The following is a 140,453-nucleotide window of genomic DNA, read 5'->3' as shown; positions in this document are numbered from 1 at the left end:
TTTTGCGTTTGCACCAAAAAAACAATCAACAAATGACTCAGCCAATCGCAGAAAGTATATGAAACTGCTCAAAAATAAGGAATTATTTTTGGGCAGTTTAGCCTTTGTTGCATTACATAGATATGAAGGTTGGAGGTTGGAGATAGAGAGGATGACGCATGGATGAATAAAGAGAACTGGAAACAGCATCCAATCCAATCCTGCTCTCGGCTCAGTCAAATGAATGGAGCGAAAATAACTCTGGATTGAGCTTTTAGGGCATTGTACAACCTTAAAGGCCTAATGATTTAAATCAGGACCATCAAAACGTTGATTTATCTCAATAAAATGTATACGCTAATTTACAGATTTACAGATAATTTAATGGAAAAAGTATTTTTGAGCCAAATAATCCTGATAATCACAGTTTGTCCACTGCGGAAATGTGCTTTATTGCCCAGCGCACTTCCTGGGGGCTTGGATGACACGTGTAAAAGGACCAAACGCTGGATTTGAACCAGCTTTGACGCAAAGGGGACAAGCTACACTTTTGAAGATGTATCATTTGGAACGTTATGATGCAATGTAGCAGCTGGATTTAGTTCTTAGAGGACCTGCTCCCTCTCAGAAGTGTTTCTTTATTTTAAAAGCCTCTATTCTGATTATCTCAATATTGTTTCTTTGGCTTCTCTCTGCCCATACAGACCAGTCAGGCTTATCGCCAGAGGGTCCCAGTGGACTGCAGCTCTGTGTTTCAGGATCAATCAATTATAATGTGTATCTATGTGCACGCATTTTGATGTTTTTGTGTGTGTCAGAGAGTGTGTGCGCTCGTCTGAGTGAGACAGGCCGAGAGATAGAGAGTTATATAAAAGGCACAGGAGGCAGAGAAGAGCTATTTAATGGCGACTTGGCCTTTTATCCAACATCATCCTCACTGGATTGGCGGCTTATAAACCTGGATGGACATGTGTGTGTCAGATGTGTGTCTGTGTGTTGTGCACATGATTGACAGATGGGCCGATCGCAATGAAAGGAAATTGATAAGGTTTAAGGGCCCCAGTGTTCTGCTGACAGAAGTGGAATGCAATAAGTCTCGTCCGTTGTACACATAGAGACACAAAGACTGACACATAGTCCAAGAGCCCCCCCCCCACATCCTTTCTTTATCATTGGCTGTTTTTCTCCATCTATGCTGGGTGTCTGAGCACATTTTCTGGGAGTCGCTTCCACAGTCTTTTTTTCCTTCTGCTGGCTAAGACCCATTTACCTCAATTACTGCGAAATGAGAGGCTGAGACAGAAAAAGAGAGAGTGGAATTAGACTGTGAGACAGCAGAAAACGTAATGTAGAACAGATGAAGAGGAGAGAGTGGGAGAAAAACAGCACATAGAGACACAGAGAGAGAGAGACAGGGTGAGAGAATTCCCACTTTGCATGTCTGGTTTCATAACTGTTTCCATTTATGGAGATGTGTCACTGTTTGGTGTGTGTGTGTGCATTCGACTGTGTGTTAATATGTGCAAATGCATCTTTTAGTAATCGCATAAATGGATGCAAATTGTGCTTCTTTGCATATGCCCAGAACATGTGCACGAATATGAGCTCCAATACAGTCGGATGGAACATTTCCACATATTCACTACCTGAGTTTAGGATAATCTGAGCTCATACTAATCACTGATAAGCACCCGCTGAACCATGAATGAATTAGTCATGAACATATTTGAGAATTAGTGCTAGTTTCTGAGCTGAGTGCGATGTTAGTCATATGGTTAATATATCATTTGCTGTCCAGACTGTGAGGTGGCATGCGATTGATGTTCCTGCTGATTTATACGAGTCATATTATTGAAACTGCCTGGTGACTAAAGGCAGCGGTAGAAGAAGTACTTAGACATTTACCAATACTCAATTGTAGAAATACTGTGTTACAAGTAGAAGTATTGCATTCAAGATAAAAGGACACACATATTGACATCAAAATGTAAAGATAGTGTGTAAAAGGATATCATATAAATAACACCACTGTATGTGTTCATCACAGCTGGTAAATCTGCAACTCATTTGAATGACTTAAAGAGGACACCGTATGCTCATGGATCATATTAGTAGTGTCTCTACTGGGACATGTCTCCATGCTTTATTTTGTCTCATACTGCCTGTGCTGCAACACCTCTTTTCACCCTCTGTCTGAAACCAGAGCCCAGTCTGCTCTGATTGGTTAGCCTGCTAGCTCTGTTGTGATTGGTCAACCGCTTAGCGAGTCCCGCCCCATAGACTACCACTGTTTTGGAGTGCTAGCCAATATAAGTGTTACATAGTGATGTAATTATGTAACAGAAGTAAACAAAGGAGTCCAAGGGAGGCTTTTCAGGCAGGGGGGAGAAACTCAGATTGTCCTTTGAGATCATCATGTTTATAAAAGTAGTGAGTGACAAGGATTAGCAAAGACACCCCTGCATATTTGCTGTTGTTACACCATTATTCAAACACTTTTTGACTCATCTCAGAGTGACAAAACACCGTTTGTATGAATTGATCTGCAATGTGACAAGGAGGCTGACGTAAAGTCAAACCATTTGTTGGCTAATTTGGCTTCTAGGGATACAACAATAACATTAGCCAAAAGGGATTGAGACTGAGAGCTCAATTACATTAGGGGTGCCAACATTCACTTCTAACAAAAGGCAAGGTCTACTGTAATGAGGAGACACACTTGAAATGAGGATGCAATTTGCCTGACATTCTTGGTTCCACGTCATTTGCATCATCTTTCTGGAGCTGTGATGAAACATTTAGTATACGCCTGTGTTGTCCTCATGCTCAGGGGCGGAGCCAGAGAACTTGCAACATCCTAGATGCACATTTGGCTAAAATCACAGTCACAAGTCTCTCATCTCTTTCATGATTGTATACACAGTTTGGTCATAACTAAGTAGGAATGCCCAAACTGTTAGAGTTCATTAGGATTCAGTATGATCAATGTAGTCTTACTAGGTCCTTACGTGTATCTGCATGCCATCAGCAAAGCTTTGTTGTACTGCAGTGTCGCTGTGAGTCCTCTGCTAGGGATGATTCAGCAAAACAGGATCAAATGAGGCTGAGGACTTTCTGTATCAGGCCGCACTCTGCAACCATATCCCATCCACTCCATGCAGGACTGAGATTCCTAAAATGTGCCTCGCCCCTTTTTGCTGAATGCATTACAGCATGACAAACGCCATATCAAAATGAGTGTAATAGGGCTAAATGAATTGGAAGGAAAACAACTTGTGACATTTGGGACTTTAGTGTGAATTGGGATATGATTCGTGATAGAGAGTGGTGCCGTGATGATGTATTTTTGGACTAAAAGCAACGGAAGTTGTTGATACTTATCACATTTTGTTCAGCAAGTTAACCGCCACATATTTACATCACTTTTATGATCCTTGAAGCGTAAATACAATCGGCAGAAGTACAAATCTAAGTTGAGGCTATAAACCAATTACATCCCTAGCTAAAGGCAGCTAATGGCGTTTACTAGTTTCATTAAGTCACTTGTTAACAACCACTGTTGTTGTTGTTGTAGATTCAAAGATTCAAAGGTTTATTGTCATATCATACGTTGTAGTGTGTAAAGAATGAAAAACGTCAGGTTCCTCAACAATGCAATTAAGATATAAAACACATCATTTTCTTTTTTTAAATCGGAAATGCACATGCTGGGTATTTTTCACGTATTTGATGTCATAGGCAAGGCAAGTTTATTTATAGCACCTTTCAACACAAGGCAATTCAAGGTGCTTTACAAAAATGAAAGACATTCAGACAAAGGCATTTAAAAAAAAGATAATAAAAGAAACATTAAAAGGAAAAATACATGAATAAAAAGTACATGAATAAAAAGTTACAGTGCAGTTTAAGATATGAATAGTTCACGCATAAGTTCCACGTTACTGATGAACACAACGGCTCAGTTTAAATTAAAAGCAGCGACAAAAAGAAAAGTCTTTAGTCTGGATTTAAAAGTAGTCAGAGTTGCAGTGGACCTGCAGGTTTCTGGGAGTTTGTTCCAGATATTTGGAGCATAATAACTGAACGCTGCTTTACCATGTTTAGTTCTGACTCTGGGGACAGAAAGCTGACCAGTCCCTGAAGACCTGAGAGATCTGGATGGTTCATCATTTAGCAGGAGGTCAGAAATGTATTTTGGGCCTAAACCATTCAGTGCTTTATAAACCAGCAGCAGTATTTTGAAATCTATTCTTTGACACACAGGAAGCCACTGTAAAGACTTCAGAACAGGAGTGATGTGATCCACTTTCTTAGTGTTAGTGAGGACTCGAGCAGCGGCGTTCTGAATCAGCTGCAGCTTCCTAATAGATTTTTTAGTGAGACCTGTGAAGACACCATTGCAGTAGTCGAGTCTACTGAAGATAAAAGCATGGACAAGTTTTTCCAAATCCTGCTGTGACATTAGTCTTTTAATCCTAGATATGTTCTTTAGGTGATAGTAGGCTGATTTAGTAATTCATAGTGCAACATGTATACAGTAAATCTCTTAAGTTTAACCTTAAAAGTCCCATGTCATGCTTTTCCGGTTATTACCCGTCCCCTTGTGTGTTACAGTATGTAGCTTGTTCTGCATGTAAACAGTCTGCAGAGTCACAAACCCTCAAAGTACACCCTGTAGCGAGTAAAACTCAAACGCAGAAAATACCTGTCTGTGCTGCCCCAGAACGCCTCGTTGGAGATTTATCTTTTTCCCTTGTTTACTTCCTGGGTTCTGTGACGTGTGAACACCCAAATCAACAACAAATGACCGGATTGGACCAATCCCCGGAGCACCTCACACACCAGGATCCCTTGGCTAACTAACAGGGAGTCCCCATTGACTTGCATAGAGCTCCCTGAACGCTTGTAATAGACGAGTTGGGATCGCGGAGAAATGCTGACCCATTCTCACAGCGTTATAAACCTTTTTCTTACTCAATATCAAGCCACACTTATTGTTTTTACTTCGGCTGTGAGTGTTTGTGTGTGCTCAGGATGAGATTAACTTGTTCTCGCTGTATCGCCGACCCGGAAACCTGTCCGCTCCTCACAGCAGCTCACAGCAACGAGCCTTGCAACGTCCCGACCAATTAGAGCACACTGGGCTCACAGGGGCTAAAAGCCGTTTAGGACAGAGAGTGAATACACACACTATACAGAGATGCTGTATGAGAAACCAATGTGAGTTTGGAAAATTGCACAATGTAAATCTATTCTAGTAGACCTCAACCTTTAACCATGTAAACCAAAAACATGTTTAAACAATTTTAACTTCAGGGTGGGATTTTCTCAGGCTGTCCTCTTACAAAAAACGACCAAATAGGTCGATTGTTTAAGCACCTTAGATTACGACCCATAGCCACGTTTTAAAGTGTAGCACCTCAAGTGGTCGTGTAAGAAACAACATGCTCCTGTTTATTCACAAATAACCCTCTCTGGAAAATCCTAAATTGTAGAATAGTTTGGCCATTAAAATGCTTTTTGATTAGATTTCTAGCGAGAAGTGTATATTGTACTTTTAGAATCCACGTCCAGTGGATGTGTAGGATCTATAGTTTGATAGATATTACGAAGATGATTTTAGGTCTCGCCAGTATAACGTGCATATGCGGCAGCTTCCATGTAAAGTTAGCGTGGGTGAAAACAGTATTTCCGGTCTCGAAGTTTTCATAATACAACCGGATATATTCCCCTCACTGTCAAATGATTACACACAGTGATATCTGCATTACTCATCCACTAAAGAACATCAGTTTATCCTTGTTAATTACACAATAGTGATTGTTTTAAATGGTGTACAATGCTTTTGTGTTTTTAACCTTCGATTCAGAGAAACAAATAGTTGTTTAGGAGTTTAGACACTACAGTTTCCGAAGACACTACACTACCCAGAATCCCCAGCTATCGTTTGGGACTACAACATCCGCCTTGCTTTACAAACCCCTTGATTAGTCATCAAGCCCTGTGATTGGATGTTGGAGTGGCAGTGCGACAAGGTTACGCTGAGCGTCAACAGCTCTTTGAAATGGAATGGAACCACGGCAGACTTTCCAAAACTGGAATTGGACGGGTCCAGCCCCCGGCTCCAGCCCCCCCCCCCAGAACTACACATGCTGGCTATTGTGTGTTTCGCAATATTATATGGCACGTCTCTTTATAAGACGTTTTCGTATTTCCCACAATTAGAAGTTGCCAGTATTAAACTGTGTACACCCTGGAGGTTTAGGGGATACGAAACACAGTGTTATCAAATTTAAAACATATAATTAATAAATGGGTGAAATAATATATCCACATGACACCTAAGGTCAGAAGAGCTTTGTTTAACAGCTGGTCTTATATCTGTGACCCCTCCTGTTGTTCATTGATAAGCCTGAAACATGCACTTGTCAAGGTTCAGAGGCACATTTTGCAAATATGGCAGTAGCCATCGATCATCTTAAGATAAGATAAGATATACTTTATTGATCCCAAGTTGGGAAATGTTTTTGTTACAGCAGCATACTACTTTGTTCTACTCCACTACAATTCAGAGGTTAACCTGGTATTTTTACTGCACTACATTTATTTGAGTTACTTTGCAGATTCTGATTAATGATGTGAAATATAAACGACCCTTAAATCAGACTTTAGTTACACCTGAGTCAAATTCAGGGAAGGTGATTGTCAAGTGCCAAAATAAACTATGCAATATATTGGACGTTAAGTACTTTGTCAGACTTCATATTTATCTGTGGATAACCCCAACGTTGTTTTCTTATTCAAAAGAAGACCTTAACTTAAAGTAATCTTTAATGTTTAAATAAAGCCTTATTAGTTTGTCTGTTTTGCACATCCTCCTGTTAATATCTTTGGACGTCCTGCATTAAACTGTTTTATTGTAGAGATCACTACAGTATCTTCTTGATATTTTCAATTTTGTATGTAGGCTACTCTTAATATTTAAATGTTTTCATCAAATAAAACTTATTCAACAACAAAATTAAATAACGTGCTTTAACCACTAGGTGGCGCGGGTTTAAAAAAAACAGTGGTGTAGTTAATAAAACATAATAATATCAAACATAATATGACTATTAACTTTATTGTGAAATTAAAACAGAACGGTAAAGGAAAATACAGTTTCAGTCTCTCGATTTGAAGCTTATGCATTGTACCATGAACCTAGACCTGTAACAGTCAACTGCATGGAGTTGGAAAGGCAATTAATTAATTAATTAATTAATTAAAATGTCGAACTCGGACTTCATTTTAAGGACATTTCGGCCAGGGATTTAGAGCTATATTTGTTTAACCACCGGATTGGCAAAACAGGAGAGTGTGTGCACCAGTCTGCCTTGATCTATGTATTCATGTCTGTGACACTCACAGTATCTGCTGCCCACCAGTGGCGTTTTCTCCTGGAGGCCAAGGGAAGCCAGGCTTCCCCTGTTTTTTCGGAGTGTAGTTATAATTTTAATAAATAAATAAAAACACTTCGTTTAGTTTCGGAAATTCTTTGTTGTGTGTTGCTGCCGGCCCGTCTCTCCCCCATTCTCATTGAGTATTTTACAAAGAGTGAAACAGCGCCCCTCTAGATGTTATGGTGAAACAGTAGATTGCACTCACTGTTGCGAGAGGAGGCCAGCCGAAATTGGCTTCCCTTGGTGAAAACAAATTGAGAGATTGACCAATCAGATGAGGCTCACGTGATGCCCCTGCCAACCTGTGATTAGTCAGGGCCATGCCAAGGGAAGCAAGAGGCGGTCGGCTTCCCTTGCCTCACAATCCAATCAAATCGCATCAATTTAGTGGTGCAGTGACGCGTCCTAAAACCCGGAAGTAAGCTACGCTCGGGTTCCCTCGACATGGGATTTCTCCATAGGATTTAGGAAAATAGCTCGAAATAAGGTCAGTGGAAAACGAACCTGTTAGATAAATGCACGTTGTGTTCAGTCGGATAATATCCACATGTCTACCCTACTTTTATAATTTTCGAATCATAAATCGAATCGATAGAAGATAGATAGTGTCACTGCACCACTCTCACCGCCGTTAGAAAGTAGCAAGCAACTGAAGCAAGTGCAATTATGGAGGGTGAAGATTTGGAGTATTTCCTCAAAAATAATTGTACTAAACTTCCGCTACAGCAGCAACAACAAATACAATCTGATGACAGGCCGATGCCCAAACTGGAGCTTTAAAACGTTAAAGGTCTCCTGATTTAGTTTGTGAATGAATGCTTATTAGAGTTTGGGCTGGAGAGTGCGTGCGGACATGTCGGTTAGATAACAGGCGTGTGTAAGTCCTGCATCTGATACAAATGTGTGTAACATTATACCGGGTGCTGTAATCACTCATCTGGTTACGTTATTACATTGACCACCACACCCCCGACCCAAAAGAAAGGACGTATTATTGGCTTCCCCTAATTTTTTCCCCACGCCACGCTACTGCTGCCCACAGCTGTTTTATAGAAGGAAAACCTCCTTCACTTCATGAAATCTCTGCAGCACCAGGAGGCAGCGGGAGGGTTAACTCAGCATCAGAAGAGGAGCGCGCAGTGCCTTCACTGTGTTTACCGGCTTCAGAATCATTAGAAAGGCTAAGAGCGACCGCAGGCTGATGTGTTTTAACCACACACACACACCTCCACACACACACACACACACACCTCCACACACACACACACACACACACACACACACACACACACACACACACACACACACACACACCACACACACACACACACACACACACACGATTTAAACGCAGACTTCCGTTCCTCCATGTTCCGTTGTTATCGTTTCACTGAGCGGACCCGCCCCCTTTTTTTTCTAACGCTCCCTTTTTTGGTCCATCTGCGGCGGTAATAGGTGTTGTGCGCTGTGATGATTCGGCTGTACCTTTAGTAATGAATATTAAATGTTCATTTGATCATTGGTTTTATTTTGAAAACGTCGAGACCGGAAATACTGTTTTCAACCCGTAACTTTACATGGAGGCTGCCGCATACTTCAAATCATCTTCGTAAGATCTATCAAACTATATATCCTACATATCGACTGGACGTGGATTCTAAAAGTAAAATATACACTTCTCGCTAGAAATCTAATCAAAAAGCGTTATAATGGCCAAACTATCCTACAATTTAGGATTTTACAGAGAGGGTTATTTGTGAATAAACGGGAGCATGTTGTTTCTTACACGACCACTAGAGTTGCTACACTTTAAAACGTGGCTATGGGCAGAGGTGCACATAACTTTTTTGCCCTGGTTCTCAAAGGAGCACCTGGAGATGTTGCTTGGTGCTCATCCTTAAAATGAAATAAACCGTAACTTTTGAGGGGGTCTTTATTTGCCAGACACACGCGCTGAACACACATGCAGAGGTGAACACAGAACACACATGCAGAGGTGAACACAAGACAACATTAGCACGACCAGTAATCCTACAAGCTGTCATCACTACCCTCCTGACTGTTCTCCTCACTGTCTTCCTCTCTGTCAGATATGGTAGCTGATGATGTAGGCCTACTTCTTTCTCTCTGGTTGAGTCTGCGATTAGCTGCTTGCATCCACAAGTCAACAGCTGGTTTTGGGTCGAAAGTCTCTGTTGTCATCTTAGACAAGTGGATGTAATCAAATAAGTATGTGAACATAACCAATAACCTACCATAGCCAATAACAAATGAATGTAACTTATTTTATTTTTGTTGTTCATATCTTATTTTACCTTAACATTTATTTATTTATGCATTTTTGTATCTCTCCAGTTTTAAAGGATATTTTTGGTTACTGTCCTATAGTATGCATTGGAATGGTTTCAAACCTGTTTATCCCAATAATTATAAAGGAGTGCCTTAGAAATATGTGTTTACATAAATTGTGATCAAAACGTTTGAGACCCACTGAGATAACTTAGACTAAAGTGAACTATCTAAACACTCCTTTACCTCACTGAGCTGTAGTTATCAGCCTCTCAGTCTGACTGGAGAGGACTCTCCCTCCACATCATTGTAGAAACATCTTCTTCTTATATCCGTTAGAGCAGCTAGCACCAGATTCTAATAACAACTGCGCCGGAACCAGTGCACCCTCCCTCTCTCCCTCGCATTTTGTCTGTGAGCTGTGGGTGCCAGATAAGCCAACATCCCCCATTTTCATCACTTACAGCGGCCATCGTACAGGGCAAATGAAACGTGTAACCGGGGTGAAAAGGGTGTTACATTTACTTAATTATGAATGTTGTTAAATCAAGACCGAAAATTAGGATGAGCCCCAACGGTCAAAAATGTTTTTTTCCCTTTCAGAACTGTCAGCGCAGCGCCTCCACAGATCTGGCGCCCTAGGCGAACATCTATAACGCCAGTGCTACGGGCCGGCCCTGAGTTTATATGCAACTCGCAAATGTCTTTCTCTCTCTCCTCTCTTTTCTCTTCTATCTTCTCTCTCTTCTCCCTCTCTCAATGTTGGTACGCAAATGCGCCTTTTTTCAAATGACCCGGTGCTCTTTTTTTGGCGGAGGTGCGCATGCGCACCAGTTATGTGCAGCCCTGGCTATGGGTCTTAATCTAAGGTGCTTAAACAATCGACCTATTTGGTCGTATGAGTTGGAGAACTTGTTGGAGGCCAATATACACTTTATGTACCATAATGTTGGATTATTGCAGAATGACTGTGATGTTTTCTTTCTCTAAGGGAAACATTGCATCCTGACTCTGACATTGAACCATCAAATCACATAGAAGTAAGTTAGGACAAATGAGATATGTATCGCAAGACCTCACATTTCTTCTATTCCCAAAGATTGTTTGTCATTTATTGATTTAGAAAATAATCGTCTTTGTTTGAATGATTATATTTGAAGCATGATCTCATGTAAATCGACAAATGTACGTCATATCAAATAAGAAACTTTCCAATAGCTATTTCAAATTTGGCAAAAATATTCTCATTGTTTTCATATTATCAGCAGATCAAGTTTGCTCAGAACAGCAGGACTGTTTATCCAGATACAAAGCTATTCCTGACCTTGGAGATCTTGATTCAAATGATGACGAATACTTATCAAGCTATGAATATTCTTTCAGTTGATTCATAAGATAATCATTCCAGCACTAATATCATTCTTCACACAATTCATCAGATAGTACTTTAAAAAAAGGATTAATACAATTTTTGTAGAACTCCAGAAAAAGAATTGAAATGTTCATTAAATAATAATATATCAGCCTGCCTTAATTCAAACATGTCCCGCTCTCTGCAGAACCCTAATTAAGAGCTGCTCATTAGCATTTGCCCTTGAGCCTTGGTGAGGACAGACCTGCTGCTCAGAGTAACAGTAGACTGAAGTTGAGAATGAAAATATGAGAATACATTTTTAAATCTCAGGTTACTATTATGCATTTTCACAAAGCACAGTCACAGCAGGGATGGAAACAGATAGTTAGTTATTCAGCTGGGAAATCTCCACATAGACAGCGCGTGCAGATGAGCTGGCGGGATCATTTTGACAGGATTCAGTGGAGCTGTATTAAACTAATCTCTCTCTCTCTGCCTGCATGTCGGTCTGCATTTCTCTTCATTCGACATTTTCTACCTTTCCCTGCCCTCCTTTCAGAGCTGTTTCTGGATCATGTGGTGCAGAGGACAAAGTGTGCCAGACACATGCATTTCTCTCTCTCTCTGTCTCTAACATACACAAATACACAGCAGCTGTTCTTATATGGAAGGTGACCCCTGTGTTATTCAGCAAACAAAAACAATGAAATTACAGTAGGCTGATAACACCTGTTTGGACGACACCAAACCTTCAATTGAGGTTTCGTGTTGCGAGGCTTTATGGTTTATTGCACTTATTGTAGTTCGCTTTGTAGAAAAGCTGTATGCAATTCAATGTATTTCAGTTGCTTCTCCACCTCCTAATTGTCACCGTCCTCATTTCCTTTCCTCTCTCTGTTTATTTTCCCTGCAGAGGATCCTCCCTGGTTGCTGATTTAAAGCTCTGGTCCTCATCTCTAGCCGGGGTGGATAGCCCCCCCCCCCCCCCCTCAGTGAAGAGCAACATGACCCAGGAGGGGCAGGCTCTGCCCTCTCCCACCCCACCAGAGAGCCCAGTGGAGCCCGATACAGCCACCAGCGACCCCCCCATAGAGACCCAGGACACGCTGAGGGTGGCAGAGAAGGACGAGATAGAGGAGGGGAGAGGAGAAGAGATCAGAGAGGGAGAGGGGGAGACACATGGGGATGTACAAGGGAGGGAAGAAGTATTGGATGAAGTAGCAGAGGGTAAGTTAAAAGAGGAGAGGGTAGATCAACAAACAGATGGAGGGGGGGAGGAAGAGAGGGAAGGGACGAGAGCAGAAGGGTATGTAAATGTGGAGGTGAGCTCAACGAGGGAGGAGGAAACACATGAGGAGGAGGAGATGAAAGAAGACGAGGAGGGGAAGGAAGAGATGCAACCGTCTACAGAGGAGGAGGAGGAGGAGACCCCCCCTCAACAAGCTGGGGGGTGAGTTCACTTCATCATCATTTATGGAAACCTTGTGACTACATCTGTGACCTCTAGGGGTCAAAGTGTGATTTTCTTTCTGTTCACATGAGAATCTGTACAAAGAGAAAATCACATGAACTGCTCATTAGCTAAGAAACACAACAGAAACGCACACAGCTTTAATATCCTCAAACACTTTGGTTTGTGGTTGGACAGAGTCTGTGTATGTGTGATTTAGCAGAATAGAGTGCAACTTTGTTATGCTTTTAATGGTAAATCGTTTTTTGTCAGTGATTAAATCTGTTATATCGTAAACTTCATTAGCATTTTACAGAATGAACTGGCAAAAAGCCTCAATGAAATGAGCGGAGAGCAAACAAACAGAGAGAGATGGTCTAATGGCAAAGAGCTGGAGGACACAGTAAAGAAACCTTTAACCAACACAGGTAGGGAAGGGTCAGTGAACAGTTCAAAGTGTGGCACATGTAGACATGTCTATTCATTAGTGAGCGCTTTGTTAGAACGAAGTACATATGAACTACAGGGCCATTAGAAAGTGCGGACCAAGGCCATACGCTTCTAATCTTGTAATGTTACATTCATGAAAGTGAAAAACGATATGTGTGTTTGCCCAGTGATTCAGATTGCTTTCAAATGTCATTCAACCAACAAACAAAACAGATACATTACAAAAGAACAGTTATTACGTTAGTAAATGAAGATGTTTCACTCGTATGCAAACACAGAGAACTCTTCTCTTAAATACAAGGAATGAAACAGCAGAGGTTTGACAGACCAGCTTTTCACAAAGAAGCATATTGGAAAGTGCTTTTGAATCTTTCATCTAGCTTCAATTGTCAGTGAGGCCATTCATGCTGAAATATCTTCCCATTGTGTGAACTGAATGAAGAATGATTTCAGCTATGAATATGAATGAATAAAACCCTTCCTGTGTGCCACTCAACAAAGAAATGCTTTAGTCATATGCTAAAGATCATCTCCTTACTTTCTTTTCTCAACAGACTCGCAAATGGCATAGGTGGTAATGAAGAAGACGATGAAGCGGGAGAGGAAGAGGAGGAGGGAGGAGAGGAAGGGGGGACTCACTTGGACACTTTTAGCTCTAACTTTGAGACGACTGTAGAACAGGCCGACACAGAGGTAGGAGGAAGAGGAGGAGGAGGAGGAGGAGGTCCAGAGAGAGGGAAACCAGGACAGTTTCAGCTCAGTGTTTGAGCACATCGTCGAGCAGGTGGACGCTCAGGATGAAGAGGAAGATGAGGAGTTAGAGGAGGAGGAGGAAGAGAAGGGGAGGGTTGACAACAAAGACGGATTCAGCTCCACCTTCGAGCGCATCGTGGAGTCGGCCCTGCTGAGGGGCGGGACCTGCTACAGCAGCCTGGACTCTCTGGACGTGCTGTCGCTTACGGACGAGACGGACAGCTGCGTCAGCTTCGAGGCGCCACTGACGCCGCTCATCCAACAGAGGTCGCTGTTACAGGGGCCCGAACCCCTGGAGCTGGAGCTGGAGACCGTCCAGGAGCAGGAGGGGGCCGAGGCCGGGCTGGACTCCCCGGGCGAGGGGGAGAACGCCTTCCCTGGAGCTGGGGCTGGAGTGGGAGGGAGCCCCCTGAGGACCACCATACCTGGGAGCAGGTCAGAGTTTGTGCTGAGTCAGTCCGGACGCTGGACCATCCCTAATGGATACCACTCTGACTCCCAGAGAGGATGTGGAGCCATGATCAACTCTGTCAGGTAAGGTGGCAGGATTAAGGTTATTTTAGTCTTTATGCCAAGTTATTAATGTGTATAATATATATTTTAAAGCACCCTTAAAGGGAGAGTTCAATTAAAAATCTAAAATGCATATACTTGTGAGTGTTTGAGATATCAGCCGTGGAGATGTCCGCCTTCTCTCTGATATACTGGAGCTAGATGGCACTCAGCTTGTGGTGCTCAAAGGGACAAAAGATACATTTAAAACATTTAACACCAATGTCTCTTTCCAGAAATCAAAACCTGGTCTCTCAGAGTATCCACTAATCCATGTACTATTTTCTATATGGTATTTCTCGTGCTATCGAACTTCAAACTCAACAAATAGTGGCTTTAAATATAATTCAAACAACATGCAAAATGCCATTTCCCCTATTAGAGCTTGTTGCAACTGAAATGTTTGCGTGCATTTTTAGACATATACTGTATCATGATTACAGATTTGTTAAGGATGGCGGGTGTGATTTTTTTCATTTCTAATGCGTTGCCCAGACCCTAAGGTTTAGGATTAGCTTCAACTGGCATAACAGTTAAATAACACACTTTCTGTTCATCATAAATGAGAATTGAACTGCATATTTCAAAATGGCATGGTAACTTTTCCACCATAATCAAAGTGTTAATGTTGAAGAAACTTGGCTTATACACAGCCTTGGATAAAGAGTGCTTTTTGAAATATGAAATTTCCCCTCCTCGACTCCTTGGTCCTCGGTCCTCCGGTAGTGACCCGGAAATGTATTTCAGCGCGCCATTTTGAAGGACGTCTCATTTCTCTAAATGCACACCGAGGACCGAGGATCGAGCGTCGAGGAGGCTCTCTGGATGAGCTCTAACCGAGGATACACTGATGGTTCCTCCACGGCTCCTCCACGGATGCATTTCCGGGAACGGTGGAGGCGTGACGCACGGCTGGACTTATCTCAGCCAATGACAGCTCTGCATGCATCCCCTGGATATTAATTTAGAAACTGCTTTCATCGCGTCGCGATGTTTCCAGAGAGAACAGCTGTGAGGTCTGTGCAGAAAGCAGAGCAGTGTGTATACTATATATCACTCAGTATAACAGGCCTACTCTCTTTATTTGCTTTAGTTTAGTAGATATCTACAAACAAAGAGTCGATATTGTTCTAAGACCATTTAGTGCTTCACATAATAAAATACACAACGGCTTATGCTTTAGGAGCTGTAGGTGTGTGTTGTACAGTGTGTAGGTGTGTGTTGTACAGTGTGTAGGTGTGTGTTGTACAGTGTGTAGGTGTGTGTTGTACAGTGTGTAGGTGTGTGTTGTACAGTGTGTAGGTGTGTGTGGTACAGTGTGTAGGTGTGTGTTGTACAGTGTGTAGGTGTGTGTTGTACAGTGTGTAGGTGTGTGTGGTACAGTGTGTAGGTGTGTGTTGTACAGTGTGTAGGTGTGTGTTGTACAGTGTGTAGGTGTGTGTTGTACAGTGTGTAGGTGTGTGTTGTACAGTGTGTAGGTGTGTGTTGTACAGTGTGTAGGTGTGTGTTGTACAGTGCATAAATGCGGCGGACAGACGGGTCTCAGTTGGTTTGGTGTCCTCTGCTTACTTTTAATAGGCCTACTTGTAAATACAACTTTTGGCCCGTAATTTCAATTCCCCATTTCAGCGACCAGAGAGAGGGGGGGGATATATCCAGTCTCTGATTGTGTTACGTTATTATGAGAGTGCTCTCATACTTTAAATTGTATATATATAAATATATGTGTGTGTGTGTGTCATCTGTAGCCTGTTATTGTCTCATTATACCGCACTCTCAATGAATTCAAAGTAAATATGTGGGGGAACAATGTTCAGCTGATCTCACAGAGATACAGCGCTATGACAAAACACTGGACAGCTGATGCAGCTGTTGCCACGTAATAATGAACGGACGTCTCTTTAAAATGACCGCTCAGAGGAGAGGAGTTCTCATTTCTTTAAACGTCTGCTGCTTCCCCTCCTCTCTCCTCGGTTCCCCTCCTCGGTCCTCCGCTCGCATATCCTGTGGGCGGGTCTAAGTCTCGAGGAGGGGAACCGAGGAGGGGAGTCGAGGAGGGGACATTTGAGTATTGAGAAGCCTCTAAGGACTTAAAATTAAACAGGGAACAAAAACTAAGATCATGACAATATCATCAGCTATGATACACAAAAACAAACTTAGTTATTTAACCTTTTGCATGCATACATGTGTCCTGCTGCAACCAGGCAGTGAAGGCACTCATAGATGCTGTTGTGCTGACTTGAATATTGGTGCGATATGCTGTGAACCAGCAGGTGGCGTGAGCATGGTGGGACCCAGCTGTGGGCCCTTCAGAGAGGGGGAGGTTGGTTGGGGGTGAATGGGGTGGTCCGCTGGTTCAAAAGGAAGTCGTTTGTCTATGCGTGTAAACTCAGTTGGCAGGCAAACACATACCAGTCTACCCAACCAAACAACATCAAATGCTAGGCTCATGTTACTCAGTTGAAGAATCCTCAATATATTTGGAAAAGGAGACAAGGGAAGCTGTCATGGTTGGATAGCTTTGTGCACTTTAGCGTGAACGTAACTTAAACAGCAACATGCAAACAAAAGACAGTATTGCAGAAAATTCAAAGATGCAGGAGGAGAGCTTTTACATGTTCATGCAGTCACTGTTTAAGCAGGGTTGCTGCCTTTGTTATAAAACCGCTCCTTCCCCTGTTGGTATTGACTGAGAGCGATCCAGACAGCAAAATTCACGAGGCCTTCCTGCACATTGCTGCAGCTCTATTTGATTCCTTTAACCCTTTTGCCTTGAGCATACTTGCACAGTAGGGAGAGATAACCTCGGTGCTGCCAAATTACACAAGATGTATGCATGACAAAAGACCTTCCTTGAGAGGAAACGGCATTTGCAGGACTGCTGTGGTGGGTTCATATTAGAGATTAACACTTGAAATGTATACAGCAGTATGGAAATAAGACACAGGGTGCCTGTCAGTATAATACATCACTTAGGTGAGCTGAACAGCAGGAGTACGCTTCTTTTCGTCTCAGATAGCCAGCTGATAATAAACAATGCTGAGATTATAATGCTTTGATATCTATCTCCTCCACTTTGTCTATCATTTGCATAGACCCAGAGGAATTGTGGAGAATACAGCAACAGCTGCCGGTACTTTCTTTCATTTAATTACCTTAATAGCACTTAGGAAGGTTTAGGAAGAGCCACTGAAGGGGGAGGTGGTAACAGGAACCATATGGGAAACGCCATGTAACCTGAACTCTGGCTCTAGGTCTGTCTGTCTGGCTTCATACAATCGCTGTGGCTGGTTCTCCGCCTGCAGGTCCTGCTACTCAACTCCTGGAGTGCCAAATAGACATTGGTAGTATGAAATGAAGTCCAAATAGAGTACTTTACTTAAGCAGCGGTGCAAAGCAACTAAGTAAATGTACTTGTACTTGAGTATTTTGATTTAGTGCTACTTCATACTTCTCTTACAGTAACCTGTAACTAATATCGTCAAATACATGTAGTAAGTAAGAAGTACATTCTTACTTACTACATGTATTTGACGATATTAGTTACAGGTTACTTTGCAGGTTAATATCAGTTATACAATTATACATCTAGATTCTGATGTACTATTATGAATTTGGATACCCAACAGCACATAGAGCAATTCAAGTAAGCTCCATCTTTACTAACTGCAAAATTAAAACGATGAATGGATCACTAATTATAAGCCATTGAAGGAGAAATACAAAATACATTTGTACTTTTACTTAATTAAGATTTGTAATGCACTACTTCTACTTGTAACAGAGTATTTCTACACTGTGGTATTTTTACTTAACTAAAAGATCTAAGTACTTCTTTCACCACTTGAGAGCAATTTTGAGGTCTGTTTACTTCTGCAACACAGTGACTTCACTATGTAAAACTCTCGCTTTTAGTGGCTAGTGCTCCAACACACTGTAGGTGATAGGCTAAGGGGCGGGACATCTTTAAGCGGTTGATCAATCACAAGAGAGCCGGCCAGCTGACTGGGCTCTGGTTTCAGACAGATCCTCTCAGGTAGCTGCTGGGATTTCCTCCCCAGGCCCCCCTGCTGCTTCCACATCTCAGTACCAACTATCCGATGAACCGAGGATTTAAAATGTCGGCCCTCCTTCTCATACTCTTCCCTCTCCCTCCGTCTACAGATGTTGTCCTATAAGCACGGTCTTACTTCCTGACCACCAGCGCCAAACTGAATGAGCTATTGTTTATGTCATGACATCATCGTCTTCAGCTTTCCTCTGCGCAGCAGGGTCTCACAGTGAATGTGTGTGTGTGTTAAGCGAGTGATTATTGCTCTATGCTAGCCAGTCATTTGAGCACTTAAATCTCGAGTGGATACATCTGCTAGTCAGTCTTAAAGGGATATCTTAGGGTTTAAACACACTCCCAGTATCCAATTCATCGTGAACTAAAAGTGGGTTTTCAACAGTACTTTTTCTGTTGTTAAAATCAAACAAGCATTAGCAATTCAATGCAAGTCAATGGAGGTAAAAGCCATTGAACAGTTGAAGCTCAGTCAAAGTTTGTTTGGTTTAAATATTCCCAAAGGGGGCACGCATGATTTTGAAAAGATTGCTCTTCAGTCCAATTTGTATTGAAGTACCTGAAAGTAGCTTGGCTATAAATGCTAATGATAAAGCCGCAGCACCAGTGGAGGTTTATTTTCTGGATGGGCTCATAAGAGGACAGCTCACAGTGAATAGACAGACAGGTTATTATAAAATGCACGTCTTAAAAGCATTTGATCATACTGTCTGTCAAATGGATGTGTGTTAAAGCAAAAACCATTATGACTGCATCTATAAGCGTGCTTCATACGTTTCCACATCCATTTCTAAATGTATTTGATTTCTGCTTCTTCCTCCTTCACTCTGTCACTCCATCTCTCTGTGCTCCATCTCACCTGCTGCCTCTGTATTCATTTCCCCACTTTATCCGTCTTATCTCACTTCATCTCATCTCCTGTACCCCCCCCCCCCTCCCACTGTCCTCTTCCTTTCTTCTTTGCATCACCTCCTCTTCCATTTCCTCTACAGTGCTCTCCTGCTGCTGCGTCTTATCTCTCATTGCTCTCTTCTCCTCTCTTTCCCTGTGTCCATTCTCTTTGGTTGACATAATTGGCTCAGTTACATTTTTGGCACTTCAGGCGTCATGGACAACTAGTCTTTTTCACTGCAGGACGGAACAGCTGCAAAGCGATGGATACAAAATGGCTTTCCCCATCATCCAGATACTCTAAACTACTCTGAATATTTTGCTACAGAGAATATAGAAATAAGAAAACAACTCAGTGTACATCTAATCTAATGTCTGCATGCTACCAATGCTCACAATTCCAATGCTAACATGCTGATATTACGCAACTATACGTTTTTTTTTTTGTTGGAAAATAACACTTACAAAACACAATTTCAAAAACACAAAAAAGGCATTAGAGCATAAAATTAATTTAAAAAAAAGTAAAGTAATGAATCAAAGGGCTAGATCTTTTTTACTAAACAATTTTGTTGCATTCTTATTTTCTTTTAACAGGGCTTTTATAAAGTAAAGAAACTCATGATGACACACAACACTTTATGCAGAGACAAGTGTAAACATGACTGCTATCATAGTTCAATCAATCAATGAACCTTTATTTTTATATTGCAGCTTTATAGCAAATAAAAAGCACATTAGGATGATAAAAGTAGTCAAATATTGGAAATAAAGTCAGAAATGAATTGGTAACAAAATACCATTAAATAAGTAATAAATGTAAAAACATTATTTATAAATAATTTAAGAAAAACATGCAGTGTTTAAAAACAGTACATAAAAAGAAGACAGAAAATATTGGTTTTTAGTAAAAAAACAACAACATTAAAGTTGAGCATATCAGCATGCTAACATTAGCTAATAGGCTGTAAACACAAGTTACAACAGCATTAGGGTTAATTATTTTGGCATTATGATATCTGTACGAGTTTCCATAGCAATTCATCCAATGGTACCTGAGCTATTTCTGTCTGGACCAAAATACCGACATTCCCATTCCCAGAGTTGGAAAGTATGTAAATGACTAAACTGTGGACGAGACAGAAAGCAGTTTGTCTTCTCGGGAAATCATTGGCATGTAGCGTGCAGCAGTTGGATCACCATATGTGTCTCAAAACGCTGCAGAAACTCTGAGAGTGAGTCATACATCAGCTGTGCATGCCTCATGAATGCAACTGAAATATGATGTCTTCAAACACTGTTAAAACTATTTACCGTAACTCTTTTTAACTGTAAGAACAGTTGGCATTATCTAGTGCAACAATGAAAAGACTCACAGATTCTCATCAAACCAAAACATTCAAATCGTTTCTTTCAAGCCTGGCAGCAATGCTTTCGACAACGTTACAGACTCAGCGTGCATAACAGACAGGGCTTTGATGACGCCCCGGGCGGAGAGAGAAGAAACCTAATCTCACCTCAGCCAAACTCTCCCTGTAGATCCTCTCCCTGCTACTGCTGATTATTCTGACATCAGTGGATGGAGGAAGTCAAGTCGGCAGCTTGCCACGGGGATACAGGAAGCACTGTCGAGCATTGCAGATGTTGTAGACAAGCCATCCAACACATGGAAATAAGACGTGAAGGCTTTCTTTCAAGCAGTCAGGGATATTGTTTTGTCTCAGACAGTTTGCTTGCCTGTTAGTTCATAAGGTGATTTGCCAGACTGTCACTCACTTATATTATACATTCACCAACCTGTTACTTTACAGTGTATGCCCTGTGTGAATCTATGAGGTAAAAGCTTAACCTTTATCTACAAAAAATGCATTCGAACCGCCATGAAATACACGTTTTCTATCCATCTCTCAAGCAGCTTACTACTGATAGATCTGCACAGTGGAGCCAACTAGTTGAATTAAGCTTAATGCAACCTGTAGTGTAGCATTCAGACACACACACACACACACACACACACACACACACACACACACACACACACACACACACACACACACACACACACACACACACACACACACACACACACACACACACACACACACACACACACACAGAAATGCTACACAGAAAGGAGACAGACACGGATAGGCCACTTATATCGTTATATACAGAGTCACATCTAACAACAAACTGATATTGAGAAGTCATGGCACGAGAAGCGTGTAGTACGTTAATGTATGCATACTTTTTACTCTTGTAGATGCGTGCTCTATCTCTGGCCGAACATTAGCATGCATGTGTACCAGTTTGAGCGAACATGCTGTGAGTGTGTGTTCCTCCCCCTAGCTTGCGAGCCCGGTAGATCTAAGCCCAAGCAGAGCAGATAAAAGCCAGGCTCAGTTGTTTCCATATCAGAGAAGCAGCTCTGCCGTGTGGACTAATCTCTTTCATATACAACACTGTGGAGTGCAGACACACACATAAAAGACACACGGGGCCAGGAGCATGCATGCGTAAACAAACATGTGCATAATGCTCGTACTTCCTAATGCCCACTCAGTGACAAAGATATAGGAGCTTTCATATCTATATTTCACATTTTGAATGTTTCTCTTTTGTCTGTCTCTCACTTGCACACACACATCATTCAGGATGTCATCTTGGCATAAAAACCCTACGCGTGGTTCTATAGCGCCGCTGAAACATCCTGCAGATTATCCTCTCCTGCCTCAGGCAGTGATATGGACACACACAGTAGTAGCACACATAGACATACGCACTTTTGCAACACAAGCAGTAATACATCCAAATTCTCCCTTTCATCATCTCACCACAGGCACACACACACACACTAACTGAATCATTTCAGCACTGACGGATTTATCCCTGTCTATTTATAGCCCAACTCTATGTTTTATGACACATCCCTCGGTCTAACCGTACCAATGTTTTGGTTGAATGAGGTTCTTCTCACCGCAGCCTTCTCTCCTTTGAGGTGTCTGTCAACACTTCCTGTTTGAGTTGAGTGGAAATAGAGCCTGACTCTCAAATATTAGTGGCTTTTTTTGGCTTTTTCAGTTCTTCTCCTCTTTGAATTTGTGGCTAATTTAGAGCAGAAGATATCCTCTGGTTGTTGTAAGATGATCAGTGTTTCACCAAACACATCCCACACCTGAACACAATAAGTCTCACCGAGCCGAAAGAGGTCACCATTGTCCATTGCCTGCCTCCACATTGGGGTTTTGTGTGTTTTGTCTCAGTACCAATATTTTGCCCAGTAACTAATTATATTTCATTAGATACTGTAATCTGGGTTGACTTAATTGTCTTTATTGTTGTTATAAAACAAATTAAGTAATATGAATCATTTTGGATATGAGAAAGGCACACTTAAAATAAAATGTTATATGAGTATTTATTTTGGATCAGTCTATACTGAGGTATATTAGTCTCAAATATATTTATTTATACAATTCCATATGGTAATATTTGTGTCCTGGTTTTTAACATCTTGACACCTTGTTTACAATAAGTGTTTTAAGGTTATGGCAACTCCAACATAAATGAATGTGTGTATATTGTATTGCCATGAATAAATATCTCCTCAATTAATCAGGGATTTATTTGAATTGAAAGTTAGACATTTGAAGAGCCATTTCTAAGTACTAACTAAGTAGTATAATATACTATATTTTAAAGTTTGTTGTTGCTTTAAACATCAATAGTGGTTGATGCTTGGCTCTAGATATTACAAATACACATGTATCCATCCATCCATTTGTGACGCTTATCCGGTACCAGTTTGTTGGGACAGCAGCAAGAAGTCCAGACATCTCGTTTTTCTAGCTCCTCCTGTGGGATCCTCAGGGGTTCCCAGGCCCCAAGGTAATTGAACTCTTTCACTTAACCCAGCCGCTCACTCCCTACCCAGAGGGTGCAGTCCACTGTTCTGACTCTCATCCTGACCGCTTTACACTCCACTGCAAACCGCCCGAGTGCCTGCTGGAAGTCACAGTCTGGTGACGCCAACACAACCACATCGTCTGCAAAAAGCAGAGAAGCAATTCTGATGTCCCCAATCTGGACACTCTGGCTGCACCTTGATACCCTATCCTTTAAAATCACGAATAGTTTCCAGACAAGGGACAAACTTGGAGGAGCCCAACAACACCCACTGAAAACATGTTTGACTTCCTGCCCAGAATACGAACTCAGCTCTTGCTCCAGCTAATGACCGGAAGGCTCCTCTGGAATGAGAGTTGTACCCCCCACGAGACTCCCCTGAGACGTGGTCCTTTTCCAATCCAACAAACCCTTGTAGACTGGATGGAAACCCAACCTGAAGTTCTTTTTGACTATCTTTGGCGTGATGGCCCTGTTTACTTTAGACATTACCATGCTTTTTGGCAGATTGCTTACAAGTGGACAACTCTCAGTACGTCAGTTCATTCTTGGCATTTGAATTCGGCTCATGACCATTACCTTTCTGTTTTAACCGCGGTTAGACAATAATGAACTTCCTGTGCCTAGTCTGCTGGAAATTAAAAGAAGAAGAAATCAGAACAAAACAGATTGGGTCCATTCATTGACATATTCAAGGCAATATGTTTGTTGGCTCACCAATATCTCTATGTGCTTTTTGAAAATGTCAAATGTTGTGAACAAAGCCACTTTAGGCGATTCACATTACAAAACATATGAGGTGAAATGCGTCGCAGACCAGCTGAAGTGGTTTGAGTTATCGCATCATAATGTGTCTTATGGGCATTAACACTTGTATTTAGCCCTGTCCACTTGCAATCCTATCACCCAAGAAGACACATTAAACGTGTGAACATGGTGTATGAAAGGACTCCTTTTCACATACTGTATGTTATTGAGGAGCACTTGTATCTCATGTATCCTGCTCTGGCTTTTTGTTAAAAACACTGCAACACTTTCCCCCATGTGCTAGCTGTCATGTGAACATCACATCAGGTCTGTAACAGGTTTGTGAATTTTGCTGTGAGTGAAAAAGTAACGGTGTGTAAATGTCAAAGGTTATCGATAGCTCATGGTAGTTCTCATGAGCTATGGATAGTTCTCATAAAACCCTAATGTGCACAATACTCAATAGAGTCCACTTGGATTAAAAAGGTATTCAGGTCCAAGAGCTGACTGAACTCCAGTGTTATTATTTTGATCCGGGAAATGCAGTCTTTGTCGTTGTCTGTACATAATAATGCGCAGAGAAACGCAAGTGCTGTTGATCTCGTAGAGTGCTCGCCTTGCCCAATTTACCAATTGAACATCCTCCAGGGTTTTATCTCTATTATAATCTTCAATCTCAAGCCCCAAATGTTTTACTCTTGCCCTACAGCTGCACGACTATCATCTGATTTTCCTATAGTTTTTTCCACCAGATGAGAAAGAGGAAGCTGGGATTTAGATAGCGAGGTTGCACGCAGGGATGTGTCAGTGTGTCTTATAAAAATATGTTTACATGTGTGTTTGTGTGTGTTACCATCACATAGAGTGTGGGGATTATTATAATTATTTGTCTTTACATTAATACAATGATGCACAGCATGCATTTTAGCTGAGACACAAATAGAGTTGTGCAGTGATGAGGTATTTTTGTAGGCCGACCTGGAAGTTAGCATTGCAAGGGCTCCTTCAACTGAAAGCAAAGGGATTTCTCCATTGGATTAAAACATAAGATCTGAGGTTTGCTCAGCAGGATAATCTCTATATATTAACACAACTTAATAATAGTTGAAGCGTAAATACAATTGCCAGACGTCAATAAATGAAGCAATGCCAGAAACTAATATAGAATGGTCGAATGATGTCACCGCTAAACTAGAGGCGGCTAATGTTTAGCGTGAAGACATTTAGTAGTCTCATGAGCGACTTGTTCGCAACTGCTATTTCTAAGACAGGTAAAAGCTTCACACTGACATATTTTATGTTGTTATTAAAAATGGAAAATCTTTTAAGCTTGTATTAAACCTTATTTCAGGAATATAACCACAAATAACTTAGAAAAACAATTGACTTTGTGACAAGGGAGCCCAGAAAGGCCAACATGCTTACCCATTTCTGGGATTAGGACACATTTCTCCACCACTCTATTGGGATCTCCATTTCAAATATAAAAACATGAAGTGCTTTTGAGTCCGTTCAATGTTGAGCTGAGTTAAACACTTTTCTGCTCTAGGGTATCCCTTTTGAGGTGGTTGTACTCTGTCTTGCATCAGTGGTTGCTGAGCCGTATTGAAGCAATGCACTGGGGGGATGTACAGAAATAACCACATTAAATGACTCCATGCTGGAAAGCAGCTCAATGGAGTCCAGATACAGAACGTCTCGCTGATATTGAACTGACCTGCTGGCTCACAGCCTTTCACTTAAATGCAGAGGAAGTGGAGCTGGCTGGGACACACAGGGCCATTGTAAAGCCACCACTAGGAACAGCAATTCATCAGGAAAAGTCCGTGTAGTCGCTGGCCCCGCCCCCAACATCCTCTCCTCTGTGGAGCGTTAAATCAGCCAACAAACTTCAAGGAAAAAACTCTAAACACATTCCCAGTCTGTTGACACTATGGCGGAATAACGCCACTGTCTAATTTACCACGCGAACAGGCTGTCATTATCTATGACCTGACTTCCGCTTTGAAGAGTCTGACTTAAAGTGAAACAACAAACTGTTGCCGATGCGGATTTGACCGGCTACTGGATGATGAGGCTGGCGGACCTCAGCGCGCCTTTAACCGCTGATTTACAAATCTCACAGAGACGATGTGGAAAGAGGAATATGATGATCACTTCGACTTTTTGCTCCAAATGCTGTAAGTTAAATATTTCTATAGATAGGGAATTGTTCTAAGAATTCACGTCCAAATGGGTGGGAACATTGACATTATGCTGCGTGGCAAAATGGAAATAGTGAGGAGGCTGCACTGTAACTTTACCAAAATATCACTGGAGCACTTCTTTAATATTTCTGAAGGGACTTGTATATGAAACTACAATCAAATGTAAAGTGACTTCAACGTAACAAAAATGTCATGTGGTATTCCTTGGGGGACTTAAAGTGCATAATACTAACCAATAGGATTTAGAGACCATTTTATTTACCATACATTTACATTGTATCTTGTTCAGAATTTGTCATTTAAAATAGTAAGGCAAAAATATATGAGATTGATAAAGTTACAATTGTATATGAATGATAGTGCTGCAACTGTATTATTTTCAAGACCAACAAATCAGTAGCTTTTATGATGAATCAATGAATCAAAGGTAAATCAAAATGTCAAGATCCCAAAGCTTAAGGCAAGGTTATAATTGCTAATATCCCACCAACAGTCCAAACATCAAATATGTTATGTAAACAATCAATACATAAAGGAGAAAACCATGACAAATCCTGAGCTACTGGAACCAGTACTGTACACTTTGTGATAATGAACCGATTGTGGAGATGGATGCTGATGAAATGTTGGGCAGCTACAGTTATATTGAAGGATTATTGTTTAGCATGTTTGAAGGCTGCCTAATTGCTTAAAACTGTTAGTTTCATGCCTGACTTGTACTCTGAACTGTGCCCAGCATTTAAAAAAAAATCAATATGAGTGACTTTTTACCTGCATGTCATGGCCTTGGGTTCAATAATGTCAATAATAGTGTAACAAACAAAGTGTAGAAGTAACTTGGATACATGGTGGCCACTTATTGTTTAGTTGTTTTGTTTGTCCTGGCTTCTTTGACATTCAAGAGTCCAATATTGCAGAGATTGTATCTAACCCCAGTAGGTTTCCTGTCTAACACACTCTCGTGTGTGTGTGTTCCTATAACATGTCTACCGCAGTTAGCCAATGATATAAATGAAAAGGAAAGAAAAGCCGGTGAAATAACAGAATTTCATAATCCAGTTAATCCCATAATATTCACCCTGATGGAAGATGCCACTCGGACCCTCCCAACACACACACACATCTCACACGCAGACACACCTTGTAGGTGTGGGTTCGGGAGTTGCAGAGCCAAAGAGATTAGCATGTGAGTCACTGGCATGCTCCATCATGCTCTCTATCTCTGACACACTAGCAGACTGAGTGGCGGTCACAGTGGATGAATATGTGTGGCCTGGGGATACAGACTTGTGTGCCTTTAGATAGACAAACAGGTTGACTGTGTGCCACTTGGCCCTCTGTGACGCAGAGTGTCTTGGCATAAAGGCCTAGATATCTGACATTTCATATTGTGTCTCTGTCTTTCTCTGTTATTTTGTGTGTGTGTGTGTTTGTGTGTGTGTGTGTTGGTTCTATTATTGCCAGACAGCAGAGCAGTCAATCGGTGGAGCCTAGCATCATTTTATCCCCATGACTGATACGATGCTTTGAATGATTTATGAGTGGTGAATTAATATGGTCAGACAACCGAAAGCAATTTCACTGCAAACACCGGCCGAGATATTGTTTTGATGGTTTGCCACTGGCTCTTTTTTTTTCATGCGAGTCCATATCTATGTGTGTTTATGTCTTTGTGAAATATGTATGTATTTGCATCCACACAATTTTTCAATTTTCAACGACTTTTCTCGGTCCCAAGGGGTTCCTGCTTTCTGACTTTCCCAGGTCAGGTGAAATATCTTGTCCATTGAGTAGAATCTGGGTCTATCCCTGTTGGACATGTCCAGAATACATACAGAGGGAGTCGTAAAGGGATGGTGTTCATTTTGTCAGCCATTTCTATTTATTGTGACTTAAAATTGTGACAAATGTCCCTGTTATTTATTCATTTTTACTATCATATTTTAAGAAAAGCTTGAATATTTCAGTCTAGTTTTATTTTAAAAAGCTGTTGACATTTCAAAATGTTGTATTCATCCGATTATATTGAATGTTTTGGTGGATCCAGACTAGCCTAAATATCAGCTTGTTTCTTTCTCCTGCGCCCTGTTGTTATTCAATTGAACCTAAAGTAATTAACATGTCGCACAGGAAATGAAAATGCTGCATTAAGAAAAAATAAACCATGTCATCTGCTCTTTTCTTTCAATGAAAACAAAATATATTTGATAAAGTTTTAATTTAAAACTACATTTCAGAATATCTTTCTATTGAAATAATCACAGAAAGTGATTATTTTCGTTCGATGCGCTCTCGTCATTGTCTAAGTCATGGAAGAAATGTTGTTGACGTAAATAACTGATCATGGTTTTCATTCATTTAACGCGGTACACAATCATTTCATTTAAATCCATCAACTGGCTTCTTGTCGGTTCTCCTCCTTTCCGGATATACAAACTCCCCGCCCTGTCCCTAAGGATGAGCACGGGCACCCTGCAAACCAAACTGCTTTCACCGACTGTATCTGCAATGTTATTGTCATTCTTGGCAGTGATGCTCTGCCACGATAAGGTCGAAAGCAGTTTGTGTGACTCGTTGATGTGTTCCCGGGACCCTGGTAGCTGTGTTGTTGCGGGGATGGGGAGGCTATAGCTCCTTGTAGCTTCTCCCAAGGCAAATGTGTCTAAGGTCAGGGGCCAGATGAAGAGTGATGCTGAGGGCCTAATGAATCAGGGAAGACAGGCAGTGTGACCTTGCCTGGAGCAGGGAAATCAGGGATGTCGGCTTTGGTCTATAGTGTGCAGTCAGCCTTTCAACATGTGAAGACAGAAAGACTGACTCCTGACGCTGTTTGTTGTTAGTGCTTATTTGTCAGTCTTTTTTTTCTTCCTGATGGCCCTTTGTACCCGTTAAAACTGCTGTGTCCTAGCACAGGACACTTGGCTTCCGCTGTATCCACGGTAACCAGCAAATCCCCTAACAACAGCGCGTAATGTATTGCATTTGTGAGCGTAATGCAATTGGGCTGATCTGATTATGCAAAGAAACGTCTGAATCATCTAGCCACAATGCTGACGGTGCCACGCAGATGCACACGCAGACAGGAAATGAGGAAATGCCTTTTGGACTGATGGAGGTTAATGTGTCTTTCCAAAGAAATAAAACACCATAATTCACTGTTTCCTGCTGATTTATCAAATACAACAATAGAGGGCAGTTTGTGTGTTCCTTTCAGCATGGATAATATGAAATGTCCTGCTTGCCTGTAGGGGTTGTTTTCACTTGTAATCAAAAAACTATCCCATCAGCAATGCGTGTTTAAAGTACTATAAAAGGCTACATAACTTCCCACTGGTAGGCTCTTGGGTCTAGCAAAGTATACAGTGCACTGCAGAACAGTGGACCAAACTCAATATCTTAATCAAACTACCTCACTAAGTCATAAATAAATAAGTAGGGCACTAATGAATACTGTGCATTGATTCTGACACTAACAGTTATACCTTGGCCTGGTGAGTTCATCGAACTGAGTCCCTGAGCAAGACTCTGCATTGAAGTCAGCAGGAATGGCCGTATTTCTATATGTTGAACGTGTACCATCTAACATTTCTGCATTTAAATGTCTGAATATGAGACTATGTTATATATTTGTTGAGGTATCTACTGACCTATATCTTTCCAACCATTTTTGAAACTATAGAGATCTGTAGTTTTCATCAGGGTAATTTGTCGGTTTTATGTAGTCTACTGTAATGGTTTTGTGTCTCTTTATTCAAGAGGCCCTACTTTTCTTTTGGGGGTTTTCTTTTCCTGTAGTGTGTTGTATAGGTTTTTGTGCATGTAAATGTTTCTCTCCCACACAACCCCCCCCCCCCCCCCCCCGCCTGAATCGCCTCCATTGGACTCCTTTGTTTGATTCTGTAACATAGTGACATCACTATGTAACACTTGCGCTTCTATTTGCTAGCACTCCAACTAATTGTACGTGATGTCTTGTGGTTGTCTATCAGAAGCTGTAATTAGGTTTTTGTCCAGTTTTAAGACACATTTTCCAATACCTTATTTAGATCTTTAATCCATTCAACATTTCTAACATCTGGTCAGGTAGTTATGGAGAGGATTAGATATCTGATGATTTTCTGGCTTCCTGTAAAAACTGAAATGATGGACAATGAGGGAGTCCTTACCAGGAGAAGCTGACTGCAATTATAAAACTCTCATGATCCCGCTAGCAAGCCAAATCCTTCTTTTGTCATTGTTTTGAATGAGACACCAGCAGTGGCAAAACATACACATGGATCAGAGTAAGTTAGAACGTTTTGTGATGTTGAACAGAGCCTGAGAGCAAGCTGGTTTCAAAATGGTCACTAATAGCTAACAATTCAGTAGGCTATATTTAACTCTTCAACGCAGTTCAGTTTGAGACAATGCTATATTAGAATGTCAAACGACTCTTAACACCCAACACGGTACATAGTGTTCAAGAACATGTCTTACATACAGCCAAGACATTACTTGGCAATAAACAAGCTGCGTGTTCACTCTCGTGTCTTCAACAGCTTGGCAACTCTAAATGTTTGGAAGCCTTAACTACTCCTGCAGGGGTTGTTGAGTGCATTCTTTTTTAGGGAACACCCAACTTAATAGTCCCACAGATACACCCATTCACAGCTGGGACAGACGATGAGCATGAGATGGACACTACTTGTTCAGATCGTTTTTTTCCTCAAGGTCAAGTTGATGGGAGAGGCCACAGAGATCAGTATTTGTTCACATTAGGAATGAAAAGCTCACTTTCAGGCTACGTGTGCCTAGAAATATAGAAATAGAAGTATCATTGAGGTTTTAGTTTTCTCATTACAGCACTTAAATTCTAATGATGCGAGAGGTTAACAGTTTAAGATTAGTGGAGCTTTATAGATGAGATTGGGGCAGGTGAAAGCTTCTTCCGCATTATAATCAGCCTTTAGATTTGCAGCACTAAAGTAGGACATTAAGTGGCAGGGAAACTGGGTCAGTGTCGTAAAAGACACTTAAACCTCATACGACTTTTCTTAGCGTATATGCGAACATATGTTGATATAATGAGTTTCTTGTTTTAAGTGAGTGGGCGTGTAACGACGGACATGGGCCTCATTCATTAACCCGGGCACCTGCTTGTGTGTGTGTGTGTGTTTGTGTGTCCTCTCCTGCAGCGATGCCAACCTCACAGACGTGCTGTCGGACTCAGAGGAGTGCGATCTGGGCAGTCTGGAGCGTTTGGAGCGCGGCAGCACCGACACACTGGCCAATGGATGCCGAGCCGACTGTGAGGCCGCCAAGAGGCTCGCCAAGCGCCTCTACCACCTCGAGGGCTTCAAACGCTGCGACGTGGCCAGACACCTGGGCAAGAAGTGAGCGCTCCTCATAAACAATAACACATGTGCACTGGCAAATACCAGAAACAGAGCAAAACATGTTTACATAGCTGCATATGTTCAGTATTAGTGTTTGGATGAACAGTGGTGGTGAAAATCATGCATTCAAAATGTAACTATTACAGATCTCCATGTTGATCCCAGTGAAACCTAAGGGAAATAATATCAGCAAAGTTTACTTCAAGGAAAAATGATCAGTATTACATTTGTATATACATATCTAATAATATTCAGTTTTAATCACTAAGGAATGAAGACATTTAAATGTATTTAATTTTACTTCACTAAAAAAATGGTCTGGAGGGGAAGTTATATAATAAGTAATACCAGCATGCAAACATTTCTAACAAACATTCTCTATTCATGTTTTCCATATTGATCCCAGCTAAACTTAAATAAAAGTACATCAATATTATTAGCTACTTACATTTTAAGCATCTCAAGTAAACATACTCAGTATTTATTTATTTGTTGTAAAAATCTTATATCATTCTGTTTCTATCACAAATTAATACATATTAGAGTATTTTAATGTTGTAGTTTGTGTATGTGAAGTACTTTGTACACTAGTAGGTAAGTTGGTGGTAGAATACTGCATCATATCATATAATATATAAGTATATGTGCTTTTTGAAGAAAATGGACAATGTCAAAAAAGTAAAAAATACAATATTCCCTCTGATATCTTGTGAAGTCAAAGTATACATTAGCATTATATGGAAATACTAAGGTAAATGATAAGTCCCTAAAAATAGTACTTAAGTTCATTTGTTCAGTAAATATACTTAGTTACATTCCACCACTGGAAGAGACATGTGATCCAAATTGTGTGTGTGTTTTAAAAAAAAAAAGTAATCAGACACATCTGCTCTAGTTTCTCTATTCTCTAATACAGCAGAATTAAGCAAACCTTTTATACTTGTGATGTGCTGACGCTCCCTTCCCTCCTCTACTTACTCCGCAGTAACGAGTTCAGCCAGTTGGTGGCGTCGGAGTACCTGAGCTTCTTTGATTTCTCCGGCCTGTCCCTGGATCGAGCCCTGAGGTAATGCACAGTCAGCACGAGGAAGTGATGAGTGTGTGATGTAAACGTCCATATACATGTGCGTGTGTGTACTCTCTCCTTCATAGGGCATCAGCCTCGTGCTAATCAAGCTGTCGTGTTGAGTACGGTGAGCCAGTGCAGCTGACAGCAGCAGAGTTCATCAGAGCTCTCATACCTGTCTCAAACTGCTGCCTGTCCACTCAAGAGGCTCTTCAGGCACATTAGCAGATGCCTGTTAGAAATAACAGTTTACATAAAAGTCCTGCATTCATTTGCACTTGGATCTTAGATTAGAATAAGATCTATCCTTTTCCCCATCAGATCTTCACACTAAAGTCAGCCATAATAACATTTGATAAAACATGAAATATTCTTGTTGACAGTTCATTATAATATATAACACAGCAAATGGTTTAATGAAGGTAACTGTGGTAGCCGGCCTGCACAACAATCATTTCCATCAGTGTTCTTTCGAGCAGCTTTATTTGAAATGTGCTGTAACTAAACGTCATATGTGTTAACAGTGAATTGATCATTTAGTCATCAAATGTAAGAAGGCAAATATTTGGCAATTATTCTTGAAAAATGACTGAACTGATTAATGATTGTACAAATAATCTCTAAGCGGTTGACCAATCACAACAGAGCCATCCAGCTAACCAATCAGAGCAGACTGGGCTCTGGTTTCAGACAGAGGGTGAAAAGAGGTGCTGCAGCACAGGCAGTATGAGAACAATAAAGAGCTTTTTGAACATTAGAGCATGGAGACATGCATGAAATGAAATGATGTTGATTTGATCATACAGTTATCATTTCAAAGGTTCAGAACACAGACACACATACTTTTAGGCTAGAAAACTCTTTATAAATGATGATATACTACAGAATACAATCCAAAGGTTTTTATATAGCACATTTAAAAACAACAGAGTTGACCAAAGTGCTGTACATCAATTAATATATATAAAAAGATACGTGATTACTCAGTTTTAAATAGCAGGTTTGAATGTAGTTTTTGTTATAGTAAAATGTTAATGTGTTTCCAACCAATCTGTCAGTTGTGCTCCACAAATGATTGTAACTGGCAGAAGTGAGGAAATGCTATATTTCTGTAGTGATGATGTGATTAGGAAACATGTGACTTCCTGTTGACCTCGTGGTGTCATTTGTGTGCGACAGGAACTTCTTAAAGGCATTCCCCCTGATGGGAGAGACCCAGGAGAGAGAGCGGATCCTCGTGCATTTCTCCAGACGCTTCTGCAACTGCAACCCTCAGACGCTCTCCTCTGAAGGTCACAGGCAGCAGGAGGCTGACTGGGATGATGAAGATGATGGTATGTGGAGCAATATTGATGATTCACTTCACCAAAAACATGTATTTCATACGTTTATGTCCTCTAAAAAGTGGTAGCCTCCAGCGCAAAGCAGAGAGTGAGAGTTCTCATTAGTATAATACAATGTTTGACAGCAAACATGGTAAAGTGTACCGTTTTTGGATGTTTAAACACGCTTGCAACGTCTACCTAAATAATATTGTATGCTTCGACAGAGGGTGTCGTTTTCTCACACTGATATTCTGAACAATCTGTGCTGTTGTATTTGCTGTAAAGTGTCTCTACTGTAGGCTAACTTTGGCTCGACCAAAAATCGTTTATAAATGTGCTATATAAATAAAACTTGATTTGATTGATTTGATAACCATAAACACTTTTTTAAGACCACTGTAAGCTAACCAACTGAATTAACTAATAAAAGATGCTAATGAACTTAATTTTAGCATAAAATAAACATTGTTAAACAAATTGATTTCAGGAGAGATCAAGCTGTAGATACAAAAACAGAGACATACTAGAATATGTATTTTTTAAATATGTACATTTGTCCATGTCAATAAATATGTATTATCTATTATATATTCATGCATTAAATGCTATAACATTTCATTAAAAAAGATATTCTAATATCAAGTTTAGTTTGTGCCAAATGTTTTTCACATAGCCAAGTGTTTGTTCTACTTATTTAAAAAAACATGTCTGTGTGGGAAGTTATATAATAAAAGTCATAACAGATGTACAAAGTCTCACACTATAAGAAACACATTGATTTAGCATTACTATTACAGCTCTCCATAACGATCCCAACTAAACAAACTCCTGACTTCAGCATATTGGCACTACAGCGTTATTGCTCGTTGCATTATTAGAATACTGACTCAGATTAGACACAAATGATTTTAGCATGCATGGCATTTACGCAGCTCTGCAGATGTGTGTGTGTGTGAGCATGACATTTAGCTGACCTTGTGTATTGTGCTGTTTGCAGATGGAGCTCACACATTAACCTGCGCCCTCATGCTACTCAACACCGATCTACACGGACATGTATGTACTCCACTTCTCTATCTTACTGATTCTACAGGATTCCCCTTCCTCTGACCTTCCTGCAAAACAAAAGTATAAAGACTCCGTGTTTGATCAGCATGACGTCTTCCTCTCTATGTCTTTCTCTCTACCCTTTCCTCTCTTCCTGTCTCTCCAGCGCGGTCTACTTTCTGACCTGTTTCTGTCTCTCCTCTCCTCCAAGTCTGTTCTCTTCTACACTGAGTGCTTTGCGTAACACGATCAGTATCGCCACTCCTGTGTTTAGCTTTTTCCTCAACCCTCCTGCTCAGCTCCAGTCCCCGCCACTAACTAATATCCTTTCTCTCTTCTCAATTTCCTTTTCCTCCCTTTCAAATCCTTCCCCTGCTAACCAAATATGGCCCCTGGTTTCTCTCCACCCCCGCAGGTGGTAAGTACATTTATAGAACTAACACTCTATGTCTCATCTCGTATACTATCAATAGAGTTTAAGTCATGATTCAATTGGTGTCTCATAGTAGAGGATGCTCACATACGGATATACTATTTTAATCATTGGTGTGCTGTGACAAAGACAAATAATCGGTTGCTTGGGTAATGTTTAGAGAAATAGTCAAGTCACTTTATTTATTTTTTCTTGTATTTTATTCCATTGGATCTTACTCTATTTCATTTGTGTTTGAATTGTTATTTTGTAACTGTATTAAAATCTTTTATAACAATTTTTTTGAAATATCTTTCTACATTGTCATTCACATGTTGATCTGTGAAGTCCACTGAGACACATTTGCTCTATGAATAACATTTGATTTGATTCAAACTATTTAATAATTATAATTATTCAAATGTATTTTGAATTTGAATGGAATGGCTCTAAACTATACCCAGTTGCTCTTTCGACAGATATTTTTAAATAATGGAGCACAATAAAATGTGTCTCCTGTTCCATCCTATCCTTGGTGTTTTTCCTAGCAAAGGAGCCGGCCTGTCTGTAACGTGGCCTCCTCAGAGGAAAATGTGAATTAAAAGCCAAAATCCTTTTTTCCTATTTTTTTGTTGTTGCAACATCAGTGAGTCAAATCAGTTGTGTTCCCTGCTGTCTGTATCTCTTTAGATAGCGGGCTTTATTCAATACGCAATCACTTCCCTATATTTTTAATTACTATTGATAGATCATTATTAAAGGTTAAATTAAGAGAAAATGAATGAAAGCTGATACACCATGAGGTCTAAAAGCACTGCTGCTGCTAGTACCAGTAGCACCACACCGCCACCCAGTGGTGAGCTGCAAAACTGCATTCAAGTTGCTGCGGATAAAAGTGGGTCGCAAACATTAGCTTCTTTGGAAATTAAATATATATTTACCAACTTCTATGGTGCTGAGCTAAACATTCTGTTTTAACGCCATAGACCTTTAACATCATTACTTTCATTCACTTTTTGAAAATATTTAGTATTTGCACCCTAAAAAGAATCATGACAAACATTGGCAGCTTAAATGGCACCTAAGTATTGTTCCCATTTATACCAAACATGCAAAATAATATGTGAAATGTCATCCTAATCTTGTATCTGCGTCTGATATTCACCTCTCCTCAGAACATCGGGAAGAAGATGTCCTGCCCGCAGTTTATCAGTAATCTAGATGGCCTCAACAGTGGCAAAGACTACCCTAAAGACTTGTTAAAGGTACAGTTTCTTCTCAAAAACAAAAACACAGCTCCAACAAAAGCTTGATCTTTTTTAGTTCAAGCCTCAGAACTGAAGCACTTCTTCACATTCCTGTACTCAAGTAAAATATATTCTTTCCCTGCCTTGCCCACACAGATCTTGTATAACTCCATCAAGAATGAGAAGCTGGAGTGGGCAGTGTGAGTATTTAGCATTTTGTGTCCAAAAGGAAAAGCATGCGTGGTATGCCCGTTTTTTAGGAAGTAAAGTACACTTGAATACGTGCTGCTCAGGTTTATGTGAATGGGTATTTGTGTGTGTGCAGGGAGGAGGAGGAGCTGAGGAAGAGTCTGTCTGAGCTGGTGGAGGAGCACTGCGAGGGCGGGAGCAAGCGTGTTGCCAGGGTAACGGACGGCCATAATCCTTTCATCGCCATCCCCGTTCAGCTTAACGCCGTCACCTACAAACACGGGGTGCTGACCCGCAAGAGCCACGCCGACATGGACGGCAAACGCAGTGAGTGATTTCTCACACACACACACATTCATATTTACGTGCTAATAAGTTATTGTGAAAGAAAATATCAAAGAAAAGTTATAATTGTTTTCGTTTTCTCCCTCTCAGCCCCGAGGGGTCGCCGCGGCTGGAAGAAGTTCTATGCGGTGCTGAAAGGGATGATCCTGTATCTCCAGAAGGTACTGCATCTCTGCCCTGTTACCATAGAAACACACATCCACCACTGTGTGTGTGTGTGTGTGTGTGTGTGTGTGTGTGTGTGTGTGTGTGTGTGTGTGTGTGTGTGTGTGTGTGTGTGTGTGTGTGTGTGTGTGTGTGTGTGTGTGTGTGTGTGTGTGTGTGTTTGTTGGAGAGGGAGTGAGACAGAGACAGATAGAGCATTAAGGGAGGAAATGAGGCATGACTGCTCTTCTGCCTGTTTGTCTCCCCCTGCTGGTAGGAAGGCTTGACTGACTACATGCCAAGCTACTAAATGTTATATTCTTCTTGTGTCTCCAGCAGTGTGGTTCTTTGAGCAGAGGTTTATTCCTTAGATTGAAATTGAATGAGTCAATTTAGAAAATGTTAAAGCACACATCAAGAGTATGTATCTGTCCACCTCAAATTCTGATATACTGTACATATGATATATTTTAAATTAGTAAATTGAAAATAATAATCAAATATATTTTATTGCAGATAATTGAAACGTATGCATCTCTATCTGTCCAGCTTATTTTTTGTATTTGAAATTCTCGTAAATATGTTTTTTTATTTTTGAGTAATTCTGCTATCATGCAAGTGTTTTATTTTTGAGAGTAAATTGCCATATTGTTATTGCACTCCCTTTTTTATATATATTTATTTTCAAAATGTTTTCTTGCTTTTGAACTATTATAATAGTTTTACATTTGTTTTAAATAATTGTTCTATATTCACTCCTTTTTTAACGTCAATGTTGTTTATGCTTGTTTTTCTTCTCTGTTTTCTACCAAAGGATGAGTATAAGCCTGACGCAGACATTTCCGAGGTGGACCTGAAGAACGCCGTGCGGATCCACCACGCTTTGGCCACCCGGGCCACCGACTACAGCAAGAGAGCCAACGTGATGAAGCTCAAAACCTCCGACTGGAGAGTCTTCCTGCTGCACGCCTCGTGAGTCACCAAATCACAGTCTTCACAATACTCAAAAGGAAATCTAAATAAAAGAGGAATAAAATAAAAATATTTGTGTTAAAAAAGAATGTGCAATAAACTAAATGACATAAAGATATTTATACAAAAAAATGAGTTTAAGTAAATTCATATTTGATATGTTTTCATTACACTTCATATTAAAAATGAGCCTGCAAAATGGCGGTTTAAGACAAATTCTACAGTATTTTACTATTTGTATTTATATTTTTTTGCATGATTTTAATGTTTTGCCTGGTTTTAAGATCATGATGTAAGCTGTCCAATATCCTGGATTATGTTCATAAATAGTTAATATTAAGCAAATTAAGCTATAAGGTTTCTTCACTGAAAATATTGTGTCATTTTGAACAATTGTCTATTTTCTGTCATTTTTCTTCCGCCAGGCTTTTCTTCCAGAACAATCTATGTTGACGAGGCAAACTAAGAAACATCAATGAGACAGTTTCTTATGCACTCACCTGCTCTCCCCCTTCAGTACCCCCTCATCTTGTCTTTCTCCCTTTCAGGAGTGAGGAGGAGATGATGTCTTGGATCTTCAGGATAAACCTGGTGGCGGCGCTCTTCTCCGCTCCCGCCTTCCCCGCCGCCATCGGCTCCATGAAGAAATTCTGCCGGCCCATCCTACCTTCTTCATCCACCAGACTCAAACAGGTACACACACGCGCACACACACACACACACACACACACACACACACACACACACACACACACACACACACACACACACACACACACACACACACTCAAATGGACAAATATCAGGATGGCTCTAAAAGCTTTTATTTCCCCTTAGAGAAATAGATTGTATTTAAAATACAGTTTACCACTGCAGCCTACACTATCCTACTGCATTAAAAGTCTCTTCCCACGTCTTTTTTTTATATATTCTATTTGTGTCTGCTTGCATCTGATTGGCTGTTTTTTTGTGCGTGCTGTGATTGGTGCAGGAGGAGCAGCTGCTGAGCCACGAGAACAAGATGAAGCAGATGAGCCTGGAGCTGGAGGAGCACCGGAAAAACTCAGTCGACCCCAAAAGCCGCGAGTGGGAGGAGTATCGGCTCAAAGAGCACTACCTCACGTACGAGGTACACGTCCCCTAAATTCCTCATTTTATTATTCGACTTAAAGGGTTGCTAAGAGACTAAAAAGCATGACAGACGGCCACTGTCTGTTAGCTGTTTTCCTTTTCATGTCCTTTCTATTTTTCAAGTATATCGTTTCAAATGTATTTTTTTTCATAGTTGCAAAGATGTTTAGTTGGCACACATGTTTAACTTATCATGAAATCTCATGATAACTTAAACAAATATATAGGTATTGTTTTGTAACTGTCAGTCCTTGTATTAGCTTAAGGATGGACACTAGAGGTGGATAGCTTCTTGTTAAGGGTATGCTAGGGTAACTAATAGATTATTTATTACGTTAAGGTAATTATTTTGTATTACATTGTATTCTGTGAATTTATTTTTAAATATGCAATTTAGGCATTATGTAACGCTAACTTTTGGTGAGATTAGAAGGCAAATAGACACAGTCTGTAAAATCAACTCATATGTGTTTTTAGGATATTTTCTATTGCTTAAGAAGAAATGAAACTGAAGCACATTAGACCAAACTCAAAATAACCAGCGCGTGATAGCCTTGAGTCCTCAATCAAGCTGAATACTAAACAGAACCTTTATTTAATAAAGAACATATAAATAACAAATAAAGTCAGATGTGAGGGGGCTTTTAGTCTTTTCACAATATTCTTTCAATTACAGTTTTTCTAAAATGTTATGTTTTAATATGCAAACAAGGCATTATCTAACGTTAACTGGGTGAATTAGGAATAAATAAACCGATGGAAACAGACAAAGGTAGTCAAATAAACAGCTAAATGTTTTTATTGTTTTTGTGCAGCATTTTGGCTTTTCTTTCCAATTGTCTTCAAAAAAGTCATGAAATAATAATAAACTTAAATAATTTTAAATCAACCCTGCATGAAAAAACATATTTGTGCATGTAGTTTCCCGCCTAAGGCTTAAATAAAGCTAGATAACAGAAAAGCTATTAAATACAGATCATTTTTAATTGGCATAAATAAAGTCAGTTGTGTCTCTTTCATCTTACCTTGTCCTGTCTCCCCCCCTCCCCCCCTCTCCCCCTCCCCCCCTCTCCCCCTCCCCCCCTCTCCCCCTCTCCCCCTCTCCCCCTCTCCCCCTCTCCCCCTCTCCCCCTCTCCCCCTCTCCCCCTCCCTTCCCTTCCCTGAGCAGAAGTCCCGCTATGAGACGTACATCAGCCTCCTGCAGGCCAAACTCCGCGCGGAGACGGACGACCTTGAGAAGATCGAGGCCAGCGTGATGGGGGGCCTGATCATGGAGGGTGGGCTGTCCGGTCGGGAGTGTCACCTCCGCAAGACGCAGTCCTCCCCGTCCATCAGCCAGGCCCAGGGGGGGCTGAATGGGAGGACTGCCCCGGGACAGAGGAGCTGAGGGGAGGAAGGACCAGGGCAACGAAACAAACCCCCTCCGACTTCTTACTGGCTGTTTCCTGTTAGTGTTTCTGTGTTGGGCTCCTCCTGTAGGACAGCAGCAGGAGACATGACCCCCCCCCCTCCAGAATTGATCCACCCGGTGATTCTGTCCTTGAGCAATAGATGAAGAAGAGCCCGTGCTCAACAAGTGACCCTGCCAAACCTCAGTCCTTTGAACTCTTATTATTATTATTATTGCACATCGACATGATCATTAACTGTGATCACTATTTATAATGACGTCATCAGTATTATTTCCCAACTCAGAGCTAGTTGTGTTTTCTAGTTGTGAGTCATTTATAATGTATTAGGCTGCAAAGAAGGAGGATTCAGACGGACATGGTACTACTGTAGCATTTAGGCCTTTTTTTTTCTTTTTTCGCCACTCGTGTTGACGCACCTTGCCACTCGCAGGCGTGTGTACGGACCTACGTAATGGGTGGTGTGTGAAAATGCAGCATATCCATCCCAAAAAAACTCTTGAAAGAACTTCTCAGAAGGATCAAGTCCCTGCCATGTATAGCATATTTATTTATTTATTGAATTCTCCGCCCCGGGGAAGGGTTTACACACCGAGCATGCGCGCTCTTTCCTTCCCCATCCTGACATTCGTACAGTAGAAAATTGTAGAGGAGCTGTGTTTGCTCATAAGCTGCTCCACCAGAGGAACTAGAGGTTGAGTGCCTTACTCAAGGGCACCTTGACACAAGATGTTGAGGGATTTAGTGAGTGTTAGTCACAGCGAGCTGGGATTTTAAAGCTGCCGCCCCCCTCCCCCCCCCCAAATACTGACATGCATTCAATTATTCTCCTACACGTCTTTGACTGAATGAAAGCGCTGTGCCATGTTCTGTTTCATCCCGCAAACTACTCCTGTTGTATCACGACAAAATATGGAAGTAAAGGGCAGAGCAGGAGGGTGTGGGCGGGAGTGGATCAACTGTGTGTGTGTGTGTGTGTGTGTGTGTGTGTGTGTGTGTGTGTGTGTGTGTTGGCTCTTTTCAAGCAGTTCCTGGTTGAGATTTGAGTGCTGAAGCCAAAAGGAAGATGTTTTCCTTTCAGACTTACTTATTGTTTGGTGAGAAAGAATCCAACGGCCTTCTGCTGAATGAGACTGCCGTAATAGTCAGGCTCTCAAAAGCATCTTCATCACAGAGGCAGACATCATCCTTTTGACAAAGTCTCTACCTTGACTTCTTAAAATAATAACCTTTTCTCTCATGGCTCCACGAAGAATCATTAAAGTGCGAACAGTCTTGATGAGTTACAGTTAAAAGGGAGCATCTGAGCAAAAAGATCAGAAATCATTCATGTAGAAACTCTTGCAGTGTCATTTATGCTCACTACTTCCGAAACACACACCTTTTCACTAAAACATGACTTTATAAAACAGTTCTGCATAAACAGTGTTGCAGAAGTGTATATAATAGTAAGGTTTTAATTTATAAATGTACGTACATTGGAAACAAATCGAACCAATCATGTTACAAAATGGTTTCTTTTATAAAATAGACATGTCATAGCTTGCTTGGCCTCATTTTGAGCATTTACTGGTGTATTGAAGATGTTTTTGTGAAAGCAGAGAGACAGCTGATTGGAGAGTGTAGCAGCAGGACTGCTCCAGCTTAACGTGCTTAAACCTGTCGGAGCACCGGACTGGAGAACAGCAGCAAAACAAGTAGCCATCAAAACATCCTCCACATGGGGGAAAGTTGTTCTAAGAAGAAGAGACTGCTTTGGTTTTCTAAGTAAGACTCACCAAGTAAAAAACACCCCGCGCACATTTATCCAAACAGGAACACAATACATTAAGCTTGTTTCTCATGGAAGGAGGAAGTGGTGGCGGTACCGCTGATTTTGAGCACCTTACTCGATCCACACACACCTTTTTCCTCTTTCTATGGGATTTGCGTATGACACAACTGTAGATCAGCGAGCTTAGTGCCCCTCGCTCAGCCTCGGCGTGGCACAGAAGCATGTTGACACAAGCAGAGTGGTGGATATGGACAGGAAGTGATGTATTTGGCTCTGCACACAGCGCTTCTGTTGCTTCGTATATCATATTAATAGTGGCTGATGGGATCTGGGATCCTTTTCAGGACTTGGCTGGAATCCTGGAGCCGGATCCTTGTACAGAACAAAAAGTCTGAGGTGTAGTTTTCAGAGAGGAAGTACATTTTATAAAGCTGTACTGTTAGGATGAATAACCGCTTTCTTACAGGGAGACTTCCCCCCTATAGTCACTTTGGCTGTCGTGCTAACCATTGTTTCCCAACGTTCTAGGGTAGGCCTGTGCTGTAATATAGGATTGTGACGATATATTTGTTGATTGTTATGTTTTATTTAAAAAATGACAACTTCGGCACCTTGATGTCAACATTGGATCTGTCTTTTTGTTTGTATATCGGAACTGTTTTTTGACACGATGCTTATACTATGTAAAGGACATATTTACTGAATATTTAGTCTGTGCTTCATAAAGTAAGCTTTTATACAGATGTGTGTGGTTGTGATTTATTGGTATTGTCGACTCTGTTTAAAAGCAAAAGGATCAAAGCAGTTTACTAACCTGGGTGCCACTGACATGTTTGATATTATGTAGATATTAGTTTGTGTAGTAATACAAAACACGTTGTGTGTACAGCTTCAGCTCAGTAGCCTGTATCCCAGTGTGGGGGGGGGGGGGGGGGGGCTGCAACACAGAAAACTAGACTCACAGAACAGGCCTGGTATTATTCATGTGTGTCTTATTCCATGCATTAGGGCTGCACAATTAATCGCAACATTATTGAAATCACAATATGGGCTAGTACAATCATTAAAGGATTGTGGTGCTGCAGAGAAGTCCCGGCCTAGAAATAGAAAAAAGAATCCGTACTTGGTCAGGCTTTTCTCAAGAGATCACACTGATCATTTTAGATCAAATCAGGTTTTATTTATATAGCACATTTTAAAAATCGATTTTTGGTGGAGCCAAAGTGCTGTACATGCAATAAAAACACTTTACTGCGATAGCAAACAGAAGAATTACAACAGAAAAGATACAAATCAAACACAGGGAAATGTCAGGAGATGTATGGAAACAATGATGCAACATTGATCATGTTGCAACTGCAAAACAATCACAGTTAGTTATTTTTTCCAAATTGTGTAGCCCTTGCATACATTTCTATCATTAAATAAACTGAATTACCATCAACAATAAAACATTTATTGCAGACTCTGCAGCGCCACCATGTTACATTTAAATGAATGCATGGTGTAGCACGTGTGGATAAATGCAGCATTAATCAGCATCTTAAGTTGTCAGAAAATAACCGCGCATCACATTGCTGTACCCATTTTAGAGAGTTGGAAGAACTATTTCAATCTATTGGTAAAGTAAAGTAGTAATACCATAGTGTGGACATATTATGTTTTAAGTGAAACTCCTGCATTCAAAATGTTACTTTAGTAAAAGTACAAAAGTGTTAGATCATAAAATACTTAAATCACCCAAACCTAAAGTACTCCTTATGCAGAATGGCCATTTTCAGGATAATATATATTATATGACTGGATTATTTGTTGTGATCTGTTAATGTTAACATTATATTCATTTTGCAGCTGGTTAGAGCTGTCATGCAGTAATTCTCCTGCATTAATAAACGTATGTCCTGATACCGACTGCTGACATTTCCTTTTAGTGTCACACAGACATTCGCATTGGTGTGCTTCTTTGACCTTGAAATGACTTTAAAATAATTAAACGATGGCTCCAAAACGTTTTTTTATCAACAGGAGTTTGTACTGTCCACTCACCTGTGCCAAAGGTGCCAAATAGTAAGGCTGTTACTGTTGCATTGTGAGTTGTCTGTAACTCCAATGTTGCTATAGTGATTCACTCAATGGCCGTATCTCATTTCTGGGATTTCCCCTCATCGACTCCTATCCTCGAGACTTAGTCCCGCCCACAGGAGATGCGAGTGGAGGAGCCGAGGAGGGGAGCCAAGGAGAGAGGAGGGTTAGCAGCAGGCGGTTAGAGAAATGAGAACTCCTCTCCTCTGAGCGGTCGTCATTTTAAAGAGACGTCCATTAATGATGACAGGAGGCACAGCAGCCCTCTGTCTGATGGACAGATGTGTTCATGACCACTTATATACTTTTAATTAATTGACAGTGCGGTATAATGAGACAATAACAGGCTACAGATGCGGACACACACACACACACATATATTTATATAAATATACAATTTCAGAATCAAACAAGTATGAAAGCACTCTCATAATAACGTAACACTATCAGAGACTGGATATGGAGACATTTTTACTTTTATAGTAGTCAAAATGTCAGTTTTCCCACAGGTGCTGCTAATTACATGTCTCTGTAATGTAAGCTAGTAAAACGAAATGTAGTTCTAATTAGTTGATTAATAACACCTGTGCTTCTCCTGCTGTGAAATACCAGTAAAGGAAGCCATGTATTAACAAAAGTGCTATCAAGTGCTAACATCAGGTGCTTTGTGAAATTAGAGCGAAATTTATTTTTAGAGTGTTATATCCGCAGGTCTTTATACAAAAGCACATTAAAAAAGGAAGAGGTTGCTGGTATTTCTCACATGATTTCTCACATGATTTCAACAGTTTACGGTTTATGTAAAAATCTAATGATGTGACGTTTATGTGTACTGTACTCCCCAGTGCATTGCCTCTCTTTAGCTATCTTAAGGCTAACAGTGTGTAGCTAATGTGACAAAATACTGTCTCCAGTGGAAAGTTATCTTATTCATACAGACTCCCATGGGGCTAATGTGTCTGAATATGCTAGCTTGACATTTGTAAATGATTTTATCAACTTACTTTATGAAACAACTTATTCCAGATCCATGCTGCGTAAGTGACAATTAGCCCGCTAACCTTAGCTTGCTGGCTTTCTAACTGTAGGCAAATTGTAAGCAAAGTACAAGTGATCCATTATACTTTGTGTAGCCTATTATGAGAAATGTGTCGATTTTAGCCAACAATAAATTATGTTTCGGAACAAAACTGTTTTTAAAAAAAAAGAAAGTTAAGTTTAGGTAAGCCAGCTAGCTCGAAATCAGTAGAAACTGTTTGGGTTCGGCTTTGGTTACTTTGTAATGCTAGCTGATAAGAGTAGATTGCAAATGTCAAGCTACTTAGTATCATGGAGCCAATGGTCTTAATACCATACAGCAACACATTGTACATAATGATATACAATTGTAATGTCGTTGTCACTCTTTGGCTGATGACCAGCAGGATTTTAGCTTCCCCCCTTCTGGTGTAGGCCCAAATAATAAAGATGATTTTTTAGAAGTTCCATAATGTATCTTTGATCAGTGTGATATAACATTCCTTTCATTAAGTAACTTTCTTTGAGATACCATAACAATGTAAGCTGCTTTACAAGCTAGCTAGTTTAACAAAGTTATCAGCATGCTTATGTATTGACCAAACACTTTAATGTCGCTTGTCTTGAAATTGCATCTTCAGCCTAATACGTTGTGCCTATGAATATTTGTGCTGCGACCACTCTGTTTAAAAGCTAGTACAGTGTGCTTCTGCTCCTAAAGCTTTTCAAATAACCACAACAAGCTTACAACAGAGCCAAAACACTAGAGCCAATAGATACAAACAAAATGCACTCAAATCTAATTTCCCTTAGACTGTAATTGCATTAGTTTGATGTAGCACAGATGACTGCGAAAAGGCCACAACATTGCAAACGGAGTGACTGTATTTGTCAAATGATACCATGCGAGAATGTTAAGATATAGCTAAGCTGCTGTCTGTTGTCATTATATGATCACTATGCTAATGATAGTGTAATTACAGAAGGTTCACGTTTAAATTAGCCTCTTACATGTCAGTCACTGCTTGACATTTCAGATATGAGCAGTGTCTAGTTAATATTGAGAACTGTCAAATGTTATAGCGTTACATTTTTACAATCCTTGCCCAATTCACTGTGAGGTGCCATCCATTTTATTGCATTTGATGCACCTCCCGCCGACTGAAAAACCCTCATCTGGATGATAGGAGTTAATACTCTTCTGTTCACATCATGTCCTCTCTCCTGCTGAGGCAACCATCTGGCACACTAACCTTTGATTTTCACCTGGAACTAAAATGCAAATGTGTCCGTCCAATATTTTTACGCTCCTTTTGAGTTTGTGCCGTTTTAATCATTAATACATGAGCGACCTTTCCAAACACGGCTGATGATTCCACTTATACTTCAAATTAATGTACATACAGTACTTAGTTGATATAAATGAAATAACTAAAATTATTTAACATCCCCTTCATAAATGATCTTTATATATGTAAATTAGGGCTGCCACTAACAATTAGTTCAGTGAATCTTAATCAATGAATCTGAATGATTGAACGATTAAAAGTAAAAAATGTAATAATTTGGTTAATAGAATGTCAGAAAATTGTAATTTTTTGTTTCTCGAAATCCAAGGTAATGTTTTCCAAAAGTATTTTTTTGTCAATCCAAAACCCGATGATACGAGTCTGGAAAGAATTAAGAGACCAATCCAAATTTTTCTTAACTCTCAATCTTTGCATGTATGGCAGCCTTTCCATTCCAGTGTCTGTTGAATTCCAACACAGAGAAATGTTGTCATTAGTTTGAAGAATTAAATACGATTAAAAAAATGTAATTTTATTCAAAAATACCTATAAATAGTAAAACCAGAGTAACTGATAATGCTGTTAACTTTTTGCCCAGAGCTGTATTTACTTGTATTCCCCATAGTTAAACTGATTAAAAACGGTAGAACGTCTGACATTTTTTGCGTTAAAAAAAAGTTAACGTTTTAAAGATAGATTTTTCAAAAATAATTGGCGGTTATTTATGAGTTTCATTTCACACATTTTTTCAAAAGCGGATGGAGATTGGAGCCATTTGTGCGGAGACAGGGACATGTGGAATTCCTTTTTATTGCGCGATTAGTCATTTTTCAGACAACAAGGCTCCCCCAACATTTAAACAAACAGCAATGTACAAAACAGCACGCTTTTTTTTTGCCATCAACGGAAATTTTAATAAGGTAGTGAGAGTACATAACAGAAAGTAATGAAGTGTGAGGACGCGAGTTATGGTGATGTTGAGATTTGAAGGATGAGCTCGATGTCAAAGCCAAAGTAAGCACCATCGTCATGTGGTCAGGAAAGGCCATATTTCAATAAGAAATATTCTAGAAGGGGTCAGGAGAGGTTATCATGATACAAGAGGGTTGTTATCACAGTTTTCAGACATTTTTACCAACTAAAAAAAGAACAATATCGGTGTAACACTACTTTATCATGCAATTTACTTTAGTAAACCTTCTGACACACAGACAGAATATACTTCAATAAGTAGAACTCAATACATCTCTGTCCAGCAATAGCCACAAAGCCTGTAATTTATACTCTTTGAATGTGAGATCCCTATCAAAAATAATATGCAGATTTGTATTTTTCTTAATATATCTAAAGTGCAAGTATTTATCCATTTTTATTCAATGCTTTCTGTAAGTATAAAATACAAAGGAAAAAAAACAGCAATATGTTTTCCTGTTTATATGTTATATTTTTCTGAAAGGAGGAGCATCATATATAACAAACCATATATATATATATATATACACACACACACACGCCACAGATAAAATATTTTTGAAAGATACAACATATTATCTCATATGGGGATGATAAAGGGATTTAGACCAAACGATGACATGGGATATGTTCATTGTGCATTGACCCCACCCCTTTAAAATCCAGGATCCATTTCCCAACATCTTCAAAGCATTTTGAAAGAACGTCTTTGTTACGAAACACAACAGTAGCCTGTACAGTCTGCAAACATGATGGACCCTAACCGCTCGGTGCAAAAGGAGACGTGCTGAATGAGCCCTCTGTCAGTGGTTTGTGATGAGTCATATAGTGCTTGGCTTGAACCAGACGCTGCGATTGGCTGTGCGATAACCAAGGAACTCTGAGCGGCCAATAAAAAAAGACTACAACACGGAAACCAGAAACGGAGCAGATTTGGTTGTCTGTAACGCCTTTATGGAAGTTAAGTCTGTTTTGAAGTCAGTAGTTGTGGAAGTTTGCTGTTTTAGGTCATGTATATGAATAGTCTGTTTAAGCAAGCAGATGAAGCGCCTACAGCAGGGGTCATCATAGCAATCGGAGAGCATGCAACAAGTAGCTACTGCTGCACTTAAGAGTCTAATATTACATGTTTCTTCTATTTCCATTAGTTGAATAAGGAATGTTGCTTGTTGTTGGGGCAACAAAAAACCGGCTCTTTTGAATAAAATAAAATAATACCAGACAAAAAGGCAGGATTACATTAGGGATTGCTATGATGGCTCATCTGTGTAGTAATTCAGAACATCATTCGCACACTGAATTTAGCCAGAGCCACTGAAGAGAGCGCGATTTACACAGAAAATAATTATCAGCCTACCATTTTGCATTTGAGTCCCAGAAATGGATGAACGTGGGCACAGCATGGCTGCAAGGTCACTCCGGGTTTTGCCGTGACACTTGTTAACTTGAGAAATCTGATTTGATCACACTGTCTTCAGCAAAAATCACGAGAGCTCCCCACTTCTCTTCCCTGTTATTCACATAGAACTACGACCCAAAATATACAGGTCATGTTATACAACCAAATCCTGAACGACTGACCCAGTAGCACCTGGCGATCACAGTCTGCAACAGCACGTCTTTAAATCTTTATAGAAATGTGTGTTTTAAATTGAGGCATTCACAATGTGAACTCTATGAGCAAGTTCATGCTCTCCTTTGATTGGGACATTCGAGAAATGGATAAAAGGAGGTGTTGTATTTCCAGTCTTCATGTAGCATGAGCCTCCTGTAGGCCTCAATCAAGCTGAAGCCACACTCTGGGGAATAAGTGCTGAGTCATGACAGAGAGTGCAGCCTTATGGTGAACTCGAGATGAACTCAATGACCTCAGATGAGCATTGCTGGGTACACAGTAATAGGTGGCTCGTATGTGCGTTAAATCAAAATGGGCTCCTATAATTCACAGGGCAGTGTGAGGAAATCTTTGCATGAGGGGAAAGAGACTTCCTGTTCCAGTCCTAACTGGATCTGTCCTCAGCCGGGTCAGTAGGCTGCTGCTGCTGCTAAGCCCTTACAGTGCAGTGCCAGGCTTCATCAGGCCTTTCACATACACTGGGACACAAACCTGGGCCAAAACGTCCTGCGTGGAACAGATGGGATTTTCTGGAAAATGTTTCTTGCCTCTAACGTGCAGACATGCCCAATCAAACACAGATCAACCTTTTTTTAAAGCAACCATTCGATTTGACTTCTGCTACAGTTTCAGCCCAGGTGTGCTTTCTGCTTCAGTCTAGCCTCAGCTAAGCTTCGTGCCTGGCAGGCCCAGGCTGTAACTACATTAGCAGCTTTTATCCAGCTGAGATTTTTAAAGCCGCAATCCTTGCAGTCTGTTTCCCCTTCATGCCACTCTGACACACTGTGACCAGGCTTAGTCGTAGTGTTTTAGACCGATCTGCTTGAAAAAACGACTAACCACTTAGAGCCTATTGTTAGTTAAATTGCACTTTAATGTAAGCCTGAAAGTTGCCTGGGTCAAAAAGAAGGAATGGGCAGTGTGTCTGCCGGAGTGTATTTGGGCGTTTGGACAAGTTTAACTAGACAGACAATGAGCCAGAGCCTTTTTTACACTTTGAAACAGCGGACTGGAGATCAGAGTCTGCCCACGTACGAGAAAATAATTATAATCCTCATTGTAAAACAGACAACAAACTCCCCTGCGCTTTGGGTCTGCTGGGGCCGATCACTATCACCTAGCAGAAATAAAAACCGCAGACAAGCAAAAGTCAAACTGTGGTTCACCTGTCCGGCATTAGCAGTCTCAGACAGTCTGCTGGCTGCAAATGACAGGAGGCCTTGGGCAGTTCACCATTAAAACACTTTAGAGGCCTCCCAAACACTCAGATAGGGACAAGAGGCCTCGACAGGGGCAGACTGTATGTGTGTGTTTGTGTTAGGGGAGGAACGAGTAAGGTATTCCGGGGGTGAGTCCAAAGGGGAACGTAAAACACCCAAACTAGTCTACGCGCACTGATAGACGGACAAGGCAGCCTACTAGTTTACAGAACATGACAGGAAAATATCTCACTACTACTCTGACGTTTTTTCCCCACTCAAGTGCTTCAGAAGAAAGACTTCACATTTTGGAAATATAATGCAGATGCAACAACCTCACCGACATGCTTTCCAATATCTACTGATTACATCAGCCTATACATTTTTTTCAGCTTTTTAATAGTCTATACACGTGATACAATGCCTCGATTGGCACGTACACAATATTGCACACTACTATGAAATGTCCTACACTAGTCAGCAGCTTCCTCTCTGCCTGGGAGGGGGAAACCTGACACACCTGGACAACATAATGTGGAGAAACGGGAAAAAAGGGCAAAAAATAATGCAGAAACGTGACATATTCAGGCCCCCAAGGAGCGTTCAAGGGGCTGTAGCACCATAAAGAGATAGTATCTGCCTGGGCCCTGCACTGATAGGCCTCTCCATCCTCTGGACTGCACTCACACTGATGGCCTGCTTGGCTCTTTATCAGCATCCATCTCTGCTCTAACCAACAGATTCATTCAGCTGTTCCTCACTTTGTTTGTTTCATGGTGCATATGGTGTGCAAGACCACCCTGGTGTACTCCTGTACACACACATTGCTGTGAGAGGCCACCAGGGCAGGGGTGCCGCTAAGGATTCTGGGCTCCAGGGGGCCATGACACACTGACGACAGCACCTCATCTATCTGATTCTGCCCACCACCATCGCTGGCCCCCAAACTCCCAGCATAACTCCCAGCTTACTCTCGGTGTTGCAACCTATGCACATCAGGGGTGTGAACTAACACAGCCCCAGCGAGTTTATATTCCGGCCTACATAACAGCACTCGTAAATGAAAACGTACAGCGGTCGAGGTCACGGACCATCTACGTGAGAACACGTAAACGAGTGGAGTGTATAAGGCACGGGTCGTAATGGCGTCAGAGAGGACGCGTAGCCTCGCCACGCGCTGTGCTAACGCGTCTTTTTTTGCGCTCCCATAAGGTGGACCTTTATACTTTTGCACCCCCCCACCCCCCAAGAGGGAAGAAAACAACAAAGAAAAAACTTAACCCACAGAAAACGTGGGTGTCTCAATCAGGATTTTTTTCTTTACAGCTGATTCACAAAATCATAATTAGTACATCTAAGTTAGCACTTTTTTTCTTTTAAGTTTATATGGACATGGTGCGAGAGGGTTGAAATTCAATATAGTGGCTCACAAATGGATTTCTCCCATTTTTTTTAGGCCACAAAATAGGCTTTTTATTTTTGAGTCTCAACTTTTCCAAGTCAATGGCGTGATATAAATGTTTTCATTAGCCTACTACGCTTTAGGTCAAACCAAAGACTATAGCCTACTTTGCCAAACTTCTTTTCAAAACAAGAGCCTATGCACACATGCTTACATGTTAACAGGCCTGTAGTGCTGCGTTCTGCAATTCATACACTTTTAGAGCGCTTTCATATTTATTCTGCGTACCTTTATAATAAACTATACATCTGGAATCAGATTTTGGTTTCATAAAGTCCATAATATATTCTCTTTGTGCTGATGTCAAATACTCTTTCTACATGAAGACTGTCATTTTATATAATAGACCTCTGGTTTTTACCTGTGATTAAATCTTAGTATAATATACTAATATATAGGCTATAAGATTATTACCAGTTTGAAAACATTTAACATTTCTTTTTTTTCGAAATAGCTTTGAGGTGTGCAAAATCTGTCGTTTGATAGAGATATAAACACTCTGTTCATTGTCATTTAAATCAAGTATAGGAAACAGTTCATATCTTACAGTTCAATCCTTGATAGCAGCGGCTTACTGTTACATGGTGGTAAGTGGGGTGACATCCAGTAAAATGAGCGAGGAGACAGCAGAGGTGCTGCCATGTCTGTGGAGGTTGTGTGTGTGGGGTGATTCCCTTGGAAATTTATCTTTCTATTTTACAGTTAAAAGTCTCGTTTTTCTCTCAGAGTCCAGTTTGTCGTTTCACTCCGGCCCTCCTAAGATCCGCGTCAGTCATCGTCGCCGTCATCTCCGCCGAGCGGGCCCTCAGGTAGCAGTTCGGAGGCCCGTTTCTCTCTACTCCTCTCCTGGATCTTCCTCATCTCATCCGCGTATTTGCTGAAGGTGTTGCCGAATTTGGACCACACTTTGCACGGAACCGTGATGGAGTTCCGGTACGTGGGCTTCACCTCGCTGACCCTCATGAAGACCCCGTACTTATTGGAGCCCACGTCGAAGAAGAAGCGCTTGTTGTCGACCGTCAGAGAGGTGCCCTCCGGGAGCTCCGCCGGCTCCTCGTCCACACCGTAGTCGTCGATGAGTTTGGCCAAAGCGTCGCGGAACTCGATGAGACCCTGCGCCGGCAGAGCGATGGTCTGGCCTTGCGCGCTTCCCAATCCGGGCCCCCGATTAACGGTCTGCCGGATCCTTAGGAACCGCCCCCTCTGGTTCTCTTTCAGATCCATGTAATATTTCCGATTCTCCCGCACCAGGAATTCGCTCTTGAGCGCCCGCCGCGGCTCATCCTGCACTATGTCCGGGTTGCTCGGGCCCAGCTGGGCGTAATGTTCGATAAAGTCCCCGAGATAATCGCGGAACTCTACGGCCACCGACATAGAGAGAGTGAGGCGGCTCTTGTTTCCACCAGCCCCGACCTCGGCTATCTTTAGGAAGCGGCCTTTAACATTCTGCTTCACGTCAAGGTAGAAGCGCTTGTTTTGGATGTCGACGCGCTTCGAGGCGAGCTCCTCGGTGTCGTGCTGCAGCCGGGACATAGCACCCATCGCACCCGGGGGCAGCGAGCCGGGGCCCGCGGTGGGCCCTCCGTGGTCACTGCCACTGTCTCTGTCCGCCATGATGCTGCCTCCCTGCTTTACCTTCCACCGTCTCCCTCTGCCTGCTGCAACCTCGACTGCCCGTCAAACCACTCCGCCGCTCTATCGCGAGACGAGAAGAGAGAAGAGGTTGAAAAAAGGAAAGTAGCTGTGCTCGGTGCTGCTGTACTGAAAGCGGGCTGCGTTCAAGACACTCACTCTGGTTTTACAACGTTTCACACAATTTTCACTTCATCCTTCTGTTTCGCCGTATATTGCAACGATTGCAACAGAAAGTTAACCCCCACCCATGTGAGCCTCAAACACTGCAGTACTAACATCAAACATAGATAGATAGATAGATAGATAGATAGATAGATAGATAGATAGATAGATGGATAGATAAATAGCTTGATAATGGCTACACATTGAAGTACATAAATAACACCTGTTTGCATCCTGTTGAAAAAGTAATGACAGGACTGGAATAAAATTCCTACCTGGTTTGGGTATTGCAGCACCACGGACAGCGATCATGGACAGTCTCTTAAGAAGGACACATAAATAGAGAGAGCCAGGGAAAAGATACATTTCTGAATGAACAGTGGATGATAGCTGTCTGAGGGAGGGGCTGATTCACTGTGAAGCATCATGAATCATTACCCTGTGATTGGACTTGCTTGCCTGCCACTATTTCTCAATGGCCTTGGAAGGGTTTGTCAGCTTAAAAGAAGAAGCAAAACGCCAACTGTTGGATAAAAACTACTATATTGGACATACAAGATGTCATTAATATTCATTTTTGAATGTACATTAAATATACAACCAAGGCATGATATTATCTTAACAGGTTTTAGAATTATGCTGATTTACAATGATCTTTTCATGCAATATGAGTTCAGATTAGTCACGTGTTGTTCTTTCTTTTAGCATGCGTATTTCCAGTGTATTAGTTATTCAAGTGAGAATGAATCCTGTTTATAAGGGTCATGTAAAGTACCACCACAATAACAATAAAACATACCAGGCAATGTTATGAGGTGTTTAGGCCCATGAAGGCATGGTAGAATGATGTGGGTGACTTGATGTTGATATGATGACAGTTTAGTAGGATTTGAAGGCTGTGAAATATTATTGATATAATCTAGGAAAGGAACAAAAAAACAAGTGTTTTAATTGTAAATGGATCAGCCTTTTTTCTTTTTGCAGATTTCCTAAATGAAATATATATATAGAAAAAATCATCATCATTAATAATACAATTCACAAAAAGAAGACTCACAAATATCTCATACACTCATTTGAGATCTGTTGAGTTGAGCTGGTAAAAGAAGGGCCGTTGACCTGTTAGCATATCCAGTCATGTCCATCGTTGTTTTTTGAGTGGATAAGTCACTGGTGTCTGTCAGCACCACGGACAGCGGTGGGTGGGCATAAAAACAGATTGAATTGAGTTTGCTTTGGAGTATTACTTACAGTGTAGAAAATGGAGAGATGAGTGGAAAAGGGAATCAGGGACAAGTTTGCAAAGACATCCTGACAGACGCATGGTAAAGTATTTTGGATAAAGTGCCATGATATACCTCATCAACAACCTGCTGAAATGAAGGTGCATCTCCAAAAACAGCCCCTCTGATCATTCCAAGCGTTAGTACCAGGGGAAACGGCAATTGGTGGCAGTCCTCCCCCAGGGTTAGTCAGCAGGAAAGGGGTTTTCCTCGCCTTCACTTTGTCAACAAATGATTTGCTCTCAAGGCTAATTTGGAAATTCCTAAATTGTGAATGATGTCCCTGAATGGGTTTCTCTAATGAATACATGAGCGCTTGAATGGATGAAGGAGAGACATATCAGTTAATGGGTGGGCAGTGGGCGGAGAAAGGGAGTGGGTCACTGAACACATCACATACTCTTCAAATGCTTTGGTAATCCCAGGACTGGAAAAGCAATCATAGGAATAAAGAACCATCACAATTTGAAGATGAACCTCCACGCTTAGCGTTCAGCACCTTGGACAGCAAACAGGACAGAAACGGCTTTTTACTTTATCTGAAAGACTTGACCCTTTGGAACTTGGGTTAATATTTTAGTCAACAAACCATATTGGCCTTCAATCTCTACGAGGTGTCATGTGACTGGCTTTGTTGGGGCCAGCACTAAACCTGTCAAGCCATTCAGCGCCATGGACAGGGTATGGCTCGTGATGGCCCTTCTGCTTGAGAAACTGCATGGTGTGTGAGGCCATCATGTAGGTGCATATGTGATGAAATGGCCTCTCACATTTTCTTCATCATCTATAGTAAGAAAAATGCAGCCCATGTGTCCCCTATATGACATTATATTTGATCCCTTTCTCAGCATGGACAATGAAAGTCTTCCTGACCTTGCAGAAGGGCGTGCGGCTCCTGAGAGTGAAAGGAGAATCTTATGAATGGCTTGATTGATTGATACACAGATGGAAGCAGGGGCTGGTTCTGCTGAGGAGGGAGGGGGATACATGTGGTCACCATAAAAAAAAGCCTGAGCATATTGTGTAAAGCTCGCATTTCATTGGTGGAGATGTGTTCAATGAAAAAAGTGGTTTTATTAGCTGTAGCTGAGCAGGATTGGCAACACATTTGCGTAGAATATCTTTCCAGCATAGCACCTTTAGGTTGGGCTAACTGATGCCCCCACTTGTTGCATTACAGAGTCGTACAACTGCACAGTTTCTCATAGCATAGTGAACTGCACTGACTCGCATAGGGTGGTAAATGTCAGCTTTTGGGTGTGTTTTCCTGCAGCGTGCGTATATATGAGTGAGGACATTTAAAGCTGAAGTCTCGTAACTCGCAGCTCGGTTCGCTACGCTGAGGAATCCATTGAGAGAATTTCGCAGCGTTAGTCATCGCGACAACTATCCGCAGTGTGTGTAACAGTCGCCTATAGCCTCTCTTGCACTTCTCGCACGAGATCCACAGTGGGAGCCGCGCAGGGCTTGGCTACAGACGCACGGTGCACCGCTTGCGTGATTTCTCCCGCACCCACCACCCGCAGAGGTTTAACTCAGGCGGCCGGCATGCTCACACGCCGGTTGGGTCGGTGGCGGTGTGCCGGTGGGTGCCCGGGTCATTAGGGTGTTTGCGCAGGACGTGGCGAGCCGACGCCAGTGACCGGGCAGGTGATGTTTGCTCACGTAAGCTGCTCGCGTATGATGAGGGGCGCAGGGGACGCGTCTGGAGGGTGCGCGCTACTGTTGCATCGCCTCACCGGATAACCGCTGCTATCTCATCCTGTCCGTCTCTTCCTCCCCCGGTTTTTCTGTTCTTTTTTAAATTTATTGTTTTGCTTACAGGAGAGGAACTATTTTCACGAGCGTAATAAGTGGATAAGGGACCCGACCTTGCGTTTGCGTGTGCGTGGAGTGCGTATAGTTTCTTGTGATTCCTCTGTACGCGCAAGCTGCTTTTTTTCATACCAGAGGCAATGCGCCCACCCATGCGATGCTAGCCTATTAGCTGGATAGAGAGTGAGAGAGAGAGCGAAAGAGAGAGAGAGAGAGAGAGAGAGAGAGAGAGAGAGAGAGAGAGAGAGAGAGAGAGAGAGAGAGAGAGAGAGAGAGAGAGAGAGAGAGAGAGAGAGAAAGAGAGAAGAGAGAGAGAGAGAGAGAGAGAGAGAGAGAGAGAGAGAGGTCCAGGTTTCAGCCCTGGATTCGAGAGGAGGCTAATTTACGAGTCTTGCTTTGCCTTTCAGGAAAAGGGGAGATAAGAGGGGGAGGGTGGTTGGTGAAGGAGAATGCAGCAATCACATTTTTAAGCATGCAGAAGCGGGCCGTTTCCGGTTCCTAGGCTGGTGTGTGTGTCCCCCATCCGAGGCCAGCAGCCGTATGGGGAGAGCAGCGGCAGACACAGATGGCATGGACACTTCCACAAGGTCTGCCGCTCTGCCCTGCCTGCTCTGCCGGAGCCCGTTCGCCGCCGTCTCTCTCTTCCAGCTCGCTCCGCCGCCCAGCAGCACTGCAGCACAGCACAGGCTGACGGCATGAGGCTTGATCCAGTGCATTTCTCCATGCTGGTCATCGGGGTCTCCTTCGCCTGTTACGCCCCGAGTCTCAACTCCCTCCAGGACCAGGCGTACCGATCCGCCGTGGTCATCGAGGGCGAGGTGCGCTCCTCCCCGGAGAACGTCTCCTCCCGGGAGCCCTACAGTGTGAATGTCAAAGTGCTGGACGTGTGGCCCGTCAACAGCGGCGGCCTCGAGAGGGAGCAGCTCGTGACCGTCGGGGACTTCGGCTCCGAGGCCCCGTGCACCACGGTGGAGAAGGACCACAGATATATCTTTTTCATGGACCCCACAGCAGAGCCCTTGGTATTCAAGGCATCGTACGCCCCTGTGGACGCCAGCGAGCCGGAGCTGAAGAAGGATGTGGAGCGAGTGTTGTGCGAGGACTGCGGTAAGTTTAAGGCTTTCCCCCCTCTCCACCTGCCCAACACTCACACCGCACCATAGGGCCACTGAGGCTGCCATGGCGATGTAACGAGACAGTCACCGCTCTCTGGCTGCGCGTGCACGTGTTGAGTCTATACAGTGTTTCAGCGTGCGTACACATGTGCATGCGCGTTAGCCGGTTGACACTTTTTAATCCTTTATAACCCAAACTGAAATGATAAGCAAGGCAGCGTGTGTGTGTGTGTGTGTGTGTGTGTGTGTGTGTGTGTGTGTGTGTGTGTGTGTGTGTGTGTGTGTGTGTGTGTGTGTGTGTGTGTGTGTGTGTGTGTCTGTGTGTGTGTGTGTGTGTGAGAGAGTTTAACCCGGGTTAAACCACAAACAGGTTCCTTCAAAAGCCCTGATGATCAGGGGAGACTAAAAGTTCAGTGTGAGATCTGCATCATCACATCATCACTGTCTGCATCATGTGTAGGCTTAAGGTTGAACAGCTGTTTGTGTGTGTGTGTGTGTGTGTGTGTGTGTGTGTGTGTGTGTGTGTGTGTGTGTGTGTGTGTGTGTGTGTGTGTGTGTGTGGGGTGTGTGTGTGTGTGTGTGTGTGTGTGTGTGGGTGTGTGTGTGATATAGGCAGAACATGTGACGGGAAAGTTACCGACAGCCAGTTGTACATGTCAGATCTGCTGCTGTTATATCAGACTGTGCCATTGATGACTGCAGTGATGGTAACTGTTAAAATGTCACAACTTGTTGCAGGTTTCCACCATTGCCATCTAAAATGTTGCTCTTTTTCTTGCATTAGCCTACCCCTAAAAACAGAAACTCCCGTAGCACTTCCTGGGTTTTAAATAACTAATTTCTATGAGAAGTGGCTAAAACTAAATGTAGAGCAGCTGGCCTGTCTGTTGAAGTTGCTGTCAACAGGATGGCTTTTATGAAAAGAACAATCTGAATACGAGACAAGGTAAAAAGATTCAAGATGAGGGTTGAGCACTTTTTCTCTTTACTTTCTGACATTTGGTTTCTCTCCGTCAGAGAGGTAAAAAAAACTTGAATTGACCCTTTACTTACAAAAGGGAAAAGAAAAGTTTCAGAACCGTCTACTTAGTTCGTATAACACATAAACGGAGCTCTAGACACTGATACGTGTACATCATTACATCTGTTAGTTACTCTCAGGTATCTTATACTTTTAACTATACAGTGCAATCCTGTGACCACCTATGTGGCAAGAAGTACACTACCTGGATTTCCCCTGCTACACAAAAGAGAGGGGAATTACATTTTAACTGTGGAAATATTGAACATTTCCCCAATACAAGCCTTAAGACCATCACTGTGGACATCATCACCTTTGTTATGGTCATTTAAATACATAACCTTTGAAACAATGCGGTTAAACACACACTCATTTGGTTCAAACCGTGAATCACCGTCATTTCCATGCAAACCACTGGCACCTGTAAAGTGTTCAATCCTGACAGGAAGTAACTCAGAAGTCTCAACAAAGGGTTCATCCAGCGTTTGAGCTAACAGCGTGATGTTCTATTTTTACCTCTGTGTCATGCTAAAATTATCCAGTCATTTATTTATGACAGGGCTGTTGCAATCAGGCTTCTGTGTAAAGCCCATTTGTGCAGGCAAGGCGTAAGCTCAGGAGAGGAGATATCCACTTATGAGCTGAATCATCCCGCGCACACGCTAACACACACACACACACACACACACACACACACACACACACACACACACACACACACACACACACACACACACACACACACACACACACACACACACACACACACACACCGAAAGAGAAACAGGGAGAAAACTCAACCTAATTAGAGACTGCAGAGTGTGTGCTGCTGACACATAACATGCGCTGTGGCAACCAGTGGCCTCTGAATGTCCACAGCGTTATAGGAACACAGCTTTTGTCACCTCCATTTCTTTCATAGGGTTGGCTGGATTCATCTGACAAAACTTAACAAAGAAATACAACATCTAAGGCCCAAATTAGTCACACAGTCAACCAAAAAAACATATCACTTGCAATTGGTAGCCCTGAATGTTTCATGAAAAATATTTCCACTCCATTTCTTCAGAGAAAAATGCTATGATGAAGTAGTCAGGACCTAGTTCAACAGGAAACACATATTTTAACATGGATAGCCTTTATCCATTGAATAATTGGCCATTATGATCTTAGCCAACTACTATTTCTGCAAGTTGCAGTCTTTTTAAAATGCTTTTCTCCTTCCAAGAAACGTATAGTCAACGCAAGATTTAAAGTGGCTCTTTTGTTTTATTCCTTCATATCAAGAAACCCAAATAATCTATATTTTGTGTTAGTTGACTAAACATATCTTTTGTTGAGGAAAACCTTATTTCATATTTCACAAGTCTATGTGTAATCTATGTAAGATACAGAAACCTCTTGTAAAGTGTTACAAAATAATCCCCCTCTGCAAAATGCCAACAACAACTGCTTATTAGCCCGGCCTCCTCTCCGTTGCCACACTGACACTTTTCATTGGGCGGATGCACAAATGTCAGAGCAGCCGGCGAGTGAGCTACGACTCTTGGCCGGTGATCAGGCCGGAGACGCGCATGAGAGGATATTGGAGAAGAATTTGGACAGAAGTAACTGCAGTTTAAAGATGGGATGAGGAAAGGGGCGTGTCAGCAAACACACACCCTGAGCACAGCCAATCACAGAATCTCAGTCGATCTGTTGTAATGCCCACTTCTGTACGCACCCCTATTTAACACACTTTTATCACGGTCATGCTTTCTTCTACAGTGGCTAATATCAGCTTTTTTTTAATTATATGTGAAAACCTGTGTTGCTGTTTTCTTGAGCTGAGAATTGTGTTTTTACGTTTGATTTCATACAGTTTTATGGTCAAATTGTTATCTGTTATTTTGGAAACTCTTGAATGTGAGTAGCCATTAGCATGAGGTGCTTCTGTCCCCTCTCACTGACTTTGATAACCCAGTGATATAGAGTGTTCCGTGTTAAATGCTGAATGAGGAGGGATAGTAGAGCTTGATACATCTTGGTAAGGAACAACAACATTGCAGCTGTTTTGTACTCGGTGGCACAGGTACTAAAAGCTCAACAAACTTGTTGAATATTTGATCATGCCAAAACTCAACTCTTATATATTTTTTATATTGTGTTTATCAAGACAAACAAGCATTTGCTACAGCTAGAGTGCAGAACAATTACAATGTAAAGCTTACATTACATTATGACCATTTACTAAGCTTTTCTGGAAGAACCTCTGTGCTACTGGTTCCACTTGCTAGTGTAACATCATTGCAGAATGCAAACAGTAATATAGGACAGCAAACAAGTGTCCATTAAAGCTACATCCCTCAGTTGACTTGCCTTGAGCACCTGTCTGACAGACTTTTCAAGATGTTTTCTTGATATCTTTTGGGCTACACGAATATGTAGAAGCCACAGGATGTCAGCTCTGTTAACCTCAAAGCACACTGATATGTTATATTAGATCTGTTTAAAACAACAGGTTGTTAGGTTCATGTTTTGATATATTTGTTTACAGCAGTCAGAAGTTAGAAGACCCCTTCACTGGGAGAAATAATTGAGGCAGTCATCTTTTTCCGAAGCGAGCTAATGCGTTGGTGAGTACAGTCAGGATTCTTTTTAATCAACGTCAAATTACAATTCCATGTAGGTTTGTGCAAGACGGAGATCATAGTGTATAGGCGGGTCAACATACACAGGACCTTCAACCAGCTGTTCGAGTCCCTTTTGAAACCGTTAGGACTTTGTTTGGTTCACGTCTTAACTTTAATAACGGAACAAATACTTTTATGTCAGGCCAATCCCATGATATTTTACTAGACCTAACCAAGCAGTTTTGTTGAGTTTTTGTTGGAGATTAACCACACGTTTAAAACTAGTCCAGGAGGAAATACGTTTCCCCCTCGAATGCGTAATTGTGAATGCATTCCATGAGTTTTAAGAACATTTAATTTTCCACTTTTTCCACCTCACCCTCAATCCAATCCTCTGACCAAAACTTAAGAAGCAAAACAGATCAGACTGTGTAGAAACGTCTGCGACATCTGCTGTGAGAGAACGGAGTACAAACTAATGTGGAATCCAAGGCTACAGTAGTTTAGAAATTGATAGGGAGTCTTTGTTCTTTCTTGAGCTACTCAAACCACATATCTGTCTCCACTGAGCTCCACTGGCCTTCACTGCCTTTCCCTCGCTCAGAGAAACATCACTGAAGTTTGGACGGCTCACACTCCCTTCTTAAAAAGTACAAAACCAGTCCTATCTTACATCCCCTGCAGAGTAAAGCGTAATGTAGGTCTCCTCTGATCACCGCCGTTGACATGCCTTTTGAGAAACATTGACAGTTTCTTCCTAAAATAGCGTAATCTGATGCCCAAACATGCTCCTGTCACTGATGCTGTATCTAGTGCTGCATACCTCAACTTCCCCCCCCTCTCTTTTTCTGTCTCGCTCCTCATGCTGTAGCTGACTGTAGCTGAAGTGTGTGGTTCAGCTTATTCCTGCCCTGCTGTCAGTCAGCCACAGAGGAGGAGAGAAGCAGAGAGGGAGGGAGGGAGGGAAAGTGGGGGAGAGATCTTTAGATTACAAATAGATGCCGCAATAATGCATGTGTAAGACCTCCAATAATAGCCAGGGCCTGTTGTTCACCTCATTGACAGTAATGACACTAAGTTCAGGGCTAGTTTTATTGAGCCTGCACTGTTTAAAAAAGTATAGGGGGCAACAGGGGACGTTTTACAGGGAAGTAGAGCTTGGGAATTCAGGGAGTGAAGTACATTTACACGGGGAGCAACATACAAAAACGTTTTATTAATAGGTCTAATGGCATGATTTGTCAAAAGTAGGCCCATTCAAATAAATTGTAAGTACGGTATATAGATTGTTTTTTTTAAACCCTTAGATTGCACACATATTTCTGCCTCTCTTTCCCATTAGTAATGTTGTTAGTTAGCTAGCTCACCAAACAGCACATTTCACACTGTACGTAGTTGACAAATGAATCGGTTTATGAAGGGATTATTTCCACCTAATTTCTGATAAATTCCTGTTAGCCCCATGAAACCAAACTGCTGATTTGTTTATCATCATTACTTGAATTACCTAACATTTTGAGATACATTAGTTTTAACTTATGGTGTGTTTTGAATGTCGGATATGGAATTATAGTCATCTAAACCACGTAGACTGGTTCGGAATTATCCTCCTATGAAGCTCAATAATTGATCATGGTGTATGTACCTTACTTTAACAACTGGTTAGGGTTAGGTTTTACGTTGAGTAAGGGCTGTTGCTGTCACATTTAGGTGGCCAAGTGTGTCCAAAACACAACACCTGTCCTCACAGAATTGATCTGGCAACCTGTGCTACTGTAGATGTGGCACTGCATTCTTCAAGGAATATTTACAGTATAGCTTCTGTTGAAACCTCAGTCATTTCATTAAATCTTCTGCTTATTTATGGATGAATCAAACTATTTGATCAAGCTTTGGAGGTCCGGATTGAACAGAGTCCGGCAAATCCTTATTTCAGTGTTTATGCTAAGCTACTCTAACCACGCCTGAACTTCAGCTCTTTAAAGCATGACATGGAACCTTTAAACATTCAAACATGAGAAAGGTTACACTGTTCTTATCTCACTCTCAGAAAGAAAGCGAACAAGAACATTTGCTTTTAAATATCAAACTACTCCTCAGTTACAACTCTCAAACTAGCAACCAGTCTGACGTCTATGATTTTTTTCCTAAATTGAAATTCAGTTGAATGCAAAATGTGTATAATTACGTCTAAGATTATACAACATACGGGACTATGCAGACTGTGTTTGCATGTGCGTAACACCAGCACCTTATCAGAGGCAGTATCAGTTCTCTGGGCTAACGTGCACACTGCTGCCTCTCAGCTCAGACTCAGCTCAGTGTGTACAGCAGCTGGAGGCAGAATCACTGTGGCATTGATCTCCAAATCCCAGAATTAGGAGAAGTTTGCTCTGGTGCTGCATGTCAAAATAATCCCTGCAAGGAAGCACAGCCAAGGCCACACCCTGGTACAAACTGTCAAAGCAACCCCTGTGCATTTTCATTAAGATGCTAACACCCTTTAGTTCTGCAGTGAATAATTGTCTCTATTAGCCGGGGATGACAGCGAGGTGTTTTTAAAGGCATCATCTGAATCCGAGTCAGTGCATGAATCACATGATCTGCTGTTTGTACCCGGGACAACACTTTGGGAATTCTTTAATTAAGAGACATTCCATCCGGGAGCCTGGAAGCTCACCATTATGGCAGAGTGGGTTCATGTCTGACCAAGGGACCTTTAATCTCTCCCCCTGCCTTTCAGGTCTATTTAACTATACAATTGAAGCCAGAATGCCCGAAAAATAAACAAAAAAGAATTGAAAAATGCATTCCACATTAAGACAGAGACAAGGTAGCGCTTAGACTAACGTACATTTATATTAAGGCAGATGCAAGAAGGTTTACTGGGGGAATTAGTGACTTGACAGGTCTGTGTGTGTTTGTGTTTGTGTGTGTGGGTGCTGTGAGAGGTCTCTCACTTGCCTGTCTATTCCTTTACCCCTCTTTGTAGCGTTATCTGTGTCTATTTCAGACACCCTCTGTGTGTCTTTGTCTCTTCTGTCTCTCTCACTGTCCTTGTCTCAACTGAGCATTATACTTCCCTACACACACACACACACACACACACACACACACACACACACACACACACACACACACACACACACCACACACACACACACACACACACACACACACCACACACACACACACACACACACACACACACACACACACACACACACACACACACAACACGCACACACCACACACACACACACACACACACACACACACACACACACACACACACACACACACACACACAGTAGCTGTTGCTGCTGTGCTGCAGATGCCCCAGTGTGCTGTCATTAGCAGGGAGATCTGGGGCTGCTATAAATTATGCACACTGTATGACAGAAGGCTGAGGATTTCTCCCCTCTGCTGCCTGCAAGTACGTGTGTGTGTGTGTGTTTGTGTGTGTGTGTGTGTGTGTGGTGTGTGTGGTGTGTGTGTGTGTGTGTGTGTGTGTGTGTGTGTGTGTGTGTGGAGAGAGGATGTATAGAACCATGTTTTTGCTTAGTGATGTACTACTGACATTATACTGATCAACTCTTCTTGTCGACGTGTGCGTATTAGCACCCTTTTCCGTCCCTCAGTGCGCTCCTAACTCGTGTACATGTCCTTCAGATGTGTAGCGTGTGTGAGAGAGTGTGTGTGTGTCCCTGCTTGTGAATAATATATCTGCACTCACCTTTTCCAGCAGTCAGCCTTAGTAGAAAAACTCTGACACATGCTTCTTAAAAAGGACCAGCCCCAGCGCCACATGGCTCAGTTTGTGAATGAGAGAGGTCTTTGTGTAACCACACACACACACACACACACATACACACACACACATACACAGAATCACACAAGCACACACATGTAGATGTACTGCACACGCACCACCCACACACTAATGCGGCTGCCGCTGCACACACCCTCCTCGCTGCATCAGCAAAATGCCTGTTTCACACAGGATGGATTTCTCTTGCTCGGATTATTCCACCGCAGAATTGGATCAGACGTCAAATTCAGAATTGAATAATTAGAAATGTTTATGCCAAGAACGTGTCAGTTTGGATTCCACATAAAACGTTTAAAAAACGACAAGTTTGCTGTTGTTTCAATAAATCTGAGTCGTTTTCACCGTTTCCTTGGAAAGTCTTTGACGGGTTGGCATGCAGTCAGCGACTGCCTGATATTCATGAAGTTGTAAAATGCCATTTTCAACTGTCACTGGTGGTAACGCTTCATGAGCATGAACTGCTTTCTCTCTCTTTTCCAAGGTGCTTTTGAGCAAGGCTGTTCTAGTCCATGTATACAAGGACTAGTGTTTCTGAAACAGAGAATGTGAGCTCTGAAAACATTTCTCTGGGCCGTAAAAGGGTTAAAACGTTGGTTCTATATCAGGCTATCTGAGGCTCGGAAAGGCGTGGGCTATCTTTATCTCTCTTTGTTGTGGCGATCTTTGATTGTGACAGGTGGAGTATCTTCATCTGTCTTCCAGGTGTCCTCCTCTGCTTCTCTGGATGTTATCTCTGAACTATTATAAGCTTGTGGTAGATACTTCCTGTGTGTACTATATGTTTGGTTTTTCAGAGAACAAGTGGATGTGTTTTTCTTCTTAGGCAACATTCTGCTCATTAATGGAGTAGATGTTGGCAGTACATTGCCTAATTTTAACTTATGAAACAATATTTCTGCGTCCCTTGTCAGTTGGTTTTGAGATATTGAAGTTTGTTCTTTGTGATTTGGCAATCACGCCGCAATTCGAACAACTCCCAAGATTGATTTTGCACAACAGTGTAGATTTGGAGCTGTGCAGCAGGTGCTTCACCATCATCTCTAATAAAAGCACTGGTTCTTTGCACATTGCAACTTGAGAGGGGAAATTCAGATGCTGTATATTTGAATCAAATTGTTTTTGTAATCGTCTCGAGGAATATATCAATTATCTTTATTTTTCTTCAGGAAGACAAATTATTCTTAAAAAAAATATGGTTGGCTTTAGCGTTTATTTATAATATGTAGATTATTATTATTATTATTAACAATGGACTAGTTTTATAAGTGAAAAGCCACCAGGTAGCGCAAAGAAAGAAAGATGTGGATATGTACAAGCTGCAGCCATACTCTCACAGAATGCTGCGTCCCTGTTTCTCCATATACCCTTTTTATTTGTTTTTGGAATAATGAATGTGAAATAATATTTTCTTAGCCATCAATTTGCTACAGCCAGTTCAGTCAAGCCGCTCATCCAACTATTCCTGAGGTGCAGGCGTTTCAGGATTGTGTAGAAAACCACACTGGCCTTTACGTTAATCAGTCAAATATACCGTATGTCTTATACTTTAACCACAACAGAAAAATGAACGCACATCCACTTGAACAGAAACTGATATCATATTGTTTTTCTTTCCTTGGTTTGCTTAGAGCTCAATCATTCCTAGTTTAGTTGTAAATGCGAAATGGTTACAAACATTACGCTTTATTTTTTAAAGGTTTTGAAATGTCAAGTTTTTGGCAAACATTAGTTCTTGGCAGGGTTGGGAGGCTTACTTTAAGAAATGCATTCTATTACAATTGACCTGTAAGAAAGTAACCTAATCTCAGTATAAGAGTATAAAAGTAATCTAATTATGCAATTTCTTAATTATAAAAAATATAAAAAATATCACCAGACCTGCCTTTAATTTATTTCCGGCAAATATTTATTTTAGCAAACATGTAGGAAAACGTATTTGTAAGGAATTCATCAGCGAGAATGATGGGAAACAGAAAGGACCCCAAGGTGTATGCGATCCTTTATTCTGCACTTTTTTCAGAGTTGTCGTCCTTCCTCTCATTGGTCCAGGGTGTCATTACCTTTATTAACCTCATTCAGTCTGTGTCCATTAGTGTCATCCATGTATACACCATGTGTCAGCTGGGTAGCAGTGCACACATTTCAGCCTTAAATAAGCTGTGTGCTGTTTTGTTTATATCCTCAGTATTTCTCATGTATAAAACATTTTTAAATATAAAAAAACAAGACAGGTGTGTCTATTGCTTTGTTTGACTGCAATTACAAGACTAAGACAAAATGCACAGTGTTTTATCTCTTGTTTTTCATAGTGTTCTGACTTTCAAAAATAAGCTGATCATTTTAATTAATCTTGTATGAAGCGGCAAAACTGCTGTTTTCACCACAAGGCTGTTTTCAGAAAATCACGGTGAGAAAAAAATGAATTGCATATAATGTGAATGTAGCTTTATTCCCCTTTTTGTGAACTTCATACAGGCATAATATTTGCTAAAAAGAAACAAGTGTCAACTATGGTCTCGTAATAACTGACTGGAAAGGACACAACACCATTTGAAAAAGAGGTTTGTCTCTTTAGCGGCAGTAAATGAGCAGCCTGTCCAGGGAAAGTTGGAATTGCTTATAATAAATCTTTTGTTGCTCTTGTCTTTTTGATGTGAAGCATCACAGGCCGAGCGGCTGATAGAAGAGCATGCAGTGATCAGTTCACTGAGGTTACAGCACTGAGGGCTTCTGGGAATTCATTTTCAATTATAAAAACGGGTTCTTCTCACTGCCATTTAGTTCTGCCAACATGCAAAGTTGCCAAGTGCAGATTTCATCCTTAACAAACTATTGTCAGTGTAGCATGTTTATTCGTGTGGGTATGGAAATGCCAACGGGACATAAAAGCACAGCAGTTAAACCAAAGGCCAAGGTGCTGGTGAGACTTCATTTTGTTTCAAATCTCACATGTAATTAGGTATCATTTTACATCATGAATGGAGACATTTGTCTTTCAATACAATAGAGAGAAAACTAGAAGTGCAACTTGAATACCTTCAGGTGAGCAGTTTGCTCAAAGGTCTCAGTCAAAGCAGGTTTAAATGTTTGGTTGTGTAATTCTTAAATGGGCCTTATTTTGCTTTTATGGGTTTTTGTATCTTTCCTGTGGCTGGTTATATAGGTTTTAGTGCAAACATCCCCACTCCCCCTCCTGCCTGAAACGCCTCAATCCAACTCTTTTGTTTACTTCTGTTACATTGACATCACTATGTAACACTCACACTTCAATTGGCTAGCGCTCCAACACAATGTATGTGATAGGCTAAGGGGTGGCATGTCTCTATGCGGTTGATCAATTACAATAGATCCAACCAGCTAACCAATCAGAGCAGACTGGGCTCTGGTTTCAGACAGAGGGTGAAAAGAGGTGCTGCAGCACAGCCAGTATGAGAAAAATAAAGAGCTTTTTGAACATTAAATCACGGAGACATGTCCCAGTAAAGACAGGAAATACTGATATAAACCAGAAGATGTTCTCTTTAAGATGCAAAGTTGGCCCCCCTTAGTGAACATAAGTATGCAGAATTCTTAAAACAAAAAAATGTTTCCCCAACAGAGCTTCTTCTTCAGGATTTCATGTTGGTTCCTTATGCTTCTATTCTTTTTCTCAAACACCGCATATTCTTATAAACAATGTACACATAATGAAGGAACAACCTCAATATATCAGCTATCATGATATTGCTAGGATCACTGTAATGATCGCGGAAAAGGTAGGGCCCATATGCAGACTACAAAAAACGGAAAAAAGGTCTTGAAACAAAAGCGAGCTTTATTTAAAAGCTGATTAACAAAACATGGCATAACTTGAAACGGTAACAGAAAACAACTACACAAAAACTGACCGTGAGAAACATGGAGGAAGACCGGAGAGACAACCAAGAAGTGTGACATCAACAGTAGCGTAGCGTTGGAAAAAAATTAGGGGAAGCCAATAATACGTCCTTTCTTTTGGGTCGGGGGTCTGGTGGTCAATGTAATAACGTAACCAGATGAGTGATTACAGCACCCAGTATCATTTTACACACATTTGTATCATACAGATGCAGGACTTACACACGCCTGTTATCTAACTGACAGGTCTGCACGCACTCTCCAGCCGAAACTCTAATAAGCATTCATTCACAAACTAAATCAGGAGACCTTTAACGTTTTACGTCCGATTCGCTCCTTTTTTCCTCTCTGTACACAGCTCCAGTTTGGGCATCGGCCTGTCATCAGATTGTATTTGTTGTTGCTGCTGTAGCGGAAGTTTAGTACAATTATTTTTGATGAAATACTCCAAATCTCCACCCTCCATAATTGCACTTGCTTCAGTTGCTTGCTACTTTCTAACGGCGGTGAGAGTGATGCAGTGACACTATCTATCTTCTATCGATTAGATTTATGATTCGAAAATTATAAAAGTAGGGTAGACATGTGGATATTAACAGACTGAACAAAACGTGCATTTATCTAACAGGTTCGTTTTCCACTGACCTTATTTCGAGCTATTTTCCTAAATCCTATGGAGAAATCCCATTGCCTTTTTGTCGAGGGAAACCGAGCGCAGCTTACTTCCGGGTTTTAGGACTCGTCACTGCACCACTAAGTTGATGCGATTTGATTGGATTGTGAGGCAAGGGAAGCCAGCCGCCTCTGGCTTCCCTTGGCATGGCCCTGACCAATCACAGGTTGGCAGGGGCATCACGTGAGCCTTGTCTGATTGGTCAATCCCTCCATTTTTTTCACCAAGGGAAGCCAATTTCGGCTGGCCTCCTCTCGCAACAGAGAGTGCCATCTACTGTTTCACCATAACATCTAGAGGGGCGCTGTTTCACTCTTTGTAAAATACTCAATGAGAATGGGGGAGAGACGGGCCGGCAGCAACACACAACAAAGAATTTCCGAAACTAAACGAAGTGTTTTTATTTATTTATTAAAATTATAACTACAATCCGAAAAAACAGGGGAAGCTTGGCTTCCCTTGGCCTCCAGGAGAAAACGCCACTGGACATGAAGGGAGACAGGACAAACAAACAATGAACCGACAGGGGAACACAGGAAGAGACAAGACTAAATACAGGGAGGGGTAATCACGAGATGAGAAACAGCCGGGCAGGGGAGGCAGAAACACAAGGGCAACAGGTGAACACAATCAGACAATTAGACACACCAGGGAAACTAACGACAGGGAGAAGGACCAGACAAGACACAAGGAGGAAAAGATGAAACAGGGAGAACAGAACAGCAAAATAAACCTAGACATACAAAAAAAAAAATGTGACATAACATAAAAATCGTGACAGATATATGAATACAGTTATACACTTCTTCTGAAGCTGAAGGTAACATACTAGCATGACTGACAACTTGAATTCAAGTACCAGGCAAGTTTCATCATAGCATTGCTTAGGTTTTTTTCGTAAAACCTTGTTTTCAGATCATTATGAAAAAAGCACTGAGCAAGACAAATCAAATGAGTTACTATTGCCAGAGGATTGTAATCTAACATAACCAAATAGTGGCATAATCAAATGAAATCTACTATAATGGACCTAAAGAAAACATGCCGTATGTTGAGAATGGAGCGGATTCAACAATCAAAAAACGAAAGACCAGAAAAAATCACCAGTGAGTGCAGTGTGATGAAGAACAGTCTTGCAAGCCTTTAAGAAACAAATAATTGCTCGTCTAGAACAAATAATCTGATTGTCCATTTTGTGAAAAGTAAGGCAAAAATGACAGAAATGATTAATTAGGCTGTGGCTTAGGCTGTCTCCCAGGTCTGTACTATATTTACATTTCTACCTTTTAAATCAAAGTTGTAGGGAAATTGCACACAAACACTTTTAAACAGAGGTTGTTGTTGTTGTGAATAAATCTTAGTCAAAAGCTGTGAAGCCTTACATCATATATCTCGGGAGAGAAATACTATTCACAAAGTAACGTTTAAAATCTCAGAATGCATTCGTAATAGAGTCCAATGGGATATGAAACACAAGCAGTCAGACAAGTTGAAAACAATCAGCTATATCAAACACATTTGATACAACTTTGTTTGGCGGTAAAACTGAAAGTGATCGCAACAGTGAGTTTGCTCACTGCACAATTTGGGTTTGGCACGGTTTTGAGAGTTTTTCTTAAAAATGAAAGGTTGACATTTTTGTTCAACCTCTGATTGACGGACTGCTTCTTGCTTGGTTGGTCTTAGTGAATACAAATGATTCCATCAAAGTATAACTGTGACGTAAACAATGATTGCAGTGTATTGAAAATAGAATAAAATAATGTGTGGTGCTCCAAGTAAATTGATCTGGTAGTCTTTACGAAAGCGGAACCAACATAAATACCACTTGGTATTTATTTTTGATACATATTTAGCTCACAACCAATGGGAAATGTGTGATCAAGTTATTATAAAATACACACTCGCAAAAAATAATGCAGTCTTGATGATTGTCTTGATTGTTTTGATATCTTTGACCGCGAAACCTTTTGTGTGATCCATTCACTGTTAACGATTGATTGACCAGATTTGTTAACAGTTCTCTCATATTTAGGTATGTCGTATGCAGACATGTAGAGATGTGTGTCATCAGCGCATCACAAAGCCGACACAGTCGTTTCAAATAATTTAAGATATTTACAGTAAAAAAAGATGGAACAAATGGGACCCAACACAGTACCCTGCGGTACACCACAACAATTACATCTTTGTTTTGTCTTTCAGAGCTGCAGTAGGGCTTCGTATTCTCTCAAGGCCTCTTCAAGGCCTCTTCATTGGCCAGGGCAGTGGGATCTTTCTTCTGAAGAATCTTTAGCTCCTTGTGGAGGACGGATGTGATCAATGCTTCAATCCTCTTATCAGGAGAGTTGTGTATTTTAGTCTGCTTTACAAGCCAGCAGTTAATGGTGTGTGTGAGGCAGGTGGGGGGGTTGATGGGTGAGATGAGAGGTGAGAAATGGTGGGGTGAGGGGTGGAGGATAAGAGAGGCGAGAGCGTGGGATAGATGAAAACAGGAAAGGAGGTGAGAGGGTAGGGGGGAGAGATGGATGAATGAGAGGTGAACGGAGGGAAAGAATAGAAAGTGTTGTGGACGGAGAGGCAGGAAGAGAGATGGAAAGAAAAAGATAAATGGAGGACAGGTGGGGCACCGAACGACTTGCACACGACTCCGAACCTTTAGAAAGAAAAAGAGGAGGAGGGAGAGACTGAGAGAATAGCTTTTCCCCACCGTTCTGCCCGCAAGCCCTTCATTAACTATTCATTACCAACTCTGCACCTCCTTTCTTTCTTTCTATCTATCTATCTATCTATCTATCTATCTATCTATCCATCTATCTATCTAACTATCTACCTATCTATCTATCTATCTATCTACCCATCTATCTATCTATCTATCTACCCACCCATCTATCTATCTATCTATCTACCCATCTATCTATCTATCTATCTATCTATCTATCTATCTATAGATATCTAAACATCCTCTATATATATCCTTCTCCCTCTTCCTCTATACCACCCTCATTTCTCCCTATGTGTGTTGTTGTCAGTGGCGAACCGTCAGGGCCTTCAAGGTATTCAGAGAATACCCTGGAACACTCAGATAAAACAAACAAAAAATCGATTTAATTATATAAATAAAATGTAATAAAATGAATAAATGAGAATCGTATCCGTGTTGTTGATCTGTAATATTACAGTGTTACGTTGATTTGTTTGTCCTTCTCGGACCATGCACTACGCATTTCAGTGGTTTTGTGTTAGAAAATAAAGCAACCAATCAGATCTTGTTCTGGGTCTCTGGGTAGAATATCCTTCAACAAGGTATTCTACATCTTTGATAGAATACCCTGGCCGTAGGCATACGTTTGGACTGACAGTTTGATCAACCAATCATATATAGCCAATGGGCGTATTCTTTCAGAGTTCCCCTCGGTTTCAGGGTATTCTAGAAGGCCCTCTAGTTAACTGGCTCGAGACAGAGGATCTAGAATGCGACGAAGCGATTCATGCCGTTTTATTGTTTTTAACGTTGAAATGACAAGTGCAACAGGTGAAGATGAAGTTGTTGCGGAATTGTTGTGAGTACCCTTTTCAAGACGACAATTCAGTGAAAAGACGGACATTATAATGCCGCGGAGGGGGTGTGTGTGTGTGTGTGTGTGTGTGTGTGTGTGTGTGTGTGTGTGTGTGTGTGTGTGTGTGTGTGTGTGTGTGTGTGTGTGTGTGTGTGTGTCTACAGAAGGTCCAGCTGTGATAGACAACGGTTCGCCACTGGTTGTTGTGTAGCCCCATTTCTGATGAATCTGAAGGGTGTGTTTATTTATACGTAAATAGATCTCACTGCAGCCAGTAGAACAATGCACAACACCAGCCATGAGAGACAAGGTCATGTCAGTGTGTGTGTGTGTGTGTGTGTGTGTGTGTGTGTGTGTGTGTGTGTGTGTGTGTGTGTGTGTGAGTGGGTGGGTATATACGTATGTTTGTGTAACTACAAAAAACAGAAAGGGGGGAAAGGGTATGATTTATTGACACTACCTCTTGCAAGCGCACACACACAACCACATCAAATGTTTATTTTTCTCAAATGAGAATGTGACAGACACACATTTCCCAGAATTCTCTGTTCGCGACATACTTACACAAACAGAGGGTTGCCCTGGGTTTGGTATTGCTGCTGTGCAGGTTAGCTGGGTGAAACTGCATGAGGGCCTGTTGTGACTGCTATCATTCAACAACCAGTGCTCATCTCTCTCTTTCTTTCTTCCCTCCCTCCCTCCTTTCCTCTCACACACTCTCTCTTTCTCTCGCAGTCTCTCCTACTCTTTCTCAATCTTTTTTCCCCCTTTCTTACTGCCTTACATCCTCTCTATCTACTGCTCCCTCCCTGGTTTCCATGGTGACAGCTGTGCGCTGCAGAAATCACACTGATCGGAGAATGAGATAGAAGGAGCTTCTCTCTTTTATACATGAACACACACGCAGGCACTCACAAACACACACATTTGAACACATACAACAAATATAAAGCATAGTGTGTTTTGCAGATTCCTCCATTATGACACGTATTGGGTTCTTCTCTATGCATTTATGAATGTAGTCTTTTCTAGCTGTCTCACATGACTGTGAGCTGACAGACACACACACACACCCACCCACACACACACACACATACACGCGTTTATCCCATCTGGGCAGGCATGTTGCTGACCGTGCCTTCTAGTGGTGCCATACCTGTCTGTGAACACAGCTAATTGGCTTGGCTTCCATATCACTCTCTGTTATTGGATCATGCTTAGCAAGAAATCAGATCAATTTTGTTGATGCCTGCTTCGCTGGACACAGAGGGAGGGAGGGAGAGGGAGGCCTGGGGAAAGGAAGGGAGGGAGCATCAGGTGACCTTGAAAGACGGACCTCTTGATGGACGGCTGATGGGAGTGCTGGTCACGTGTGATTGGTTAGTGGAGCAGGCCGGTCTCAGGCTATTGGCCAGACAATGCTGTCCATTTGTGGCAACCCCCCCCTTCCCTGTGCTCTCACTGAGGAATTCTCTCATCACCCAGTGATACAGAAGGCTTGGACCAGCAACTTACATTGCACACACACACATTCAATACACACTCAGACAATCACACGGATCCATCAGCAGACAATACAATGCTCACGTGCCCACCTGTGCATCACATGGAACACACATTCATGCAGATTCGTGTACAGTGCTGTGGAAATCTCTGTGTAAATTGCAGCTGCAGAATTAAACTTGTTAGGGCCTGCTCGGTGCCTGTGGTGTGTGGGATGTGTGAATCTCTAATTGTGTTGGTGCACATGTATTTCACAGTCTCTCCCTCTCTCTTTGTGCATAACATAAATTGTTGTGCAGGCTTTGCTTTTTTTTTAATTGTCTGCAGTGGTACGACTATTTCCTTATCAAACTGCACCTCAAATACATCATTTAAAGTCCATTTAAAGTCTATTTCTGTTTCATCCACAATATTTCTTCCGTGCTTGTTAGCGAGCAGTGCTGCCAAAAATAGGCTGTAGTTTTGACAGGGCCCACAGGATTTATAAGCGGACTTGGATGCTCTCCAGTCTATTCACTAATAATTGTACAGGTAAGAAATAAAGTGGATGGTAAATAGGGTTTCACATTTGGATTTCACAGCCATTCAAAGGTCGACATCAGATAGTTACATAAAGTGCCATTTATTGTAGGAACATAGAGCAATGCGGAGTAGTAACAGTCTTTAAAGTGTGGAGCTGATTCTTATATATTTGTGCAATTAAAATAAGTGAGTAAAATATGTTTATAACATAAATAATGGTGCAGGAATGAGTCCTTAAACCCGCAATGAGTTTGCATTTGACCATTTCCAGTACCCTTACGAATTAAAATATTTTACATGTTTTTGGTTAGAAGCCTGAAATAAGGTCGAGATTTTCACTTGTTCTACGACCTAAAATACGTCAGTAAAGACCCCACTGGTGAATGTCCGAAGCTTCTATAGGTCATACATACAGCGGTTGTTAAAAACTAAATGACACTACTAAGCGTCATCAGGTTGTACATTAGCCGCCTTTAGCTTAGCTCTGGTGATGATGCTCGTTTATAGGTATAAGCTATTTATTTCTGACGATTGTATTTACATTTCAAAAATCGTAGAAATGGTGTTAATATGTGAAGATTTATTCTGCTGAACCAAATGTGTAAGTATCATAGACATGTGTCAGCCACAGATCTTATTTTCGAGGGAGCCCTTATGATGCTCACTTCCTATTGGCCTATCAAAAGACATTGTCCCTGCACCGCTCTATTGTGTTTGAACCATTCTCAGAGTCACCAGGGGCCTATACTACGAAGTTGGTTCAACCTAATCTGGATATGTTTGAGTTAGCCGGTTGGCCTAATCCAAAACATACGCGCTCTCGCTAAACGGTACTACGACGCTGGTTATCAAGTGGATCGCTCAAGCCAGCCGTGTCCTATCTAGTTAGGTGCGCGTTCACATGAAAGGGGTGGTATTTGGAGCATTCGACCAATCACAAACATGGAGAAGCGCACTGACAGCGCAGCGTCATACTTCCTGAATGAAAAGTGAACTTTAATACTAGTCAAATATGAAGAAGTTAAACTTTAAACATCCATGACTTAAACACTTTATCCAGGATAAAAGCCACATAGCTGCACCTGCAAGGTGAATACAGCTTGCAAAAGAAAAAGTGTTTGAATGCGTACATTAACAGGTTTATGATATCACTGCCCCGTCTAAGACACGATCTGACTTTAATTATATTTGTCTCGAGTGTTTCGTCAACTTAATGTGTTGCTTAAAATAATACTTCTGCATACAGTATGTGACACTGTGAGTGTTGCACGGCCAGATACGGCTCAGCTGACTCAGATAAGGAGATATATGATACATTATGATGTGATATGATGTGATATGAATGATAATGGGACACATCGTCTGCACTCAGTGTACTTATGTTGTGGCAGATATCTAAGTAAGCTTTCTTAACGCTAATGTTATAATAGTCAGATTGCTCTGAAGATGGGAGGTGATATTCTATTAATGTTCACGTTCACACAGTCGGTGATTTTTGCCGGCCGTCTTTCCTGCAATGGCAGTTTTTCTGTATTTCCTTTCTCCTGTAATATGACTTGATCGCTTTAAACTCCGCACACTGAGCTCTGATTGGTCAGCAGGCGGTGCTTTCACTGAGTTGAGCTCTTAGCCTGCAACCTAACCTGGTCCCGACCAGGTTAGCCGCTAAGCATAAGTTACCATGGAGATCTAGCCTGCTAAAAAGAGAACCAGCTTCGTAGGACCGGAAAGCCGGAGTTTCCCCTGAATTTAGCCGGCTAAGCGAAAATCCTGCTTCGTAGTATACCCCCCTGTTCTGCCCTAGAGTGTGATCCTCATGCTGTCTTACATGTGTTCCTGGTCATTCATGCAGAGAACATGAAGGGCCAGGCAATGAGGCAAGATGGAAATATCAATGGAATGACTTATTTAAAACATCATGTGTCCAACATCCTAATGTACCCTATGGGTGCTAATGTGTTTCTGGTATAGAGAGAGTGCTTTTATGACTTTAATGCAGAATCCTTCACAGTTCAAATTCCTCCTCCTCAGCATTTGTGATCTTGTTTATCAAGCAGCAACAGTAGAGATTGCAGCAGGGCTGTTTATATGTTTTACAGCTTTGTAAACCTATGAGCAACTATTAGGTCCAAATATTAAGAAAAAAATAATACATTTGTGAATTAAATATCACTAAATAAGATCAGAGAGGGTTTATACTGGTCAATCAGATTTGAATTACGTTTGAAATGAATGCTCTTTGACATATGAGTCAAGGTTATTTGATGATGTACAGTGCTCGGTAACATAACTATTAAAGGGGCCCTATTGTGCTCATTTTCAGGTTCATATTGTATTAGGGCTGTGCGATTATGGCAAAAATCATAATCACGATTATTTGGGTCAATAATTGATATCACGATTATTTTGACGATTATTCATTGACCATTTATTGAACTTTAAAACAAATAATATTTGACCAATAAACAAGATCAACAAATATGTTGGAGCACACTTCCAAAACCATACTAAACATATATTATTAATATGATAAATAAAAATAAATTAGACCAAAATAAATTAAATCAAATATGTTGCAGTGCACTGTCACAACCTACTGAAAACTCCTTAACATATAGCCAACATTTTGGTAAAACATATTCAACATATTCCACTCAGTTAAACGTTGAAGGCTGGCCAACCGTCATGGTCCAGAAGTAACAGGAAATAAATGTTGAACTACAATTTAAGACCAAATAAAAATGTTTAGGCCACCATGGCAAATGCTGGTAGGGCTGCTCATGTCCTCTCTTAAAGATTGTTCGCAAGAAACACCAGCCTGTTTACATGGTCTGGTTTCAGAGATGAGCGCAGGCAGGTGACGATATTGCCACCTGTACTGAAGACCCTCAGCCACGCCCCGACACATGGGGTGACGCCGGCCAATCACAAAGCTTTGATGCATTCAAGTGCATTATTCTGGCACAGGAAGATTATGTTACAGGACATTAACGATAAAACAGAATATTGTTGTTCTATTTTTAGACACATCTCGCGATCGACTGGTTGGGCACCCCTGGGCTAGACCATAGGTCTGTTGTGGTAGCAAAGTAGTCAGCTGAAGCCACATCTCTCTCAACTTCCCCACGGCATTTGTCACATAATACCTGCTGAAATAATACCGAGACGGCATCGCGTAACGCTTGTCCAACGTGTTGACAAGTTGCTTAAAGCCCTGGTTGCTAACAGTGCTAACTGGGCACATATCTTTAGCGATGTGAAATGTACTGGCACCTGTAATATCTCTGTGTCTCTGCGAGCTCGTCGCGTAGGCCGTTGCTCTGTACAATGCGTCCTGAATCGATGACTGTGATGATGTGGTGGATGAAGTCGAGCGGCATCTGCTTTTTGGTCTGCTTTTTGTTGTATTATTGCCCGGTCGTATTGCACTTTGTGGTTGTATTTCAGATGATTAAAGAGATTGGTTGTGTTAGCGTGTGGTGCCAACACAACCTGGTAACAAATCCTGCACTGTACTTTGTTTTGCTCCACGTCGGACTCCTGAAAGCCAAAGTACTTCCAAATAGTGGAAATAGTTTGACCCTTCTTTTTAACGAGTTGCTCTTGTTCTGACATCTGCGCTTGCGCTGAACACTCACAACACATGTCACTCCCACGTGGCCGAGTGGGCTTTTAGGGAGGGGCGAAGCGCACCCAGCTAAATAATCGTATTTTGTCTGCTGTTTTCATAATCGTCGCAAGACATAATCGTAATCGCGATTAAAATACGATTAATTGCACAGCCCTATATTGTATTGTGTGCTACTGTGACATGTTCACTTTATTTATTTTTTTTTTTTTTTTTTAATTCTTTATTTATTTGGGGTCACATTATTTTATAATACAAGTACAGTTTTTCAAATCATATGTTTTTAGAGACCCAAAAGTGACAAATGAAATAGCAAACAAAATTAGTCAAAATAAAATAAAAACGAAAAAGTACACAGGGGTTGTTTGAAATAGCAAATGTCTACACATGTACATATGCATTCATATCATGTTCACTTTAATGTTAAGAAAAAGCTCTTTATTTTTCTCATACTGCCTGTGCTGCAGCACCTCTTTTCACCCTCTGTCTGAAACCAGAGTCCAGTCTGCTCTGATTGCTTAGTTGACAGACTCTGTTGTGATTGGTCAACTGCTTAGTTATATCCCGCCCACAATTTGTTGGAGCGCTAACCAAAAGAAGCGTGAGTGATGTCACTGAAGTAAACAAAGGAGTCCAATGGAGGCGTTTCAGGCAGTGTATGGGAGAGAAACTCCATCTCTGAGGGAACATCCTTTATGCTTTGCAGACCATTGACATGCACACAAACCTACACACATTACAGGAAAGGGAGACCCCAAAGAAGCCCCTTTAAAATAAAGATATAATGCATTATTGCTCATTTGTATTAAAATTCCAATTGATGAAGTAACTCAAACATAATAATGTGGACACGTGTCTTTATGTGTTATGTCATCTGTTAAAAATGAGCTCAAATTGTAATGGGAATTGTGGCAATTCAATCAATTTGCCACCGTCACACCCAGGAAATGTGGACGTCACATCCGTGAAGGGTAATTTCCTTGTGGCTTTCAGCTAACCTTCCCAAGCCGACAACACGTCCATGTTGCCTGAGGAGAGCGTCCCACAGAGGGATGCGCTCATTGGTAACCAGGCTCTCCACTCACAGCTGCTTCAGGCTGACTTTCCCCACTCAGTTCAACACTTACCTCCATAAAAGCCTGACCGCCTCACCTCACTCAGCGGCTGATGAGGCTCATCTGGATGGTTGTTAAGTGAAGCCTCATTGTTAGATTCCCTCTCGCAAATAATGTCTGGAAGTGTTACTTTTCTTGAACAAATTAAAAAAGACATGTGTCTGTGAGGTCATATAATCACTTATTCCAATGAAAATCATCATTTTTTCAAGGATATCCTTTTTCTTTTTTAAAAAAAAAAAGCTTTATTTCGCAAGGTTATTTCTTGAAATAGATTTATTACTGACATTTTTTTAAATATCATATCCAACAGGCACATTTTAGGTGGAAAAAAGTATGTATTCCAAGTCTTGTATCGAGACTCCCCTTGAAAAGCCATTTTGGATGATCTACTTAGCTTCAGAATGCAGATGACAATTAGAACATGTCAGGGCATTTACGGCAGGTAAATATAATTGAATTCTATTATATGATTATGATGTCACTGGTCATTGTGCTATATATATCTCTCATTTCCTTCCTGTTTGCCCGAGGAAGACCTGTTGGTCATAATGTCACTGATACAATTAAAGGGAGCAGTGATTCCACTGTGCAGGTACTCCTGGTTTTACAATAGAGTTTAATAGGAGGAAATATTTGAGCTTCCTTAAACTTGAACAGTAAACATCAGATTTTCTCTCTGGAATCGCCCTGTAGATCTTATATTGAACTATCGTACAGGATGAAATAAATTGAAAAGAAAACCAAACCTAATGGTTTTCTCTTGCTTTCTCTAAACTGTACTATCTGTGGCTCTTAGAAATAAAATGTACACTTATATACTTTTCTAGCTACCTTTCATTTGGCATTTCTCCTATTAGTGTTTAGATCTTGAGTCTCACGTGAGGTTATGCGTAGGCCTAAACAAATATTGTGTTGAAGTGAAGAATGTGTTTTTGTTTAAATGTGTTTTTGTTTTGTTTAAAAAACCCACATCCTGTGATGCGTGCACGTGTCAAAAGAGTTATCATTTCAGTTTGTGGTCTGGAAACATTTACCCATAACGTTTAAAGGGGCTTTGGTTAAATGCAGGTGCAATGGAAACAGCTATTTAAGATAGCAAAAGTCGGAACCCATCAGCTGCTTTTCATTCATTATCCATTTAATTGAATAGCTAGAAAATAGCTTGTAAAATTAATTGTGAAACAATCCGGTCATAGATGTCCTTTTTCACCTCCAGCTAAATGTTTGGGTCATCAGTTGCTAATTAGACTGTAAACTGAAAATGTTTGATCCTCACTACTATTATGAACTATGACTTTGCTTCCACAAGGACTCTGGGCATTTCTTTTGGAATGGTCAAAAATAATTTAAAGAAATGTAGAAATGATGGCAATGAGTGTGTTTGTCTGCGTTAAGATCACTCTAAAACTCACCTGTGATAATGGCAAACGAGTATAGGGTATAGGACATTGGAACATCACAATTGTGTGTGTGTGTGTGTGTGTGTGTGTGTGTGTGTGTGTGTGTGTGTGTGTGTGTGTGTGTGTGTGTGTGTGTGTGTGTGTGTGTGTGTGTGTGTGTGTGTGTGTGTGTGTGTGTGTGTGTGTGTGTGTGTGAGTAGATGTGAGTCCCTGTGTGTTCCCCACTGGCTGGCTTATGATGACCACCACCCTGCGCTCATACTCCGGTTACAACCAGGTCCAACCAAGGATGTTAGCTGCTAGGCATGCTAGCCAAATGCAGCAATTTTCAATCATTAATATGCTCTGTATTCCATGTAGACCCCTTTAAATTACATTTGAACACTCTATCAAAGAGTACGCTGATGATCACAGAATAATTTGATATGTGTTCAAAGAGATTCTGAGGTTGTGTTTCCTTTAAAGGGGGCAGCTAGCAGAGCTCCGGCCTCACACTGGGAGCAGCACGGGGGAAATGAGGCTGTGTGTGGTTCCTGCTGCAGATGTGATTGAATTGACCACTTGAGGTAGTTTGGAGGGATTGATTCATGGATCGACGGAAGGGTTGGCTGTTATTTAACACTGGATGTATGGACAAACTGGCTGTCCTCTCCTTTTCCTACTGTGTGTCCTAACCTCCTGCCTCCTGTGTTTTGCCAAGCCTAAGAAAAATATTCCAATCTGTGGAGACCTAATTTCATTTCAACACCTCACTCCCTTTCTCCAACACATATTACAAACGAACTCACTGGTTTTGGAGAAGTCACAGCTATAATTTCTGTCTGGTTTTTAACATTGGTCGTGCTTCACTTTCCCGTATACTGCCGCAAAGCAATGATACAAATATGCTAACTGCAGTATTATTAAGTAACCTTGTAGTGCAGTATCTGGATTTGTTCATCTGTAACTCATAATGTATGTGTTAATAACATAACGTTTTTTGTTATGCATGTCTCTGACTCCACTCTGTCCTTTGCACCCCCTTGCTATTTTCCTCCTTCCTTTTGTTTGGTGGCATTGCTAGCTAATTTACACTTGATTATCTCTAATGTATTTACTGACTGTGAAGCACTTTGTAACTTGCTTTTGAAAAGTGCAATACAAACCAAAGATTATTATTCTCAGAGGTATTTTGTCATTGTGAGTCTAAATGTCAAATCTGTATTGCTGGAATTGTCCCGAAGTTGCCCCTCCCACACATAAATCTCATCTATTTTCCACACATGGTACATTGTTATTAGATTACAGTTCCCATGATATCCATATTATCTCCTGCAAAACATTCATAGCAAAATGCTGCATGAAAACAGCAAGGAGGCTGCTCATATTCCTATTGAAAACTATTTGTCATGACAAGAGAAAAGGACTCAGTGTTGCATTTTTGCTAAAATAATAAATATTTCTGGTAACTCATCCTTGTATTAAATGTGAGTTACAGTACAGTACACAGTATATTTCCTGTTAGGAACGGTCTGAAGTGTGGCTTAGAGAAGGCTCAGCCTGGCCTACCGTATTGATTTAAAGAAGCATAAAGTATGTGGATTTATGTGTGTCTCCTGTAGCATTCACCTGGTGTGGCAGATTACAGGAGTATAAACCAGGAGTATCAGGGTCGGGTTATACTCAAAAAGAAGAAGCTTTTGTGATGGTATGTCTGACCGGTGACATTTGTTATGGCTGTTTCCCCTGGAAGGTTCGGTGATAAGCAAGTGTAGTTAGTCGGAGATACTATATTGTAAGAACATGGTGTTATGGCGCACCATTTCAAACAGACTCTCCTGAAAGACTATGTTGTTCACATGAGAAATAGAGAGGTGAAGGCATGAGTCCTAAAACCCTGAAATAAGTCAGACTTTAACAACTTCGGGTTCGCCTGAATAAGGTCTGTGCTGAACACAAGTTAAAGAGATGTTCACATTTTGTTCTGTGACATAAAATATGTCAGTAAACACCCCTACCGGGAATGTCCAAAAGTCATAAAAACAGTGGTTGCTAACAAGTGACGAAATGAAACTATGAAATGTCATCACGTCGACACAAGTCCGCCTTTAGCTTAGCGGTGCGCAACCATGCGCCCCAGATGTAGCTCGATTATAGCCTAACGATAGCTTTTTACTTCTGGGGATTGCATTTACTCTTCAAAATTCAAGTGGTGTTAATATGTGGAGATTATCCAGCTGAACAAAATGTGTTAAGTATCAAAGACATGCCACAGAGCTTCTTTTCTGCAATACACCGAAATCCATTGGAGAAATCCCACTGCTTTTTGTCGAGGGAGCCGATGATTACTTCCACGTCGGCCTACGTCATCACTGCACAGCTCTATGACAAGTATTGATGCCTTTTTAACAATATCGCATTAGGCTTATTTATGAATATATAATATATGCAAATACTTATTCGTCCAGTCTGAATGAGTCTCCATGCTGTGTAGCAAGATGAGCCTCCTGAATTTAAACTTCAATGAATGTCAATCTTTCCTTTATCATGACCAACTTCATATTTTATTAACAGGGAAGCAAGCAATACAAAAGAGAAAGAAAAACAACACGGATCTAAGATCATAATTTGGCCGATTCACATAGTATAGTATATGACTATATGTTGTAGGTAATATGCAGTGGAATTGTTCTTGATTTTCACACGGGTAATATAACAGAAGTTCATGTATTATTACAAATGACCTGAGGTCTCCAGGTTCTACTAGTCCTGTGTGAATAGGGCTTAAGAAAATAAAAAGGTGAGAAACCCTGACTGATTTACACACTGGCCAGTCTTGGTGTGAGAGTTGGTATGAAACAAGAGCAACATTAGCATTCGCCTTACTTCTGGCTCTTCCTCTTTTGGTTTGTGCAATGGATAACCATTTTCAACACCTAAAGTGAAAGTCTTTTTGTCAACAGCCATTACATTATGGCTGTTGAAAATAATAACTTCAACACAAACACTTGTCTATTGCGACTTTATTGTGCCACTATGTTCACCTGCTGGTCGGAGGCTTTGTCTGCTGTTTTAGAGCAAAGGGTTTTATCAGAGCTTTCACACAGTAAACAGCTGCCTCTCTCTCTCCTTACACATTGTTGCTTGTTTGGTTTCATCCGTCAACAGGAGAACAAGCCAAACCGAGTTTAGTTCAATCGAGTCGAATTTCGACAGTAGACCTCGTTATTATGCGAACTGTGGCATCTGGAGCCTCAAAGAAGAAGATAAAGTACCAGTTTTTATAAAATACCAAAAATAACTTGCGATTTACTTAAAAATGGTTTGAAGACATTAATAATCAGTTCTTGATAAAAAAGATGGATGGATGGATGAAAAGAGAGACAGAGAGAAAGGGAGAGCATCTAGTGATGTTGAGAAGATTTACTTTGGTGTGACGTGGAATTATACATCAAGAGTGTGTGTCGAGTCTGTGACAAGACTAAATCTCAAGAAATGTGAGAACTGGATTTAAAGATGTGCTGCTTGCTCTGTTTCTTTTGAGTCTAGAAATCCTACTTAAATCCTCCTTACATAACGGCAAGCTGCTCTGATGCTACTCCACAGAGGTTCTCTTTTCACACCTCCATTCTCAGATCTTTCCCCTCATTAACTTACACTTGTGTAATTTAAGGATAAGGGCTGCTGTTCATGTACATCTCGGAACCAGAACAAGCGATGCATAGATATGATGCTACTTTAGGGGCGGATTCATATCAGCCATACCAGACTTTGGCTACAATTGTTGTCCTTGGTCTTTTCGCTAACCCTAACCCTTGCTTATTAAAAAAATAAAATGTCACCAGCTAAAGATGAGACATTGTGTAACCTGGTTTACAAACTGTATTGTGAATAGACTGTTTATTTTATCTGCTTTCTTATAAGTTATTCTTCCCTCATAGTAGTGACATTGGCGGTGGTGGTTTATATGAGCAGTTTCGTTTATTTATTTAGAACGAGGACTGATTAATTGGATGTTTGTTATGTGGGTCAGAGGTTGACTAACTAATTATATATTAAATTGTTGTGAAATCCTAAACAATGTTATTTGTTCCACACAAGTAAGAGATGAGATTTGAAGGGATTATCGCAGGGTGCAATTCCAATGACCCCACTTCTGACTTGATGTATCACTTCAGTCAATATTTTTTCCTTATGAGTTTATGGTCTCAATCACTGGTTTCAATGCTCCTACAATACGCCATAATGTTATTATTGTTTAATAAAAGAAAAGACAATGTGGGTAGTGCTAGACAGGTCTCGACCACACTCTTCTATATTTGGGTGTTTTCTGTGTTAACGTCTTCGAATTTTAACTCTTTTAAAGTGCGTTTTCATTAAGGAAAGTTACATTTTGGTTGCCTAAAAATGTCCTGTTTAACATTCGATTTTTCTCCATAATTCCATAAAACAAGATGGTAATGGCCAAAATGACAAACTTTGGACTTCAAAACAGTAGTCACAAACAAACCACTGGAAGACATTACAGTGAATACGACTAATTCTTTATACTGTCAATGGATAGTCAGTATGTTGTGGGAGACATTCATATACCAAGCAACAAGACCAGCACCTTGTTGAGGCTCTACATACAGATACAGTTTCTCCTGTGAGGAGTACATGGAAGGATGCAGCAGTGCTGTGAGGAGCTGTGATGCTATACAACAGCTACCTCACAGTTGATCAAGCGTGCGCAATCACTTAAACAGTGTGTGTGTGTGTGTGTGTGTGTGTGTGTGTGTGTGTGTGTGTGTGTGTGTGTGTGTGTGTGTGTGTGTGTGTGTGTGTGTGTGTGTGTGTGTGTGTGTGTGTGTGTGTGTGTGTGTGTAAACGGTACTAGATGGTGCTGAGTTGTCTCTTTGCTCTAGTTTCTGTGTGCTTATGCTGCCTGCGCTGGCGTCAGTGATGCAGTCTGTTGTAGTTTTTAAGACAAGAAGAGAGAGGGAAACTCTCCTGAGACTGATGAAGCACACGCATGCACACACACACACACACACACACACACACACACACACACACACACACACACACACACACACACACACACACACACACACACACACACACACACACACACACACACACACCTTAACACTACCACATTGCTCTAGTGAAACTCTGTTGCAGAGAGTTTCTGAGGGAAGGTTTTTTTCTCTGCAAGCTTTCACTTTGGTTTTGCTTTTTAGGACTCAGACCGTGCCAAAGTGCTTTTCCTGCGTTTGTGCACTTGTGTGTGTGTCTGTGTGTGTCATTGATTTTGTAAATTATTTTTGCGATTTCCCCTGGCCTGTTGCATCTGGTTTTGACCCCGACATTTACACCCTCACAATTGTCATCACCCCCTGCATATAAACACACAATGCCCCAAACACTCAAGAACACGCACACTCAAACAATTAAATAAATAGATGAATTGAATGACCGTAGTTAATTTCAATAATGCAGGCTTTGATTGTCTTTCTCCGCTGCCTCCCTCTAACACCCCCCCCTCTCTCTGTCCAGCCTCTGCTCCTAAGCTCCGGCTGATGCGAGGCCAGGCTCTGGTGGAAGGGGAAAAGCTGTACTTGAAGTGCGAGGTGTCGGGGAATCCCAACCCTTCCTTCCGCTGGTACAAAGATGGACACGAGCTTCAGAAAGGCAGAGACCTCAAAATAAAGACCAACAAGTGAGTCTGGATATTTTTTACCTTAATATTCACACTCCATATACCACAAGACAAATGACTGCCTCTTTTACTGCGATGGTTCTTGGCATGCAGCTCTGTTTTCGTGACCCTGAGTAACTGCACGTTGCTTCCAAACTGTCTTTCCAAGTAGAACATTTGACTTTTACTGACTAGCTGTTTCTGTTTCGTTCATCAACACAGCAATATAATAAAACGGTTTCACAGTTTGAAATGGGGTTTTATAAGGTGAACGTCCATAGTCGCCCTAATTGCAAACACCTAAAACAATATATACCAGTTTACGCTATATTAAGAATATTTTCTGAATTGAATCCTCCTTTCAATGGTGGAAGAAGTACTTTGTTCATTTACTTAAATCAAAGTTGAAATACTACAGTGTAAAAGTACTGAGTTAAAAGGAAATGTCCTGCATCCAAAGTTATTCTTAAGTATAAGTTCAACATGATTAGCATCCAAAGTATAGTTTAAGTACCAAAAGTAAAAGTACTCAGGATGCAGAATAGCCAGTTACGCACCATATATCAACATTTTTGTATTATAATTATTGATGCATTAATGTGTTCATTACTACAATGTTGCACTTGGAAAAAGAGGTGTTCATTTGATTGTCTTTATATATGCAGCTAAACCTATAATAATATATGATTATGTATGAGTTGATTTATATTTTGTAATGATAATAAGTAACTATGTAAAATAAATGCAGTGGAGTAAAAAGTACAGCATTTGCATAAAACATTTAGTAGAGTAAAATGATAAAGTAGCATAATGTCAAAAATACTGTAGTAAAGTACGAGTATCTCGATGTTTAAGTACAGTACTGTAAATGTACTTACGTACTACGTTACTTCTCACCACTGCTCTTTCCAAAGCCACCAAACTCCACTAAACACCTGTCATTTGACCTTTAAGAACGCAGGAGCTGCTGGTCTACTGCTGTCTAGATTGGTTAGTTTGTGTTTTGTGACTTTGGAGAATCCAAAACGAACCCTTTAAAAAACATCAAAGGTAAATATTCAAAATATATCATAAACTGAAACTGGTATAGATGTATTTAGGTGTTACAAATTGGTTTTGCTTTGCCCACTGCAGTACATGACTTTCTGCTGCCTGTTTCTCCTCACTGATGGCCTCCATCTACTGTAGGAAACACACTGACTGTGGATAAGTACTTCATACAACCCCACTTCCAAACACTTGAACTGTCCCTTTAAAGGAGTGCAGTGCCATTTATTGTACTCAGTTTCTTTCATCCTGCAGATTAGGTTAAGCCTGTCTCTGGTTTTAACTTCATAATTGTCCATTTGCTTTGATGGCCATTCACAGTGGACATTTGTATGCAATGATCAGTCATTTATTTCCTGTCTGGGCTGGAAACTAGAAATAATGTATCTTTTAGTCAGAGATGAGTCAACTGCTTGTTTGGAACAACAATAACTGACACTGTCTTTTGATCTGCTCTTTATCCCTCTCTGCCTCTCATCTTCTCTGAAGAAAAAACTCCAAACTGCAGATCAGTCGAGTCCGTGTGGAAGACTCCGGCAACTACACCTGTGTGGCTGAAAACTCACTAGGACAAGAAAACGCCACGAGTATAATCAGCGTGCAGATCTGTGAGCAATCTGTTGACTTTGAATTATTATACCTCACAAATATAAAGGTCCTATATGCTTTGCTCGTTTAGCCTCTAAGCCTAGCTAGTACACTTTGATCAACCTCTGTCCTCCTCAAACAGTTATACAATGGCTGTTATTCTGTTAGCAATTACAAGTAGCCTCTTTCCACAGGGATTTTGACTTTCTGAAAAAAACTAATTTGATCTCAGTATATAATATTGTACAGTATCTGATATCAAATTATTTAAAGGCGCCCTATTATTCTTTTTGGGTGTTTCCCTTTCTTGTAGTGTGTTACGTAGGTTTCTGTGCATGTAAATGGTCTGCTAAGGCTAACATCGCTGTGTTCCCTCCAGAGGAAGTTTCTCTCCCACACACTCCTCCCCCCCTGCCTGAAACACCTCCATTGGACTCCTTTGTTTACTTCTGTAACATATCACATACATCAAATTATATGTGATAGGCTAAGGGGCGGAACGGACATCTCTAAGCTTTTGACCAATCAGAGCAGACTGGGCTCTGGTTTCAGACAGAGGGTGAAAAGAGATTTTTGAACATTAAAGCATGGAGACATGTCACAGTAGAGGCATACAATACAAATATGAACCTGATAATCAGCATCATATGTCCTTTTTAATAGGCTGTGGAAATAGAATAATCTCAAACATTTTTAAAACAAGGCAAAATCTGAATATTGTAGCAAATTACTTTTACATATTTATTTAAGTTTACGAGGTAAATAAAAATATGGTAGTGTGTTGCGTGTATGAGAGCAGGTGTATTAGATGAACCTGGCTCTCTACACTCACAAACCAGCATCTGTGAGCTGCTGTGAGCTGCTGTGAGCTGCTGCAGCGGCGCAGTAGTAGTTGTAGCAAAGTGACTGAAGCCTTCCCAGAAAGTAGACAGATTCGTCACACTAAGCTCTTTGAAATTCAGGAGTCCGATAGATTTGTGGCAAACTTTTCAGTGGTGTTATATTTAGCACTACTTACATTTTCAACACCTTGTGATTTCCCTCGTAGTGACCACCACCACCCCGTCATCAGGTGTGAGTCATGCGAGGCGCTGCAACGACTCGGAGAAAGCGTACTGCGTCAACGGAGGCGACTGTTACATCATACATGGTATTAACCAGCTGTCCTGCAAGTAAGTCTGCTGTCAGTCGCCCCACCCCCCCCGTCCCCTCAGTCATCACTGTGTGGTCTCTCCCCCGTCTCTCCCCCTCCCTCTCTATCTCTGTCTCCGTCCCTCTGGTCTCGTTGTTCCCTCCCCACACACTGTACATGCAACCCACTCACTGAGCAGCGTGTATGGCTTGTTATCTACAGAACATTAAAAAAGGGTTTGTATAAAACAGATTTTAATATTAGACACGATGTCTGCATGCATTACATTTTGTTGTATCTTGCTCCAAGTGGAATATTTCAACCCAGTCTCACTAAAAAACGTGTAATAACTATGTTGGTCCACAACGTAGGACGTAGTATTTATACAAAAACGCCTCTGAAATTGTAGGATCCCTACGTTTTTTTTCACCATTCATTCCAATGGCTGGCGTCTATGTCACGTGATCTTCAAATTTCTGCCTGCAGAAAAAAAAAACATGGCCGAACTTTGTTTTATTCTCGGTGTAAAATGCCTATTTTAAAGTTAGTCTGGCCATTAAAATGCGTTTTGATGTCATTTGATGCGAGAAATATGAGTTTATATTTCAGATTATGTGTGCAGTGGATGCACATGATCTTTAGTTTGCTAGTTATTACGAAGATTACTTCAGGAAATTGTGTCTATACAACATTTTCATTGTCACCAAGGTGGTTGCTAGGGATGCTGCTATCGATATTATTTCTGTTATGTTGTGTAACTGTTTAATGGTGTTATCTTTATTGCTACCCCCTTCCCCGTCAATATATAGTGTTGGTCCACAGCGCAAACGTATTAGTTTAACAAAATCTGCATCGAAAATTGTGGCATAGATACGTTATTTTCCCCTGTGCAATTCTCCATTTACTCAACAATAACACATAATTATCCTTGTGTTTATTTATTTGTTTGATTAATAAACACAAGTTGGAGTCCGTCAGGACCGAGGGTCGGAGCAGCTCATTTGCTTTACAGAATATTACACCCGGAAGTAAGTATTCTCTCCGCTTCGCTTGACAAACCCCGTGATAGTCCTCAAGCTCTGTGATTGGAGAGTGTGCCGAGCGTCGAACAGCACTTGAAATGGGATGGAACCACGGCAGACTGTCCAAAACTGGATTTGAACGGGTCCACCCCGTCCCCAGAACTACACATGCTGGCTATTGTGTTTCGCAACATGCTCTATGGCACTCCTCTGGGAGTTGTAGTTCTAAAAGACGTTTTCGTATTTCCCATAATAAGAAGTGGCCAGTATTAAACTGTGTACATCCCTGGAGGTTTAGGGGATAGGAAACACTCAAATGTAAAACATATAATTAATAAATGGGTGAAAATTGCTTGTGCCCATAATGGGTAGCATTACCCACATGCCAGCTAAGGTCAGAGGAGCTTTATTTAACAGCTGGTCTTATGTTTGTGACCCCTCCTGTTGTTAATTGATAAGCCTGAAACATGCACTTGTCAAGGTTCAGAGGCAAATATGGCAGTAGCCATCGATCATCTTAAGATAAGATATACTTTATTGATCCCAAGTTGGAAACATTTGCGTTACATCAGCATGTGTAACAGTTGTAAATATGCAGTGGTGTTTATTTGTAAATCATTTAGTATAATCACACAAATTCTGTGTTTTATATTTAATAATTCTGTGTTCTTTATTTATTGATTGTTCAATACCTGACAAGGCCGGAGATGAAAAACTTTGGTTGCAGGTTCCTCAACAGTGCATTACAAGACATCTATTAATATTTGTGTACCTCCACCATTAAACTGTCGTATTCTGCACATTTCTTATACTATCTACATACCTCTTATATAAGAGTATAATACATATGTATAATATCAGTTAAAATAAGTGCTTCAACATAGTTAACATTGCTGGAGGTATACACAACGTTTTTCATTCATTGCATAACTACACTGTTTGTGAATATGATATGTCAATAAACCTTAGAAAATCTTGAAATCTTGAAAGGCTTGACAGTCTTTAATGAACTATTAGTAGAGAATAACGAGTAATGAATATACTTTATAGGGATCCTATTAATATCTAATAATAAAAATAATGAAATGCAATAACATGCTTTAACCACTAGGTGTCCCTTTATATCAGCTGTGCACCTTTATGGTGTAAATACAGCCTATCTACCAATTGGATCAAATATAAAAGTCAGCCAAATTAGTGTTGATACTGCAAGGAGACGTATTGTGTGAAAAATAAATGTAAGATGTTGTTTAATGGCTGATATATTTATGATCCATGTCACGTTTTCAGTGTTGGCGGCAGTTCCTCATGTTTGTCTAGAAGTCTTCTCATCAGGGCTCTATAAATAGAGAATTACGGCAGATATGTAATATTTAATGCAGCCGAACCGTGTATTACAATGCCGTTATGTGATGACCTCCAAAGAGAAAAGCAAGCACACTCGGAATAAAGTGTTTTCGGTCTGTTTCCGGTATTTGTTTATGACGATGTGCTGTGAGATGTGAGACTGGAATTGCACAGGGGAAAATAACGTATCTATGCCACAATTTTAGATGCGGATTTTGTTAAACTAATACGTTTGCGCTGTGGACCAACACTATACATTGACGGGGAAGGGGGTAGCAATAAAGATTACACCATTAAACTGTTACACAACATAACAGAAATAATATCGATAGCAGCGTCCCTAGCAACCACCTTGGTAACAATGAAAACGTTGTATCGACACAATTTCCTGAAGTAATCTTCGTAATAACTAGCAAACTAAAGATCATGTACATCCACTGCACACATAATCTGAAATAACAACTCATATTTCTCGCATCAAATGACATTAAAACGCATTTTAATGGCCAAACTAACTTTAAAATAGGCATTTTACACTGAGAATAAAACTAAGTTCGGCCATGTTTTTTTTTTCTGCAGGGAGAAATGTGAAGATCACGTGACATAGACGCCAGCCATTGGAATGAATGGTGAAAAAAACGTAGGGATCCTACAATTTCAGAGGCGTTTTTGTATAAATACTACGTCCTACGTTGTGGACCAACGTAGTTATTACATGTTTTTTTATGAGACTGGGTTGAATATTTTAGTTCGGAGTGAGAGGTGTTCTTGTGACAACCCGCGAAAATGCTTGTGTTAACAGAAAAAACGTAACAGAGAGAGGTGTGTTGATGATGATAGTACACAATCAGATTTAATTTGTAATATTCAATATTATACATTTCTATACAATTGTTGTGTTATGATGAAAGTTGTGTTGTCCCTATATGAAAACAGTTTTTGGACCACAGGAAAAATAACTTATGCAATGCTGTAGCTAATTCTAATAAACTATGCATTTAATAAACCAATAAAGTAATGAGCCCATACGATTTAACATGAGATACAAATGACATCTACATTGGTCTATGCTGGGTAAGCAAACAGCTAGCTTGTGTAGCATGGCAGTTGATTTGATTTCTGTAGATGAAAATCGTTTCTGCAGAGCACTGTATCCCTCAGAGGAAGTTCACAGGGATATGAAGTTATAAAGGACGTCCCGCTGACGTAGAATATCAGCTGCTGCCTCTGTTGCGGCTTTCACACCAGCGCTTTTCCCTTTCTAGCTCCGAGCTAGAGCTTTTCTGGTTCAGCTCCGGTTTCCCTTTTCTGCTCCCGCTCTGTTCACACCGCCCAGCACCCGACTGGTGCTGCCGCTGCTGCGTCATGACGTCACCGTTTACATCGCTGATTTGCTCCCCAAAGGCATTACGGCGCTCACAACAACAACAACAACAACAACAACGGGGAACTGCGTCGGGTCGATGATCGTGTTGCTTTTAATCACACGAAGCCAGATTAAATTGAATAACGACTTCTCCAACCTTATACTTTGCTCCAGAGTGCCGTGGTTCATTGTTTATTAATGTGTTTCTGCAGCATTTACCGACCGCTGCAGTGTTGGCTGCTCTTCCACGGGAGTTTATTCTCATCCGTTAGCTCCCGGTTAGCTCACACAGCTGCGGCCGCTCTAAAGTATTCACTGTCCGACTCACACAAGCAGCTGATACATATCCCCAGTTCCCCTTAGCCTAAGTGAATGTGTGTCAGTCTGAATTGACGCTGTTTGGTATCACAACGCTGTTATGAAAGTTTCTCTGGTATAAAATGGGTGATGTTAGCATAGCAACCGAAGCTAAACTGACTACTTGCCAAGGGCGCCGGAAGCGGGGGGGCATTGGCCCCCCCACTTTTCAGCCCTGCCCCACATTTTCGCAGCAGCAGATTTTTTTTTTTTCTTTTTTTTTTTCTTTTCAGTCTTTATTTCGAACAGATTCAAAAATAACAAATAACAAATGTGTTATAATTTTGTTATAATACAGTATTTATCCACATTCATGGTAACATTTGTATATTCAACAAAAAAAACAAAAAAAGTCTTCATATTAATAATAATAATAAATCATATGTGTCCTAAAGGGAGCAGGAGGAAGCAAATGCTTATTAATTCCCACCCCTTACTTGATCAATGATTGTCCTTTAAATCATTATGCAAGTTATTCCTACTTAGATTTACACGTATACATACATATACAATAATTTCTCGTCTTCAATCACCTTTCTTCATTCTCATATTTTTCCAAAAAAGTGTTTCTGTACATCCTTTTAAACTGAATTATGCTTGTGCTTTGTTTTAACTCCTGCTCCAAACCATTCCATAAAATCACCCCACAGATTGTTAAACTCATACTTCTCAGAGTTGTTCTGACCTTGAGTTGTTTAAAATGTAGATTTCCTCTCAAATGATACCCACTCTCTCTGTCTATGAACAGTGTTTTTAATTTCCTAGGAAGTAGATTATGTCTGGCTCTGTACATGATTTGTGCCGTTTTAAATTTAACCAGATGAATGAACTTCAATATGTGTGACTTCAAAAATAATACATTAGTGTGTTCAAGATATCCAACATTATTGATAACTCTTATAGCCAGGGGTGCACATAACTTTTTTGCCCTGGTTCTCAAAGGAGCACCTGGAGATGTTGCTTGGTGCTCATCCTTACAATGAAATAAACCGTAACTTTTGAGGGGTCTTGACTTTATTTGCCAGACACACGGCACTGAACACACATGCAGAGGTGAACACAGAACACACATGCAGAGGTGAACACAAGACAACATTAGCACGACCAGTAATCCTACAAGCTGTCATCACTACCCTCCTGACTGTTCTCCTCACTGTCTTCCTCTCTGTCAGATATGGTAGCTGATGATGTAGGCCTACTACTTTCTCTCTGGTTGAGTCTGCGATTAGCTGCTTGCATCCACAAGTCAACAGCTGGTTTTGGGTCGAAAGTCTCTGTTGTCATCTTAGACAAGTGGATGTAATCAAATAAGTATGTGAACATAACCAATAGCCTACCATAGCCAATAACAAATTAATGTAACTTATTTTATTTGTGTTGTTCATTCATATCTTATTTTACCTTAACATTTATTTATTTATGCATTTTTTTTTTATCTCTCCAGTTTTAAAGGATATTTTTGGTTACTGTCCTATAGTATACATTGGAATGATTTAAAACCTGTTTATCCCAATAATTACAAAGGAGTGCCTTGGAAATATGTGTTTACATAAATTGTGACCAAACCGTTTGAACTTAGACTAAGAGTCCTTTACCTCACTGAGCTGTAGTTAACTTATCAGCCTCTCAGTCTGACTGGAGAGGACTCTCCCTCCACATTATTGTAGAAACATCTTCTTCTTATCTCCGTTAGAGCAGCTAGCACGGTACCAGATTATAATAACAGCGCTGGTACCACCCTCCCTCTCTCCCTCGCATTTTGTCTGTGAGCTGCGGGCGCCAGATAAGCCAACATCCCCCATTTTCATCACTTACAGCGCCCATCGTACAGGGCAAATGAAAGGTGGAACTGGGGTGAAAAGGGTGTTACATTTACTTCATTGTGAATATTGTTACATCAAGGCTGAAAATTAGGATGAGCCCCAACGGTCAAAATGTTTTTTTCCCTCCCAGAACGCAGCACCTCCTCAGATCTGGCGCCCTAGGCGAACATCTAGCCAGGGCTACGGGCCGGCCCTGAGTTCATATCATGGTTCATATGCAACTCGCAAATATCTTTCTCTCTCTCTCTCTTCTCTCTCTCTCTTCTCTCTCTCTCATCTCTCATCTCTCCTCTATTTTTTCTTTTCTCTTCTCTCTCTCCCTCTCTCCCTCTCAATGTTGGTACGCAAATGCGCTTTGTTTGAAATGACCCGGTGCTCTTTGTTTGGCGGAGGTGCGCATGCGCACCAGTTATGTGCAGCCCTGGTTATATTCAATCTCACTAGCTACAGGCATGTTTGAAGCTTGTAAAGGGAAGATGACAGCTCTCGCCACTCTGCTGTTCCTCAGCGCCGCCCCCCTCCCTCCCGCTGAAATTATTAATGTAAGGTGTATAGTAATCATAGATAACACGTTTACTGTCCGTTACAGTTTGTTTTTATCTGATTTCAAATAAGCAAAGTCTTGGGTTTCAGAATATTAAACTTGTTTCGGCAAATTCAGATGATAAATAGGCCTACAACTTTGAAGCTTGTGACGGCATAATTACAAGCGGAGAACGGAGTAGCTTAACGTCACAGCAGCCATAACAACAGCCGGTGTTTCTCGTGAGTGCAGTAATCCAAACGAAAATATCTTTCCTCCGTAGTATTTTGATCATTTGCTCCGCTAATAATCAATCATGATGATTGATGATGAGAAATTATGGATTCCAGAGAAGAGAAAACTTTAAAGGCCTTTTTCTCAAAATGATGACTCTGTAACAGTCATTATATAATGTGACATATTTTGCTTAATATTTGGAGTACAAAAACAATCCTGATATCATTAGAAAGCTAGGAATCAAAATATGTCTTCGGGTCAATGCGACTGACTTCGATGGAGCAGGTCACTTTGCATTAGGTAAAATAAAGCAGGCAGACATAACAGGAAGAATATGTACATTTCAACCCAATCAAATAGGACATTGTCACACCATTCAAATGTATCCATGTAAATTACAACCAATAAAAAAGCTTAGATTTGTTTATTTGTTACGTTGTTTACTTTATTTGTTACGTTGTTCTGTGTGTGTCAGCCGTTAACCTAGAAATAATATATACACTTGCAAACATGTCAGAAGAACCAGCGCAGAAGAAAACTAATACAGTCAATCTAAACTTAAATGTAACAACTGGAAGGTCACATCCCTGACATCCACATCTCCGGAGCCTGGACCTTCTTCAATCATAGAAACAGCGAAGCCAGATGAACCCAAAAGCAGCAGCTCTGCGGCCGCAGAAACTGTCAAAACCGCCGCCGCCCCCACCGCCGCCGCCGTTGAATCGAAACAGGCTGGTTCCGACTGCATGGAGGTTTGTTGTTGGGACATTGAGGCGGGTAAAGCTGTACAGCTAACTATCGGAAAAAAGGAGACCGCTAGTAGATTATTTGAGCAAAGAGAAGGTACTTCAACGCAGAATGGTACAAAAACAGAGAGTGGTTCATTCTTTGCAAAATCACTAAACGATAGTGATAAATTGCGATGTTAACAACCTCATGATGACCTCATATTTTTTTAACTTAGGATCATACCTGTGTTTAGTCTAGAAAAAGGTAAATGTGTGCATTTTATTATAAAGTTGTGTATATTTACAGACTATTGCAAAAACTAAGAAGCTTATAAACATCAGGTTTAAAACTAAAAGAGCTTTACAAAAAAGTAACCAAAGATGTTTGGAGTTTTATTTGAGTTATTCATTTACATTTTTTGTCTAAGAGATGCTGATTTGAAACCGTTGTTAGTCCTACATACAGTTACGCATTTCCTGTTTCTGCCAGAGAGAGGGGAGTTTGTCCCAAAGCTTGCTGCTGTATTTACTCCCTCCATCTGACAGGAGGGAGCCTCATATGTCACTCCACGGAGTTCACTCCGTCACGGAGGGTGTGTGTGTAGGTGTAGGGCGTGGTTTGGGATTGGGCCATACACACGCACTTTTTTTGGCCCCCCCACTTCTAAAATGAATCCGGCGCGCCTGCTACTTGCTATTGCTATCCTATTGTGGCATAAACCGTTTTCTACAGGCACATTTTACCGGCGTATTTTTATTATGATTCTACTTGTGATAGTCGGACACGACAACCTGTGCAGCCCATGTATTGATTCCATCCGATAGCTGCTATAATACAAAACAAAACGTCTGCCTCCCTCCACAATGATCAATAACAATGAACGGATGGTCAAAGTAAGGTACAAATAAACAGAATCACACGAAGCCTGGTTAGTGTTGCCTGACTTTATAAAGTGTGTTTATAAGCACTACTGCTTGTAGGCAGGCATGACAGTCGACCCATGTTCAGGGGAGGAGGGTTTAGTTTCCTGCACGCCTCGACGTAAGAGAGACGTAAGCGACGCCACCTCTTAGCTCCGAAGCTCTTGCCTCTAGACCGACAATTTTTTGGAGTTGGAAGTGAACCCGATTCCGGAGCTAAGAACCGGCGCCGCTGCGGTGTGAACAGGAAAAACCGGCGCTTTTCAGGCTCCAGCTCCGAGCCGGAGCTGAAAAAGCGCTGGTGTGAAAGGGGCATGTGTCGGTCACCCTGTTGGCATGTCACCATGAAATGCTCTGCATGCTGAGCAGTGGCGGCGCCAGAGATTAACTCTAGGGGGTGCTGTGGGGTAGGGGTTTCACCAACTAATCGACTAGTCGACTAGTCGACTACCTTTACCACTAGTCGGCGCTGTAGGCCCTAGTCAACTAGTCGTGAAAAAAATGGAGGTAAACGAGGTGCTGCAAAATGCTCCAAAACACGTCCGACATTCTTATGTATGGCAGTACTTCAACAAAGATGTAACCAACTCCACAGTGAAGTGTCAGTTGTGTACAGCTGTACTGAAGTACAACAAAAATACATCTGCTATGCACAACCATCTGAAGATGAGACACCCGCTGCCGACAGCTAGCACTAGCAGTAATGCTAGCACCAGTGAGCAACGGACCGGCGTCAGCACAGGACAGAGGCAGACGAGCAGCAAAAAAACGGGTCAACAGTGATGCGGATGATGAGCTACGGGATTACTGCCAGCGGACACTGCATATCCCCACAATGGATAACCCACTGGAGTGGTGGGCAGAAAATGTGCACCGCGTCCCCCGTTTAGCCAAGCTTTCGAGGAGCTACCTGGCAATTCCAGCCACAGGCACCCCGAGTGAGAGGATTTTTTCCCTGGCAGGCAACACTGTCACCCGAAAGCGGTCAAGCCTCCTTCCCCACATGTCGATGCGTTGGTGTTCCTCAACGCAAACCAAAAATCTGGAAAGGTGGACGTTATCGTGGAGGACAGCAAGTAAAGTGTTGCGCAATGCGCTGTTGCGCACTGGATTTACGTGGCATTTCAGTAAACAGAGTTTTTTGCTGTCGATTTTGGTGAGTCCAGTTACTGTTTGTTATTTACTCAGCCATGTAACACAAATTAAAATGCAGTGTTTAATGTAACTGTATGAGTTCCAATATAAAATACAGTTGTACACCTCTCTTTGTGTGTCTTTATTATGACGTGTCGACTAGTCGACTGCTATTTTGAAAAACGTGTCGACTAGTAAATATTGGTAGTTGTGAAACCCCTACTGTGGGGTAGCTTGACGTTTCATAGAGGGTGCTCAAACATTACCAGCGCTACAGTTGAATTTTCTACTGCAACACTCCCCACACACACACACACACAGTGCACCCGCGACTGTTACAATGAAGGCTCGATAATCAGCTCACGGCATATAGGTGTAAGCAGGGCTAAAGTGCTATTTGTACAAGTGGGGAGTGGACCTCACGTCCTCTAGGAGGGACCTCACCTCCTCTAATGGGGTCCGGGGGCATGCTTCCCCGGGAAGGTTTTTTTTAAATATTGAAGTTAAAAGCATCAATCTGGTGCACTTTGAGAGCAACCTGAAGAGATCTATGGATACATCCCTCAACACCCAGATGAAACAGAACTGTAAACAGATTTTCTATTTCTTTATAGATATTTTACAACTCCCCTTTTAAAACAAACCGTTTGAGACCCACTGAGATAACTAGACTAAAGATAACTATCTAAACACTGAGAGTCCTTTACTTCACCTGAGCTGAGGTTATCTGAGACTCTCAGTCTGACAGGAGAGAGTTCTCCCTCCACCTTGTTGTTGAAAAAGCTCCTTATATCCGTTAGCTTGGCTAGCTAGCACCAGATGCTAACCACAACGATCTCCAGTAGATAGGCCTACCCACCGGTGCGTGAGCTCTCTCGCTCGCTCGCGCACGCACACAAAATGGCTCGTGCCACGCACACACAGAGCAGAGCTTGACTGAAACACAGAGACCCAGAAGTAAGCTACTTGTACTCATGAGGCTATGCTATTATGTGCAGAATCCCTCTCGCTTTCAGGTGGTTTTGATTGAGTGTCCACAGGTGGACGTTTAAGGACTAAAAAACGATCAATTTTTCACTTTGCTGTTAGCAAATAAGTTGGCGCTCTAGCTAACAGGAAGTCACTCAAGTGTCACAAAGTCATTTAGCCTATGGGTAGGTCAAAAATCGAATCGGTGCTGGCCATTGGCCTAATCATATCACCTGTGTTGGCTTTATGTTTTTGGTCAAAAATGTGTTTGTTTCACATTTGCATTGATGTAATCAATAATATTAATTTAATAAAAATTAATTTAATAACAATTATTATTATTTTCGAACAAAACAAAAAACATTTCTTGGGGGTGCTTAGGGGGTGCTTTGGCAATCCTGGGGGGTGCTTCAGCACCCCCTAGCTCCCCCCTGGCGCCGCCCCTGATGCTGAGGGCACCTCATAAAGCAAAGAGTGGAGAAGTTTTGATTGAATACCTCAAAAGAGTTATTGGACTATAGTTTTATCAAGTGCCTATACTTAATTAACTTATTCATTTTCACTCACAACTATCTGTTATTAGCCACGGTTAGCAGCTATGCTAGTTAGTTACTAAGCAACCACATTGACAGTCTATAGAGTGGTGAAGTCTCTCCCCTTCCGGGGGAGCTCCATGGGACCTTATTTCGGAAAAAAATTATGTATTGAAGTCAATGGAGAGAGAAAGATTATCTTTCGATCCCGTTTGAATTGTGCCACGTCCCTCGCTCTGAGTGTTCTCTTGAGGTGTCTACACTTATGTGAAACCCTTTATATATATAGTCTATGTGTGAAACCCGTGCCTATTGACAAGCACTGATTTGATATCTTTATATTTAAGGCCAAGCTCAAAGTAAAATCGATGAACCACTCCATTGTTGTGGTTTCTGTGTTGCCGTAGCAGCCGAACTGACCAGGAAGTACATTGAGCTAAATGAAAGGTTTTGCGAGATCTCGCAAAACATTATTATTATTATTTTTTTCAAATAATTTTGTTTCCCTTCTCCATGTCCCATAGGGGGCTCCGTAAATTACACATATGAAGTTTGTCAATTTAAAAGATAATTTTGTAAGTCAAAAAAATAAAAATGTGTCGCAAAACTGTGAAGACAACACATTTGTGTGTGTGAAACGCTCAATGAACTACATCTCTGGTCTCGCAGACTAGCACAACAATACACTATGGCCGTCACTACTGTCTTGTCAAAAAAGGGATTGTCTACCCTCACTATCAACACAATGAAACACGTCCAGAAGAATGTCATGCAAAGCTGCCTGCTGCCTGCCTGCCTGCCTGCCTGCCTGCCTGCCTGCCTGCCTGCCTGCCTGCCTGCCTGATCTTTTTAATGTTTAATGTCAACCATTTGTGCAGATAAAATGAAGTAGAACAGATCGCCGATGCTAATGTAGCGTTAGCGTTAGCATTTCTCCCCCGGGCTTAAATGGTGTATTAAGAATGATCACACCAGTGTGACATTACTCTTCAAAGGGTTCACAAAATATGACTACTACTCTTACTGTTTAACATTTTGGGTTACTTAATGTCACTTCATGTTAAGGCTAATAAAAATGACAAGGCTAAGACTGTAATGTTAACTAACGTGCTTGCTACTAGCTAGGTAGCTAACTTGATCCAGCCACTCCTGGTCCTTTAATCAGACGGGAAGCGAAAGAACGAGCAAGACCCATTACTGGTATGATAACAACCTGGTACTAAGCACACAGGCATCTTGTTAAAGTTATCTTATCTTAGCTATCTCTTATTTGGTGGAGGAAAACAATTGTGACATCAGTTATGACATCACTTACGCGACTCTGGGATGTGTAGTCTTTCTAGTTGCAGATTTTTCATAGTCTTATATTTCAACAGTATTATGACAAACTGTGACTTTTTGACATGGAAATGATTTGTTAAGATTGACAAACATCATATGTGTAATTCATGGCACAATTCAAACAGGATCGAAAGATAAGCTTTCTGTCTTCATTGACTTTTTTTCCGAAATAAGGTCCCATGGACCGGAAGTAGATGGGCGTGACTTTGCCACTCTATTGAGAATTCCTTATAGCTAGCTGCCAAGATTGAGAGTTATCTGTAATGTATTACAATGCTTTATCCAGCAGGGGATTGTGGGTAAGTTAGGAAAATAGCAAAAGTCCTTGTCAGCGGTGAGTTTGTGTGAAAATGAATCCATAATTTACTGTTTACTGAAAAATGACTGCAACAGTCACACTGCATTTTAAAATGTGATACTTGCATAATTAATGCATGTCCATCTGTTTTTAAGTTGTCTCCCTTCAATTTGGAAAACTTGCTGTAGTTGTATTACTTATTTGCTTACGTACTCGCAACTGCAAGCAATTTGAGGGCGAGCCAAATTCTTGATGAGCAAAATGACAGGAATGTAGGCCTCTTGTTAGCCTATTAACTAAGTAAGATTCTATGGCCCTAACCATGGCTCTGATATACGTATCAAGCCTATCTGTGCTGTAAATTGAGAAATCCATGGAGCTGTCCATCGTGTAGTAGCAGACATATTAGTAATTGTGATTTTTCTCTTAGTTCAGCCCTTCTTCCTGTTAATGCTTGGATCAAAGATATTCTCTTCTCATATATGTGGGGACTATATAGGCTTTTTTTATTTATATGTGAATGAATCAAACCCTCCCCCCTGAATGAACACATCTACTGTCTATACCAATATTGATATCAATGCGTCACACTTATCCTGCTGTTGGTAGGTTGCACTATGACGTTGTAGCTGAAACTTGGTGTTGCCCCGTGCTGCGTTCACATGCAGTGAATGCAGGACTACCAAGACTAGCAAAACAACTTTGACTTTGTGACAAGATACGCTATGTTGTTTGGCAGATAAGGCTGGGAAAACATTAGTCCTCCCTTTCTTTTCTGCCTCTGCGCTGTAACTGTTTGTGTCGCCATGTTTTCCGTTGTCCCTGTGGGGAGGAAACAGGACGTTAGGAAAACTAGGGATCACATACACAGCAAACTAGATCTGAAATGTAGTAATGGAAATGCCACAGCTATTTCTGCCTTGCTGCAGAACAGGAGCTGTTAACAGGGTTCACTGCTTGCTAAGTATCTAGTCCTCCTTTTGCTGTTTATTTGAAATAAACTGCTAACATAAAACGCAGCACTTCCTGTGAGTGGGAGGATTCTTCCCAGGAAAGGGCTACCAGACTGCTATATATTCACTGATTTCCAAGATGAACAGACATTTATTTATATGAACATGTCCCCACTTACAGTTCAAGCATGTTGGCCATGTGGTATACAACCAGTGTTGGAAATTAAAGCGGCCACATTATTCTTTTGGGGGTTTTACCTTTACTGTCGAGTGTTATAGGCAGCACAAGATACAAGATGTGTAGTCACTTCAAAATTCAAAAAACTATTTTGTGCGTAAGGTTGTTGTTTTCAACGTGTAATAAGCCCAGATAAAATGTCTAGGTTTAATGAATGAGACAAAATGGCAATTCAATTAATTTAATAAAAATAAAATGCTGGTTGAGTGTAGGATTAGGATTTATTAGCATAAACTTGTCATATTTTCTTGGGGCATTTTCGCCCTTTGCCCTCCTTCATTTCTGACACTGGATATAATGACAGTAAACCTCTGGTTACATTGAAGATAACTGGAGTTTGTAGCATCTTACACTAATGTAATAGAGGAGGCAAATGACATCATACTAGCAATTATCTGGTAACTATGCACACAATAAGAGGCGCAGCAGGCCATTGTCTGTGAGCACAATGTAACACAAACGCTATATGCAACCAAAGCTTTGCATTAACCTCAGCCGAGAAAAATGCTTTGTTTCCCACTTTGCGAAATGAACATCTTCTAAACTGGAGGGAGTTACCTTTAAGTTCCATCTTGCCATACATGCGGGGTCATTTTGTCGACGTGTAACAAACACTTCCCCTGACAGCGTGGATAACAGATGGCGCGTATAGTCGTTCATGATCAAGAGTTTTGTTGTTCTGCTTCCTGTACAATTGGATGTATCTGCTAGAAATCCTTCCTTAGATCCTTTGGTGTCAGATCTACACTCTTTGTTCCTTCATTTCCATTTTTCTCTCTCTCTCTACCTCTATATATATATATATATAGTTATCTCCCTTGCTTCCCCTCTCCTCCCCTCCCCTCTCTGCCTTTCTCTCTATCTCTCATCTGATATACCTCCCGGTCATTGCTGAAGGATAAATCAGGATTTTTTTTTCATGGTGCTGACAAGCAGAAAACTTTGTTCGAGAGGGTGCATACTGTACACTCATTACTACATGCATATATAGCAATTTAGGGCTGCAAAATGGGCAGAATTACAACCTTCTGTGCATCATGGTGCTACATACACTGCATATTTCAAGAAGCTTCAGCAGGGCTATCAAGATGTAGCAGCTCCCAGAGAGTTACAGTTCCTCCTCAGCTATGTCATCCTTTGTTGGCCTGTCTGTAAGACCCAGTGGAAACAGGACGTAAATAAGACCACTGTCTATAGACTGTCTGCCCGGGCTTGTTCTCTTCAGAGAGATATGTAGACCCCCACTTACGCTCACACACTCACGATCCTGCTGCTGTTGCATCACTGCGAGGCTCCTGCACGCAGCAGATTGTTATCCCTGAAAGTTGAGGTGGTATTTGGAAGCTCCTTTTGTGCCGACCATGGAAACGTATAATCCCCTAAAGGAGGAACTGCAAAATGGAGTCTGTAGGTTATAGTGGAGGACAGCCCATAAAGAAAGGCACCCTGGATAAAACAGAGTGGAGGTTGAAGTGAACATCAGGACATACAAACATGCCCCCTGGCGAGCTGCTGTTAGTGAAAACTCAGTGTGCTCTATGCTGCCTTCAGCCCACCATATAGCTTTCTGTGTAGAGTCGCACATAGCTCTCATTCATCTTAATGTTGTTGCGCGACTCCAGTCTGGAAGCAACATTAGATCGTGTATTCCCAGATATAGATTGATAGAGACTTATAGATTCCCCATTTGAATCAATGAAGTTAATTTAATCTATTGTAATCAACAAATGGCACAGTCTAGTATCGATGCCTGCGCCTAATGTCCACAGCTGTCTGTGTTTTTATTCCTCATATTTATGGAGACTTTGCATAATGAATCTATCAAACTGAATCCCCGGCTTTGCTCTCACTCTGAAACAAAAGGTGTTTCGGATTTTATTTTGCCTCTGTGCTTGTTCTCGGAGCAGTACAGTCGTGTGTGGGGGGGTGAGGGGAGGAGAGCATGTGCAGATAAAGAAAGGGTGGAGGGAGGAAAGAAGGGAAATGATATACAGTAAAAGCTCTGCCGGCATAAGGCTGCCTCTGCTCCTCGTGTCTCCCCCCTCTCTCTTTCTCTCTGCTCTATTTATAACTCTATGGGAAATTGCTGAGTGGGCTCTTCCGAGGGTTTTTGCCGTAATTGATTCAAAATGCAAGTTGTCTCTTTAGTGGTGAGAAAGAGGAGAAAAGGATACCCGGTCAGTTACATGGGCAGTATCACACGCAGGCCCTTTGCCTTTTAAAACTGGATACTTTTGTTGACCAGACTCTAAATTACCGTAATAAATACAATACAGCTATTAGAGCCCGAGAGCTGTAATGACTGTAACGGAGCCACACCCATGATATCATAACACTGTGGTTCACCAACTGCTGTGATTCATCTCCAGTGTAATGTGCACTGCAGTTGGAGGAGATGTCATGTCTTCTTTTCATTTCACTGCAGTAAAAGCTGATCTACTATCAAATATAGCAATAGAGAGATTGGATCAATTACGCCTGGCTGGGTAAAAGCCATGATACTCATTATAACTCATAATTCAAGACATTTTAGGATTTGAATCACTCCCAAATATATTTATTTACTTTATTTTCTCAACATTACATTGAAATGAGGGCCTCTTGTGGATTCATTTAACCCGGCTTATCATGTATCCTCACAAATGCAGTCATTTGACTGTATCCATGTGTAACATGTGTGTAATAACACTGTAATTACAGCCTGTCCTCCTACAAAAAACGACCAAATAGATCGATTGTTCAGCAGCTTATTGCGACCCACAGTCACGTTTTAAAGTGTAGCACCTCTAGTGGTCGTGTAAGAAACAACATGCTCCCGTTGTTTGCAAATGCTCCGGATGGTCGTTTATTCACAAATAACCCTCTCTGGAAAATCCTATATTGTGGAATAGTTTGGCCATTAAAATGCTTTTTGATTAGATTTCTAGCGAGAAGTGTATATTGTACTTTTAGAATCTACGTCCAGTGGATGTGTAGGATCTATAGTTTGATATATATTACGAAGATGATTTGAGGTCTGGCCAGGAGAACGTGTATACTACGTCTTTCCGCAGCGTCCATGTAAAGTTAGCGTCAACCCTCACAGGGTGAAAACAGTATTTCCAGTCTCTAAGCTTTCATAATAAAACCGGATATATTCCCCTCACTGTCAAATGATTACACACAGTGATATCTGCATTACTCATCCACTAAAAAACATCAGTTTATCCTTGTGAATTACACAATATTGATTGGTTTAAATAGTGTACAATGCTTTTGTGTTTTTAACCTTCGATTTGGAGAAACAAATAGTTTTTTCTGAGTTTAGACACTCCAGAGTTTCCGAAGACACTACACTACCCAGAATCCTCAGCTATAGTTTGGGACTACAACATCCACTGTGCTTTACAAACCCCCTGATTAGTCCTCAAGCTCTGTGATTGGATGTTGGAGTGGCAGTGCGACAAGGTTACGCTGAGCGTCAAACAGCTCTTTGAAATGGAATGTAACCACGGCAGACTATCCAAAACTGGACTCGAACGGGTCCAGCCCAGAACATAATAATTACTATTAACTTTATTGTGAAATTAAACCAGAACGGTATAGAAAAATACAGTTTCAGTCTCTCGATTTGAAGCTTATGCATTGTACCATGAACCTGTATAGACCTGTAACAGTCAACTGCATGAGGAGTTAGAAAGGTAGTTTCTGAAGATGTTACAAATAACACATAGCATACAATGCCATAATAACTTTGTATTATTAGTGTAGGACACTTATGTATGTATAACATCTGAAGATGTGTCGTTTTATTCATGTTTTAACATCATTGTACAGGATATTGCTATAATATTTCACAAATATTATAGCTGATATAATGTATATATAATGTAATATATCAGATATGAATGTGTATACACATTCATATCTGATTTGTAAAACATCACAGACAGAAAGGTATATCCGTCATTTAATGGTAAGCTATTGAAATTCTGAATCCATAGATGTGTCTCCCATCACTCAAAACCCCTGACTATTCTCTCAACTCAGTATTTACATTCTTATATTCAAAGAAAATCAGTAATATCTTTAAAAACTACAAGTCCTTTTTTATCAGCTCTGCACCGTTATGGTGTAAATACAATGTTTAATTGCTGATATATTTATGATCCACGTCACGTATTCAGTTTCCGTGGCAGTTCTTCCAGTTTGTCCAAAGGTCTTCTGATCAGGGCTCTATAAATAAAGAACTACGGCAGATGTGTAATATTTAATGCAGCCGAACCGTGTATTACAATGCCGTTATGTGATGACTTTCAAAGAGAAAAGCAAGCACACTCGGAATAAAGTATTATTTAAAAAAAAAAATGTTTTCGGATTTCATATCGCATAAACACCATATCCCAACGTGCATTGCGGCTAAAACATCCAATCACCAAGCTTGAACGGTAGCTGAGGATTATGGGTAGTTCGATGTTTTAGCCTATCAAAACCTCTGAAAAAATAAATGTGTCTCTCAGAATCGAAAGGGAAAATTCTATGGGAAAAACATAAAAGCAGTGTACACAATTTAAACCAATGAATGTTGTGTAATTAACAAGGATAAACTGATGTTTTTTAGTGGATGAGTACTGCAGATACCATTTTAAAATCATTTGACAGTGAGGGGAATACGGTTAGAGACCGGAAATACTGTGTTCACCCTGTGAGGGTTGACGCTAACTTTACAGGGACGCTGCCGTTACACGTTCTCCTGGCGAGACCTCAAATCATCTTCGTAATATCTATCAAACTATAGATCCTACACATCCACTGAACGTGGATTCTGAAAGTACAATATACACTTCTCACTAGAAATCTAATCAAAAAGCATTTTAATGGCCAAACTATCCTACAATTTAGGATTTTCCAGAGAGGGTTATTTGTGAATATACGACCCTCCGGAGCGTTTGCAGTCAACAGGAGCACTAGAGGTCGAAAACGTGATCATAGGTCCTAATAAGCGCTTGAACAATCTACCTATTTGGTCGTATGAGTTGGAGGACTATGTTTAATATTGGTGTTGCATGGGTGTAATATGGGTGTAATAACAGTGTAATAAAGGTGTAATAACAGTTTATCATGGGTATAATATGGGTATTATAATGATGTAGGCTATCATGGGTGTAACAAGTGTAATAATTATAGTTGTAATAACATTGTCATAAGGGGGTAATGTAGAAGATAGAGATCAATAAATGTTCCTAAATATTGTGATTGCCCATTTAAGGGTTAAAGATCTGATAAGATTTAACAGAAAATAATAGCTGTCAGCATAATAACACAATATATTGGACTTTGTATGAATTATGACGCAGCTTAGAGCCTACTTGTTAGTTTCAACATTTCAGTTTGATGGCTGTTGCCTGAATATGAATCATATTCAGGCCGTGGTATCGCTGACAGCTCGCCACCCATCCAGAAACAAAACAGCACATTCTGCAGCTGCATGTAAACTGTTGCTGCTATTTATGCTCGAGAAATACCAAAACCTATTCCAACCATTTTCATGCTCACACACTGTGGAGGGCCCTGTGTGTTTGTGTGTGTGTCGGTCCGATACTTCTATCCTTGTGAAAATTGTTACATTTCTCAAATCTTTACACAATTTGTCAGAAGGTCATTCTTTCTATAAGGCTTAGTTTACAGGGTTCATCTCAGGATTTTTGTCATGACAAGTGCGGTGAGTCAAAGCAAGAATGTTGTTTTCATTTTTCCCTCACAGCTTGACCACTGCATGTGCATGATTAAACACTGCTTTGATTTCTTACCCGAGCTTTATTAAACCTTGACCTCAAAATACGCTGATTGCTGCACGGAACATTAATCAACATTTTTACTAGTATGTTTTGGCACGAGTTCTAACCACAGCTATAACTTCATACTAATTGTAATGTGTGACCTGATTCTGATTTAATTTAATTGAATCAAAACAATTTCGTAAAAATCAGTTTTATTATCAGAAATACAATTTAAAAATGTTTTCAATTACTAACAATTTACTGGCGTGCATTATACCCACACAACGCTGCATTTCTTGACCCGAGTCTCACACCGGCTGCCTACATTATTAAAAGCAAATGCTTTCGGTGCTAGACACTTCTCTGGTATGATAAGCAGAAAAGTGAAACAGCAGTAAGTTGAGGGTTTGCGCACTTTCCAGTTCATCAAGATGTTATTTTTTGGAGAGGCATCCCAGCAATTTTTGAAGGGGTTATTATCTTTTGGGGGCTTTCCCTTTACTGTGGTGTGTTATATAGGTTTGTGTGCATGTAAATGGGCTGCAAAGGCAAAAATCCCAAAGTTCCTCCTGCTTATATTGGATAGGGCTACAACATATTATACCAGTTAGGCTAAAGAGCAAGACATCTCTAAGTGGTTAACCAATCACAACAGAGCCGGACAGCTAATTCATACACTCGTACACTTTTGAACCTGAAAATGAGCATAAAAGGCCCCTTTAAAGCAACTGTCCCATCCCTGGTCATAAGCATGGTTGAACATATCCAGGAAGTGAGTATTCCTAATTCCATATTATGTATGTTAATGAGATCATTGATTTGTACATTACTCTTGTCAAAAATGTAAAGCTGCTTTGAAGCTGCTCTGATCAACATTCACAAATGCTTTGTCCCCTAAATAGGTTAATCAGACAGTGCTGTCAAGCTCTGCTCTGATTGGTCCAGTTTGAGAGTAGTTTCTCTCACAATCACAAAAACCGACTGAATAATGTGTTAATATGTATTGTACATATACTACATATTACTTTTTGTACTTTGAGACGGCTAGTCTTTCTGACGAGGTCTTTGTCAAATCGACACGTCACTCTATTAAATCAAATTGCGTGGAAATCAATTCAGTGTGCAGATACTTTTTTGTTACTGCTTTTTTGTGGATGACATATCCAATATCCACAGTGGGAGACTGGGAGTTTGAACCCCAATGCTTGTTTGATTTTGCTTTCAGTTTGTTTCTGATCCAGCACCTGTTGTTTTGAATGTGCTTATGCTACACACTGTTTTCTGTGCATAGTCCATTATTATGAAGGCCTTGATCTTTGCATGGTGCTTATCATATCCTGGCTGACATGTTAGCCAATGATCTTCTTACTGTAACGATCTTCCACTCGACTCACATTTAGAGTGAGGGACTTTCCAATTTCCATATTCCATGCCTATACGGGTGAAATTAGTAAAAGCCTTTTTGAAAAGTAATGGAATTCTATTGCATTAAATTAAATATACAACTTTCCATATGATGTAATCTTTTTTGAGTTGCTTTTTGTAGCTGTTGATGTAACATAGCTTTTATATGATATTATAATTATAATTCATAGCATTGAAAATACACTGATAACCAGAAGAAGACACAGACTGATATTAATGTTTTATTGTAAATGAATATGAACATATTAAATTATAAGAGATTGGAATAGGTTGCAGCTTAATCATCATACAAATAACATTCAGAATGAAGCTTTCTTAGCAGTTATTTTTGTGTGAGGTTAACGACTGTACGTTTGATCCCTCGTATACTTCCTGCCCCACCATCACATGACCCTCATGACTGTGATGATGTGTTAACTGTAGCGGTGATGTCATATTGATGGCGGTGATGTCACGGTATGCAGGTCATCTCTCTCTGTAGTTGGTGGATTGTGCTGTTTCTAATCCCTCATCTCTCTGCTTTCTAATGTCTCCCTCCCTCTCCCCTCCCCCTCCCTTCTTCCTGTCTGTGTGTACTTCTCCCCCTTTCTTTCCTCCTGTTTTATCTTCCCTCTGTATATCTAACCCCTCCCCGCCTCCCTCTCCCCCTCTGTGTCTTGTTTTCCCTCCATCAGGTGTCCCAATGACTATACGGGGGACCGCTGTCAAAACTCCGTCATGGCCGGTTTCTACAGTATGTCCATTTGCTCTTGTCTGTCTCCTTCTCACTGAGATGCTGCATGCTACATCGGAGGGGTTGGATGAAGGGAGCACTCTGACTGTATATGTGTGTGTGTGTGTGTGTGTGAGTGAGAGAGAGAGAGAGAGAGAGAGAGACGACCCGAGAGACCGAGGAGAGGAGATGCGGTGAAGTTGAGACGAGGGCGATGAGATGAGTAGATTGATCGAGAGGAGAAGGGAGAGAGAGAGAGGGAGGAGAGAGAGAGAGAGAGAGAGAGAGAGAGAGAGAGAGAGAGGGAGAGGAGAGAGAGGGAGAGAGAGAAGAGAGAGAGAGTCCGCCCCTTCCTCTTCCTGTCTCCCCTGGTTCCTCTGGCCACCAGAAACAAACAAGAGTTATTTTTTATAATTCACACATAAGTTCAGTTTCACACTGCTCTAACCTTACATGGAGCACATTTCATTCTGGATGATTGCCCTAGAAAGCTGGTTAAAATAACCCCAGAATTGACAACTCAACAAAAAGCACCACATATTTACATTTAAAGTTCTGTATTTTTTTGCTGTAAATTGCACACAAAATACTTGATCCATAGAAATGCACATAAGGAAACAGAGGAGACAGAGAATGAACATAATATAAATACAAGAGGAGTTGTTTTTCTTTCATTTGTTAATTTTTCTCTGCAGATGGTCCATTGGTGCTGTATAGGTTGACAAAAACGTTGATTGCTAATTGATGTTAATATATATTATTGTACAAGGGTGAGAGTTCTCACTCTTTGCTGTGCCTCTCTTTTATACAAAGTTATAAATATTTCTTTGATTTTACTTAGCAAGACAGACAATCGAGGCTTCACATTCAATGTTTATCTGACATTGTTTTAAACAGTCATTACTAGAAATCCAAACACATCCACCATTTCAAATGTTAATATAATCAAAGTTGTAAACATTACTGTACTAAGAAATTAGAATAAAATCCACAACATTAAATGTTGTTTTCACTCGGAGCATCCATGGATCATCTGATAAAATCTGACTTTGTAGCATGTGGCTAACAAAAATGCTGCTTGAAATGTTTCAGGGTTAAGCTCTAATATGTTCATAATGGTGGTTTTGCTTCTCATAACAGTGAAACCAAATAGAAATCATAGTTTGGCATTTAAAAAAAAAAAAACTCTTTGTTAGTGGATAACACTATCTATGATGCTCATGTCTGCAATGCATCATAAAGGAATTAAGTTGATAAATATTTATTTAATGCGTAAAAAAATTCCTAATGATTTATAAAACTAGTCATAACCCATTAGAAAGCATTTAATAATGACATAAATGGTCAAGTCAAAGTGATCTGACATTAAAAGGATTATAGTGAAATACAACTAATTGTAATTCATCATAATCTTGGTGGTCATTGGGTGCTTTAAGTAATACAATTCCTGAGGTACCGCCACATTCAGTATAATACATCACAAGCTGGTCATTATAGTTGGTCATTGAGTGCTTAAAGTAATTGGGAAAAAAATCATTGAATCTAAAATGTCAGTGAGTGACCAGCAATTATTAAGTATTATGATACTTAACCTTATAAGCCATTGTAAAATGATGATTTTAATAAAGCATTATGATTATTTATGTGCTTAAAGTTCTAATTATACAGAGCTATAGGCAGATTAAACACATTATACATATGTTAAGTGTGCAGTATATACATGGGCATTACAGAAAGTGCCCCCTCTTGTGTGTGAAAGTACACCCAGAAAACATTTAGCTTAGCTTAGCACAAAGACTTAAAATAGAGGGAAAGGGTTAGCATGGCTCTGTCCGATGGTAACAGAATCCACCAAAAAGCACCTCTGAAGCTCATTGACTTACACATTATGTTTGTATAACTAAATTGAAAGCTAACGTGTAAAAACTTGTTTTCCAGGAAGCTTTGCGCTAAACCATATTTTGGCTAGAAGTATTGACATACAGTATTATCGATTGCCTTATCTTACTTGGAAACCATTGGTACTGAAAGCGTTTTCCTTTGTAACTAAGGACAGAGCCAGCCTAATAGTGTCCCCCTGCTTCCAGTCTTCAGAGCTAATATGCTAATGCTAACGCTAATGTTAACGCTAATGGTAACAGTTTCCTGGCCCCAGCTTCATATTTACCGTACAGACATGAGAGTGGTATTACTTTTCTCATATAACTCTCAGCAAGAAAGCAAGTGAACACGTATTCCATACATTTCAAACTAATGCTTTGTATCCTAGGCATGTTTCGTCAACCACAGCATTTCGTGTTATAGTCACACAATTAATTTGATCTATTGATTCGTGTTCCATAACACGATTTTCGCATTTTTTTCGTGTCTCACAGAACGATTTTAAAAGCAATGTATTTCTATTGGTAGTATGTTTTGTGCCTGCACCACGTCTTTTTGTCCAGTCGGGTCTTGGAAGACCGGAAGTTGTGGGGTTCATAAAAACATTTTCTTACTCAATATCTTACCCTAACCCTAACCCTTTTATTTTAAATAGTATAATGTCGGAGTTTTTTTGCCGTCCGTGAGGAAAATAAATGGAGCTCAGAGCCTCAGAATACTGAAATCTGTATTTATTTATTTAATTTGTTATTATTTGGTGCAGGCACGAAACATACTACCAATATAAATACATTGCTTCTAAAATCGTTCTGTGTCAGAATACTGAAATCTATATTTTTAAAAATCTCTTTTTCCTAATTTGTTATTATTTACATTGCTTTTAAAATCGTTCTGTGTGACACGAAAAAAATGGGGAAATCAATTTCGTGTCTATAACACAAAATGGTTACCAATGGTTGTTGGTTTCGTCACTCGGTTTCGATTGTATGGGCAGTTAGGCATTTAGCCTAAATTGGGACAATCAGTTCAAAATTAGCAATGTGCAATGCTTCTATGGTAACTGTTTTACATCAGGAAATATCATACTATATGTGACGTCTGCTTATTTCTGACCCCACCATCAAGCCTCGTCTACCCGCTGAAATCTGTGTGCTTTTATTTTGCTTTTTGACGCTCTCTCTGTCAGTCGAAGCAACATTTCCCTCTCGTTTCAAATCCATGTTGATTTGTTACTGCCTGCTTTTTTATAGTGCTACGAACATAGGACCCTGTCAAAGTGTAGAGTACTTAAGGTCAGGGTGGACAGAAGATAATGTGTATGGGCATTTCTCTTTACTGCCGGTAATGCATGCAAAGTAATGGAAATTGGGAATGCCGAGACGATTTCTCCGTAAATCATATGAAAGGTTATAATAGCTGTACGCAGCAGTAGTGGGACAAAGTGCTACACAAGAGGTAGATCAATACAAAGGCGCACAATTGCCATTAGTCAAACGCCCCCATTCGCTGTGCCAGCCTCATCGACTGTACTGTGTTTTTATGTTGGAGAGTAACTCACTGCTTTTGGTCTTTTCTTTCTTTTATCTTGTTGTTTTTTCTATTATAATTTTGTTTCTGTCTGTTGTCCTGTACTCCAGAAATGAGGTCTAGTAAATATAGCAGTAAGTGATGTGGCTTCTTGTCTTGCTGTCTTTGTCCGTCTGTCTCCGCATGCCTTTTCCCGCCCGTTGGCTTCTCTTTCCTTCTGCCTTGGGTTCATTTTTCTCCCTTCGCTTTTGATTTCGTTTCGTTTCAGTTGATAATTTCTGGGGGTCACAGAGCTGAGGCTGTCTGAGTTGTCTGTCTGTTACTGGACGGTACACACGTCAATCACTATGATTGACGGCACTAATTAACTTATATCCTGGTTCAGTGTATACAAGACATGAAAACGATTTATCTGCTCCAAAGTGGACATTACACCTGACCCTATCTGTCTCTTTCCTTTTACCACGACAACTTTCTGCGCTGGCAGAGCTTCTCAGAATTGAATTTATGGGTATGGAACATTATTATTCATTTTGCTGTGCTTAAAAGCTTTGCCAAGATCCTCTCACAGTCACACATTATTGTACCATCTTTTTTCTAAAACAACTAGGTCTCCCTCAACCTGTCCCTCTTTCTCCTGCCCACTAACCTGCTTTAACACGTGACCTCCCTTCTCTGCATGCATCCCCCTTACTGACATTAAGCATTAAAAAAGACATAAAATAACTAGGAAGGAAATGGAAATGAAAGATAGTGCAGAGGTGAATTAGAACACGATGTTACAGGTCTGATATGAATCAAAGTTACATTGGACACTGTATCGGAGCCAAAAACACCTTCTTTCCCCAACAATCAGAGAGCGTTTCGCCTCATCGATACCTACAAGTCTCTGGCTTGTCCCCCGGGCTTTGGCAATGTGCATATTGGCTTCAGCAGCCTGTCGAATAAAAACATGCAAGCTGCAAGTATTTCTGCAAAGTGTTGCCAAAAGCGAGCCAAAGGCCTGAGCATAGTCCGTCCTTATTATTTTGCCCTTGATTGACTCCATGTCAGAGTGGAGAGCTCGCCTGTCCTAAATCACCATCGCTGTTGGCTCCACTGTGCCAGCGAGAGCGCCTTTCCATTTCCCCTTTCGCTTTTCTGTATCAGTACCCTGTGACACACACACAATGCCAGGCCTCTCATGGGCTTGTCAATCCCTACAGAGGCCCTTTACTTAGAACCCCCCCCCTCCTTCAACCCCCTTCCTTCTTCCTCAGTGGCGTGTCTGTAGGGGAGACAGATGAAGGTTAGGTGATTAGGTCATAACAGTTTAATTAATCTGCCTTTTAGTAAATTAATTTTAGTAAATACAATCAATCAACACATTCTGATGAATTTGACCATACTTTATATCAACTTTATATCATATAAACCACTGGTAGGTAAATAAACAGATAGTCTTCAGCGTATACTGTAGGTATCACAGCAGACAGCTTCAGTTTCAGTCCAAAGTAATAAGAAACATTCAAACTAATACATTTGCATAACAGTGGGTCCATGACATTGAGAAACAGTGGTCTTCTGTGACTTTAATTCAGCCGTAACTAACAATCCAAGGGCATTTTTTAATCTAGTTTTAGCTGATAACAGGACAAAGTCAGGACAGTCTGGTTTCTGGGGACTAGTTTCTCCCCGGGCCTTTCTCCCGGACACGCCCCTCCTCCCCCTCCTCTCCCTCTGTCTACTCGTTTCCTCCTGCTCCTCCTTCCTCTCCACTTAGCCTTTTCTCCTTTTATTCCCTCATGTTCTGTTCTGTTTGTTGCTCCCTGTCATTGTGACGTCGCGCTTCAGACACAGTGTTACACCACAGCGGGCCCAAAAATGTGAATTAACCTAGATAAACCAATATGTTGAATTATTAGAGTTTAATGTAGTTTAGTGTAACATGATCCAAATCTGTCTTAAGATGTTCCCAAAGGAAAGTTCTCACTTAACATAAAAGTGTTGTAACCAGTTCTATCCTCAAAAGTGATGAGCAAATCGTGAATGTAGAATTTTTCATATTATTTATTTTGTACGGTTTTAGGTCAATTCAATAGATGACCAAGGGAAAAATTAATTGTCTTTTATGGTACCTTGGATGTGTTTTCTAATTTAGGTGAAAGACAAATTGTGCTAAAATATAACATGTAATACATTTAATGACAAATTGGCACATCATAAAGAAATGAATGCCATAATACCATGGTTTAATTGTTCCAGCTGTTTTTCAAGCAAAACTTAATTTGCTATAAATGCCTTTCTCTAGTCAAATTAGCAAGGATAACAAAGTAAAAGATTAACCTCGTAGGTAAAAAATACTTTTACCTCAAAACCGGTTAGACAATGCAGTTTAGTTGTTTCGGGAATATATGTTTTAAAAGACCAGGCTGCATTTTGACCACCACAGTGTCATGTAAAAACCTCTGTGAATATTCAAACTTGAAACAAAAACCGAACCCAGAAACAAAGGAAAATACAAATGATCAAATAATTAATTAATATTAAAGAAGTGTCATATTTCCCATTTTTTTGTCACTTTTTGTGACCTTTATAGTGGTGGTGAGCGTTTTGAATACTTAACCTTTATGCTCTCAGCCCATTGTGGTGTCAACACTTTGAACAAAATATGCTTATTTAATTTGTTTTCATCTGGACAACTTATCTTTTGAGGATTTCATCCATACAGGCATGCATTCAGATCCCATCCAATGCCATCTGTAGCATTACATCTCATGTCCGTGTAAATACATGTGTACAGGGACAGCAGGAAGGCTATTTCAGGATGTAGCTCTGCTTTTCATCATAACATTTATGAGCTTTGAGAATTACTCCTGTGTAGTAGCACTGTTTGACTGTAGTACAGTTTAAATTGAAAGGCATGTGTCTTGTTAGAGCACGAGTAGTTTTACAGTCAGCACAGGGGATAGGGTGGCAGCAGCTAATTGTTAGAAAAATGTTTCTGTAGTCACCATCAATGGAGTAGCGCTCATGCTGTTTGTGTGTCTGTCTGTCTGTTTTGTGATTGTCTGTCTGCCATGGATGGATGTGTGTGTGAATATGTGTGTGTGTGTGTGTGTGTGTGTGTGTGTGTGTGTGTGTGTGTGTGTGTGTGCGTGTGTGTGTGTGTGTGTGTGTGTGTGTGTGTGTGTGTGTGTGTGTGTGTGTGTGTGTGTTTCAATCCACAGAGGCGGAGGAGCTCTACCAGAGGCGGGTGCTGACGATCACAGGCATCTGTGTGGCGCTGCTGGTGGTTGGCATCGTTTGTGTGGTGGCCTACTGCAAAACCAAGTATGTATCGTTGAAAGGAACATAAATGACTCGCTATTTAACCACACAGAGCGGCTACAATTTTCTAAGAAGGATTTAAGAAGCTGGTGTTCAGAAATGGTCTCCTGTGATTCAAATGTTACAATAGGGTGCATTATTAGATGGTTACCGATTCATTGCTGTGCAAGTTAATTCACTGTTGCAGCAGGGCAAAATGGAGGTATTTCATAAAACCTATTATTTATTATTTATTTATATTTATTTTTGGGATTTTCCTTGATCTTTGCTATTTTGTGAAACATTGGCTAATTTGACTCCTCTGGATGTTGTTATTTAACTGAAAGCACCTGAGATGTTAAGATGAGAAAACACTCCTTAATTGAACTGTTAACAATTCACTGACATCTGAAACATTTGGCATAATACCAACTATTTCTGGTCCACCAATCCTGTTCAATTGTGACAGGGCTGCCTAACCTTGATAATATTGCCTTAACTATTAAACGATTATCTAATAAGTAAAGAGCGTGAGCGTGATTTTTAAAGAGCAATTATAGTGATCAATCAGTTTAGACATTAGCCAGATGACTTATTGTTCCCTCATCACCACTCCTCCAGAAAGCAGAGAAAGAAGATGCACAGTCACCTACACCAGAACCAGAACCAGTGTGTGGAGCAGCCCAACCGCATGCTGGCCAACGGGCCCAACCACCCCGGGCCCGGCCCCGGCCCCGAGGAGATCCCCATGGTCGACGTGAGTCAAAACTGTAGAAATACACACCAGAATCAGGTACAGGAGAAGTGATGCTAAGGTTTAAATCACAGGAAGTAAAGTCCCGTTTTGACCACTTGCACTTCATGCTGAGCAGTCCACAGGGTCTACATGTTTTCAGAGGCAGAGCTGCTCTCAAGGCACAAACAAAAGTTACCAACACAAGCTTGAATGGCATAAGCACTGATTGGAAAGAGGGATATAGATACGATAAGATAAGATTGTACCTTATTGATCACAATTTGGGAACTGTTTGTGTATATATATTGTTATTATGTACTTATTTATATACAGTGGGGCAAAAAAGTATTTAGTCAGCCACCAATTGTGCAAGTTCTCCCACTTAAAAAGATGAGAGGCCTGTAATTTTCATCCTAGGTACACTTCAACTATGAGAAACAAAATGGGGGGAAAGAATCCAGGAAATCACATTGTAGGATTTTTAATGAATTAATTGCTAAATTCCTCGGTAAAATAAGTATTTGGTCACCTACAAACAAACAAGATTTCTGGCTCTCACAGACCTGTAACTTCTTCTTTAAGAGCCTCCTCTGTCCTCCGCTCGTTAACTGTATTAATGGAACCTGTTTGAACTCGTTATCAGTATAAAAGACACCTGTCCACAACCTCAAACAGTCACACTCCAAACTCCACTATGGCCAAGACCAAAGAGCTGTCAAAGGACACCAGAAACAAAATTGTAGACCTGCACCAGGCTGGGAAGACTGAATCTGCAATAGGTAAGCAGCTTGGTGTGAAGAAATCAACTGTGGGAGCAATTATTAGAAAATGGAAGACATACAAGACCACTGATAATCTCCCTCGATCTGGGGCTCCACGCAAGATCTCACCACGTGGGGTCAAAATTATCACAAGAACGGTGAGCAAAAATCCCAGAACCACACGGGGGGACCTAGTCAATGACCTGCAGAGAGCTGGGACCAAAGTAACAAAGGCTACCATCCTGCAGTGCCAGACGTGTCCCCCTGCTTAAGCCAGTACATGTCCAGGCCCGTCTGAAGTTTGCTAGAGAGCATTTAGATGATCCAGAAGAGGATTGGGAGAATGTCATATGGTCAGATGAAACCAAAATATAACTTTTTGGTAAAAACTCAACTAGACGTGTTTGGAGGAGAAAGAATGCTGAGTTGCATCCAAAGAACACCATACCTACTGTGAAACATGGGGGTGGAAACATCATGCTTTGGGGCTGTTTTTCTGCAAAGGGACCAGGACGACTGATCCGTGTAAAGGAAAGAATGAATGGGGCCATGTATCGTGAGATTTTGAGTGACAACCTCCTTCCATCCGCAAGGGCATTGAAGATGAAACGTGGCTGGGTCTTTCAGCATGACAATGATCCCAAACACACCGCCCGGGCAACGAAGGAGTGGCTTCGTAAGAAGCATTTCAAGGTCCTGGAGTGGCCTAGCCAGTCTCCAGATCTCAACCCCATAGAAAATCTTTGGAGGGAGTTGAAAGTCCGTGTTGCCCAGCGACAGCCCCAAAACATCACTGCTAGAGGAGATCTGCATGGAGGAATGGGCCAAAATACCAGCAACAGTGTGTGAAAACCTTGTGAAGACTTACAGAAAACGTTTGACCTCTGTCATTGCCAACAAAGGGTATATAACAAAATATTGAGATGAACTTTTGTTATTGACCAAATACTTATTTTCCACCATAATTTGCAAATAAATTCTTTAAAAATGTGATTTTCTGGATTTTTTTTCTCATTTTGTCTCTCATAGTTGAGGTATACCTAGGATTAAAATTACAGTTCTCTCTCATCTTTTTAAGTGGGAGAACTTGCACAATTGGTGGCTGACTAAATACTTTTTTGTTCCACTGTATGTGTATGATTATTTTTTGTTAGGCTGGTTAGGATAAAGTTGGATGGATCCAGTTACCTAAGACACTTTGGCCCCTATGATTTTGTTCTAGCTTCTGGTAGCCAGCAATACATTTACAATTATCCATTCAGGACACATAGAAGTCACATTTGTAATCTCCAGGCAGACTTCCCTTTCTTATTAAAGTGCTGCTGAAATCAATCCAGTTATGTCAGTGTTTTTAATTAAATTCCCCATCCTATAAATAGGATTTTGGTGTCAAGTTTTCCAGAATCTCCTCAGATATTCATTAATGCTTAAGAAGGAAAAAGAAGAAGAAGACATTAGAACTGGATGTCAGGTTCACCTGAGCATGCAGAGCCTTGGTCGTTTAATGAAGTCACTGCTAGACTTTATTTAGCTTTGGTGCTTAAATTTGAACTTCACCAAGAACTTTTTCTTTTAGCCTCCAGAGCAGTTTTGCCTTCAAAAGAGCCTTTGTGTATATACATACTGATCCAGTCTAAACGAAGGGCAATATGGAGCTGACAGACGGTAAAGAGAGTGGAAAAACACCTACCATTCTCCTGAAGACATGTGCATGAGTCAGCATAACACCAACAATGAAAGAGAAGTGATGATGAGATCTGTGCAGGAGAATCCCCTTATCCTTATATATCACTTTATAATAATGTATACATTAATAACTGTATGATTTGTTGGTAATCAGAGAAATGATAACATAAGTAACAAGTATTTAAATGAGTTCATTCAGTATGTGTATGTTGGTGTGTTCGTATTGCAGTACATCTCCAAGAGCGTCCCAACGACAGAGTGTGTGATCAGCCACGGAGCTGAGGGTGCAGGAAACTACGCAGGCAGCAGAATGTCAACCCGCTCCCACCACTCAACCACTGCCTCACACGCTTCCAGGTAGACCTGCCACACACACACATCCAGACATATATACACAGGCAATGATTGGAAAGCATTTCTTCCCAATTTGTCTTCCTATAGTTTCAGTTATTTCCCGTTTTTATAGAGATTATCTCTCCCGATTCAGTTTTTGAGCACTTTTAAAGCTAGATATGTGGATCATCCAGAGTAACAGTACAATTGTTTCTGGAAAAACAATATTGAGCAAAATATCAATAATTATGTTTTTGGACATCTGCCTGGCAGCTAAGGATTCTAAAAACGATGGCAACATTGTTGAATAGCTGCGTTGAATTTGACCACATATATTGATTGAAATAACTAATTATTATGCAGTTGATTCGATGTGTTTAGGGCATCCCAACCTTTTGTGTCCCTTGTACCCCTTGAGCTGGTAGCCTCATCTATTGGGACTATTCTCTCAAAACCTGAACCTGGTTTCCCCTAATATGTTTATTGTACTTCCCTTATGTTATAACATAACATCAGATAACCATACAGTTACAATACAGTTTGAGAACAGAAGTAAGTATATTTTACTATACACACACAACTTCGCTGCTATAAAATAATCTACAAAAATGTAATAGCTATGTATTTGAGTCTTTTTAGACCAATACAATCTGAAAGCTTCTTTCAATTAAAAAGGTTTAGTGAGATTTCTGTATGAAGTCCTCCAGTTTTATTCCAATTTCACATCATTTGACATTTAAACAGACTTTGTAATTAAACATCTCTGACTTCCTTGCAGACGTTTTAAATCTTTGGACATTCCCTAATATACTGAACTCAAAGGAGAAACATTTTGTGGATCACAGACCTGTACTTGGCAGATTGTATGAAATATATATATTTTTAAAGCTGAATTACAAAATGAGTCACCACTAGAGGGCAAAACATCACCTCTCAATGCAGTGAGCTCTGATATATATATATATATATATATATATATATATATGTCAGGCTAACATGTCCTTTTACTCACACAAGAGTCTAACATTGTCTGTCAGTATCACCTTTGGCCCGCCAAATCCTGAAAAAACATAGGTCTGTCTTTGCCTTGTAGATGCTCGGACTGTTGTCACCAGCAACTTGTTTAGTTTGTGTTGTCTCTACATCATGCTGGACAAATAGTTTACAATCCAGAAATTCTTCTTAGAGTTAAAAAGTCTGGGGCTGAGGTCAGGGTAAGGCATTTCATCTTAAAATAATGCTTTGGACATCTGCCTGGCAGCTAAGGATTCTAAAAACGATGGCAACATTGTTGAATAGCTGCGTTGAATTTGACCACATATATTGATTGAAATAACTAATTATTATGCAGTTGATTCGATGTGTTTAGGGCAGTGGCGAACCGTCAGGGCCTTCAAGGTATTCAGAGAATACCCTGGAACACTCAGATAAAACAAACAAAAAATCGATTTAATTATATAAATAAAATGTATATAAAATGAATAAATGATAATCGTATCTGTGTTGTTGATCTGTAATATTACAGTGTTACGTTGATTTGTTTGTCCTTCTCGGACCATGCACTACGCATTTCAGTGGTTTTGTGTTAGAAAAGAAAGCAACCAATCAGATCTTGTTATCCTTCAACCAAGGTATTCTACATCCTTGATCGAATGCCCTGGCCGTTGCACTGAATGAGAGCGTACGTTTGGACTGACAGTTTGATCAACCAATCATATATTGATTTGTAGCCAATGGGCGTATTCTTTCAGAGTTTCCCTCGGTTCCAGGGTACTCTAGAAGGCCCGCTAGTTAACTGGAGAGAGACAGAGGATCTTCTAGATCAGGGGTGGCAAACATACGGCCCGCGGGCCGGATCCGGCCCGGGAGGCATTCCAGCTTGGCCCACGGAGCTGAAGGATTTTGCTAAGTAGGCTACTGTATGAGAGGAGGGGAAAAAAACTGCTATTTTGAATCCTTCCACTAGTGGGCGCACTACCGCACCGGTACCAGTGAGAGCGCAGCCAGACTGTAAAAAAAGTGATGAGTAAGAGTAGTGATTGCAGTCAATAACCTCTGACACTCTCATCCCCAAATGTCTCTGTCAAAAAAGAGAAAAGTGGACACGGAGTGCCGAGTTTTCCAAGAAAAATGGACCGCATCCTATTTTTTTACAGAGGTAAATGGAAAACCTGTATGCTTGGTGTGTTCGCAGCAAGTTGCTGTGCCCAAAGAATATAATATTCGCCGCCATTATGAGACTCACCATGGAGAGAAATACGACTGCTTGCAAGGACAACGGAGAAAAGAAAAGATAAATGACCTGCTATCAGGTCTAAAGAAACAACAGGCCGTTTTTACCCGGAGCCGAGATATAAGTGACGCAGCCGTGAAAGCCAGCTATCTCATTGCTAACGAAATAGCATCAGCCTCAAAGCCATACTCTGAGGGTGAGTTTGTGAAAACATGCATGCTGAAGGCTGCAGAAATCGTGTGTCCTGAGAAGCGACAGGCTTTTTCCAACATTAGTCTAACGAGGAATACAGTGAAGGATAGGATTGCCGATCTTTCAGCAGATTTGGATAGCCAGAAAAAAATAAAAGTCAAGTCATTCGTAGCATTTTCAGTTGCAATCGATGAGAGCACTGACATTACAGATGTTGCTCAACTGGCCATATTCATTCGTGGTGTAGATGAGACTTTGACGGTCACCGAAGAGTTCCTTGAGTTGGTTCCTATGACAGACACCACTAAAGCGGATGACATTTTTAGCGCTCTCGTTGAAGCACTGGACAGGGTCGGAGTGGACTGGACCCGTGCTGTCAGTCTGGCTACAGACGGCGCACCATCAATGATCGGGAAAAAAGCAGGTGTTGCCACGAAATTCAGGGAGAAAGTACAAGCAGCAAATGGAGGAGATCGTTTTTGGACATTCCACTGTATTTTGCACCAGGAGGCATTGTGTTGCAAGACGTTAAAAATGGATCACGTCATGAAAGTGGTTGTCCAAACTGTTAATTTCATCCGAGCCAGAGGGCTGAATCACCGTCAGTTCGACAGCCTCCTCAGTGATAAAGACATCACCTGTAGCCTACCATATGAAGTAAGGTGGTTGAGCCGAGGTGCCGTGCTGAAGCGTTTTTCTGATCTACGCGAGGAAATTGGACAGTTCATGGAGAAAAAGGGTAAGCCAGTGCATGAATTAAAAAACCCAGAATGGCTGCAGGACCTTGCATTTATGGTGGATATTTCAGAGCACTTGAATAATCTGAATATAACGATGCAAGGTCGCAAACAAGTTGTCACAGAATATTATGACAGCATACGCGCATTTAAGTTGAAGCTGGCTTTGTGGGAGACACAGCTGTCAAGTGGTGACCCTGCTCATTTCCCTCATCTAAGAAATGTGCATATGACCGGAGTTACTGCTGACATGAGTCGGTACAAAGACAACATTACGGAATTGCTGCGGGAGTTTGAGCGGCGGTTTCAGGTCTTTGGTGAGCTTGAGACAGAGTTTGCAGTGTTTCGCTCGCCATTTGCAGTTAAGGCTGCGGATCTGCCCGTCGACATACAACTTGAGATAATCGACTTACAATGTGATCAGGATTTAAAGGACAAATTTGCCTCATCGGACTTGGGCACATTTTATCGGTATCTTTTGCCAGGATACCCCAAATTGACAGCCCTGGCAGCAAAAGTTTTGAGCATGTTTGGGACCACCTACCTTTGTGAACAGGTTTTCTCTGTAATGAACATTACTAAAACAAAGCTGCGCTCAAGACTCACACACAAGTGCCTGAATGAACTCATTAAATTGGCTGCTAGTCAGGATTTTAAGCCTGATATTGATGCCATTGTGAGGGCTAAAAGATGTCAAGTTTCAGGAGCAAATTAATCAGTGACGTGAAAATAAGAACCTACTGAAATATTTGAACATGTTATATTATTATGTCATAGAACATTGTGTATTATAATGTCAATCAGCAGCTGCATTAGGCAAACAATAGTTTGATTTGATGTGGCACTGCCCAACTTCTTTTTAAAATATAGAAATGTTATATCTTCAAGGCAAGGGGGGTAACTCAAACTCCTCACTTAATAGCTCCCACGTTTTTATTTGTATTTTGTGGTGAGTCAGTTCAGGTGGAAACTGTGATCTGTTGTAAAGAACATATGTGTAGCACTTGAAATTGCACTTGTTTTTTCTTAATAAATGTCAGTTTGTTCATAACGTTTTGCGTCTCATTACATGTGGACATTTTCCGAATGTACTTGTAGCCTACTTATTTGCACTTAAACAGAAATATTGTCGTTATAGGGCCTGTGGGTTATTATGCTATGATTTTACTGGTCCGGCCCACTTTAGATCAAAGTGGGCAGTATGTGGCCCCTTAACTGAAATGAGTTTGCCACCCCTGTTCTAGATTAATGCGACGAAGCAATTCATGCCGTTTTATTGTTTTTAACGTTGAAATAAAAAGTGCAACAGGTGAAGATGAAATTGTTGCGGAATTGTTGTGAGTACCCTTTTCAAGACAACAATTCAGTGAAAAGACGGACATTATAATTCCGCGGACGGGGGGGGCGGCGGCGGCGGGGGGTGTGTGTGTCTACAGAAGGTCCAGTTGTGATAGGCACGGTTCGCCACTGGTTTAGGGCATCCCAACCTTTTGTGTCCCTTGTACCCCTTGAGCTGGTAGCCATTCTAAAAGTACCCCCTCACTCATTTGTGATAATTTCGACTACATTTCTTTGTTAAACCCTTCGTTATCGTGTTTAACTGCTCCTAAATGAAAATCACTTGTATAACTCACATTTAATACAAATGCATTTCAACTTGACATTTACGCTTGTTGTCAGGTAAAGAAATTATGTTAAGACACACTACTTATTTAGGAAACCAATAATGTCTTTTTTTAGGAGAAGACCCCCTGCCGGGGTCACTTGTATCCGTCATATTTGAAAACAAACATTTTCTGTATTCATGTAAGACAAAAGTAATTTACTTATTTGGCGATGACTCACGCTATTTTTAGAACGCACCCTGCGGGCGACCAGGCACCTGCGTACCCCCTGCGATCCCCTCAAGTACCCCTAGGGGTTCCTGTACCCCCGGTTGGGAACCACTGGAGTACAGGTCTAGAGTACAGTCAAAACAACACTTTTTTGTCACCTGAAGAGAAAGTGAAAGACTCCAGATGTGAGTTTTCTGAGTTATGGAAAACTTCATATTCATTTTTGTTCCCAATTTGACAAATGCTACACATTGAGTAACTCCTATCATTTATTTTTTCAAAAATAAAACAAAAACTCATTGTGTCAGTTAGTATTGCAGTAATGGCATAGGCCAACGTAACTCTGTGTTTTCACTTTCCTGTTCGTAGAAAATTGTTTTGTATGGCTACAGCCTTGAATGCCTATAGGCCAGGCAACGCCACTACAATCATTTAAGTTGAACTGATGGCTATTGTTTGTCAATGGGATCAGCAGTAATAAGAGCCCTGTAATGTATATTTGTAATTAAAATCATCACTTTCTGGTTCTTCCATATAAAATGCATTTGAACAGTTTTGCAGTATAGTATATTTACCTTCTCTTTATCCTACTTTCCCTCACTGCTGTTGTAACCTTTTAAACTTGTTCTGCTAACACCCACACCTGCAGACACGAGGAGCAGACGTGGAGCATGGAGCGAACAGAGAGTATGAACTCAGACTGCCAGTCAGGAGGGCTGTCCAGCTCTGTGGGAACCAGTAAGTGCAGCAGCCCGGCATGCATGGCGAGGAGGGCCACCCACTGGGGCTGCGGGGATATGTCCGGGCCAGGAATGCAGTACGGGGATTCCTACGATTCTCTAAGAGACTCGCCTCACAGCGACAGGTAGGGAAGGTGCTAATGTGTGAGTGTATGTTTGTATTACTGACATTGTGGGGACATACCATTCTTTTGGGGACACCATGTGAGTCCCCATGTACATCATTACGTTTTACATGTATACCGTTTAAGTTTAGGTTAAGATAGGGGACTACAAATACCAAAAGGCATTTAAAAAGAGTGTTCAAACTAAGAAAGAGGAAAAGCAGCAGTTAAAGTTTGGTGTCCTCTGAAGGAATGGAAACGTGAATGTGTGTATGTGTGCCTGTGAGAGTGTCTAGTTTAAGTCTTTAAGTCTTTGTTCATGACTTCAACACTTGACATTGAATTTTTCACACTAGCCTTGTTATTCTTTGGCGCCCCCCAGTGGTTGTCATGAATATTTCAATGTCAAGGACTTCATCGCCCAGATACTGAACTGTATACTGTGATCGTAAAAGAGTGTTGAGGTAGTGAAGGTAAGGAAAAATACAATGAATTAAGAGGCGCTCGGTTATTTAAACAATATTATCATGTGTGTATTACGAACGTGAAATCTATAGTTCATTTTTGAAATAATGCGATTATTGTAACGCTTATGTGACACACTACTTACAATAGTACAGTTTATTAATATTGAAAACATATATTCTATCTATTTTGACCATAAATAAACTCTGTGTTAAAGATCCCATGTCGTGGCCATTTCTACTGATCATAATTCCATTGTTGAGGTCTACTAGAATAGATTTATATTGTGCAATTTTCCAAACTCACATTGTTTTCTCATAGCATCTCTGTATAGTATGTGTATTCACTCTCTGTCCTAAACCGCTTGTTGGAGCTCCTGCCCCCCCTCCCTGTGAGCCTACTGTGCTCTGATTGGTCAGCTCGCCCACTCTGTTCTGATGAGTCCACCACCGTTACAGCGGAACATCAGTGATTATGTGTTACAATGGCGTTAGCAACCAGAAAATGACACCAGTAATGACAAACAGATGAGAATGCTGCGTGGGGTCTGGGTGCCGTGTTGGTGGGACGTTGCGTGGCTCACTGCTGCGAGGAGCGGACAGTGTGAGCTGGGTTCATTTCCTGCTTGTTGTGTGGGGTCTGCGAGACAGGGAGACATCGCGAATGGACGCGGGAAGGAGGGGATGCTGAGGGGGCTGCAGCACCGCCATCTGCGAGGCTCCACTAGCACCCGCACCCCCTTAAACACCTGTGTAAGCGCGCCACAATTTTGACGCTGCGAGGCTCCACTAGCAAAAAATGTAAACATTGAACTCATCAAAAAAAGTTTTTATTGAGGATCTCAACTAACTGCAAAAAATCCCAAACTGCAATATGACCTTGTTTGTGATGTGTTTATTGTTAAAAAGTAATAGTTGGAGCAAGTTGACATTGAAATGTCAAATAATACAACACATTCTCACTCCCAACTCGGCCTATGTTGACGTTATGTCAGGGTCCCTGTCGTCACTTTTCAACGCAAGGGGGGCCCTTTAGCGTCGAGTTTCAACTATCAGGAAGTCCTATTGACTTGCTTAGAGCTCCCTGAACGTTGGTAATCGACGAGTTGGGATCACGGCGAAATGCTCTCCGCAGATCCATTCTCACAGCGTTTATCAACTGACGGCAACAAAAGTCCTACATTATTCAATTAAAATAAAGAAGTACAAACAATAAGTTTAGCTTGATATTGAGTAAGAAAAAGGTTGATAAACGCTGTGAGAATGGATCTGCGGAGAGCATTTCGCCGCGATCCCAACTCGTCTATTACCAACGTTCAGGGAGCTCTATGCAAGTCAATGGGACTCCCTGATAGTTGAAACTCGACGCTAAAGGGCCCCCCTTGCGTTGGAAAGTGACGACAGGGACCCTGACATAACGTCAACATAGGCCGAGTTGGGAGTGAGAATGTGTTGAATAATAATATATTGTGCACTGCAGCCCTAATAAGTCTAAATCATCTGGTGTAAAACGTGTATTAGAGTTGGATTATTTGGGATCTCTTCTGGGGGGAAAGTCCTGCAGGTCAGATGGACTGGAAACACTTAATAGCATGTATATGTTGGTGTTTGTCTGTGTATGTGTGTTAGCACTGTGAATGACTGGTGACCTGTCCAGGGTGTACAACTTCCTCTTGCCCAGTGCATGCTGGGTAGTCTCCTGCCCTCTGGCCCTGAAGAAGAGAAGTGGTTTAGAAAACAGATGGATGAAACTCTCTGACAGAATGATTGATACTGACGGGCCGCTGCTATCAGTCCATGCCACAAAGTGTGTCTGCATCCTATATCCGAATTGTGTACCCTAGGGATGCGACTATTAAGGATATTATCATGGATTCACGTTTATTAGGATAATTGTGAATATCCTCAAAAAGCTGTCTATCTTACTATCATTGCAAAGTAGAAAAAATAAGAGACTTAATTCTTAAAACACCCAAAATATTAGGTAAGAAAAAACACACATTAATCTATTTGTCTATCTATAGGCTAATTGCTAGTTTGAGTAGACCTTGTCACAGCAGTAGCAAAACAAGATGTGACTTAGACACAGCAATAATTTTCTCTTATCTTTCCTGTCCAGGTATGTGTCGGCGCTGACCACGCCAGCACGCCTGTCTCCGGTGGAGTTCCACTATCCCCCGTTGCCGCCCCAGGTGCCCACCTTCCAGATCACCTCGCCCAACACAGGCCACGCCCTCTCGCTCCCCCCCGCCGCTGCAGCCTACCACAGAGAGGACGACCAGCCGCTGCTACGATGCCCAGATGTACGTATAGGCACAGAGGAGTAAACCAGTCAGGCTTTAGATACTTGCTAGTATTGATGTAAATTAAGTACATTTACTTTAGTACTGTACAATTTTAAGGAACTTTATTCTTCTACTTCACCTCAGAGGAAAATATTTAATAATACTTCTTAGGTAAGGTAGTGGAATGCAGGACGTTTAAGAGTATTTATACACTATCTTCCACCACCCGCTTGTTAGTAGGATGATAGGAAGATATTTAACTTAAGCAGTTTCTATAATTGATCTGTTTTCTGTTTCAGGATGGAAGTTTATACAGGCAGCCCCGGCGTCCGAGGCGACCTTACCTGACGGAGAGCACAGGAAGTCTACCGTCGAGCCCCTATCGACTCCCTGACGAGGAGGCCTACGAGACCACGCAGGAGTACGCCTCTTCGCGAGAACCCATCCGCAGCCGGCGCCGCCCGCGACGTAACCGCCTCAACGGACACATCTCGCAGCGTTCCACAGGCCTACGGGACTATAGCTCGCAGAGCTTCAGCCAGTCAGAGGAGGAGGAGGAAGAAGAGGAGGAGGAGGACACTCACGGGGAGAGCACACCTTTCCTTAGTATGCAGAACATGAACATGGACCCACCCTTAACCGTGCCGGGTTACCGCTCGTCCTCTGGTGCGGACACACGGACTCACCGCGGGCTGAGTCGGCCGGGGACGCGCAGCAACGGGCAGAGCCGCGGCGCCCAGTCGCACCGCTCCAAGGCTGACAACATGCCCCTTTAAGACTCAACCCCCCCTGCCACCACCCACCCCTCCACCTCACACACTCCCCCTCCTCCTACACACAACCAGTGGACTAGAGACCTGCACCTAGGAGAAATATTTTTATTTTGTATAACAGACAGATATTCTAAACAAATGAAATATTTATTTTCATTTCAGCAAAAATTGTCTACTAGCTAACAGCAAAGACTTTTTTTATAACGGGGGGAAATATTTATATGTAAAGTTTTTTGATTTACAGCATTATGAGAGATGAAAAAATAAGAGAATTACGTGCCAATTTTTTCACAAGTTAGATAAATAGAATAATATTGTGGTGCCTTTTGCTGTATGCTGAAGTCGGAGGTCCCATTGAGTTTTTGTAGCCTTTCTTATAAAGACTCCTCGTTTTTTATAGAGACCAACCCTCTTCCTTTTGCTTTGGTTTTTTCTCTGATTTGGGATCTTCCTCTTTTTTGAACTGTGATCTGATTATGTCATCATGCAATATTGATTCCTCCTGTGTTAAAGGTGTCTGTTTACATGAGTATGATCCACGCGATGCGCTCGTTCCACAGGGACATTAGTCACTGACGCAACCGGAAGTGAAGGGTAGTTTTTTCTCGGATGAATCCCATCGGCCATTCATGTTCTTGTTCGCTGCCTGTCAGTCATTTGTTGTTATTTCTGTGAAAACAAGAGTGTTAGGAAGTTGTTGAGGGGAAGTAATTTCAGATTCCTGTGTAGGTGTTCAGGGTGCTGCCATGACATTGGTGGTGGATGATGTGCGTGTGTGTTTGTGTGCCTGTATGTACATGAAGCCTAATTTGGTTGACGCCTCACTTTGGAAAGTGTTTGCTCCTGTCACCAATCCTCACGCTGCCAGAAGCTCCATTGCACTGTAAGACCCTCCCTCCGTGAGCAGCCATTGGCCAGGGAGCTGCCGATCCAAACCTAACCAATCCAGTTGTAATCTAGCCTGACTCTGGCCTCCCATGGACTGCCCAGCCCGCCCGTTTCCTATGCCAGCAGCTTAGAGCCGCACTGTGTCTCAGGACTTCCCCATCACATCACCGCCAAGAGACTCAAAGCAGAGAGCGCACGTCCATCCCAGTCACAGTTCAGTCCGCAGGCCAGATCCACATCCCCTCACTCTACTTCCTGTCCGTCCGTCCGTCAGGTTTGTTGCGTTCACTCGTGGCCACGATTAAAGGAGCGTAGGATTAAAAAAAAATAATAACTCTTGGAATCAGAAGGGAGATTCAGTTTTTTACTTTGTGTGTGTGTAAGTGGGCATGTGTGTTGCTGATGATGAAAAAAGATGCAGAGAACTCATCTGTTAACTATGTTGGGGCATAGCTAGGAATTATGGGCCCCTTGAGAGGAGGATATTGCTCTGGGTCCCCTTTTTTTGTTTTACTGATACAAAGCTACTACTTTTCGAGCTCTCTCTAGCTGTGGGCGCCATGGAATCGCCTCCATCTTTCACCCCCTATAGCGACGGCACTGCTCTGACGGGAAAAAGTGGGTAGAGAGCGAGTTTTTTTCTGAGACCGATTTTACTTTTTGTTTAGCTCACAGCCAAACGGTGGTATATGATAATACTGATTTCTGCATTTTGCATTCCTATATCTTTTATTGATTGAACTTATTTTGCTTGGTCATATTGACTGAATGATCTGTTATTTGTCTGTCTCTGTCTGTCCCCCCTCCACCTCGCATCGCCACTCGCCTCTCCACGTCTTTCTCACCCGCCTTACAGACCTTCAGAAGCAACTAGCAGATGAGTTTAGGCCCCATGCTGAACAGCACAGTAACAGTAGGCTGATGACATCAGAATCTCCACCTCCGGGTTTAGACATCCTTTCAAGCTCACTAAGGATAGTGAAACTGTCAGATACAATACGTGTCCCTATTAGAGTTCATTTCCAATTTATTTTGTTGTTTTCTTTCTTCACACAGGAGATGCATGGATCACAGATAATGAAATTATCTTAAAAATGGCGACCAACCCCTCAGGGGAAATCATGCTAGACATTTATATTTAAAAAATAACATTATTTGGGTTCACGACCCAAAGTTCTGGCTAGTTTTGTCTTACTATCACTGTAATCAATCTGGGATTTGCAATGTGGAAATAGTGCAAGTGAGGGTAGTGTGCTTCTAGAGCTAGTTGAATTGTTAACACTCCCCCCCACCCTCTTTCTCCTCCCCCTGCACTCCCCTCTTTGCCCCCTTTACATGCACACATACATACCACACACCAGACACGGCTCACACACATTATGAAGCACACACTGAGACATGCACACACACACACATGCACACACACACACACACACACACACATGCACACACACATGCACACACACACACACACACACACACACACACACACACACACACACACACACACACACACTCATATGACACACACACAAAGCCTTTACCATGTTTGTGTTTGTCAAGAAGTTTGCCTTTGTCTTTTTTACCTCCCGACTCCCTCTCTCCTCCCTCCTCTCTCCCCCCCCCCAAACCCCTCTCCTATCACCCCCGACCCCTCTGCATGTCCTAGTGGTACTGGTAGTTGGGTGCATGGAAAAAGCAGCAAGCAAATCGTTTTTCCACTCGGTGAAAAAAAAAAAAATGTGTCTTCATTTTAACATTCAGCAATAAATCCCCTTTCTCTTCATGTCCATCATTTCTTGGAATATGCTAGAAGATTTTTTGCAAGTTTTATCAAAAACATACTACTTGTAAAAGAAGAAAAATCCAAAACCACCCCTTCATATGAAAAATAAAACTTTATTCCTACCATTTTGGAACAGTCCTGTCATCTTTGTAACTAAAAACAACTGAAATGTGTTGTTTTTAATTTACAGTGGTTTAGAATCTGCTCTGTTTTATAAAGAAGGAATAAAGGCAAGAAGCCAGTGCACCAAGTGTGGGGTTGCAATGATATGACCAACAGATGGCAGCGATCACCTCCTCTTTCATTTAACGTGCCATCAACTGGAACCTTCTGTAAGATAGAAACAAAAAAACGAAATTTAGATGAAATCCAATCGATTGTTTTACTTTTGTGAATACTATCACACTGTCCAGTCTTACTTGTTTATCAGCATTTTAGCATCACCAGTGCCTTTCCTGTTAAAATGTGTTAAATTGTCCAAAAATGAGATTATAATACACATGGCCCACTATTTGATCACAGTTCATCAAGACTTTTCTTTGCTTTACCTAATTCTCATTTCATAAAGTTCATATAGAATTCAAGGTAAGACATGATCAGTTATTGAAAAAAAAGGTAATTTCTAGGGTGAAGAACTAAGAACAAATGGATAATGTGTTTTTGCAAAAAGACGTGCAAAGGTATTAACAGACGTGATAACAGTGGTAACATTTGTATAGCTTCTCACACACAATCTGATGGTCATCTTTCAACCAGAAGGTCGTGGGTTCGATCCCAGCCCCTTCAGTCACATGTGGATGTATCCTTTGGCAAGATACTTAACTGAGTGGCTCCTGGTGGCATGGTCAACAATATCTGAATGTGTGTGAGTGTTAGCTTCCTTGAGCAACTGGCACCTTGCTCTGTATGAAAAGACTGTGAATGATGACTTGTAAATGTGAAGTGCTTTGAAGGGTCGTAAAGACTGGATGAAGCGCTGTATAAGGAGGACAGCCCATTACGATTTACAATTTCATCAAGACTTATTTTTTAAATCCACAGTTTACAAAGATCTCTTCTAGAATTCAAGGTAACACATGATGATGTATTGAATAAAAAAAGTTAATTTCTAGGGTGAAGTACTCCTTTAAGAGCCAGCATTTTAGACCAATGAATACAATTGTTTATTTTTCTTAAATGACATGCAAATGTATGTGACATATTAGATTATTAAAGCTACTCTCACACTAGCTATTGACAGATCTGATGAGCACAGTGAGACTCAGCCGTGTTCTTCTTCTGTATCTCTAAATCTCGTCTGCAACCATAACAGTGTGCGCCATATCGTACTCCAGTCACATTATGTAACATTTTAAATGTATTCTAGGGCATTTTCAACCTACATGTTGACTGGAGATCGTGAAAAGATGAATGACCCCGCCCAGATGAACCAGGGATGTACTGTATATCGTATTAAAAACAATGGTGCACAGTGTAGTAATGCATCGCTCACATGTTTGGTACCAATAAGAGCACTGGTGTAAAAAACAGAGGAACTCAACACAGATTTGAACACATATTTGGTTGCTTGTCAAATTACTTCACTCAACACCTGAGCTAACGTCATCAACCCAAACTCAACTTGTGTAAACACACACACACACACACACACACACACACACACACACACACACACACACACACACACACACACACACACACCGATAATTGACAGTCGATACACCAAGTAAACCAGTTTAAAGTAACGATTTTGATATTACTCAGCAACAAAGACACTTGATGAATCTTGCCCTGCTAATCTCTCTATTGTTATTCTGCCTTTTCTGACCCGTCTGCCACAAGCTATTTATACAAATACTCACAGCAGGTTTTCTGTGCTTTTCAAGCTCACTGAGGGATTCATTGCTTCCCTAGAAGTGATGACACATAAGTTTCAGAATACCAGACATGCAGGCATTTAAGGCACTTGACTGCAGTAGTTGAGGGGCGGGTCCCTTGTCAGCAGCTAGACCTGTTTTATTGCTCTACAGTACCATTCAAAGTAGATGGGGGTTTTAGTATTGTCCGTTTGCATTGCTTTTACAGTAAGGCGCCTACTTACTTACTGATCAGGTGTCTATGGAGATAAGCTTGCATAATGAGTGACGTTATTTTAAAAAATAAATAGTTGTCATATTCTATTCCTTATAATCTTAAAATGTCTATTTGAAGTAATTTTTCTGTTGTTTTGTTCGGTTGTAATTGTGTCTAGTATCCTGATTAGGATTGTCTCTCAAAGCACTTTCTAAACTGTGTTAAAAGTGCTATATAAATCAAGTTATATTAACAGTAATCCAACTTTATTCAGATGTTTTTATGACATCATGATGTGGAATCAATTACACAGGAATAGCGAACAACACATAAAGACAGATATAAAAAACATAAAACATGTAATTCAATTATAAAATAAACACCAGATAATAATAATAATGTTACAAAAATGTTATTATTATTTATTTTCTGTTACTTCACAACACAAGATGTAATTAAACTACGCAATTTTTGGTACATTTATTGAAATCGGGGCGACAGCAGCAAAAAACAAAAGTGTATTTGTTTTACAATTGACTTCTACGTATTGATTTGCGTTGGCCGTTGTTGGATGGCTTAACCCATTTCCACTCATCACCTGTGCGTCATTCCTGTTTGCTCACTTTGTCAATGGGTGTATTTCATTTAATTTAATTTCATTTGTATTTGTCCCGCTCATGGTACGCAAAACCAAATGTACAATAATTGCCACAAAACATGACTCTACCATTGAGCGAAAAGGAGCAGGGAGAAGAATAAAATCTTATGTGACCTGCCCCTTTCTAAAAAAAACAAATAAATACAAATAGATGGTCTGCCCTTCATAATAATAAAAAAAAAATCACAGCCAAACGTAACAGTATCTTAGGATACTAAGAGAAACACACAAAAAAAATACTTATTTCCCACTTGACGGTTAACGGAAAGAAACAAAACACCAAAACATCACATGTATAAGGAAAAGAAAAGTGCAACACCCTCATCTGAGTCCTACTGGAGAAGAAGGTGGAAAGCGACACATGATGATAAAAACAATAACAACAATAACAATGGCAATGGGACCCGCAAATACAGAGGAGACATCACATCAAAGACATCAAAAACATGAAGGACCAGAGTACATAGACTTATTCACATCCTGCTTCATATAGTCCCATCTTTCTTCATTTATACAACTTCTTTAACTGAAAAATACAAATACAATTCTTTAGATCCTTGTGTTGAGAATTCCACAATTGTACACCAACTACCGAAATACACATTTGTTTAAGAGTAGTCCTTGCATATGGATGCTTACAATTAAATGTCCTTCTGTGGTCTTCCTTGTCTGATCCAAAAACAAACAACTGTTGTAAACATGCTGGTAACTTTCTGCTTGTTGCCCTGTGCATTACTGATAATGTCTGGAGCTCAGCTCTGTCTTTGAGTTTCAAGAGTCCTGACTTAAATAACAGTCTGGTGTGTTCTCTTGAGTCAGCTTTATGAATTATTCTTACTGCCCTTTTCTGTAATATTGACAATGGCTTTATGTTGCTCATATACGTGTTGCCCCACACTTCTATACAATAAATGAAAAATGGCAAAATGAGTGAACAGTACAACATCCTCAATGCCTTGTAATCTAGCAAATACTTTGCCTTGTTTAGAACAGAAATATTCCTAGACACTTTCGTTTTAACATGTGCTATGTGTGATTTCCATGTCAGGTTTTCATCCAGCGTCACACCTAAGAATCGAAATTCAGAAACCCTTTCAATAAAAACTCCATCAATGGACAGTGAAATGTTTTCATCTTTTTTTATATTAGCAAAAACCATAAATTTCGTTTTATTCAAATTTAGGGTTCACTTATTTTCATCAAACCATCTTTTAAGTTTGACCATTTCATGTCCAATACACTTTGCTAAAATGTTTAAGTCATCCCCTGAACAAAATACATGTGTGTCGTCTGCAAACAACACAAATTGCAATAATGTTGACGTTTCACATATGTCATTGATGTACAAAATAAAAAGTTTAGGCCCTAAAACCGAGCCCTGCGGGACACCACATTCTATGTTCATACACTCCGATGTACTACCAGCAAATTCTACATATTGTTGTCTGTTATCTAAATAACTTTTTAACCAATCTAGAACTACTCCTCTCACTCCGTATCTATGTAATTTCGAAATTAATAGGTAATGGTCTATCTATGGTGTCAAATGCCTTTTTTGAAGTCAATAAATACACCTATTGTGTATTTCTTTCTTTCTATAGCTGTTGTAATTTCTTCTGTTATTTTCATTAAAGCTAAAGCTGTAGATCGATTTTTCCTAAATCCATACTGACTCTCACTCAATAACTCATTTTTTTCAATAAAATTATCAAATTTTTGGACAAACAATTTCTCAAGGACCTTTGAAAATTGAGAAAGCAAGGACACTGGTCTGTAGTTGGTAAATTGGCTTTTGTCCCCTGTTTTAAAAAGTGGGATAACTTTAGCTATTTTCATGCTATCTGGGAAAATACCTGTCTGAAATGAAAGATTAAAAATGTAGCTTAGCGGTTTAATTATGCAGTCAATAGTCATTTTCACTATTGTCATGTCGATCCCATCACTATCTGTCGAAGTCTTATTTTTGCATTTGTCTACAATGGATCTAATTTCAATTTCGTTTATCTCTCCCAGAAACATTGACTGCAACACTTTACTTCCCCCAATTCCGACATCCTCTTTTTGCCCATCGTGTTGTTTTGGAATAGTCTTTGCAAGATTAGGACCGACATTTACAAAAAAGAGTTGAATTGGCCAGTGGATACAGATGTATTTCCAATAACATTATTTAAGATTTTCCATGTGCCCTTGATATCATTTTTCTTTTCTTTTAACATATTATTATAATATTCTCTTTTTGCTTGTCTCATTATAACTGTCAACTTATTTTTATATGCCTTGTATTGCTTTTCAATTGCCTTTGTCCTAAATTTGATGAAGTCTTTATAAAGGTTATTTTTCTTCTTGCAAGCATTTTGTAAGCCCTTGGTTATCCAAGGCTTTTGATGATAAGTACCTTTATATGTACGGAGTACAGTGGGACAATGTTTGTCATACAGTGATATGTAGATTTTTAGGAAGGACTCATATGCAGCATTTACATCGTCTACATAAACCCCTCTCCACTCTTCCTTTAAGAGGTCACTCCTAAATGTGTCTTTTGCTTCAGCAGTCTTTACCCTGACATATCTACTGCGAATCTCTTCCTTCTTTTTCTTTAATTGCCAATCATATGCTACAAATACAGGTAAATGGTCGCTTATGTCATTTATTATTAGCCCACTCTTAGCACTGTTTTCCATGACATTTGTAAAGATATTGTCGATCAATGTTGCACAAGTTGATGTTATTCTACTGGGCTTAGTGATTAGGGGATAAAGCCCCCTGCTGTACAAAGCATCCAGGAAATCAGAAGTTGTTTTGTGTTTAGATACATTTAGAAGATCGATGTTAAAATCCCCACAAATAATACATGTTTTATTTTCATTTAGGCCATCCATTAATACTCCTAAACTATCTTTAAAAAGCTCTACATTTGATCCTGGTGCTCTATATGCACAAGTCACAACAACATTTCTCTTCCTTTCCATTTCAATTTATATAGTTATGCATTCCATTAAATCATCAGTCACAATTGAATTTTGTTCAACCAGTGTGCATTTTAGGACGCTGTCCACATAAAGAGCCACACCCCCTCCTCTCTTATTGGTTCTGTTGATATGGTGTAGCACGTAACCCTCAATTTGGAAATCAGTGACTTCGTCTTTATTTAGCCAAGTCTCCGATATGGCAATTAATTTGAATTTACTTTTAAATGTATGTAGGTATTCAGTGATCTTATTAAAGTTTGCATACAGACTCCTGCAGTTGAAATGTATTAAAGAAAATGTATTTTCAAGTCCAACATTGTCATTAAATTGATCATCGGTATAATATTTACACGAGTCACTTATATGATTAAACACATGATTCTCTGAATCGACATCATAATCAAAATTGTACATGTTATACTCTGTGTTGTCAAATCTGGAAAAGATTCCGAGTGGCTCAGTCATTTATGTG

The 140,453-nt window shown here is 40.8% G+C and overlaps 3 protein-coding genes across 5 annotated transcripts in view; 2 read left to right on the top strand and 1 right to left on the bottom strand.

Annotated features, from left to right (window-relative positions):
- The window catches only part of psd2 (pleckstrin and Sec7 domain containing 2), a 52,692-nt gene extending 9,425 nt beyond the window's left edge, over nt 1-43,267 (top strand). The window contains 15 exon segments of the mRNA XM_034198944.1: nt 11,978-12,514; nt 13,519-13,669; nt 13,671-14,251; nt 31,264-31,461; nt 32,450-32,530; nt 33,710-33,864; nt 34,853-34,911; nt 36,490-36,579; nt 36,718-36,761; nt 36,887-37,077; nt 37,186-37,256; nt 38,054-38,211; nt 38,760-38,904; nt 39,203-39,340; nt 40,512-43,267. Coding sequence (XP_034054835.1) covers nt 12,069-12,514; nt 13,519-13,669; nt 13,671-14,251; nt 31,264-31,461; nt 32,450-32,530; nt 33,710-33,864; nt 34,853-34,911; nt 36,490-36,579; nt 36,718-36,761; nt 36,887-37,077; nt 37,186-37,256; nt 38,054-38,211; nt 38,760-38,904; nt 39,203-39,340; nt 40,512-40,730 — 2,727 coding nt within the window. The 5' untranslated portion in view covers nt 11,978-12,068 and the 3' untranslated portion in view covers nt 40,731-43,267.
- Nucleotides 43,268-47,706: 4,439 nt separating this feature from the next.
- Nucleotides 47,707-53,857, bottom strand: purab (purine-rich element binding protein Ab). Its single transcript, XM_034198940.1, has one exon. It carries the CDS (start codon nt 53,774-53,776, stop codon nt 52,931-52,933), a length of 846 nt encoding a protein of 281 aa, XP_034054831.1. The 5' UTR covers nt 53,777-53,857; the 3' UTR covers nt 47,707-52,930.
- A 2,564-nt stretch (nt 53,858-56,421) lies between these two features.
- On the top strand, nt 56,422-134,531 carry nrg2b (neuregulin 2b). Of its 3 annotated transcripts, none has more exons than XM_034198937.1 (12): nt 56,422-58,164; nt 87,438-87,600; nt 89,116-89,234; nt 90,263-90,386; nt 111,995-112,053; nt 115,928-115,951; nt 118,650-118,752; nt 119,350-119,521; nt 122,141-122,268; nt 127,891-128,106; nt 130,669-130,852; nt 131,134-134,531. In XM_034198937.1, the coding sequence occupies exons 1-12, from the start codon at nt 57,753-57,755 to the stop codon at nt 131,608-131,610; spliced, it is 2,181 nt and encodes a 726-aa protein (XP_034054828.1). In that variant the 5' UTR covers nt 56,422-57,752; the 3' UTR covers nt 131,611-134,531. The 3 variants fall into 3 exon arrangements, with proteins under 3 accessions (XP_034054828.1, XP_034054829.1, XP_034054830.1); XM_034198939.1 differs by having other exon boundaries at nt 56,431-58,164; nt 119,350-119,485; XM_034198938.1 differs by lacking the exon at nt 115,928-115,951.
- The last annotated feature ends 5,922 nt before the right edge of the window (nt 134,532-140,453 follow it).

Source organism: Gymnodraco acuticeps, unplaced genomic scaffold, assembly GCF_902827175.1.
Source record: "Gymnodraco acuticeps unplaced genomic scaffold, fGymAcu1.1, whole genome shotgun sequence".
In the NCBI taxonomy this organism is placed as follows: Eukaryota; Metazoa; Chordata; class Actinopteri; order Perciformes; family Bathydraconidae; genus Gymnodraco; species Gymnodraco acuticeps.
Note: the sequence above shows the minus strand (reverse complement) of the source record. Positions and strands in the feature narration are given on the sequence as shown.

Coding starts and splice junctions, on each gene's coding strand:
- nrg2b (XM_034198937.1), top strand. CDS start 57,753: ATGAGGCTTGATCCAGTGCATTTCTCCATGCTGGTCATCGGGGTCTCC. Junction 58,165..87,437: donor AGTGTTGTGCGAGGACTGCG/GTAAGTTTAAGG, acceptor CTCTCTGTCCAG/CCTCTGCTCCTAAGCTCCGG. Junction 112,054..115,927: donor CGTCATGGCCGGTTTCTACA/GTATGTCCATTT, acceptor CTGCGCTGGCAG/AGCTTCTCAGAATTGAATTT.
- purab (XM_034198940.1), bottom strand. CDS start 53,776: ATGGCGGACAGAGACAGTGGCAGTGACCACGGAGGGCCCACCGCGGGC.